This window comes from Macaca fascicularis, chromosome X, assembly GCF_037993035.2.
Source record: "Macaca fascicularis isolate 582-1 chromosome X, T2T-MFA8v1.1".
In the NCBI taxonomy this organism is placed as follows: domain Eukaryota; kingdom Metazoa; phylum Chordata; class Mammalia; order Primates; family Cercopithecidae; genus Macaca; species Macaca fascicularis.
Genome location: NC_088395.1, coordinates 37492546 through 37619839, shown reverse-complemented (window position 1 = coordinate 37619839; position 127294 = coordinate 37492546). Strand labels below are relative to the sequence as shown.

Sequence of the window (127294 nt, the reverse complement as noted above, 5' to 3'; positions counted from 1 at the left end):
CTGCGTTTGTGCCAAGGCAAATATATTGCAAAGAGTACAATTTTATTAATAATACTAATTATTTGATCAGTTCCTCAAAATTCAATAGTACTTTAAATAATAGTAGTTATTCATTCCTAGATACAATTTGAAACAAGCAGTTATACTATATTGACAGAGTATTTCTTTGTACCTCCCCATAAGTAAGAAATTGCCCTAATGTGCTGTTTGTGAAATGTATCATTAGGAAGGTGAGCTTTGTTTTTCTCAATGATACAGTTATATTTCTGTTAAGTATTGTGAATTATGCCAAAAAAGCTTTTTGGAGCAGTAAATTCTATTCGCTGGGAAATACACATTCCAAAACTAACATGTGGTGCTTGACCCAGTATATATTCCCCAGTATATGGCTTTGCAAAGTGCTCCCCCTAATAATTTGATTCTACAAAATCCATTTTTAAATGTTTGTTAACTTAGAGCCATTGGATTAAAGATATTAAAACTCAGACTTCCACGAAGAGTTCCCCCAGATGTTCAAAGTTGAGAAAGCTGTACCTTTTTAAAGATTGGGCTGTCCTTCCTTATCAGATTCTAAAACCAAACTTTTGCACTTAGAATATTTAATTTCTACTGCTGAAGAGTCTATATGCAACTCATGTTACCTTTGGCATTTTCAAGAACATAGGGATTCCACTGCTGCTACAGTATTCAAAAGACATCTTTAATATTGAAATAGCAAAGTCCTAAAACACAAAGACAAAACTGATTATCTAAATCAATCCACATGTTTGAATATATCCACATAGAAGGGTTACCACATTCAACATGAACCAAATTCAGCAGCAGAATTAATTATATTGGTAACTGCCACTTAAGCATAGATTTTAAAACGAAATTTATGGGGACAACATCAGAGACCCCACTAAAACCAAGTTGCAAAAAGATCACTTGTTAAAGATTGACAGTAGTCAATTATAGTCTGTATCTTTAAAACTGACTGCTATGTCACAGCTACTTCATACATATTACTAGAACAGTACACATTAAAGCATGTACATTAACACCACACGCAAAATATAAAAATAAAACATCAGCAAGAATTGCATTGCTCTACTTAAGAAACTGTATGTATTTGGTGTTTACACATATACACATTCAGATGTCCCCCACCACACCCCCACATCTTTTTAGAGTGTTCACCATTTCTGAAAGAATAAGAGGAAGGTATATACTTTGGTACTTTCTGAAGATCTATGTCCAAGCGCAAGACTTTAAAGCCATCTGTTGGTTTCAATTTAGGAGGTGGTTGTTCTAGAACAAAAGAGATATTGTTCTCAGGTGATTCTGAATACAATGATAAATAGAAATTTATCCTTGTATTCACTTCCAAAAGGAGTGCAAAAAGAGAGGAAAACACAAAGTTTTTCTTATGGAGAGACACTTGTGGCAATTTCTATGATTCTTATAGACACAGAACTCAACAACTAAACAACGTCAAACAGGTTTCTTTACCCAGGAGAGTTTTCTCAATCTTTAAAATGTTAATGTATCATATAATCTTCAAAAGGGGGTAAAATAATCAAACTTTCCTAACTTATTTAATCACAGAATACATTTTTCCACAGGGCAGCTCTTGGTACTGCTGGGCTGCATTTGGGGAAATAGTGCAGCACTCATGTAATAGGCAGGTTCTGTTTCCATTTTCTCCCATAACAACAAAGGAAGGTAGAAAGACTTTATCAATACTAGGAACCAGGAATGGGATGCAGGCCCTGCACTGTCCAATACAATAGCCAACTCACATGCGCTCTTATACACTTGAAATGTGGCTACATCGAGACTGGAGATGTATAGGAAGTATAAAATACACACTGGAGTTTGAAGACTCAGTACAAAAATGTAAAATATCTCATTCATGTTTTTATATTGATTGTATATTGAAATGCTATCATTTTGGATATATAAGGCTAAGTTGAATACATTATTAAAATTAATTTCATCTTTTTCTTTTTACCGTTTTGATATAGCTACTAGAAAATTTGAAAATTGCATATGTGGTTTGCATTCATGGCTCACATCACGATTCTAGCAGACACTGCTGCTGTATTTGTGAAACTCATGGCTGTTGTCTTCTACAGATGGTTACTAATGGCTTCAACCTAGCAGAAGTTTTAATAAGCTTAGTCAAGCTTAATAAATAAGTTTAATAAACGTCATCAACTTAGCTTGAACATATCCTTTTACTGAGATCTAGCTAATAGCTAAATGTCAGCTTTTGATTCATATGCGATATTGACTCTCCTTAAGTCCGTCTCATTCGTTTTTGCTCGACTACTTACACACACACACACACACACACACACACACACATGCTCGCACACAGAGGGATAAACTTTTTCCTACAAGGACTAAGAAAACCCAAAAGGGAAGCAAACAGGAAGTCTTTGCAAACTCTTTTCATAACCCTGGGTAGTTAAGCCTCATGCATCTTTACCCCCTTCTCCCTCTTCTTCCTGAGTATTGGACAGGGAGAAGAAAGAGAAAAAGAAGAGAGGATAGTCTGTTCTTTTAATCCACATAACTCACCAAACCCCAAAAGAACAAAAATATGGGTGATTTGGTTATTTTAAGTAATTTTTTCAAATTGAGTTCAGAAGGGGTAATTAATAGGTGCACAAAGGCAAAAGAAGATTCTGGGAATTCTGCAGATAAGTGACTTTGCCATTTGTGGAAGAGTCTAGATAAAAATGACAAGGTTCAACGATTCAAGAAAACAAAAACAAAATAAAATAAAACAAAAAACTCTAAAGGCATCATCCACCAGGCCTTGATTCATTCGTACGTTCAATTAAAGAAACAAGAAGAGAGATTGCACCTCCAGTATGAGATTTATGATAATGGATGAGGGTCAAACATTTAATGTAGCATCAACCTTTTTGTAACATTAAAAATAAAATTACCAGGTTTATTTATGGAGGGGAAGCAGGATAAATGCCACCACCACCCTATTCTCATGAATAGCCACACTCACTTGTGATCTGACTACTAGACCCAACTTCTGTTGCTGCTGACCTTGAGGTTGTCCGCCCTTCTGTCCAAAGGGTAATCCAGCCGTATTGAGGCTGGAACTCTTAGCTAAGAACAGACATGGATGGAAAAGATAAGGAGAAAACCTGCCCTCCCAGGCAAAAGGAGGTCACATGATAGAGCAGATACAGGAAAAAACATATCACAATGAACTATAATATTTAAAGAGGATAAGAAGGAGACGTTGGTGAATCAGGGGTGGTGCTGGGTTAGAGGTCCCAGAAAGCAATGAAACTCATGGGTAAAAATGGACTGGTTCTTTACAGTGTTAAACATGCATCCACAACTCACTCTGAGATACTGAGCTTCAGCAAGCTTCCCCTCACCCACCCCTTTGCCTGCCTTCTCATTTGCTTTCCTTGCCAAATTTATACCAATATTATGTGGGCTCGGCAAATTTGAGGCTCATTTAGCTATTAATTTGGGACAGTGCTGAATAAATAGCCCAGGTCCCCAAAGGAATGCCTAATATGCAATTGAGAGTATATTTTGATCACTATATGTCACATGGTTCTGAGACTTGAATTAAAGTGCAGATCAAACTCACCCCAGAATTACTTTATTTTCCAGTTCATTTTCTCTCTACAGACCTGGCTTGCCTGCTCCTTTTCTTGAGTTATTGGCACTGTAATCTTTTGTTCTCAGCAAGCAAAATAAATATTTGCATTAAAAGGAGCTTCTGAGCTAAATCAGTCTATTCCCATGTAGTAAGTCTTGTTGAATCAGAACCTTCTGAGGCAAAATGCTGTGCTCAGGACTGGTGGTAGAATATTTAAAAATGTACACTTGGTTTTTATCCATCTAGTGACCCAGACCTCAAGCACTGCATCCACATATAGAGATTCTATTTGGTGGAAATGCTTATTGGAAGTCATAACTGGGCATGATTTTTCTATGTATATAGTGGGTAAAATATAACATCCCTTTTAAATATATAAAGCATCTGCACATTAGAAGACTCACTTATATTCATTTTATCATTGACAACTTTTATAACAATCCTGTGAAGTAAATAGGGTGATTATTATTATTACTATAGTGGCCCCTAAAAGTGGCAGAGCAAGACTTTGAGATTTCCAGAACAGGGCTCTTTGCACTACTAATGTTTTTCCTTTTAATTGTGTGTTCATTTAACATGGCTAGAAATTACAAACACATTTGTTTCATTGAAATTACTGAGATTTGCTCTTTCAAATTTGAAACAATTTCAGTATTACCATGATTAAAATCTTAATATGTCAAAAAAGTTAAAGAAATAAGCTGCCACTGGAAGAGATGCAATTTAGCACAGACCAAGAAAACGACTGTTTCTCGAGTTATCAGTAAGTAAATACTGTTATCTTAATAGCATAGTCAACTACCTAAAGAAGCACAGGGAAATGTACTCTAGCAAACCCCTGTTCTACTCAGTTATCAAGTTACAAGTGGAAGTGAAAAAGTACAAACTGATGACTGAAACAGGTTTGGGCAAGATAAAAATATATATTTTGGGGTGTGTGTGGAAGAGATGGTATGTAATTACATTAATGAAACAAAATACACAGAGTTGTAATGGTTTCCAAAATGTCCTGCTATCAAAGTAGAATGCAGTCTCCCCATTACTGAGAGACTCTTTCAATGTATCCTCAAACATTTCCACTATTACCTTCAGGGTTTATAATTGCTCACGCTATGTATAGTAAATAATATTAAAGTTATACTAGTGGTGGTGAAAATGCCCCTGTAGCCTTTAAGAGACAACAGGCTTAAGTACTACATTAAAAATGCTACCACAGAGAAGGGGGGCAAGTTGGATAATTAAATAAGAAGGAACATGCCACACTTTCCTACAGCAAAATGTAAGGATCTTTTTTCCCCTTCTTGGAAAAATAATATAGAAGAGGACCTTCCAAAATCTACAGTTCTTTCAGGAAAATGAAAAGCTTCATCAACATGTTTAAGTGCTAAACAAGCCTATTGTTGTTTCTAATTTGCCGAGATGTCATTTCATAAAGACAATACTCAAACATGGTCCTTGCTTAGATTTGACACACAGAAGGGGTTGTCTTTCATAATGGTTAGCACATCATCATCAGACCTATCAGACCTTAAAAGGGCAGATAGGCCCGGAAGTGGTCTTGTTTTTCTGAAGTTACTAGAAATGGAACTGATATGATAATGAGCTAGAGTATCAGTTCTGAATGCTTTAGGTTTCAGGTCTCAAGGATGAATTCTGAAAGAACAGCAAATGGAAACAGAAGGTAGCTTTGAGGGAAAGGTTATTTTGTTCACTATTGTATCCCCAGATTCTAGTCTAGAATACTGAATAAATAAACTTAGAAAGTGAAACCCTGGGTCTGAATCCTTGTTTTGTCCTTTTCTAGCTGTGAGACTTTGGCGCATTTACCAAACACATCTTGAGGGGTTCTTGGACGATAAAAACTGCATGTGTTCCATAAAGCTCTGTATATAGGATGGTTATTATATTCAGCCTATATGAAAGAACTTCTGGACCCAATCTAGAGTCATCTGAAAGCTGCTATTTACGTGGTATCACCCCAAACTGAGCATTTTCACTGATGAACAACTGAGGCCAATGTGATACAGTTATATCTGAGGATGTAAAAACGAAACAGGAAACTTAAAAGTTGTATGCATTTCAAAATCATTTTGTCCTACTTTATTGCAATGAGTGCAAACATACACAGTCATAAAATACACAAAGATAGTTGTTGCTTTCTTTGGTCAGATTCTTTGAGAATGTTATGAATGCTAGAGACCCTTATCCCTGCAAAATGAGCACACACACACGAACAAACTGGTCCATACACATACATACACCAACACACTTGTAGGTTTGCTTGTAGGCAACAGAGCATTCCCTAACTCATTCCAAAGTCTATGATTCGAGTTAAGAATTACTGAAATAAAGAATAAGTATTTGGATTTACATGGGAATACATATGGAATACACACATACATACACACATACACATAATATATCCAAATATTTAATGCCTATTTAAATGTCTTATAAAGTACACAATTTCCTACTCAATCTGATATATGCAATTGCCACTGACCAAATTCTAGGAAAAGGGTCAACTCATGCTCTGCATATTGAAGTGACAGATGCTCCTATAGTGTTCTGCAAACCACTGTTTACTTGAAGCAATTTCACAACTTCTATGTGTTTACAGCAGGGTTGAATTTAATATGACAACTTGGCTCAATGAGTATTACAGCCAATTTCTAGTGGACCCTGTGTCTTGGAAGGTAAGGTAACCAACCACAGAATTCACTCATCTCTTCATGTAATAGTATAAAATGGAGCAAAATTATTTCCACAATCACTGGTAACTTCCCCAGCCTGTCTCCCTGTCCCAAACAAAGGCAGAAATGACACATCTTTGTAGTGGTTACCCTGATCTTTGAAATTAGTGATTTTTACCAAGAGTATATTTTATAGTTCAGCTAATAGCTCCATCAAGATTATGTACATAAAGGCATTTTAAAAATTACTAACAATAGACAATACACAGTTCACACTTCCTATGGAGAAAAACACTTGATAGCAACACTTGCTATAGTATAAGTTTACTAGCTTATAAATTTTGCTATTCTAATTGAGCTTTGAGGAGAAAAAGGAACCAGGAAAAGAGATGTTCTAAGGTCTAAGAAAACTTCAAATTTTAGTATCTGAACTAAGCTATGATATGATTTCTTTAAATTGCCCAGGGTAATGAAAAAAAAATGGAGATTCATATGCAAATATCTTTACTCAGTAAAAAACATAAATTTCAATAAATATAAGCACAGGACAACCAAGAGTTTATTTTTATACTTCAGCAACCTGACAATTCATCCCTCATAGCAGTTTTCAGCTGGGCAATTATTTTAATTTTTGATTGTCTTTATTTCTGAATTTAAGGGTAGAGGGCACACGCAAACGGTCAAATTCTCATTGAGATTGCAAAGGTATTAGCATATTTTTTTGTCATAGTCCACACTTGCAGTTTGGTTTTCTATGTCATAACTGAAAAACAGATCATTTCTCTTTCCCCTTTTCCTATGATCCCTTGTTTCACATCTATTCCCTGAAACATTAAATCTCTGCAGTTTTGAGATGAGTTGTGGTATCTTTATTTTGCAGATCCTTTCTCAAATCTGGCATCATGTTGCCTTCACCTGCCTGATCCTTCCTTCTGGTGGCAATGTTAAGGCTCATGGTCGCGATACCATTGAATGTGGCTTATGTGGAAACTGCCTTGGCTTGGCTCAGGGGATCTCTGCAGGGCCACAGTGGAAGATGGAGCCTTCTAAACAAAGACGCTGAAGAGAGGGAATTCAGCCTGATTGGGCTGCAGCAGGTCAATCAGAAAGCACACTGTCCCGGAGAAGCCTTCATACAAGCTGTATATACTTTCAAGGACCCGAGAACCGGCCTTGAATTCCTCAGTAAATAAGAATTGAGCGAACCTAAGAGAAGAAGAAAATATGAACAGTTTACATGAGTGTTTCCATATTATGGACCTTGGGTTGCTTCTTCCTCTTCTATTAAAGTTTTAGCATAATTTTATTTCCAGAATTATATAATTAAGTATTTTAAGAAACACATTTTCTCTGTTAAAAAAAAAAAGAAGAAGATCCATTATATAACTGTGTATGTTTCACAACAAATTATGCTGGCAAGCAAATCCAACTATTCTTAGAGTTTGCAAAGCAAAGCAGTTTGGAATTTTCAAGGATTTCATTCTTTCTGTCATCCAGTAATTAAAGTAAAAAAAGACAGATAAATTGCTCTACTTTTATTTATCTTGAAAAGAAGCAAAGTGATACGTGACTGTTCCTTTAAAAAAGTAAATATGCTGTGTTTCTGCAGGCATATTACTTCTGAGCTGGGTTTTCATTTATATGTGACAAAAAAGCAGAGACTGTGAAAATAAATGGGCAAGATTTTATACAATCTGTGCTGTGAGCAAACAAGGGAATAAGATGAATAGGAAAAGGCAGCAGCTTCACAATGATAACATCAAATAGCAAACGCAGCTACAAGAGAGATTATTTTTGAGACATCCACCTTACATTAAATCACATGCCTCTAAATTCCCTATGGAAGACCTTTTTTCTTTTACCCATATTTGCCACAAATATTATTCAGATGATTTTTAACAAGTAACATTTTTATAGCAGTTTACAGCTTCCAAAGTGCCATTACCTACATCATCTTTTTTTACTGACTTGCTCTACTCATTCCCATCAAGAACACAAATAATCACCAATCCAGAGGCTGGAGTTCACAGCTTGGTAAGACTCAAGCACTGATACTGTCATAAATTTAGGTTACTGCTACTACATAGGGGGTCTTACAAAGGGTAATTATTTATTTGATTTTTTTAGGGCTTTTGGAATTACATACGGCAGCTTAAAATAAATCAGCAGGAGGCCGGGTGCGGTGGCTCATGCCTGTAATCCCAGCACTTTGGGAGGCCAAGACGGGCAGATCATGATGTCAGGAGATCAAGACCATCCTGGCTAACCCCGTCACTACTGAAAATACAAAAGAATTAGCCGGGCATAGTGGTGGGCGCCTGTAGTCCCAGCTACTCGGGAGGCTGAGGCGGGAGAATGGCGTGAACCTGGGAGACGGAGCTTGCAGTGAGCTGAGATCGTGCCACTGCACTCCAGCCTGGGCAACTGAGTGAGACTCCGTCTCAAAAAAAAAGTGTGTGTATATATATATATACACACATATATATATATACACACACACACACACACATATATATATATATATCAGCAGGAAACAGATTGTAATTCTGTTTGGTACAATTTTTCTATAACTGTTTTTCTGAATATGCAAAAATTTTAAAATGGAATTTAAAATTTTAAACAGTAGAATATTAATGCATCATAAGAGTTACTTCTAAATTTGTAATAATATAGCCAGCATCATGATATAGCTTCAGTTGGGCTCCTCAGGAAAAAAGTTTTCAAGTATATAAAATAAACCACACAGTATTCCAAAGGAAAATAATTATATTAAAACACAACAAAAAATTTTAAAGCCAAATTTGTGATATAATAACATATGTATTATTTGCTAACACATTAAATGCCAAGGTACAACAGTGGATTTAATAACTGCTAGCACTTCTAGCTAGTGATGTGAATATAACATATTTTACAATATCTGCAACAAGGGTAATATGAGATGAGAATATCTATGAATTCTATTGTTTGCAAAGTCACAGCTACTAATACTTCTGTGACTTATTACCTACATTCAGAAAATTAGGAAATGTTACCTTTAAGTTTGAGATACAATCTCTTTGTCAAGCAAACTCACAAATCCTAGATTAAGAACCCCTGGTATAGTAGAAAGAGCAAGGGCTTTGGCAAATTTCTCAAATTGACTTTAAAATGGTGAAGTTGCAGAACTGGATAGTGTTATATGTAAAGATAAAGGATATATCATATACCAGGCTCTGAGAATATAGCAAGCATTCAATAAATAGAAAATATTACTTTTTACATAAACATATAATAAAAGGAGATTTATAAAACACAAATGTAAAAGACGATTTGTAAAATCATAGTATAAAAGAAACCCACAATGTTGCTGGCTCTTCTTCTGACCTTTCCCCCATGCACTCATTTGTTTGTTGCATTATTACATGTTATTAAAGTATATATGATTTGGTATCCCGTATTTTTTCACTTAAAATATGCTAAATATTTTCTATGCTTTTCAAAATAATTTCTAAATGATACATAGCAACTTAAAATAGTACCGGCAATGTCTGAGAGTAGCAGTTTCATTGTATTCTGACCTGTATTGTGTGTTATTATTTGTGAAAAATATTTCAAAAATCGATCCAGTGGTGCAAAATTAAACAAATTTTTTTCTAAAATTTTCTCAGTCAAAATGGAAGTCAGCGTGCTAATTACAGAACTAAAAAGAATAGAAGACACAATAAAATATGAAACATTTCATATCAAAACCCATTGATTATGACCAAAACTGAATGTAGAAGAAAATTCATAGATCTGTGAGTTACCATTATTATTAATAAAATGATGGAATGCTTTCTAATTAAGCATGTATAAACTCTAGAACACAACAAAATGAAAGGAGGTAAAAGTGGAAAACAAAAGAGAAAAACAAAAAAAAGTTAATAAGCAAAACCAGAAGCCAGTTCCTTGAGAGGATTAACAAGATAGAAAAAACACTGGTGCAGCTGACCAGGAAGGAAAAGCATTAGAAATCACCAAGGGCACATAGCCACAGAGATAGGAGATTAAAAATATTATGGAACTATACGATCAGAACTCTATGTCAAATATTTGAAAATTCATAAGAACTAGATGGTTTTATAGAAATATATGCACTACCAAAAAGAAGAGGTAGAAAACCCGAGTGATTAAATAAGCATAAAAGAAAATTAAGAAGTTGTCAACTATTTTTCTGCAGCCATAAAATCCAACTGTATGTTAAAAAATAATAGGTGACAACCAAGTAATATTCATTTTAGGGAGGTACACATTTTTTAACATGCAATTGTTAAAGTATGCCCCTAGCCAACAGACAAAATGGGCTCCCCTTGGCAAACTGAGATGCTCCAAGTTAAAACAGGACCAGGCAGCTATGGCTGGGTGAGGGAGTGATCATGTACTCTGTGTTCTGAGAAAGACATTGTAAAAGCATCACAGGACCTTTCTTTCTCCAAACCAGTTCCTGTCGTGAGTGCCAAGATATGCCAGCCCTCCACCCGCCATTTGGAAGAAACAGGTGACAGAGACTTCTGGTTTTGAGCTTGGAAAGTAACTAATCAGAACACACCTAAGCCAAACAATCAGAGTCACCTGCCATGGCCAATCAGGGCTCAGCTGCACTGACCAATCAGAACTGAGTTTCAATCCTTTATTTGCATAAAAGGACCTGACCCTGGGCAGGCAACTTTGCTATAAAACTCAGCCCTGAGAGGCTGCTTCATTTTACACCACAGGCTGTGTATCCTGTTTGCAAACTGTTCACTGGAATAGTCTCTTTCCTACACATTACGTTTCAGAGAACTTTTGTTCACACAATGCCCAAAGAATACTCAGATATTACCTCCACATTTCCAGTCTTCTACATGTTAGTGAGAAATGTAAGTTGTCTAAAGAGACCTGGACCCTAAATCTTATATCCAAGACTCTGTAAGCTAGGACTGGCCTGCCAGAAAATACTTAATGGGTACAAAGTTCATCCTGACTTCACCACTATGCAATCTACCCAAATAACAAAATTACACTGAATTCCATACATTTACACAAATTTTTTAAAAATAAAATATTAAAAATTACAAAAAAGAAAATAGAGGGGTTGTTCTGATCTCTTTTAATACACTTTACAGGTAATAAATGAATTTCATTCATTTCTGATGAAATTTAGCCCAAAGGTGAAATCCCACTACCCTAGATATTATCCAAAATTACTTTCTTTTTCTATGTTTGTGCACCTAAGGAGATTAAGAAACCAGGAATCAATTATATTACAGATTTCCTAAACAATAGAGCTTCAAATCGAAGACTTACATAAGTTAGTATTTGCCCTTCAGTGCATTCATATAAATATCATGAAAAATAGTTTATGTTTTCTAAACATTAAATATTAGATAAGTTGACCTGGAAAGTCCTTTCTGAGAACGTGACTTTTGAGTGAAAGTCTGAATGAAATGGGGGAGCTAGGAGATATATGTAGAAAGTGAACATTACAGGTGGAGGGAACCAAAACTTCCAAGGCCTTGAGGTGGAGTGTACCTGGCATCCTAATGGGATTACAAGGAAGCCACAGTGGTAGAGAGAACCAGGAGGAAGAAGAGTAGGCAATGAGATTAGAGAGGTAATGGGAGGCTAGATCATGTAGGACCTTTCATTCATAGGAAAGACTGGCTTTTACTCTGAATCATATAGGAAGCCATTGGATTACACTGGACAGAGAAGTGTTATAATCTAACATGATAAACATTATAAGAAGTGAATATAAAAGACCATGGTAAAACATAGAAGCATTCCTAGTAAAATCAGCATAAAAGCAAGGGTGTTTACTATCACTCTTATTATTGAACATTGTTATAGGATTGCATTGTTATAGAGAAGAATCATGTAGTGGGAAAAAAATACCATGCACATGAGAAAGGAAGTAACAGAATGATAGTTATTTGCAGATATGTGTGTATCTATTCAGAAAACCCAATATAATCAATAAAAAACTAATAGAAATAGTAATGGAGTTCATTAAGGCAGCTAGATATATTATTATGATATTTATGAAAAGTAAAATACTTATAAGATACAGTCTATATTTATATGAAAAATTACGTATTAAAATTGATAAACTTCAGTGATGTGTATGTTTTAAAAGCTTTCATAAATACCAGTAATAAATGATATGAAAATATAATGAAGGAAAAGAGTCCACTCACAACAAACCTGGAAATATAAAATACCCAGGAATAAAATTAACAAAAAACATACAAGACCTTCTTCACAAGATCAAAACTTTACCAATGACATTTGTTTAAACTTAAATAAATGGAAAGGTATACCATGTTTCTGGATGGAAAAATTCAATATTCTAAAGATGTTGATTCTCATTAAGTAATCTATAAATTCGATGAAATTCCAATCAAATTTCTGTAAGATTTTTTAAAAATATGACGAATTGACTCTAAAATACAATTAAAAGAATAAATGAGAGAATGATAGGTAGAATATGGGGAAACTATGGAACTCATATATTTATATAAACTGTTTATAAAAAAATTGGAATTTCAAATCATGAGGGTAACTGGTCAACAGATGCTATTAGAATTTTTTTAATAAACAAAAATAGATACCTATCCGAGACCATTTAAAAAGTAATTTCTAGCAGAATCAAAAAATTTTAATGTCAAAATAAAATCATAAAATTATTACAAGCCCATGTAAATTAATAGTTTTCTAATCCTGAAGTGGGAAAGGGCCTTTTAAAGCATAACACAAAATCTAGAAATTTTAAAGAAAAGATTGAAAACTTTTACAAGAAAAACACTTAAAACTTTGGTATGACAAAGGCTCCGAACAAAATTAAAAGAGAAATGGCAAAGCAGGAAAATATTTACAGCATGCATTGACAAAGAGTTACAATCCTGAATAGAAGCATCACAACAGGAAAAAAAATGGGCAAAGGATGAAGACAGGCTATTTATAGACCAAGAAATACCTATGGACCTAATGACTTCAATTCTAAAATTTCTCTGACAAGTGCTTTCATAAGTGCACAGAAATGTATATATTGGATATTTGGGGAAATTTTGTTTGTATTAGTAAAGATTACACAAATGTCAAGTGTCCATTATTTAAGGATTGGTTAATTATGGTACACGCATAGTGAACAACTACATAGCCATTTTTTAAAAAATGAGATAGATTAATACAAAATGAAATAAAGAGCGTCCCTTAAAAATTGTTCATTTAAAATTATAAGCTGCAAATATAGCGGAGAGGTGGTGGGCTCACACCTGTAATCCCAGCACTTTGGAAGGCTGATGCAGGAGGATAGCTTAAGACCAGGTGTTCAAGGCCAGCCTGGGCAACATAGCGAGATTCTCTCTACATAAAAAAAAATTAGTAGTTGTTGTTTCAATCCATTCTTGCACTGCTATAAAGAAATACCTGAGATTGGGTAATTTACAAAGAAAAGAGGTTTAATTGGCTCATAGTTCTGCAGACTGTACAGGAATCACAGCAGCTTCTGCTTCTGGGGAGGCCGCAGAAGCTTCCAATCATGGTAGGAAGTGAAGGAGAAACAGACACATCTTACATGGCCAGAGCAGGAGCAAGAGGGGAGGGGGAAGTGCTACACACTTTTAAACAACCAGATCTCTTGAGAACTCTATCACTATATAGTACCAAGAGGGGATGGTGCCAAACCATTCATGAGAACTCTGTCCCCAGGGTCCAATCACCTCCTATCTGGCCCCACCTCCAACACTGGGGATTATAATTCGACATGAGATTTGGTAGGGAAACATATCCAACCCATATCAGCCACATATGGTGGCATGAACCTATGGCCCTACCTACTCAGGAGGCTGAGCTGTGCCCATGAGTTGCAGGCTACAGTGAGCCATAAATCACACCACTGCACTCCAGCCTAGGTGATACAGTGAGACCCTTTCTCAAATAAATAAATAAATAAAATTATAAGCTACAAACAGTACATATAGAACTATTATACATATATAGTAGTAGGAGCTCATTAAAATATATATGTACACATATACATTTATGTGAACATACATTTATGCATAAAGAAAAGTCTGGAATTATAAAACTCAAATTTATACTAATAACAATGAACATTTACATTGCAGTTACTATGCGCCAAGCATTATTTCTAAATGATTTTTCATATATTAACTTGTTTAAACTACCATACATTCCTATGAGGTAGGCACTATTTTCCATATTTTATGAAAGAAGAAACTGAGAATCACTTGTTAAAATGAGCTAAGTGACTTGTTAAAGGTTGCGTGACCTGTTAAAGGTCACTTAACAGTCACTTAGCTCATTTTAATAAGTGATTTGTTAAATGTCACACAATCAATTTGATAATCATCAGTTGTACACTTTCAGTGGGAATCTTCACAATGGTACAGGGGCTACTCTAGCACCCCCTCCCACCTCTGCCAAGTGACAGCTCAGATTCATGGGAACCAGACTACATGGGTGGGCATGAGAGACCACTCTGGCTTAGAAGACCTAAGTGTCACACAAGAAAACAATATCTTTTGTAACCATTCATGGCTATGGACGGCTTCTAAGTCCCTTCAAAGTGAATGCCACTTTCATGCCACTCTGCATTCAGGGAAGCCCCTACTTGTGCTTTTCATCAGATTATTTATAGTTCATTTATGGTCCTCCTGACCCAGTTTACCCAGCTTACCAGTCAGAGTTAATATCTATTAAAAGCAATGTTGTCTGGTATATAGCAGATGTTCCATCTTTATCAAGTTTACAGGGAATAAACTATAGAGGAAAATTTTATATTGTCTGTCAAAATTACAAATCATATATATATATCTATATATATATATAGCCCAGCAATTTCATTTCTAGAAATTTATCTTTCAGATATACCTATACATGTGCAAATGATATATGCACAAGATTAGTCATCATAGCATTATTTGTAGTACACAATATTGGAAATAACCTAAATATCCCCATAATACACACACACACACACACACACACACACACACACACACACACATATACATTTTAGTTTAGATATTTGACCCTTCAAATCTCATGTTGAAATTTGATCCCCAGTATTGGAGGTGGGACCTAGTGAGAGATGGTTGGGTCATAGAGGCAGATTGCTCATGAACAGATTGATGCCATCCTCCTGGTAATGAGTGAGCTCTCACTCTATTTGTTCCCAGAGATGATTGTTAAAAAGAGCCTGACACGTTCCTCCTCTCTCCCTTCTTCTCTCCCCATGTGATACCTGTTTTCCTTCCCCTTCTGCCATGAGTAGAAGCTTCCTGAAGCTTTCACCAGAAGCAGATGCTAGTGATGCTTCTTGTACGGTCTGCAGAATCATGAGCCAAAGGAAACTTTTTTCTTGATAAACTACCCACCCTCAAGTATTCCTTTATAGCAACTCAAATGGATTAAGACATTTACTTATACACCATGTACACAGAATATCTTTGGGAAGATAACCAAAAAAACTGTCTCTAGGGTAAGTCAACTGCATGGCTACAAGGCACAGTTGATGTATTTATTTTTACACTTTTCAAACCATGTGACTGTATTACTAATTCAGAAAAATAATTAGATTAAAATTTTGAAAAAAAGAGACCCATAAAGAACAGCTGACCTTTGAGCTCGGTAGATATATTTAGAGTTTCCCGTGAGCCGGTACAGCAGCAGGAAGACATAGGCACTGCCGGCTACTCCATGGCAAATCCCAGGCCCCTTCTTTAGCAGGCCTTTCTGCCAAGTGAGTTCCCCACACCGAATACATGTGTCCAGGTACTGCGGTTTCTTGGAAACTAGATAAGCTTTGGCAAACAGATAGGCAATTCCTGTGAAAACATCAAAGACATTAGAGGTGACTTTCAGGACTTAATACTTTGGAGCAGAACTTCTAGAACTATAAAAAGCTCATGAGTACTGGTAAAACACAGATTCTAATATTGTAGTTCTGATGTGGGGCCTGAGACACTGCATTTCTAACAAGCATTCTTCTAAAGACCACACTTTGAGTAGGAAGGTGCTAGAATGTTCTATAAGAGAATCTTATTTTCCTGGTGAGATTTTAATTTGTTTTAATTGTATTGCAGGGTTGGCCCCGGGAGAAAGAGCAACGTTTTTATTGACGTACATAGATTGATAAAATCTTAAATTTAATTTATGAATGGGTTCATATTTAATGACACATACTCTAGTAAGCATTATGTATATTTGGTTATTTGAAATGGCTAAATATTTGTAATGAATTTGTAGTTTAAAATTTGTAATGTTTATAACTATACACATTTTCTTAAGAGCAAAACTGGGAGTCTTTCCAAGAAAAACAATGCTTCAGAAGGACCTTGCGAAGACTACTACTTTAGCTGTGAAGTGAGTCCTTCCCACCCTGATTGTTCCAAGGAAAGAACTGTTCCTTCAAAGCTCTTCAACAAAAGTAGTATCAATTACAAGAGAAACAAGAGAAGCAACAGCTATTAATAGAAATGATTTTCCCCAAGTTCTAGGTGTTCATATTCAGTGAGGAGGTTGGTATCACAAGATCACATTCTCTCCTGCATAGCCTACCTTCCTCCTATACAAAAAGTGCGAAAGACTGAAATATAGCTGGTATCTTGACTACCTCATCAATCAGTTATCATTGCCTTTCATTGCTTTGACCCTATAGGCTATTTTACAACTCTGTAGAGATAGAAATTGTCTTGTAGAAAACTGATAGTAATGTAAATATTTTTTGTCCCTAGAAGCTCACATTCTGTCTGGTAGAGGTTGACTTCCCTCTGCCTCTGTGGAAGAAGCCAGTTTTGCATTTATTAAGCAAACTTATTTCAGCATTCCTAATGGCCTATATAAATATGTCTACTCTGGATTTTCCTTTGAAACAGTTGTAACACCTTTCTGGTTCCCTCATTAAATAATGAGCTCAGTAAAATGGTTCATACATATTCTTTTTATATTTGTATGAGGGTCATGATTTCATACTCTTTTTAAGTTTATCCTTTAATATACCCTGTGATTAATACTTACATAGCAACAAGCTCTTTGCTCAGTCAGTGCTTTCCAGTCAACTACTGACAATGTTTACCTACAGCATTCTCCTACTTCAGTTTTAGGAACAAAGTATCTTGTACAAACTAAAGGATGATATTGAAAGAACTGAACTTATTTAATCATACATTCATTCATTCATTGCATCCACTCATTTGACAGTAGTCATTGATTATGTACTGTATGCACAGCTCTAGGCAAGGCTGGCATCATGGGCATGCCACCTGTGCAGGCCTACAGCCCATACTCCTTAAAAGGGTCCCATGTTGAGTTTAATGCTCTGCTATTACCACCTTGAAATTCTTAATAATTTTTCTAAAAAGAACTTGCATTTTCATTTTGCTATGGGCCTCCCAAATTATATACTCAGTTCCAGCCCTGGGTGATATTAAATAAATGCTAAACATGACTCCTACCCTTCAGGAAGGCACTCTCCAAAAAGGGAGATAAAAATATATGCATATGACTGATACATAATAGGATATATAGTTCATGATGCTGCTGGAACATAAAATAAATGGTTCTCTCAATAATACTAGTGGAATCCGAAAGGTGGAAGTCCCAGGCCAGGTGCGGTGGCTCATGCCTGTAATCCCAGCACTTTGGGAGGCTGAGGCGGGTGGATCACGAGGTCAGGAGATTGAGACCATCCTGGCTAACACGGTGAAACTCCGTCTCTACTAAAAACTACAAAAAATTAGCCGGGCATGGTGGCGGGCGCATGTAGTTCCAGATACTCAGGAGGCTGAGGCAGGAAAATGGCGTGAACCCAGGAGGTGGAGCTTGCAGTGAGCCGAGATCGCGCCACTGCACTCCAGCCTGGGCGAGAGAGCGAGACTCCATCTCAACAACAACAAAAAAAAGAAAGGTGGAAGTTCCCTACAGAGATAGTTAGATGGGGCCTTAAATGGAAGGAGCACTTTTTCAGAACTTTGAAGGATACATACAAAATTCCAGGCCCAAGATGAAGTAGGGAGGGCATTCTATCTAGCACCAAGATTAGCAAGGGCAAAGATATGGAGCCAGGAAGGACAAGCCACATGAAGGCTAGTGGGGCAATGTTCTAACCAACAGACCAGTGGGGAACAAGACTAGACTGGGTTCTGATTATGGATGGTTTTACAAATCTAATTAGATAGCTTGGACTGTACTCTGTGGTCATCAGGGACCAAGTGGAAGTGTTTTTGTTGTGGATTGGTTGGCTTTTATTTTTGTATGACAATGTGATTATTATGGACAAAATGTGCCAATTTTAGTGGTGTCAGGAGAGACCTAAAGAAGGTAACAGGGTAGCTGTGAGCTGGTTGTTAGCAGAAAGACAAAAATGAAGCCAATGACCTGTACGTTCATCACAGCACTATTCACAGTAGCAAACACATGGAGTCAACCTAGGTGCCCATCAATGGTGGACTGGATAAATAAAATGTGGCACATATACACCACGGAATACTATGCAGCCATAAAAAAAGAGATCATGTCGGGAACATGGATGGCGCTGGAGGCCATTGTCCTTAGGAAATGAATGCAGGAACAGAAAACCAAGTACCACATGTTCTCACTTATAAGAGGGAGTTAAGTGATGAGAACACATGGACACAAAGATAGGAACAATAGACACCAGGGCCTACTTGAGGAGGGAGGGTAGGAAGAGGGTGAGGGTTGAAAAACTACCTGTTTGGTACTATGCTCACTACCTGCATGACAAAATCCTTTGTACACCAAACCCTAGTGACATGCAATTTACCCATGTAACAAACCAGCACATGTACCCTCTGAATCAAAATAAAAGTTGAGAAAACAAAATATAATAAAGTGTTAATTGTATATTATGTAAATTTCACCTCGATAAAAAAAAGAAACAAAAAAGCTTCTTTAAAAAAACCAAAAGCCAATGAAAGAGAAATTTTGCAGAACTTGGTAAATGTTTCTATATTAATTGGGCATCTACTATATGCCAGGCACAGTAGTAGGTGCTAAGCTCTTAAAAAGTCTCTATCTTCATGGTGTTTTCCAGCTTAACTGGAAGTATTAATTAGACTACATGAGGGGAAATAGAAGTCTCATGGAAGCACACAGGACGGCCCCTAGCACACACTTGGTAGAAGGAAATGACTATTAGAGGGGTGACACCATCTAACCTGATTATTGGGGGTTGATAAGGAATTAGCAAGGTGTACTGCATGCTGTTGATGACCTGCATGGATCAGCTTTACGTTACCAGCAAGTGCCTCATTTCCCAGTTCCTGTGAAAGTCGGCAACTAACAAAGCTCACTGCTGCATCTTCTTGAGAGATTTGCCCTCAGAAAAATGAGAGGCTATGCTATGCAGCCACCCCTCACAGGGATGACACAGGGATACAAAATATCGGCTTCCTTGCCTCAAGGGAGACCCAGCTTCTTGATATAATCTGTGTTTCTTAGCTTCTCCTCAGACTCAGGGTGAAGCTAGTCTCCAGGTAAGACATGCTCCTCTTTGGCCTATTCTGCTTCCCTGCTCCCTTACAGGTTTCTCTTGATACCAAGCTCTAATTTTAGACCCTGAGGAAAGAGCTTGGTGAAGAAGGAGGGCATTACAGCCAATCAAAGGAAGGTGGGTGGGAAGGCCCTGCTCTTGTTGGCCTCCCTCAGGCTCTAGGTGTCCTTCCTAGATGATTGCTTTAGCCTCCTGTCCCCAGGTCTGCCATGCCTTAAATTCATTCTGTGGCAGAGTGAGTGACCTTTCTAGGACCATAATCTGACCATGACATTCTCCTGCTTAAACTACTAAATAACTTCCTATTACCCAGATGTCTTAGCATGACACAGAAAGCCCTTTGTGACTGAGCTCCTTTTCTATTTTCCCACCTCTTCTCCTCCATTCCCTTCTTGAAACTTTTCACTTCAGTAGAACCAAACCACCTACAGTGCTTTCATGCTTCTTACTACCAATGTGGTTCACTTTTCTTGGAACAAACTTTGTACCTTTCTTGATCTGGCTAATTTACCTTAGGCATCACAACCTCCAGGAAGCCTTCCCCGGACCTGGAGGCAGCATGAGGAACCCTTCTGAGCTTTCATTGATCCTATACAAACTTTAGCACTTACACAAAACCCAATTAAAATTATCTATTTCCATGGCTGCCTCCCCTAATACAGTGCAAACTACTCAAGAGCAGAAACTGTATCTTGTTCACTTTTTTCACACTAGTGTGTGGCATGGTGTCTGGCAAATGCCATGAACCTCATGCATGTCTGTTGACCATAAAGTGCCCCATTTCTCAACCCAGCACAGGCTGATACTGGGGTATGGATGAGAGATGTAGAAGGAAGAAGGGTGAGATGATCTAATTGCTATACCAGGCTATGAGCCCCAGACAGCTTAAAAGGTATTGATCCTGTGGTTCTGGCCAGGGTGAAAGAGCCTCTTCCTGCATCCTGGATCACAGAATGTTACATGGAAGTGACCTTGCAAAACTTCTAAACTAAAATTTAGTAAACCTGTTGGTTCCTAACCCAGCATAATGGAAGCCACAATAGGGCTACTTAATTAAAAAAAAAAAAAAAAAAAAGGCAATGGTGGGTTTCTTTGCTTTTGATAGGAATCAGGAACCACATCATTTCATCATAGGAACACTAATTATTGTGCATTGATAAGAAGCCTGAGTCAGCAATGATGTATGACTTTGCCAAATGCAACTGGGAAAAGGAATTAATTATTACTTAATAAATATGTTTTAAGAGACTAAACTTTTGAAAATATGGGATCTAATAGGACCTTGTGACAGCCAGACTTGGCACGTATACCTTCAACACACTGGAGAATCACCACTCAGGTCCATTCTGGGTTGTGTAATTTTGCTGAGGCATGTATTGTACAGCGTGCACTACAGAGCTTAATGACCAATGATATCTGTACTGCAAAAGCCTTGTTGTTCTTTATTCAAAGTCACCTACCCAAGAGCCTTTACAAAATGAGTTTTTTAAAAAAATACCCACACCTGTACTTCATGCAGCATCAAGGAAATGCACTGTCAGTGTTACCACAGCAGTGATGTAACCTAATGCAGTTGAGTTTATTTTAGCCACAGCATTTGTTTTAATGATTTTGTAAATGACTTTGGTCCTGTATTTCGGAATTGTCAAGGTTATGAAGGGGTCACATAAATCTTCCTGTAATACTTTACAGGACTTATTGAGAAAAAAAGCTATATGCCACACAAGGTATTTAAAAACGTCTTGTTCACAAAGCTCTTGGGGCACAACCCTCAGGAATGGCAAGGGACCAAAGTATAAAAGGGGGTCTGTGGTGATCAAAAGATTGAGTTCTGCTACTCAGTCTCAAAGTGCTCATTTCACAGATAAAGAGACAAAGGCACAAAAGAAACAAAGTGACCCTTTCTTAAGATCAGTAAACTGGTTAGTGTTGGAGCTGAAATTAGAAGCTGGAGTTATTAACTTAGAGTCAAGAACTATTTCTACACTGCATAAATGATAACTAGGCTTGTCACCTGTGGAGGTGGGTTGAAGGAGCATCAGTAGGTAACAATTATAGGAACAGATAAGGTATCATTAATGAAGCTCCACGTTGTGGATTATTTCTGGCAGGCTTTTAATCACAGAATTAGTCTGCTGCCTCAAACCATCTGCACTGTTCATAAATCTACTCTCAAAAATGTTTTCCTTAAATAAATGAAAATTATTTTATAGTTCGTTTCCTGCATAGCATTTTTGGAGAGTTTACTGTTGCCAACTTCTACAAAATCTTGGTGGTCTTTGGACTGCACTTATTAGACTTATAATCAATCTTGATGCTGTTTTTAGAGCACCTCTTCAAAGAAAGATCAATACCCTTGAGGTGGGGGTAGGGGTTGGTAGAAATAATGGGCCCCACTTCGTTTTCTATTCATTTTTGAATTGGTTTCGTTTTGGTAGTCCAGTGAATACGTGGACTGAATGATTTTTCTTTAAAACTTATGTTTAATCTTCTCTAGATACTGAACATGAATGATAAAGGAGGAGATAGTCTCCAAAGTGATGAATCCTATGCTGCACTGTTATGATAAATGATTTACAAAGACAGATGGTATTTAGTGTACATAAAGGATGGAATAATTGCCCTGCAAGACACCCACATCAATTAACTGACCCAGTCATTCATTTTAGTAGATTATCTTCCCACTTTTTTCAGGACTTTTACTAGCACATTGAATCCTTTTAAGATACTCTGTGTTTAAATTGGGATGTCTCCAAAATTCAAGGATCCTTGCTGGGATGCTTGGAGGATATCCAGAGACCATCACTGAGAATAATTAAAATAAATAAGAAATGGAAGAATTGAGCATAACAAGAAGGAATATCATTTCCAGCATGGTAAATAACTTGTTTTTTCCCCCAAAAAAGGTCAAATTAAAAAGAAATGGGCTCAAATCATAACTGGCAAAAGTTAGCCTAGACATAACACATGATGCATGGATACTGGTACAAGCACACATTTTGAACTTCCTTCGATAGGTAAATGTAGCAGGCAGAAAAAATATGACCAATACACTGCGACTTACATTATTCATCAACTCAATACTATACTTTCAGGGATTATAATTCATCAACTCAAACTGTACCCTCCAAAATGAAATTATAGTTGGATTAAAGACCGTTAATTAATGGGAGGAAAAGGTAATGAAACTCAGGTGAAAAAGTAAAGAGAAATCAAATATATTTTAAAACTGTGCTTGTGGGATTGAAGCATGGCCTTGAAAATTAAATCGACTCAGAATCTAAGAATTTTGTATTATTTTGGTATTTTAAATCTCTCCCCTGGCCATCTAACCAATATTGACTTATTTATTTGAATCTAACTTTTTTTCAAATTACCCATTCTCTGAAGGCTTAATTAGCAGTGTGATGGAATTTCTTAAAAGTGGGAAAAGATAGGGTTTGCTAAATTTCTAGCCTCAATTCCACAGAGTTTACTGGGGATGGCTATTCATGTTTCTAGACATCTTGTTTGGTACTGATGGAAATTCTTATTTGAAGAAGAGTTGTAGAATAGTGCATCCCAACCTTTAAAGTGCACGTGATTTGCCTAAGGATACTGTTAAAATGTAGATTTTGATTCAGTGGGTCTAGGGTGGGGCCTGAGATTCTGGATTTCTATCAAGTTCTCAGTTGTCCGTGCTACTGGTTCCAGGGGCCACATTTTGAATTGCCAGGCTCCAGATCTGCACTATCCAATGTAGCTACTGAGCACTTGAAATGTGGCTAGTCTAAACTGACATTTGATATAAGTATAAAGTATATGCTGGATTTCAAGGACTGAATATTTTTTAAAATGTGAAGTATCTCAATTTTTAAATTGTATATACAGGGAAATGACAATATTAGGGGTACATTGGGAACTATAATATATACTATTAAAATTAATTTACCTGATTTTACTTTTTTAATGAGGTTACTAAAAATGTAAATTACATATGTGGCTCATATTATACTTCTATTGGACAATGTTAGTTTAACTTTATAAACAAATAGATATAGATCATATTTTTAAAATGTAGAGGACCATTCTCAGAAGTTGTTTTACTGATCAGGACATTTGGCTTTGAAAAATTTCATCTCGACCCTTTTATCTCACATAGTAATGACATAAGATGAGATATCCTCAGTTCTCAGAAAAGGAACCTCCCTGTGGCTAACCTAGATGAAAGGCAATGTTTTTAGATAACAGAGTGTGTGAGACCTGGAGCGCCATGGCACCAGTGCACCAGCTCATTCTCTCTCTCGATGGTCTCGCCGAGCTCAGGTGGCCAGTTGCAATTTTGTTCCTGTTCCATGAGAAAGTCCACGCTCTGCCATACCAGCTCCCGATCTGAGGGCTTGAGATGCTCATGGTAAGAAAGAAGCATCTGAAGAATAGACGACAATCCATGAGCTGCCCCTGTATGAACAAACAAGGCATAAAATTCACACAATTGGGAGGACAGCTAGTTTGATTTAGTGAAAAGATCGACAGGATAAAAAACGATAATGTCAATATTACTTGAAAGCTCATATAGCAATGTGATAACTAAGTTGCCTAAGAACTAGGCTTCTAGCAAACTATAGCTTGCAGGCCAAATATGGCTCACTGCCAGTTTTTCTAAATAAAGTTTTATTAAAGAATAGCCATGCTCATTCATTTGCATATTTTCTATAGCTGCTTTCTGGCTACAACAGCAGCATTGTATTTGTGACAGAGACCATATGGCCCAGAAAGACAAAAATATTTACTCTCTCTAGCCCTTTACAGAAAGTTTTCTGACCAATATCTGTTTTAGAGAAGAGATCTTTTCAAACTTTGTAATTGAAATATCAGTAGCTTTCATGAAAATGCTCCTAAAATGCTTGAAAATAATTTGGTCTAGGTATCCTAAACATTTATTCTTTTATTCATTCATTCAACACACAAGTATTAAGCATCTACTCTGTACAAGATACTGTTCTAGGTACAGAGGATAGATCACTGCACAAAACAGACTAAATCCCTCATTTGTAATGTTAACACTAGTTATTGATATTCATTTACTTAATCCTTTACATTTAGCACTTGCATATTAGGCACTGTCTAACCCTGGTTATACAGATAAACATGATTTGGTTGACACCCTTGAAGACCTTTCCATCCATTCCAGTGAGATGGCCAGATTTGTAAATAAATAATTAGAACATGAGGTGATAAGTGCTCTGTGAGAGATGTGTACCAGGAGTATGATGGTTAATTCTGTGTGTCAACTTGACTCGGCCATGGAGTGTCCAGATATTTGGTTAAACATCACTTCTGGGTGTGTCTGTGAGGGTGTTTCTGGATAAAAATAACATTTGAACCTGTTTGCTGAGTGAAGCACATTACCCTCTCCAATGTGGGTGGACCTCATCCAATTCACTGAAGGCCTGAATAGAACAAAGAGTCTGAGTAAGAAAAAATTAGTTTGTCCTGCCTGACTGTCTTTGAACTGGGAATTGGCCTTCTCCTGCCTTCAGATTTGGACTCAAACTGGAACTTATATACATTATTGGCTTTCCTGGATCTGGCTTTCTCAGCCTCCATAATCATGTGAGCCAATTCCTTATAATAAATCATTTAGTTATATAATAAATCATATTCTGTTTGTCTAGAGAACCATGACTACCACAAGGACTAATAGAAGGAATGGAGGAGAGCTTAACTTGGCCTCAGGGGTGGAGGGGATGCTAAAGGTTCCATACAGAGAGTGTCATCTGAGCAAAGTCTTGAGAATTCCTAAGATAATTCTGAACTGGCAATGGGTATTGAACTAGCAAAGTCCTGAACATGCCTTTGGAAAAGAAGTTAGCTTAACAAAGGTAAAAGTCCAGTCCCTCTAGGATTTTTCACTCATTCCCAGTTAGTAGAATCCTGATTAGTGGGTGGTACTAGGGTCAATATATTCTGATGGCTTGCTCTTTAAACTCAACTCTATAATTTTAAAGCTTTGTTTTTGCATTCAGGCACCTTTTACTTTGCCATACTCAGAACTCTTGACTCCCCGGAAACAGTTTTACAGTTTGTATTCAGTCAAAATTTCTATTGCTCTTAAAATTTGATCATGAAATTTGAAAATATCTTTATTTTGCTGGATTTGAAATTGTTGGGGAAAAAAAGATTGCTTTTCAGGAAAATATTTATGCACTAGATACAAATCTAGTTTAAGCTATATATGTAAAAAGCCAGAATGTTAATTTCTCTAAAGAAAACCTGAAAAATATTGGGAGGCTGAGGTGGGAGGATCACTTGAGCCAAGAATTCAAGGCCAGCCTGGGCAACATAACAAGACCCTGACTCTATAAAAAAAAATTTAAGGATAAAAATTTGACCAGGCATAGTGAAGCAAGCCTGTAGTCCTAGTTACTTGGAAGGCTGAGGCAGGGGGATCACCTGAGCCCAGGAGGTCGAGGTTGCAGTGAGCTATGATCACACCACTGCACTCCAACCTGGGTGACAGAGGGAGACCTTGTCTCAAAAAAATAAAACCAGAAAAATGAATGGAATAGATTAGGGGACTATAGCAGAAACTGTCAGTGCCCTGGCTCATCACCTCATCTACACTCACCATTCAGATGCCTCTTTGTTCCTGCTTCATATCTCAAGCATCTATCATTTTGCCTGAGGCTTTCTTTGGCCACAGGAGCATGCCCTGCCCAAAGGGGCAGGACAGAATTGCTAGGGAATTAACACCTCTAGGAGAAGCCAATCAATAAAGCAGAGAGTTGGTGGAAGAATACCCCAGCTTCTTCATCCCTTGGGTGAAACAATTCTGAGACGTGTTCTATAAAGTCTTTAAGATTCCCTAGGGAAACTGAGCCTCAGTTGTCCACAGTTGCTCATTATTACACACTCAATTAGCTTCTTTCTCTTTCTTGTCTCATTTCTCTGCTCCTCTATCAACACTTTCTGAAATTACCTTTCAAATAAACCTTTTACACCCAAATCCTTGTCTCGGGGCTTGATTTTGGGGAGACTTAAACAGAAATATAAAATTTCTTTGAGAAAACTCATTGAAGTTGTTTATTAGCTATTCATTCATTCATTTGGGTTCCCTAATTATGTGCAAGCTCTGTAGTGAGGTCTAGGAATCACAAAGATAAATGAGAGAAAGTTCCCATCCTGAAGGTGCACAAAGCCTGCTTAGGCAGTTAGGCAGGTAAGCCACTAATTACAGTGTAATAAGGGCTCCAACAGAAGTATGCGCAGGATGACAGCATGTTACCCAGTTTTGCTTTGGGAGAAAACCTGAAACTTGTAAATATTTCTCCAGAGAGGATTCAACAACCCTTCTTCCAAAAGCACAGAACACTTTTCAGCAGATTAATGATGTTTGAGCAGAGTCTAGAAATCTGGGTATAATTATTACAGATTAGATAAAGGGGTTGGGGGAAGTAGGGCATTCTAGGCAAAAGGAACATGGACAAAGGTAGAAAGAGAACACTGCATGTGGGAGACTATGCTGGACAGAACCTGGAGGGTAAAGATAAAGCTTGAGTCTAGAGAAAGAGGCAGGTGGTCCATAAAGGGCCTTGCAAATCTTGCTCAATAGTAATGGTGAGGCACTGAAGGACTTAAAAGAGGAATAACTAATTTCTTTTTTTTTTTTTTTGCATGGCCCAGAGCTCACCATTAGCCATTACAATGCAGTAGTCTGTTATAAATCCACTACTATTAAAAACTTTAAAATGTTAGTGGCTGAATCCTACTTTTCTATTCAGAGGCACTACTTTCAATCGTGTGTGAAAAGTTTTCACAATGTTTCAGCAAAATTAGGCCAATAAGCTTACAATCTAAAATAAAGATATTAGTCTTGAGTGAACGTAATTGTTGAAATAGCTACATTTCTGTCAGGTAGACTATGAAAATAAATATTAACTTGTGATTTGTGTTATCTATCAGTATAGGTTTTTGAAGAACATTTTAAAATATTTCTTATTAAATGAATCGTAATGACCTATGGCCAAACAAAATCTTCCAGCCTTTATTCCGTATTAATATTAGAGACTTTCTCCATCCTAAAGGCCCATGCCAACACCTTTACTTACCCAAGTATTCAGTTCCATAGTAAGAATACATCAGGGGGAATGGTTTCCTCTTCTTTATGGCATACTGCTTCCCAGAGTCCAGAATTGCCTGGCAAATTGACTTGATCTGTGCTGGAGTCAGCACCTGAATAAGGAAATCCAGAAGTAGAAGTCAAAGCAGGATCTCCTTTTTCCTTAGACACTGAATTTTTTTGCTTAAGAAGCCTAGCATCATATCCACAGTATCCTGTACTATATGTAAATAAACTTAGTCAACCACAATTTATTCTTTTTTTTTACCACTGATTCTTCCTTTGTTGTCAAGTCGTCAAATCTGCCCTCTTTAGAAAACTTGCTATTTCGGTGGAAAACACACAACTTTATTGCTATAGGTTGCTATAAAATACAAAGACTACCTTATGGTTGTTATATCATTAATCCTTGTCACAGGAACAAGGATTTGCTCAGAAAAGAACAAATAGTCCTAACTGATTATGCTTAATAAAGCTGTTACTCCTGGTGTACGATGTAGGTCTGGCCCAAACAATGGATCTTCAATTTGTGTTATTTAGACTGTGCTTATAAAGACTGTACTTATAAAGCCATGATTCTGTGATAAGCTGCAGTATGACGGACTCACTCTAGGCATTTGTACTACCTCAATGAAACCAAAGTCCAATAGTGTCAACACAAAATAACTTCTAACATCAAAATGACTCTGAATAGAGAATGGCTAAAATGTAATGACTTGTAGTCTTCCATGTTTTATTCAATCTGTCCAGTAGGTTTTAGGATTATAGACATTAAAAGGTTCTCAAGCCTTCAAAGCATCATTGCATTTATTAAGATTCTGCTCAGGTTAGCCATGTGTTTTGTATCCTGCCCTTCCTGGGACAAATTAGATGTTCCCTTTGGCACACTCCCTTTATGACAGTGACATTTGCTCTGGTGCACAGCACTGTTGTGTTAGATCTCTCTCTGTTGTGTTAGATCTCTCTCTGTTGTGTTAGATCTCTCTCTTTCTCTCTCACTAGACTATCGGTTTTTTGAGAGCAAACACTGTGGCACCTCATAATTTTGGTATCCGTGGCACCTAACACAGAATTTGAGGGGGGTCCTTCACAGCTGATGAGTGAGTAAATAAGTGACAGGTTAACTGGTATGAGATTCAGAGCCCTCCCTCCCTTTGCTCTTTATTCCCTTCCTCCCTCCTTCTCTCTTTTCCTCCCCTCTGCGATTGTTCCTTAAGCGCCTACTACATTCCAGGCAAGATTGTTCTGGATGCTGGAGATATGACAGTGAGCAAGATAGATAGGACCTGTGCTCTCATGAAGCCAATCTTCCCAAAAGGTAGACCTGCACAGGACAGGTACTGGTCAGATTAACCAAAACTAAAAAACATCTAAGTTTAGTCTGATTGAATGAATCTGGGATCAATAAAAAGTCCGTTGGATTTTGGCCTCTCTCCTAAAACTGGCACGTTTAATTTTCCTATCCAATATCCAGCATTAGACCAGCCAATTCCTTTTGAAATAAGTTTCTAATGATTTAATTCATAAATTGCTCCTCTGATTTACCTGGTATTAGAAGGAAAAAATATAATCTGGTTTTGGTTTCCCAAAATCTAGCATTTAATTTGGAAAAATAATTACTTCATGAGGGCACCATTTATTAATTCTGCCAATTAACATTTACTGAGCTACTATTCCAGTAAGGTACCACAATAGGTGTTGTGGAGAAATTCAAGAAACCATAAGACATATTTTTTCCCTACAGGGAAGTTACCATCCAGCACTGGAGATGAGATATAGACAAGAGTCTACAATAGAGCAACTAAAGCTCATGAGCCTAGAGATAGAAAGAAACTTTCTCCTCTTTTTTTTTTTTTTTTCCTGTTTGCTGAAATAATGATGTCATGGCTTTCAACTTAAATTTCCCTTTTATGAACCACTCTCTCTGTCTCTTAAGTTTACTCCTCCTAACATTCCCGAAGACACTATCTTCCTATGCGGCATCCCCACTGTCCTATCATATCAGCTCCAAGTCTTCTTTCCTTAGCTTAATAGCAAATTTCTCCTAAATGATTGAATACACACACCCATTCAAATTGCTACCAGAATTTTCATTTGCTGTTGAAAACATTTACTCTTTGTGCCTTTATCAGTGCCAACTGATCTTAACTACTTAAAATCTTGCATCATCATTTGTCTCAAATCAACCCCTCTTTCTCAGAAACCTGCTAAAACCCCTGAAGGGCATGCACTTAATAGGACTCTATCCTGATTGAATCCCATAGTCTTCTGGGAATATATTCTGGCTCTGCTCAATATTGATTTTGAATCCATATGACAGAGGCAGTTTTTGTGGCAGGAAGCAGTCACTGAATTTGCAGGGATGTATTCATTTGCATTACTAAAATTTTTCCTATTTGACTTTCATGCCTATAACTGAAAATTGGCTTATTATTTCCCCAGTTGAACATTTATTCATATGTTATGTGTGTGTGTGCATGTCTGTGTACGTGTGTGTTTGCCTGCTTATTTTTAACCCAGAAAAAAATCAACTTATGCTATATGTGGTGCCATCCCCCTTTCTTTCTATCCTGAATCCACAGCTTAGAATAGGGAAAGAGTTTATAAAATATTATTTCAAAACCTCCGATGGTCATGCATCATGTCTGGGTGGTTTCCTCTTATCTCTCAGAAACACTGTGAAAAACAAAGAGAAACCAGCGCTTGTTCAGCTGGATAGAGACCAGTTATGCATGCAGTTCTTTATCTCTGGGAACAGACAAGACCTACCCTTCAGCTTATTGATCAGCAAATAAAAACTAGAAACACAGCCCATTAAAAGCCTGTGTGTGGGGAACACTGAGGAAGAGTATTTTTCGCCCCTGAACAAATAGTACAGAAAGAAGAAGGGAGTTGAGATTCTGGGGTAAGGGCTTGAGCTTCTTCTCCTGTGTGTCTGCTTTCTCAAAGATCCCTCCAGTCTCTAGTACACAGGAGCACATGCATGAGCACACCCACTGCCTCCAAGAAGATGGCCTATGTGCTTTTGAGACACTCTGAGATCCTGGGAATGAGGGAGCAGCATTTCCAGTGGGGGAACAAAAATGACTAGGAATGGCAGAGAGGGACTCCCTGGCCATCAGGCCTTCACCAAAACAAACCCAAATTATTCCCTGTCCTGTAGTTGTAGCCCCTAAGATCAAGGCATTTGTTGATATTTTGGATGGAATACGTTCTTTTCTTTTTACATTGAATTAAAATAAATGAAGATATCTCAAAAATACAAAGCAAATCTGAGGTGGTTTGGTTTAAATTATTTTGTTTAGTTTAACTGATTCACTTTACTGACCTTGTGAAATATTCCTATTGGTTTGGCCTCTGAGTATGAAGAGACAAGAGGGCAATAAAGTTCATACTATATTTCTTGGCCCTGCCTGAAAGTCATGTTATGACTGAACTACCTCCATGCAGAGGAGAGATGACTTTCTTTTTTAAAAAGTGAATAAAGAGACCAAACCACCATTGACTCTTTCCCAAGGCAAGAGTCCTACCTACAGCGCCTCTGAAGTGGCAGTCATTGCTAGCTATATTTCTTTTTCTAGGCATCAAACACCTCCTGCCCCTTCCCCATCAGCATTGATTGAATACGCGAATAGCAACTAAATCTTGGGTGTGCCAGTGTCCTAAGGCATACTATGCCAATCAAATTCCTCCTCTCAACAATTTGAAATGCATGTTCAAAAAAAAAAAAAAAATGAAGCTGTCAGTATTCCCAGCTGCTGCTGAAGACAGGTCAGGAATGGGCCCATGCATAAACTGAGGTCAACAGGGAGTAAGCAGGGGCTGTGAAGGAGAAAAACAGAATAAACCACCCAGCAGTGAGAATGAAAGGAGACTGGAGCAGATATGCTAAGAGAAACAATGATACCAAGAGAGAAAGTTAGAGGAAAGTAGAGAAAAATAGCTCCCTCTTCCTAACAGTTTAGGGCTACTCCCTTTAGGGCTTCCTGCCAATTTTCCATACTATACCCACCCCCATACTCCTTCCCTTTCCCTTTAATCATTTGAGAGTCTCAGTTTCTTGCAAAAAGAGCCTAATTAGAATAGACATGAATATAAAGCCAAACCTTTCATTTGTCACTTCATCCCTCACATAAACAATCAGCTTTCCTACCTACCATACTAGATCCTTTCAGTCAAAATAACAAAGATATCTGCATCTAGGGTGCATGATAAGGTACATGCGAAGACTCTCTGGGCATGGGACCCAGCATTGGGATTTTTTTTTTTTTTTTTTCCCTGAGACAGAGTTTCACTCAGTCACCCAGGCTGGAGTGCAGTGGCACGATCTTGGCTCACTGCAACCTCTGCCTCCTGGATTCAAGCAATTCTGCCTCAGCCTCCTAAGTCACTGGAATTACAGGTGCCCACCACCACACCCGGCTAATTTTTTGTATTTTTAGTAGAGATGGGGTTTCACCATGGTTGGCCGGGCTGGTCTCAAACTCCTGACCTCGGGCGACCCGCCCACCTCGGCCTCCCAAAGTGCTGGGATTTCAGGCGTGAGCCACCGCTCCTGGCTGGGATCTTTTTTAAGCTCCCCAGTGGATTACAAAGAGTGGTCAAGGTTAAGAACTACTGCCATAAAATACTAAGTGAATACAAAAATAGTTTTTAAAATCAAAGTAATAATAATATAATGTAATACAATATAATAATAATGATGATGAAGAGGAGGGCTAAAGGGAAAACTAGCAAAAGAACTCCCAGGTATAAAGAAATTCCTTTGGTCTGAGTCATGGAGGACTCAGAATATCTGTCCAGTCTTAAATTATCTGTCCTCAAACTTCTGTCAGTAGCCCATTTGAGACCTCTGATATCTCTAAGAGATATCTGCTCCTCAAAGTGTGGTCCATGGACCAGCAGTAAAGGTATCCTGATAGAAATTCAAATTCCCAGGCCCCAGACCAGACCCAGTGAATTAGAAACTGAATTTTATTTGTTTTAATTTATTTTTTATTGTTTTATTTTACTTTAAGTTCTGGGATACATGTGCAGAATGTGCAGGTTTGTTACATAGGTATATGTGTGTCATGGTGGTTTGCTGTACCTATTGACCTGTCCTCTAAGTTCCCTCCCTGTGCCCCCCATCCCCCAACAAGACCTGGTGTGTGTTGTTCCCCTCCCTGTGTCCATGTGTTCTCATTGTTCAACTCCCACTTATGAGTGAGAACATGCAGTGTTTGGTTTTCTTTCCTGTGTTAGTTTGCTGAGAACGATGGCTTCCAGCTTCATCTATGTCCCTGCAAAGGACATGATCTCATTCTTTTTTATGGCTGCATGGTACTCCGTGGTGTATATGTGCCACATTTTCTTTATCCAGTCTACCATTGATGGGCATTTGGGTTGTTTCCATGACTTTGCTATTGTAAACAGTACTGCAATAAACATACATGTGCATGTGTCTTTATAGTAGAATAATTTATATTCCTTTGGGTATATACCCAGTAATGGGATTACTGGGTCAAATGGTATTTCTGGTTCTAGATTCTTGAGGAATCACCATACTATCTTACACAATGATTGAACTAATTTAGACTCCCACCAACAGCGTAAAAGTGTTCCTATTTCTCCACAGCCTCACCAGCATCTATTGTTTCTTGACTTTTTAATAATTGCCATTCTGACTGGCATGAGAAGGTGTCTCATTGTGGTTTTGATTTGCATTTCTCTAATGATCAGTGATGCTGAGATTTTTTTCATGGTTTTTGGCCATGTAAATGTCTTCTTTTGAGAAGTGTCTGTTCATATCTTTTGCCCACTTTTTGTAGGGTTGTTTTTTTCTTGTAAATTTGTTTAAGTTCCTTGTAAATTCTGGATATTAGACCTTTGTCAGATGAGTATATTGTAAAAATTTTCTCCCATTCTGTACGTCGCCTGTTCACTCTGATGATAGTTTCTTTTGCTATGCAGAAGCTCTTTAGTTCAAGTAGATCCCATTTGTCAATTTTGGCATTTGTTGCAATTGCTTTTGGTGTTTTCGTCATGAAGTCTTTGTCCATGCCTATGTCCTGAATGGTATTGCCTAGGTTTTCTTCTAGGGTTTTTATGGTTTGGGGTTTTACATTTAAGTCTAATCCATCTTGAGTTAATTTTTGTATAAGGTGTAAGGAAGGGGTCCAGTTTCAGTTTTCTGCATATGGCTAGCCAAGAAACTGAATTTTAAAAAGATCACCAGATGGTATTTTGAGAAGCACTGGCTTAAGAAACATTAGCTATAAATTCTTTAAATTTCCCAATGTTAGGTTAGGTCCTGACAACACTATGTATCTAGAATATATAAATCTGACTTTCCACAGATTATTTTTTGTAACTATGACTATCATGGCTTTGGTTTCTATATAAAGGAAAGGTTGATTTTTTTTTAAAAGACAAGCTTTTGTAAAACTGCTATTGAAGATATTGTTCACAGTTTTCTAACGCCTCTATACGAAGGCCCAAGTGATAAGCTACCCTCATAGCCCACCTAACAAAGTGAAATGAGAGTTTGTCTTAGTCTTGAGGGCCAAGAGGCAGAGTTAATTCCTGTGCTTAGTGCAGAAACTTCCTTTACCCTAGGGGTTTTGCTATAAACATTTTACCTCTTAAACCTTAAACCATGTTGAATGGTTAATGGTTTCACTGTATTGGTGAATTTTTGTTGTAAACCACCCCAAACACGTTTTTGGAAGTGGATAGAGCCCAAGGAAACATTTTTACAATATACGGAATATGCGTCTTAAGGTGACAATGAATTATTAGTGTCGAAGTACAGTTCTAAGTCTTACCTGACAGGCAATCCTCACAGACTCTGAAACAACTGTAAGGAGGTGCTAGACTTCCCACCCTAGGCCTTGCTCAAGCACTACCAACATTATCATGTAATAGTCCAAAATGCCCTGAGTGCCCATCTGCATAGAATGCAGAGTCACTCTGATATCACAGCAAACACATATGTAACAGAGTAAGAATCTGCTATTAACTTAATGTTTTCGCCCAGCAATTTATTTCACCCAATCCTTTGCCTCATCGTCCTGTTGGTAGCATAGGCTTCTGCCTAGAGAAAGAAAGAAGCCATCTGACTATCTAATAAACATCAAAATGACTTTTTTATATGCCTTTTTTTAAAGTTAGAGCTACTGGAATGAGACAAATGACTTTTGATACCCATGGACAATAAAGAAAAATGTGGGTTGTTAGATCCTGGATTTTTTTTTTTTTAAGATGGAGTCTTGCTCTGTTGTCCAGGCTGGAGTGCAGCGGCATGCTCTCGGCTCACTGCAAGCTCTGCCTCCCGGGTTCATGCCATTCTCCTGCCTCAGCCTCCCAAGTAGCTGGGACTACAGGCGTCAGCCACCATGCCCGGCTAATTTTTTGTATTTTTGGTAGAGACGGGGTTTCACCGTGTTAGCCAGGATGGTCCCGATCTCCTGACCTCGTGATCTGCCCGCCTCAGTCTCCCAAAGTGCTAGGATTACAGGTGTGAGTCACCACACTCGGCCTCCTGGGTATTTTTAATACTTAAAATTGATACTATAAAACAATAGATTTGAAGGATAGTTCTGAGTAAACTCAGGATGGAGATACAAGCTGTTCAAGGTGGGATGAGTTGACATGGAAAAGAAATCAGAAGTTGAAAGTCAGTGTGAGTGTGGTGTCCTGCTTTCCTACCTCCACCCCATCATGCCAAGCCTTAGGAGCCTTACAACAGGCCTCCAGACAGGTTTGGGAATCTACAGTTCGTTAGGATGTGTGCCTCCCTTTTGCCTGGAACTCAGGAAGATGGCAGCCTCAGAGGTGTGTCTCTTGCTTCAGGGTCTGGGACCAGCAAAAGAGATACCACCACGTGGCCTGTCCCACATGAAACAGCAGAAGATGATCCTGAGTTTCCTATGCGCACCAGAACAGAGTAGAAAAACATCTCATCCCCAAAATCAAATTTACTTTTTAAAATGTCCAGTCCAAATCATTTCAAATTAAAAAGTTAGAGAAATTGTTTATACAAAGTCAATATTCACAAGTGGTTAAATTTTTACTTCCTATATCTCTTTGGGGTTGTAGTTCACTTGGAACCCACTAGGTTACAAGAAAGAGCCAGGCCTTTCAGGAAATCTCTGTAGCAGATAAAGATTTACTTAAGGTATTGAGAAGACAGAAATTTGGAGGAGCTTCTTTGAGGCAGAACATCATGAGCACTCTTATAGTGCATAGTGACCTCCAGAGAACATCATGAGCAGAGAAGGTGTTGAGCAAGCTTAAAGAGACAAAATAGGGCTAAAGAAAAACTTTCAAGTAGGAAACTGATCTTGACAAACTGAGTAATTCATGAGTATTATGTGCAAAGCCTATGCTAAGTTGGAGAAACATGGGATCTTAATAATGAGACTAAGTAGACATGCAAAACATGTAAATAATGAAATATTCAGCATTCATTTAAATCCTAAAAGTAGTACACTAAAGGAGTAACGTGAATGGAGTAAATATTGAGGGCCTCACAGAGGAAGAGGAGTATGAGCTGAGCTTTTGAAGGACAAGTAGGAAGTGGGTAAATGAAAGCATGGGGAAGAGAGGATTTTTAACCTATTGGATGATGGGGGGAGTCCTGTGCATTGGGGCAATGCTTCAAAACCCTCAAGGTGCACACATATTACTTGGGGCTTTTGATAAAAAACAAAGATTCTAATTCAGTAGGTCTAGGGTGGGGCCAGGATTCTGCTACTAACAAGCTCCTTGTTACAACAGTGGTGATGCTGAGGCTGACACTGCTGGTTCATCAACCACACTTGAAGTAGCAAAGGATTATGAAAATAGAGAGGCTGGTTGCAGCAGAGGATTTCTTTTGGAAATGGTGAGACGTTAGACTAAAGGAACAATAGAAGTTCCCAATGATATTCAAGGCAGCGAGAGGAAGCATTAAGCAAAAGTGTTGCATATTATCATTTAAATGATTAGATTACCCAGAAAAGGGACACAGCAACAAAGATAAATTCTCTTCCAATATTCTGCATGTAAGATAGGCATGTCCATATTTGCATGCTCCACTGAGGAGCTCTTTTAGCCAGTGTGGCCAGGTTTGTTATTTTCTTAATTGGTCTCTAAATGGGGCATGTGTGCTGGTGCAGAATGAGCAAGTCCCTTCCATCTGGTTTTCCTGATGCTCCCTGACCATTATTATGCTGGGCTATGAGGAATAGGAGGCAGGTTGCTCTAGTTGATGATTATCCTCCCGTCATTAAAGGGATTCAGCATGGAATTTCAGTTATAAACATTTGGTCCCAGGTACCACTTTACAGTTGTTTCTTTTCCCTTCTCATGTGAAGAAACATAAACCGAGAAAACACTAGAAACCAGAAAAGAAAAACAGGTTTTTCCCCATTCTTACAGCCTGACTGCTGGCTTTAAAGATTTATTAGAAGTAGCTGGTAACCCAGTCTGCACCAAGTGTCACTAGATGATTTCATTCTCTTTCCTCTAAGACACTAAATGTCTCAGAGCACAAGCTTCCTTATCTACAAAAACAGGATTATGTGTGTCCCACCTATCTCCTCAGGTAATAATGAGACTTATGAAAAAGCAGTTCCCAACGTTTGACTGCATACTGCAATCACCTGGCGAGCTCTTAAAAATCCCAACGCCCTGTCCACACCCCACACTGATTACATCAGACTCTGGGCGTGGGACCCAGGGATGAGTATCTTTTTTAAACTCTCCAGGTTATTACAAAGAGTGTCAAGGTTGAGAACTACTGACATGAAATACTGAGTTAATGCAAAAGTAGTTTTAAAAGGCAAAGTAATAATACTATGATTATGATAATGAAGAAGAGGAGAGCTACAGGGAAAATATGGAAAAGACCTCCCGAGTATAGAGAAATTCCTTTGGTCTGAGTCATGGAGGAATGGAAGGAGAAACCTGATGTGCACATGAATGAACATGCTGGGTCAGGCCAGAAGTCCACTAAATGCCATCCAGTGTTTCCAACACAGGCACCAATGCACATTGTGAGAGGCTAATGAGGAAACCACAGAACACAGCAGACAGTGCACTGGACTAGGAATCAGGAGATCAGGGCTTGAGGCTCCACTGGCACCATACCCATGCTTAAGTCATCAGACCTCCATCTCTTCATCTGTAAAATAAAGGGGCTGGACTAGTATCTATTCACTAGGTCACAGCTTCTCAAATGTTAGTGTTCCTAAAAATCATCTAGTGATCTTGCTAAAACACAGCTTCCCAGGCCTCACCCTCAGGGATTCCGACTCAGTAGCTGTGGAGTGGGGCCTGAGGTCTTGCATTTCTAACAAGATCTTGGGTGATGGTGATGCTCCTGGCCAGAAAAGCACCTCTTGAGTAGCACTGTACTAGGTGACATCTAAGATGCCTCTAGGTTCCAAGCTCTATGGTTCTCCAAAGCATTGGGGGAATCTGGTTTTTGAACATAAAAAGGAGAATAGCATGGTGATAAACAGGGACTTGGGGGTCAGATACACCTGGATTCCAAACTTAGCTTTACCAGTTTCTAGCAGTGTGAATTTGTGAGTTACTTATTCTTTCTTAGCCTCATTCTTCTCACTTGTAAAAAGTCATGATAATATCTACATCACTGGATTGCTGTAAGGATTTCATATAAGATGCTTAGCACAGTTCCTAGCATAAAGCACATGCACAATGCCTGCAAGTGATAGTGAAAAGGAACATCTGAAGTTCAATAGTGACTGAACTCCAGGCCTTGGAGGTTTGAGATCAGCATATTTCTCATAAAATAATCATGCTATTGCCTACTTCTTATACCTCATCTTCCATCCAAGGACCAGCTTACGTCAGCCTGTATTCCTAAATTGTTCTAACTTATAATTCATAAACTAGCAATGTATGACCCTTCATGTCTGTGTATTTACTTTTCTCATCACCACACTTGCAGCCTTCACTGTCCCACTTTTCCCAAAATGACATTCCTTTGCTCTTTCAAAATATCTCTCAGGTTTATCTGGTTTCTAGATACTAACTAACTATATAACTTTAGACAAATCATGCAACTTCTCTGGACCTCAATTCCTCATCTGGAAAAATAAAAAGTCAGGCTGAGGTGGTCTTTAATGTGTCTTTCACATAGAGCATTTTATGATTCAAGTCTTTATGACATTTATAAATCTATATACTGTATACATACTTGGGCTGTAATTCTGTAATGTGAACATGATAGTATGTTTCAGCAGTTTAATTTCTTAGAGAAAAAGCAAAAAGTCATTTGTGGTAAAACTAGAACACAGGTTCAACTTGTCCTATTCTAGGCATTTTATCAATATGCCTATTTTCTTATGTACTTTCTTCCTAATAGAAAGCTTAAAGGACTAGAACTCTTTGTAGCCTCCTGGCATCAGTTACTTGAATCATCTGCAGTTGTCAATCTCCTGATATACCCAAAGTGAACAACGACATTAAGACTGAATGCTTTGTTGACTATTTCACATTATACCTTTCTCTAAGTCACTGTTGAATGAGTATGTCATTACAGTATTCTCAAACTGTGGTTCAAAATGTTCAAGTGCCTGTTTGGTACATGATAATGTACTAGAGAGTATAGAAGTATAGGGATGCATAGTTGCTTATTGTCAAATATACAGTACATGCCCTTCTTATTTTGAAAGGCCAATTCTGAATTTATAGTGGCTTACACTATTAGTTAGTGACATCTCTTTTCCCTTTATTTCTTGCTAACTGAATATCAGTTTTATTAGGCTGGCAATTGTGTCTAGCCTTAAGTGACAGTAATTAGCCTTGGCCAAACATGTAAATCCCATTGTCCCTTGCCAAGTACCCTGCATTCCTTGTAGCTAGGGTTGGCTATGTGGCCTCACTTGATCAATGGAGGAATCTGCAGGAGCTTCATGGAAAGCTTTTTGTTTCATAATACATGGAAATAAAATGGACATACATGGCTGTTATCTCCCTTTCCTTTTTTTGGCTGCCTTGAATGCATATGTGAGGCCTGAAGTAGCACACGGCCAATTTGCATCCTGCAGCAATGAGCACGTGGATGAAAGGTCAACATTCTGAGAATGACGGGGGAGAAAGAAAAATCCTGGGATTTTTGGACATTATTGAGCATCTGTACCACAACCAGGACCACATATATCCAGACCCTTGTTATAAGAGAAAATCTAATCCCTTTTTAAAAAGTCACTGTTCATTGGGTTACTTACAGCCAAGCCCACATAAACTGGGCAGCCATAAAGTGCCAATCTAACAACACTGCTAGCCTTCACTACCCTGCAAAGCAATTTTTGCCCACGTCCACCTCTGTTGTCACAGAAACCTCTGACTCTAAAGCTCTTTAAAATGGGACCGACTGCCTGAGTAGGCAAATTTAAATGCAGTTTCCAGTTCTGACTGCACTCACAAGGTTGCAATTGATTTTTCTCGTTAAGTGCTATCCTAGAGCCCAGGGACAAAGAGTAGAAAACACTCTTTGCTGCCATTGCCCTGGGTGACCTCCCTATTTCTTCCACTCATCCAGCTTCAGGTCAGGGGCAATGGACACCCTCCAATCTGTCACCATGATAGCAGATCCTCAAATCCTTAAGTCACTTTGGGAAGACAAAGAGGAGGCCTGTGGGAGCTTCAGCAATAAGTGCTATGAAGCAATTATCTTCTTTTCCAGGAACCACAGTTCTTTCCACTCAAGTGACTCTATTATGTACTACCTATTCTGTCATCTTAGAGAGGTATTCACAAAAATGGTCCTGGTTGAACAATATGTGAACAATTTGTGAAATTTTAAGGCTTAATAGCTCTTTCACCTAGATGCTTTCAACAGAACAAGCTGAAAAGGTATCTTTTCCCGTGTTCTTTGACATGTGCCTGTAGGATTGATGGATGCCCTGAAGGTCATAATTGCAGAAGGGAAGGCAGAGATACTTTAAAATTGCCTAGATCTTTCTTCCTTTTTTCTTTAGTACCTTAAAATACATTTTAATAAATGTATTCCTTGGATATAGGGGAAACAGTGTGATATAGTGCTGGTTGGGCCATGAACGGTAACTTTTCTGCGTATAACATGAAACCTAAAGCTACAGGGTATGTGGAGGGGTCTGGTAACCATAGTTGGAAAATTCAGAACTTCTAGCTTTGTCATAATATGGCCCTGAGTGAGTGATTTAACCTCTTTGGCTTCACTGTATTCATCTGCAAAATGAGGTGGCTGACCTAGTAACTTCCCAGTTCCTTTCTGGCATACATATATATGAAATAAAACGGACATATATGTTTCCATCCTTCTCCCCTTATTCATTTATGTACTGTAGGGAACCCATCCTCTGTGTGATCATGTCCAAAGCAGCAGTTTTGTTATGTTGACATTTTCTGGTATTTTAAAGGGAAAATGTTTCTGTTTTCTTTTTCTGGCTTCTTTTAATAATTTTAACCAGTAATCTTTAGGAGAGCTAGATTATAAAATTCAGGTAGAATCATTTTCTATGTAAATGGCATATCTAAAAAGGATATTTGAGGTGACCACAGCACGAAGGTGTGATAAAGGGAGTTGCCGCCACCACCTGCATCCCCTTACTAACCACCAGGAAAAAAAAGTGACACCATGGCCAGATTCAACTTTTGTTTTATGCCTAGTGGAAGGAGAAAGGAATAGAGGACTTCAGGAGGAGCTGGCTCTATGGCTGAAGAGGAGAGAAGGTAAATTGACACCCTTATTCTGTTAAGGGTAAGAAGTTCCCCCAAAGTCTCTTCCGTAGATTTAATATTTGACAAGTTTCAAATGGTCACTGTCAAATGAATGCGGCTGGGGAGCCTACTGCCCTTGGAATGGCTCAGAGGAGCAACTGACATATGTAACCAATAGTAGGCAAAGCAGGATTTATAACCTTGTAAGTTAGTAACTAAGGTCTTTGTCTTAGACGAAGATTTATTCTGTGATAATTATTGAGCCCTGCTATGGCTTACTAGGAGAACATCAGTGAGCAAAAGAGAGAAAAGTCTCTGCCACTATGGAGATTACACTTGACGTGGTTTGGCTCTGTGTTCCCACCCAAATCTCATCTCAAATTGTAATCCCCACGTGTCGGGGGAAGGGCCTTGTGGGAGGTGATTGAATCATGGGGGGCAGGCTTCCCCATCGCCGTTCTCAGATCTCAGTTCTCAGATCTGATGGTTTAAAAGTGTGGTACTTCCCTCTTTGTGCTCACTCTCCTGCTGCCATGTAAATAAGTGCCTACTTCCCCTTCCACCATGATTGTAAGTTTCCTGAGGCCTCCCCAGCCATGTGCAACTGTGAGTCAATTAAACCTCTTTTCTTTATAAAGTACACAGTCTCAAATAGTTCTTTATAGCAGTGTGAAAACAGACTAATATAACATTCTAGTGGGGTAGTCTGAATAAATTCATATCATGCTCCATGTTTTATTTCACCAAATGTGTCTTATTCTGCCACTGTCCATAATTTGTTATTATTTTAATGAGGGCATGTTTATGAAGTAATCAATATTAAGTGAATTGTGTACTGTCATCTCATGTTGCCTGGGGAAAGTTTAACAGGAGATAAAACTCATTCATAGCCTCCAATGTGAATTCAACTGAAGGCAATCGCCAAGATTGTAAGGATGGACATATGAAAGAAATGGCCAGCTGCTATAGCACATAATTACATGGTGAGTTAAAAAAAAAAAAAAAAAAAAAAACAGAGATCTCAATCTAGATCAAGACTTTGGGGGAAGGGAGAGAGAAGAATCAGACACTCATTTTTTTAAAAAAGCTCCACATGTGATGCTGGGACACAGACACTGCTTTACAGGGCTTTGCATTGCAAATCCAGCATAATTTAATATTGCAAATAGCACAGGTGGTTAGAACAAGCAACTGAACTTAATCTCATGGGGTTCACGTAGCATAGCTGGATATATTCCTAGTCACAGACTAGACTTTTAATTATAAGCTTAATGCCAGGTACCCTCACTATAAGTTTGCCTCATTAGTTGTAACACAAAATACAACTGACCATTTATCACTTTTTAAATAAACCAAAGCAGGCTTCCCGATGATACTGAGTAGCCTCATGTTTAATATGTAAAGAGAACACGTTCACTAAATATGTAATTGGTCATGAAGCAGTACTTTAAATATATGGTCTCCCAATTACAATGTGAAGGAACAACTCAAGAGAGAATTTACCTACATACATGCATGCTTTATATATATATACACACACACACACATACATCCATATACACACACACACATATACACATGTATGTTATATATATGTGTATATATATGTATTCTGTTGATGTATATTTAGGAAGTTTCCAGATTTTAACTCTTATGGATAAAGCTGCTGTACACATTCTTATACAAATGGGCCTAGGCATTTATTTCCCTTGGACATTGATGCACTGTAATAGATATCCATATTTTATATATATTATATATATATCTCCATATATGCATACATACACACACATATATATACACACATACATCTATGTATACATACATCTATGTATGTATACCTATATACATACATCTATGTATACATACATCTATGTATGTATACATACATACATATATGCATACGTGTATACACATATATACATATATGTATACACATGCATATATGTATGTATACACATACATATATGTATATATACATATATACACATACATGTGTATATATGTGTGTATGTATGCATATATGGAGATATATATAATATATATATACACACACACACACATACTTGGAATCAACCCAAATGTCCATCAGTGACAGACTGGATTAAGAAAATGTGGCACATACATTTTCTTAATCCTAAAATGTGGAATTCTTAATCTTAAAATGTGGAATACTATGCAGCCATAAAAAAGGATGAGTTTGTGTCCTTTGTAGGGACATGGATGCAGCTGGAAACCATCATTCTTAGCAAACTATCACAAGAACAGAAAACCAAACACCGCATGTTCTCACTCATAGGTGGGAACTGAACAATGAGATCACTTGGACTCGGGAAGGGGGACATCACACACCGGGGCCTATCATGGGGAGGGGGGAGGGGGGAGGGATTGCATTGGGAGTTATACCTGATGTAAATGACGAGTTGATGGGTGCTGACGAGTTGATGGGTGCAGCACAGCAACATGGCACAAGTATACATATGTAACAAACCTGCACGTTATGCACATGTACCCTAGAACTTAAAGTATAATCATAATAAAAAATAAAAAATAAAAATCATTGCAATAAAAAAAAAAGAATGTGTAAAGCAGCTTTATCCATAAGAGTTAAAATCTGGAAACTTCCTAAATATACATCAACAGAATGAATAAATAAATGATGGTATATTCATACAATGGACTATTAATTAACAATAAAAAAGAGGACCAATTACTGATACATGCAGCAACATGGCTGGATCTCATAAACAATGAACAAAAGAGGTGAGACACAAAAGAGTATTTGCTGTATGATTCCATCTCTATGAAGTTCAAAATCAAAGTTTGGTGATAGAGGTCAGAAAAGTGGTTACCTACCTGTTTGGGGGTTTGGGGGTGTGTGTTCAGGATGAATGATATTCATTGGGATAAAGGAACCTTCTAGATTGATGGAAATGCTCTGTGTATTGATCTGGTTAATAGATATATGATATGCACAGTTAATTCACTGAGTTATACCCTTAAGATTTGTACATTTTGCTATATGTAAACTATACTTCAATTTTTTAATAAAAAAGCAAAAATAAATCAGGGTATTGAACAGCATATCTATTATATGGTAGAATGAATAGTTTAGTTGTCTGTTAATACATTTTATCTGAATGTCAAGGTCCTTTGGTTGTAAGTAGGAGGCACCAACTTTACTAGGTATCCTGAAGTAGGGTCTTCCTAAGACTATTGGAAATAGAAAAAAATATACACCCTACTGGGAAGACGAATTACATAAAAGAGCACATTACCTCCAGGCTGACACACCCCCTGGCCAGGGCTTGGTGACCAGAACACCATGACTGGATTTCACTTCCCCTGCCCTTTTGACCAGGTGCCTTTATACACGGCACAACCATGCCTGTCCCCCTATCTGTAAGAAAGCTGCATGAGCTCCTGAAACCTGAGGGCAGCTAGGACCAAGAAGGAACCAATGCTTGGACCCAGAAATCCTCCAGGCTGTAGCCAGTGTTCTCTTTCGGTGACATGGGTCTCTGCCTCTCTTTCACTTTCTACAGGTCTTCTTTCACTACTTTTCTGTGGCTGAAGGTGACCTCCCATCATACTATCACTCTGTCTGTCTCTGTCTCTGTCTCCGTCTCTCTCTCTCATTCCAAGTTTTAACATGTCCCTCAGTTTTAGTCACATTACAGGATCAAATAGAGTTACTGAAACCCAATTTTAAATTCCTGGGAGAATCTGATATGTTCAGCCTCATTCAGGTTCAGCCTCATTCAGGTGTGTTTACACAATGGCATCCACTCTAGTTGAAGGAGCAGGGCCAAGTAATTCAAGATGGCTGCAATGATCCACCCAGAGGAGAAGTAGGATGAAACTTCACAGAGAAATGGGGTTATTCTGAGCTAGGCAGACATTCCCAGAAGGGTCTACTCTATTTGTATCAGGAATGTGTTTAACTTAAATGAACAGAAAATCTCATTTCTAGTGGCTTAATCAAACAACAGGTCATTTTTCTCATGTAACAAAATGTCTAAAACTGGCTGACTGCTGATATTGCTTAGCTTAGTGACTTGGGATGTTAGAGCCAGGATGACACAATTTGCACTTCCTTCCATCATGGTGGCCTATAGGCACAAAACGGCTGCTGCCAACTCCAGACATCATGTTTATATTCAAGGTGGGAAGAAATGGGAGGGAGGGGCAATGCACATGTAGTCTCTTGTATCAGAAAACCAAAAGGTTTCCCAGAATACCCCAGCATATTTACACTGACATGTCATTAGCTAGTACTGTATGACATGGCAAACCTGACAGAGAGAAAAGCTAAAAAATCAAGCAATTACTGGCAAAAATTGCTATGTCAAACAAAAGTAGGGTTATATTAGTAAGGACAATGTGGCAGAAAGAGCTCTGGTTGGCAATAGTGTCTGTCACCACTCTGAACTACAGGAATCCATATTGTCTGAAAATTTGTTAGCCATTTATGATCGTGTCTGAACACAGGTGATGGAAGGCACACTTAATTCCTTTTTCAAAAATGCACTGCTTCTTGCCACACACTATGCCATTATATATTCAATTTTGCACTCCACCACCTAGGATCCTTTGGCTAGAATTTGCATTCTATTTCCAAAGCTCTTGTGGAGATAATTGGTCAAGGCCGGTTTCTCAGCTCTGAATATGACTGTCTAACCACTACACAAAGGCCTTTTCTAAACCAAAAGTAATATAGAACTGTAGAAAGCATGCTTAGAGGATGCTTGGCTTTCTCTAAATATACTACTTCAGAAGTGATCTAAAGATAACTATTATTTCAATATATGCAAATAGATAATATTCCATTTAAAATCTGTTCCTTACTGTGAAACAGGTGCAAGAGACGACGAGAGTGTTTAAGTAACCAAGTGCAAACAGTCTTCACCTTTAAAAGGAATAGATGGGACTAGATGGCTTCTAGGCACCCGCCCCCCCCATGCTTGATATTATACTTTCTAAATGGCCTGCAATCACAGTCGCTCCATATCATGAGGGACATTTCTAAGAATTGTCTAGATTAGCATTATTCTTCAATTGAGAGTCAATGTATTCTACGAGGTGAGAAAAATGTCATGGAAGAGGACAGACTGTACTTATCCATATGATAAATGAAGAAATTCAAATTTCTAGCTGATGTACATATAAGATTGTCATGAAAGACAATTACCTATGCTTTCTAAAAAGTTGTTTTTTCTAACAGATGCTGGTGAGGTTGCAGAGAAAGGGGAATGCTTATACATGACTTGTGGGAATGTAAATTACTTCAGCCACTGTGGAAAGCAGTTTGGTGACTTCTCAAAGAACTTAAAACAGAACCACCATTTGACCCAGTAAGTCCATTATCGGGTATATATGCAAAGGTATAGAAATCATTCTATCATAAAGACACATGCACATGTATGTTCATCACAGCACTATTCACAATAGCAAACACACGGAATCAAACTAAATGCCCATCAATGGTAGACTGGATAAAGGAAATGTAGTACATATGCACCATGGAATACTATGCAGCCATGAAAAGAATGAGATCATGTCCTTTTCAGCAGCATGAATGGAGCTGGAGGCTCCATTCATTATCCTAAGTGAACTAGCACAGGAACAGAAAATCAAATACTGCATATTCTCACTTATAAGTGGGAGTTAAACACTGAGTACACATGGATGCAAAGAAAGAAACAATAGACACTGGGGCCTACTTGAGGGTTGCAGGGAGGGAGGAGAGTGAGGATCAAAAACCTACCTATCGAATACTATTGCTTATTACCTGGGTGATGAAATAATTTGTACACCAAACCCCCCATGACACACAATTTACCTCTGTAGCAAACCTACACATGTACCCTTGAACCTAAAAGTTAAAAAAAATTAAGTAATAACTGTACATATTCATAGGGTACATAGTGATGTGTGTGTGTGTATATATATATATTTTTTAAATATAGTGATCAGATCAGGGTAATTAGCATCCATCATCTCAAACATTTGTGATTTCTTTGTGTTGGGAATGTTCGAGATCCTCTTTCTAGCTATCTCAAATTACATAATAAAAAAGTTGATCTCATAAAAATAAAAAGTAGAACAGAGGATACTAGAGGTTGGAAAGGGGAAGGGAAAGGTGGGGATAGGGATAGGTGTGTTAAATGATACAAAATGACTATGCTTACCTATGCTTTTCAATGTTTAAATATTTTATTATACACATTTAAGGACAAAATCTGGGGAAAGATCATGGTAATTGTGTGTGGGGAAATGTTTAGATATTTGTTTATAGAATATATATTCATGTCACAGCATATTTATCATTATTAGTTAATTTTGTCCTTACTTCATCTCATATTCTAACTTAAAAGTGTAGGAACGAGAACAAACTTTGGGTATCCATTCAAAAATCAACAGGAAAAGAATCCTAAATGTCTGCAGGTGGAAACTACATTAATTATCTTTGGGCAAATTACGTTAGCTGTCTGGATATCAGTTTTCTCATTCATGAAACGGATCTTAAAAGTCCCTTCCTTGCTCTAAAGTTCCAGGTTTCTATTATCTCTGTCAAAGAAGTCTGTCCAAATCAGAATTGTTCCGGTGACATCAAGTTTTCACTTCCAGTTTTCAAGGTTTCCATGTTGCCCTGAGTCTTACGTCACTCTTTTTTTTTTTAATTCTGTGAGGTTTCCCAGTATCTAGTAATAACATGCCTTTGAATTTATTTTTATTCCTACAATTTTTATATATAATTCCAAAGAGTTTTAAGAATAGTACAAAAATTCTCATACACCATTTACCCATGGTAATATTCTGTTAACATTTTGCCACATTTGCTCAGTCATTCTATTTGGGGAGGAAAGGTGTTTTGGAGTAAGTTGCAGACATGATGCCTCTTTATCCAGAAATACTTCAGTATATATTTCTTATAAACACAGACATTCTCCTACCTAACTACAGTGCAATTATCAAAATCAGTAAATTTAATACTTATACAATACTATTATCTAATCTAGAGTCTATATTTAAATTTTTCCAAAACTCCCAATAATATCTCTTACAGCTATTTTATTTTCTGTCACAGGAACAAATCCAGCATCACACATTACATTTAATTGTCACTTCCCTTTATACTTCATTAATGTGGGATAGTTCTGAGCCTTTCTCTTTCTTGACAGAAGTTTTTGAAGAGCACAGGCAATTTATTTTATAAGATGTCCCTCAATTTGGATGTGTATGATGTTCCTCATGATTAAAGTTACCTTATGCATTTGGGGCAGGAAGATTTCAAAAGTGACGTCCTGTCCTTTGCAGAATATCATATTGGGAGAGACATGATATTTGACCCATACTGGTGCCCCCTCTTTTAAAATTACGTTATTTCAAGTTGAATTTCTATTGCCTAAGATTGAAAAAGTTATGACCAATTTAAGGATTCAGCTGTTAAAGACCCACAGCCTCTTTTAACACTATCTCAACAGTAAGGTGTGGTTACATTAAGCCTGCTTACATTCAAGCTGGGAAGGTCTACAACATAGGAGTTTGACAAAGATCACCAGCTAATAAATTAAACGTACAATGGAAGTCAGCTAAATCAGCCAAGTCAGTGGAACATAGATTGGTAGGTGCAAGAGGTCAGAGTCCATGAGGTCAAAATCAGGAAGCACCAGTCAACAAGGATACTGAGGACTTATTTCAGGGCAGAGGTTGTGGGCTTACTGCCCACTGTTGTAAAGCTAATGGGTGGAGCTGGCCCCGGGCCCATGGGTGTTAGTCATAGACCTTAGTGGAATACAGGAGTAGGCTGTTCCTGGCTATGACAGATTCTGAGGTGTTAGCACTCTCTCACTGAGTAATGGCAATACCTCAGTGTTGGCATTACTGTGTGCTTTCCTCTTACTCTAGACCAGTATTTCCCACATTGTAATGTACATGCTGATTCCCTGGCAATCTTGTTAAAGTGCAGAGTCAGTTAGGTGTGCTGTGAGGCCTGAGATTCTGCATTTCTAAGTCCCCAGGTGATGCCAGGGGATGCTGATTCAGAGCATCCTTTGAGTTTCAAAGCTGTAGGAGAACACTGTTTTTGGCTATGGCAGGAATGGAGGTGCAACCACTACCTCACATGCCCTGGAGTCGGCATTACTGTGAGATTCTCCTCTATTCTACACTATCACATAGAAGCTTCTTTTAATCAATCAGTTCAGATCTTGCTGAAATATCCTACCATGTAATTTAAACAGAAAAAGTGACTCCAAAAGGATGAAGAGGTGGGAAAGGAGGAGATATATATGGCATACTGCCGAGTCAGAAATAAAGAGAAACTCCATAAACATTAAACAATGAATAATGGCTTTATTTAAAAGATTCACAAGAAATCTCATTTTGACAGCCTTGACAATGTGTATGTCCCAAGAAAGGATGGCTCTCCCTGGCAAAGAAGTGTTGGCTTTGCATCCATCCTCATTTTTTCTACAGAAAATCATAGTCTATCTACATAACATAGCAAACCTGGTGACTAGGGATCGTTTCCTCTTAGCAAGCACCTCTAAATAGGCCCAACACAGCCTTCCCATAATACTCACAGAGTTCTAAAACTGAGAAGGTTAGAATTGAAGTAACAAGGGCATTACTCACAGGGAAGAAGTTGCTTATTATTAATTCACTTTCCTGGACCATTCTTTAAAATCAGTGCCTTTTGTAAAGCTCTGTTTTAAAAAGAAGTACCAGTCAGTATTATAGCTCTGTGAAAGGTAAATTTGGGACATGACAGCAGACGCACTGTATGAAAAGGCAGTCTAGCAATGCAGCAAATTGTTTACTACATTTGCTTTTGATTAAAGGGAAAATATCTTGAAGTCTTCAGGAAAAAAAAAAGATACCATTTTACTCCAGTAGAGGGAGCCTATGAAGCAGTCAACATCAGTCTTAAAATATCAGCGTTCATATGATCTTGTCAGAGTGAGTTAAGGGTCATTTGCCAAAAAAAGAAAAAAGAATCCAGTTATTGAAGCATGAAAAAGCAAGACAATGACCTTGAAATAACGATTTCAGGTGCTCAATACTTGCTTAGTGAATAAATGGTTTGCTTCCTCCTTCAGGGAGCTGTCATATTGGTGACCTCATTCACTCATCAACTCATGGACTGCCAATATTAAATCACACACCTATCTTCTGGGAGAAGCTTAGATAGTAAACAATTAGAATTCAGTTGTGGGAGTGAAGAGCTAACTTTTGTTAAGGGTCTCCTATGGCAAATGATTTCTGTTTATCTTTACACCAACTCAGAGAAAAGGGCCCACTGCCATCTTGAGGATGAGGAAACTAAGTTTCTGAGAAGCTAGTAGCTTGCTTATGTTCACACACCTAGGAAGCGTGAGAATTGAGAAGATGGAATATTGTTCAGTCTTCATTCTAATGTAATAGGATTATATGTCCACATCTTTGCCGTGTAACTGCACTGTTTCCCATTGTGGCTGAAGCATATTTCTGTGCCCTATTAATGGTCTTGGCCATGTGAATTGCTTTGATCAAAGGAATGTTAGTGATATAAGCAGAAGCTTGAAATGGGCTTGCATAGCTTGTCTTGTCCTGAAACACATAAAATTGAGTTGAACCCAGCATACAGCCTGAAGCAGAGCAATCCCAGATGACCTGCAGACCTATTGGCAAAAAAATCAATATTTGTTATTGAAAACCATTGAGATTTTGGATTGTTACAAAGCAACAACTGACTAGTACAACACCTCTGTACATTATACCTAGCCCAAATTTGCAGATGAGAACACTGAGGTACTGAAAAGTAGCTTGCTCAAATAGGAAAAAAAAAGTTCAGGGACACCTGGAAGAGCTCTCCTGATATCTCTTTAGCTAGAACTGTGTAACACGGCTACCTACAGCAGCGAGGAAGGATGGAAAAGTATCTGACATTGTGAGTCTCAACTCTGGGGACTAGGATCCACTACCATGGAAGGAGGAGAGATAACAGTGTCTGCCATTCCAGTGTTGTGAGGCTCTAAAGTCCATTATCTTTATCAGTACCCTGTGTTGTGTTCTATTATGGGTACACAGAAGCTACCAGGAGGTCCCTTCAACTTGGCATTTGTGAGCTCAATATGGTGGTATGGTTTTGGCTGGTCCTTTGGAACTTCTGCAATTTCTGTAAAAAGAAGATGCTTTGGGTAACTGACAGTCCAAGAAGAACAGGACTGACATACATGCGGCCAAGCTGAATCCACACAGAGATGCCCCATGAGTGAGGAAAAATAAAAACTTTTTGTTATTGTAATACACTGAGATTTAGGGATACTTGTTAGGTATTTAAATACAACTAACTAAAACAGTGCTCATCCTGTTGAATGGACTTGAAGTTCATCCAGTCCTATTCCAAACTAGTGATACAGGTGAGCTTCAATTTGTAACCACCCAGGAGTGTCACCACATGGTACTGCATGGTAGCTGCCATAGTCAATGAGCTCTCCAAAGAGTCTTTTATAACTTCCCCTTCTCCCTAGTGCCTGCAGCCTGACCGGGATACAACAGTGTGGGTTTTCCTCTATACACAGGCAGTTGAAAAGTGGCTAAATCTCACAAGGAGGTGCCATGAAAGTGGTGAATGTGAGCCGATACACTTCTTGGGGTTACTCAAGGCTCTGAGCATCTTGAGGAGGAAGCAGTGCAGGCCAGGGTCAGTGTTGACTCCCTGATCACCACTGTCACATCCACCACTGCCAACGAACTGCTGATGTTTCAGTAAACGGTGGTATGACCTCTTATTCCTCAGAACATCAGGTCAGAGAAGCTTCTTAGAGGAGGCAGATAAGAAGAGCAAAGAAAATCCCGCAAATGTGCTACCCATTATATTTTGGCCACAATTAGTACTAAATAAAAGTGTCTGACACTAGGTATACGATGGCTAATGAAAGAATCTTGGCCTCTGTTTTCGTGGAACTTATAGTGATTTAAATTGTGTTATTTTTACATTAATTTAATAAATTAATTTCCAGATCGACAAAATATTTAAACATCAAAAAAGTAATCAGAAAAGTTACAGTAGAACACAGAGGAATTATTTTATATATGTTAGCAAAATATGTAACATGATATTAATATTTTAAAATTTACAAAGTAGTTAGAAAAAGAGCAACAATTCAATGGGAAAAATGGGAAAGGACATGAACAAGAAATTTGCATACAATAATATGCAAAAGACTTAAAACATATGCAAAGATTATCTCCATTCATAATTTGAGAAATGCAAATTACAATGAGCTACCATCTTTAATCTTGCAGAGTGGAAGAAATGGGTAAGTAAAATTTATATCACAGGCAATTTGTGGGGAAACAGGCACTCTCATACACTGTTGAGAGAGGTCAATAGGCGCTACCTCCTTGGAAGGCAATTTGGCAACACTGATTTAAAAAGTGTCTTAATGGCCGGGCGCGGTGGCTCACGCCTGTAATCCCAGCACTTTGGGAGGCCAAGGCGGGCGGATCACAAGGTCAGGAGATCGAGACCACGGTGAAACCCCGTCTCTACTAAAAATACAAAAAATTAGCCGGGCGCGGTTGTGGGCGCCTGTAGTCCCAGCTACTCGGGAGGCTGAGGCAGGAGAATGGCGTGAACCCGGGAGGCGGAGCTTGCAGTGAGCCGAGATCGCGCCACTGCACTCCAGCCTGGGCTGGGCGACAGAGCGAGACTCCGACTCAAAAAAAAAAAAAAAAAAAAAAAAGTGTCTTAATTCCAATAAATATTTTTCCCAGATATACAAAGATGTATGTATAACTCACTGCAGTATTATATTCAATGACAAGACTGGAAACAACCAAAATGTCTGTTACTAGGGTACGAGTTAAATGAAGTGTGGTACATCTATATACAATGAAATACCATTCAATCATGAAAGGAATAAGGCAGATCTATATGTATTGATATAGAAAACTACCCAACATATAATGTCAAATAAAAAAACAGGTTACATACAGTATGCATAGCATGTTCCATTCACATATGCATGCTCATGGATATGTTTAGAATATTCCTGGAAAGATTCATAAACATGTAAAATTGGTTGCTTGTGGGAATGAGAACTGGATACTGGGAATCTGAGGTGAGAGAAAGACTTAACTCTCATTTTATATACTCTTATCTCTCATTTTATATACTCTTTTGTACACTTGGATGTGTTTTTATTTTTGTTTTTACCAAGTACATGCAATACTTTTAAAAATGAATACTAGTTAATAAAAATAAATCATACAATAAACAAATAATTGAATAGTCCTAAAAGTATATTAAAAAGCAAACAAAAACAAAAACTAATAGCCTTTAAAAATTAATGCTTTTAAAAGAATCACTTTCTAAAACAATGATCTAGTGATTAGATTGTGGAAGGCTGAATTTTCAAGGACTATTGAATTTCATTCAGTAGACAGAGAATGACCTGAAACGCAAACTAATGACGGTTTTTCAGCTAGGAAGGGAAATAGGGTTATTTACATAACTCTGAGGACACAGCAAAGATAATGTCTACATTATCTTGGTGCATCTTCTACTACAGAAAGGCTGAAGGGACAATACCATCAATTTACACCTATGTTATGGCTGGTTCAGGAGAATTAAACATTTCTCAGGCACTGAGACACTATAAAATTTCAAAGTGGCCACTTCTCTTAAATTAGAAAAAGTAAATAAATAAACCCACAACATTAATGCTCTCCTTAAAATAAAGTGGAAGTAAGTGCACTGGGCTTTCATGGTGGTGAATGCAGGATAGTTGCATTCTTAGGTAAGAACTGAACTGTACCTAGTTAAAAACAAAAAACAAACAACAACAACAACAACAACAAAGACCCTGCATTCAATGCAGAAAAACTGCCTATGAAAAGGTATCAATTGAACAGCTGAAATAATATCCTCATAATCCATCAATCAATGAAGTGGTGTTTGGTGAATTTCTTATATCCTCAAAAGGAGCTAAGGAGAAATAGTGCAGTTGGATGTGATATAGCCGTGTCTTATGGGAATGTACAGTTGTAAGGTAAAAGTAGATCTTAATCTGGTGCAGTAATGGAGACAGAGTATAGGCAGTTGGAGAAGTGATTTGGAACATAAGTTGTGCCTAAAAGTGAGAACATCTAGGTGAGGAAAATGGCATTAGCAAAGGCCTACTGATGGACCACCAGCAAATTGAGCAAATAGACACCAGTGCAATAACATATCATGTTGTGAAAGAGAAAAAGATAACGTTCAGGTTGAATAGAGAAGCTCAGTTCAGTTTGCGGTGGCTCGAAAGACATGAAGAAGTGTGCAATTCATGTGTTACTCATGCATTTACAAATTTTGTGCTACCAGATGACAACAGATGATTAGTAGAAGGGAAAGGGTGGGGAGGTTCCTGTGGTTAAATAATTGGGAAAGTTAAAAAAATTTGTTTTTCAGTGTAGGATTTCTCAGTGTAGTATGAATCTCTAAGAGTGGGATAGAGTTTGCATAAAACAAAAAAGCATTTGACAGTAAGTCCCTCTTTTTGCACAATCTCCATTATCATGACAACCCTGTTTGGGAAATGCCACAGAAGACACAGGGAACCCTTATTGATTCCAAAGAAAGAAAATGACTTGCACAAGATATATAGGCAGTGGGTTGTAAAATGAGCTAAAGTATTGACATGAAAGCATTGGAACTTCCCTTTATGGGTATCCAAGTTTCTCTCCAACTTGAGTTCCTTTCATGTACGTATAATTCTGACACCTTTTTACCACTATAAGAATTGTGATTCCAGGAAAATGTCAAGTTGAAGGGAACAATCTCAGGGGACCGGGGTGGCTCTTAGAAAAAAAAAGACCCGAGGATTAGGAGGTAAAACAGACAGTAGAGGAGGAAAGTGTTTGGCAATAATGTCTTGGGAATGACGAAGGAAGATGAGAGTCATCCCAGGCCATGGAACTGTGAACTATCCTCAGGGGTCACCAGGGAGAGGTGTATGAGGGATGCTGACAGGAGGCGATTTGGCCTAAAGCCATGAAGCAGGGCCAAGGGGATACCACAATTAAAGGGAAGGGGGCTGAGTGTAATTGGCTCCAATGCAGCTTATTCCATTTCAAGCTTCCAAGTTCCTTCACATCCCTGGAATATGGTGATTAACTAAGGTGGGCCACTTGGAGTTCAGGGTCAACTATTTCATGTCATAAAATCAGAAAGACCGAATATTTGGATGTAGGACCAGACACAGTCCAAAATTATCTTTTAACAAATGAATATTTTCTTCAACAAAGCAAAACAAATCATTTCATTGAAATAGCAGTGAGCTAAGGAAAATAGAAAAAAAAACAAATATTAAAGTGATAAAATGTTATTGATATTCTCTTTAGTTAGAGTGTCACTTTTAAAGTTTTATTTCAGTGAATGTGAAAATATCTGTAATGGGTTGCTATTGATCCACCAGCACTTATTTTCACCATAAAGATGACCTTCAACCAAGTTTTCCTTAAACTTAATGCCTGTAGCTAAAGATCCCAGAAGTGATGTTCTTCAGAATCAACCAATTATCTTGAATTTTCTTATTAAGCAATGGTATTTATGTGTTCTGCCAGTACTGTGTCAATCTCTGTGTGGAGTCTGAAAAACTAATAAAAGACAGTGCGTTACCTCAAGGCATGTATAACTGGACAAGAATAATAGGGACACACAAATATTGCAAACTGAGGAGGAGCTAAGTAGTGATGAAAAAGGACAAAGTAGCTTGTTACTGAGATATCCAAATCCAGATGGGTCAATCTGGAAAGGATGAAATCTCATATTAAGATGTTCTTAATTTGGATGTAAATGAGATGGGGGCACTACTGACTACTGATGTGACAGAAACAAGGATGTGATCTGTGGAGATCTGGGTTGAGATGTGAGCTGAGTGCCCACTTCTCCAGCCCTTCAGGCCACTCCAGAAGTGTACTAGGAGAGGAGTATGCATGCGATGGTGAGGGCCTCTGAGCTTTGGAAGGGACACCTTTCTAAGTGAGGCATGTGGGGTTCAATGATAATGAATAACCAAAGCCAGATGATTGTTCCAGAGACAAGGTCTCATTTATATGTTCCAAATGGCTGTTATCTCTGGTCTGAAGGTACTTATGAAAGTAGCTGAGCTCCTCAGTCCAGGCCATGGTCTCATGGTCAGTCCTGCAGTCTTGTCCCCATTTCTGTTTCCTGGGGCAATGGAAAATAAGACCACCATAGGAATGTTGGAATTTCTGGTTCTGGAAATGGGGCCATCAGCAATGAAAAACTGCATGAAGCAGGGAGGAATCTGTGCTGGAGTAGTGTCCCAAATCCAGGGTATACTGGACTTAAAAGTCCTTGAAATTTCTCTGCAACTTGCTTCAGCTTCTGTAAGATCATGTAGACTCTGCAGCTTATCCCCATTTCCCCAGGCCTGATGGCAACTAGGTAGATGAAATTCACTGATCCCATCACAGGCCTGAATATCTGCTGTTAGGAGGGTTTTCATCCTCCAGCAGCCAAGTGTTACCAGTTGTCTTTCCATGTCTGAGACTCCAAGAGTTACTTACACTTTTGCCTTGGGCTTTCTTTCTCTGGAGATTCCCACATTCTGTATTTCACTCTAGAAGTCAACTGACTCTTAGGAATGTACAGTTCCAGAAAACCCCACTCGTCAATATTGAGGAGCATCTTGGGAATGGCACATTAGGAGTCTACACAGAGGAGAAAACCAGGCTGTGTCCCCTGAGGATTTGTTTACCTGCCTTCCTGGGGGCTTCCCCTATTTCATGCCTTCCCAAATGTGCTCCAGAGCTCTCTCCCTGGCTAAGTCTTGAAGGAAGATGGGGTACATTTTTGCAAAAAAATTAAGAGGGAAAGACATTTCTATGTAGGAATGACAGTATGATCAATGGCTAAGTGTCATGCTTTTAGGAGGATGGGGCATCCACACTGAGGGAGAAAAATGCTCTGAAGAAGAAGAGATGTGAACTTAGTTTACTGATAGATTGGGATAGAAAAAAGCAAACAGTTGATGATGCAAATAAGAGCCTTTGAGTACAGAGGGTTGAATGAAGGCTCTGTGCAGCTGTTTTCCATTTCCAGGAAAAATAAGGAAATTTCCACTGAATGAGAGGAAACAGTCTTAACATTTGACAACAGAATTGAATGTAAGAAACTGGAGAGACTGATACCTGCAGAGTAACTTCTCCTTTTTATTTCCTTGATCAAGGGCAGATTTTGTCACTAAGAACTAGTATTTCATTGGCAAGTTCCAAATTTAATAATCAAGTATGTTGCCAAATTAGGACCGCATAATCTAAAAATAACTTGGTTCAACCAAACTTTAACCCCACTTTTGTAGTATCCTTACCCCCCTAAAATTTATGATTTTTAAATTCCATTTTATATTTCTTCAGTGTCTCATTTATTGTTTCTGTCCATCTCCCTTACTTGGGTTTCAGCTCAGTGTTGCATGAACTCTGCTAAATTTAGAAAGATTCTGGTTACAACTCTAAGTAAAGGATTTTCTGCAGACAATCCTGTCAGGAAACATCCTCAAGGAGAATTTATTGTCGAGCAAAAGTAGATGTGAAAAGGGGATCTTGATTGCTGGTAGAAAAGAATATGCTTCCAAATGAGAATCTGTGTGAAAGTGCTATACATGGTAATGTTGGTAATAATTGTGACAAATTTTATTTGGTCTTTTGATTCTGCACTTTTTTGTTCAAACTTAGGATCCCATGCACAAGATTGAATTATAATTCAATCTTGAATTAATATAATTGAGTGCCAGTGTTTCTTTTCAAACACTATTCTACACAATTATCTCTTCAAACAGAATAGTGAGGATGAAACATTCCTTGAAATAACCCACCTTTCCCACTCAATTCCACCATAATAAGAGTTAAAAAACTGGAGCATAGCCACCAGGATTAAGAGTGAGAGGAGAAGGCCTCAGAAAAAGGGAAGCAGAGGTTTGAAATATAGGATGCGTTAGGAGTTGAATGAAGATGGGATAAATCTTCATTCCCATCTTCCACAATTCCCTGGTAGAATTGTGTCTCTCTAAACAGAGATGAAGTCCTAACCTCTAGTACTTGTGAATGTAACTTTATTTGAAAACAGATGATCAACTTAAGATGAGGTCATCAGGATGGGTTTTAATCTAATATGACTGTGTCTTATAAAATGGGGAAATCTGAACACAGAGACAGTCATACACACAGGGAAGACAATGTGAAGGCACACAGGGAGTATGTCATATGAAGATGAAGGCAGAGATCTACAAGCCAAGGAACATCAAAGACTGCTAGCAAACCATCAGAAGCTATGGAAGGGGCATAAAACAGATTCCCCTTACAGCCCTCAGGAGGGACTAACCCTGCCAACACTTTGATCTGACATTTGGCCTTCAGAACTGTGAGATAATACATTTCTGATGTTTAAACCACCTGATCCGTGGTACTTTGTTATGACCATACTAGGAAACTAACACAGGGTTGTAAGGGCAGGAGGTAAAGAAGCAAGCCACTAATCACCACTAATAGTGTTCCCCTTCCTGTGGTTGTTTTCCCACAATGCTCTCCTCAACTACTGTTTTAGCAATTCAGTGTCAGGAATGGAATTAAGAGGCACAGAGTCCCATGTGGTATCTGCAAAAAGCAACACCACAAAAACGCATTCACATGCACCCCTAGCCTGGATTATTATATTTCCGTACATACCTGTGAAGTTCCAGTTTGGGGCCAAATGAGTGACCTTGATGAAAGTCTTGTGGCCTCCTGCAGGGAGAGGGGCCCAGAAAATCTTGGGTGTGGCAGGGTCAAAGTAGCAGTTTCTGGGGCATTGTTCTTTAATTTGGCTTTCAAGAAGCCCTTTCAGCTGAAGTAAGTCAGAGACAGAGCAGGCTGGCTCCAGGCATCCCACCCTACTTCTGCCCAAAGCAGGTATGCTTTCTTCTGTGAACTGGATTTCTGCACATGATTCCAATTGAACAAAAGGTCCCACGGTTTTTTTTTTTAATAGCTAAAAATTCCTTTGTAAGACTCACATGCTTTAGCCAAACTCATCTAGTAATCACTCTTCATGCACACTTCACCTCCATGCCTTTGTTCATGCCTTTTCTTCTTTTGAGAATGCCCTTATTCCTGATTCCGTCTACTGAAGTCTTCCTGGCTATAGGCTGTTGGTGGCTTACCCAAAAGCTTTCCCACTGAAACGTACTTGCTCCCTGCTAACAGCAGCTCTATCCTCCTGGAATATTGGGCCGAGATTACTAGAAGTCATGGAAAGTTGAACAGACCCTGGTATACTGGTAGTCTCATGTTCTAGTTCTAGTAAATCAGACATAGTGGAGATTTGCTGGGAGGCCTCTAGAAAAGAGTTGCCACCTTGATAAGAATGCAGAAGAGGGATTTTTTGTGCTATGCCTATTGGCTTCTTGCATTTGAATATGGTTGGATGAGAATGTGATTCTCAGAGCCACAGCAGCCATCTTATGATTGATCATAAGGCAGAAAGCAAGAGGTCTAAAGAGACGCTGACCCAGAACCCTGGCATCCTTGAATAATTGAATCAGCGCTGGAGACTGCCTACCTCCAGGCTACTTATGTGAGACAGAAAAACCCTTCTTCTTTAAATCACTCTCAGTCAGGTTTTCTGTTACAGCCAAATGCACTTCAAACTGACAGCATTTCATCATCCTCCAATGCCCCCTCCAGGAAACATTCACCAATCTCTCCAACTACCACAGGGTTAAATCAATCAATCAATCTCTCTCTCTCTCTCTCTCTCTCTTCCTTGTTCCTATAGTCACATGTGTGAGTGTTTCTTATCACATTTGATTATTCACATTCAAATGTCATTTTTTTGAATTATAAGCTCTCAAGGACAAGACCTTAATGTGTTGTTCTCTTCTGATAGAAGTGATCTTTCAAAAGAACACTTTTAAAGTTTTAATGTACATACAGATCACCTTAGGATCTTGTTGAAAGTCAGACTCCTGGGGCCCATCCACAGAGGTTCAGATTCAGTGGGTCTGAGATGTGGCCCAAGAATCTGAATATCGAACAAGTCCCTAGATGATACTGATGTGCTGGCCCAGGGACCACTCTGATAAAACACTACTCTAAAAAACTGTGTACCATTTGTATTATCCTTGTCACATACCATCTCCTACTGTTAACCTTGTTCCTGTTAGTATTATATCCCTAGCAATTTTGTGAACTCCCTGAGGGCAAAGACCATATGCTATTCTCCTTGTTACCTGAAGTTCCTAGCATAGTGATGCTCAACAATCTTTATTTTAGGAACTGAATGTATGAATGAGTGAATACAGCTACTGATCTTCTAGTCAGGTTTATTATTCCCATCAGTGATAAATGAGACAAGCCAGTACCTCACTGACATTTCTGCAAAGAAAGTAACAACTTTAGAATGCTAGTCAATAAAATCCAGCCAAGAGTCCTTTTTTAACATTGGACCCCATTACAATGTAGAGATGCTAGCATTTTGCCCTGATTTCGGTTGCGTGAAGTTACATATTTTTATGAGTCACATATTTTATATTATATATTTTGTTCCCTCTGGTTCTCTGAGCCAAGAAGTGCCTCTTAAAATAATCTAATAAGTAAATAAATTTTCTTCCAGGCAAGGGCTCTTTGTCACATATATGCATTATCTGGTTGGAAAATATTATCCAGAGTGGTAGGAGCGGATAGAGAGTTCTTCCTGGAACATTAATGGTTGAATTGTTATAGAGAACATTAAATTTGATTCTTGTTTTGATCTCTGATGGGCCTTGTTCTCAGGAGACCCTTCATGGAGGAAATCTATGATATTAGGACACAATGGGGAATGGAAGCCTGAAACTCATCCACCACAAAATTGCACTGAGTGTGAGACAAGGCTACTGATGAAAATATTTCCTTTCGTACAAAAGTGGAAAATAATATTTTTGCAAAACCTTAAATAGTGGCATTATTTTTAAATTATTGTGAATAATATTGCTTCTATATCTACTGGGATTGCTATTCAGACTATTTAATGAGAAATATTTATATCAGCAGGATTCCAGTTCTGTGATATTTTTTCAAAAGCAAAGGCAATGGTAAACAGGCATGCAGAAAGATATCCTCAACAAAAACTTGCTAAGTTGTTTCCTTTGTGTTCCCTGCTAACAGCAAGGGTGGAACAACCTGTTTAGGATATGAGAAGAAAATGTGGTAAAGATGAAAATTGATAGTAGATTCATTTCCAAGGTGTAAAAAGAACAGACAAAAAGTATATAATTATTTGAGTTCTATTCACTACATTCCAACTTTTGACTATTTAATAGCCATCTGTTGGACCCAGTAGTAAACTGAATATCAGTTTACTTATCACTCAATAGCCATTTACTAAGCACCTAAGCAGAGCAGTTAGGCAATCACATTTGAGACCCAACTGCAGGAATTCTAATTACAGCTTCACTATATATGTGCTATGAGAAGCTGATAATACCACTATCCTCTTTGAGCCTCAGAGTACTTACCTGAAAATGGGAACAATGATAGAAATGATCTCATAAGTTATGTTCTTGCCTCTCAAAATGTGGTCCATAGATCTGTAGCATCAACACCACCTGGGAGCTTGTTAGAAATGCAGATTCCTAGGCCCCATCCCAGATCTACTGGATTAGAATCCAAACTTTAACAAAATCCCCTGGGGACTTCTATGCACATTAAAATTTTAGAAGCACAGGGTAGATGATAAGGGAGCAGGCTCTGAGGCCAAACTGCATAAATCCTAGCTCTACAATTTACCATTTGTGAGGCCTTGGGCATGGTACTTAACCAATTTGTGCCTCAGTTTCTTAACCGTAAAATGGGGATAATAATAAAAACCCAACTCATAGGGTTGCTGAGAAAAGTAAATGAATGAATACCTTTAAAGAGCTTAGAACAGGGCATAACACATAAGTGCTCAGTAAGACAGCTGGTATAATAGTGAGGACTGAGTTGTAAATGCTGAATAGTAAATAACAGAAATTACTCAGTAAATGTTAGTTCCGGTACACAAAATGGTGTTGAATGTTGTCAGGAAAAAGATGATTATAAAATGGACACTGGTCTTATTATACTTGTAACCTAGTAGTGCTAATTGTGCTTATATGTGGTATACATTTTTTAAAAAATCACAAGTCTTTCAGAAGTATCCACTCAATGGCAGTCAAGACATCCCTGCCACAGCTTCAAGTTTGATCTAAATTGTAATTCATGAGCCAAATTTCAACTAACACTTCTTTTCACACCATAGAGTGACAACCATGGTAGAAGAAAAAGCCACTTCCTTTGACATCCTTGTTTTTAAGCAGTTCTCATATAAATCGCTCCCTAAGATTTACAAAGTTGACAACATTCAAGAGTCTCATCTGGTAAGTTGTGTGGAAACAAATTGGTTGTGCCTGATGCCGGGGGAAAGAAGTGAGTTGATTCTACACACCTGCACTATTTCCTAAAACAAAATGTGTCCCACAGTGGTGCTCAAACTTGGCTGCCCATTAGAATCGCTTGGACAGTTTTTCAGAAATACTAATACCCAGGTCCCACCCCCAGAGATGTTGATTTAATTGCCTTGGAGTGGGGCCCAGGCATGGGTATTTTTTTTAAGTTCCCCAAGTGATTATAATGTGCAGCCATGGTTGAGAATCCTGGCTATAAAACACATTAGGCCCAAATGCACCCCCAGTTAGTGGAGGGAATTAGCAGAAAGCAAACAAGAACCAAGGACAAAAGAGGAAGTAAAAGAGAGGATATCCAAAGAGATAGCTAATCAGCATTCTGCTTCTGTGTCCTGGGTGTCCTGGGATGAACTGGCAGGAATGTGGGTTTACTACAACACTAGTCCAACTAGGGGTTTTGTAAATTTGACTTAGTTCCAGAGAGACATCCCAGGTCCAAGCATAAATCAGAACCCTGAAGTAGCAGGAAGACAGTTTGAGAAATGTAGGACTAACAAAATGGGGTAAAGAGGAAAAGCACACAGAATAGTTGCTATTGAATCCATGCCCTCTACTCATGGCACCTTTCATGGACTTTCTCAAAGTTCATTTTCTAAAACACCAAAACCTAGAAACAACACACATGTGAGTAGAACGGACTAAACATACTGCAGTAAATACAATGAATATTACAAGCAATAAGGCATGAACTGCTGCTTCACGCAACACAGACATAATGTTGAAAAGGCTAACATACAAGAGCACAAACTACATGATTCCATTTATATGAAGTTCAAAAAATCACCAAAACTGATCAATTATGATAGAAGTCACAAGAGTAGTTATCTTTTGGAGGAGGTCCTGTCTGGGCAAGGTTTGAAGGAATCTGCTGGTTAGGTGCTGGAAATGCCGCATATCTTTGTCTGAGTGTGGGTTATAAAGTATGTACATTTAACCAATATTTATTGAGTTGAATACTTAAGATGGGTGCACTTTGCTATATGCAAGCTATACCTCAAAAAAAAATTAAAAAGAAATTTATTTGCTATTATTATAACTCATCCAATAAATATTTATTAGAAGCCAACCCTGAGCCAGGCCATGTCCTAGGTGCTCGATACTGAGGTGTGCTAAACAACAGAGCCCCTGCCCCCTTGACACTTACATTCCAGTGAAGAAAGTAGACCATAGAACATAAACAAACATATGCAACATGATGTCAGGTAGTAATAATAGTAATAAAGGCCATAAAGAAAAATCAAGCAGGGTAAGGAGCTGCAGAGTTTGTGTGTGGGGTTGGAGGATGCTATTTTAGATAGCAAGGTCAGAGAAGGTCTTTCTAAGAGGGCAACCTCTCAGCAAGTTCAGGGTATCTGGTTTCCAGACCACAGCAGAATAAAAGCAGCACAGTAGATGAGGATGGGAATGTCCTTTGAAGGCAGAAAAATTGATAGAAACAGGGAGTGTCAATTGACAGCAAAGGAGAGACATAGTAGCTGTAAGATAGCAGGCCCAAGCACTCAGGGGGCTCAACATCAGGGTAACATATCCTTCCCACTTTTATAGCTGTTAGGAATTCCCTGTAATAAAGCTCAAAACAGCTTTCTATTCTATCACTTCTCTCACTGTATCAACATTTCCTGATCTCTCTTCTACTAGACAGTGAAACTCTTGAAAGCAGGGATTTGGTCCTGTTCATCTTTGTATCTTCAGCACCAACCAAAACGAGGGGACAGAGTGAAACAGTCAATAAATATTTACTATCTGCCTGGCTGTCTGATGATAACTAAGTCACTCCAAAAATATTGTTATAATACTACCTTCCAGAATTCTCTGTGTAAGCATGTGATATATCATTTACAGTTAAGCATAATACATCAAGTGTTAACTTTTGAGATTGAGTGTTTAAAGAGAACAGTCTCAGCCATCTGGAGAACTCACTTATAGGAAACTCCTAATTTCCCAAAGTTGCTGGGGAAATGAGATGTAACTATGTTAATCAATCCTGTCTTGACATCACCTGATCTCTCTCCTGGCCTCTCAGCTTGGAGCACTGGTGTTCAAACTTCAGGATACATATAAATCACATGGGGAAGTGGGGTTAGAAATGCAGATTTCCAGGTTCCATTCTCATAGATTATGATTCACTATGTCTAGGATATGAACTAGAAATAATAATAAAAACAATAGGACAGGCATTGTGGCTCACGCCTGTAATCCCAGCACTTTGGGAGGCCAAGGCGGGTGGATCACCTGAGGTCAGGAGTTTGAGACCAGCCTGCCAAACATGGTGAAACCCGTCTCTACTAAAAACACAAAAAATTAGCCAGACCTCATAGCCCATGCCTGTAATCCCAGCTACTCAGGAGGCTGAGGCAGGAGAATCACTTGAATCTGGGAGGCAGAGCTTGCAGTGAGCCGACATCGCACCACCGTACGATCGCACCACTGGGCAACGAGAGCGAAACTCCATCTCAAAAAAAAAAAAAAGGTACATTATTGAACACTTAGAAATTGGCAGGCATTATACCACATTCATTTCACATTCTATGTCACCTAATCCACAAAACAGTTATATGACCTAGGTGCATTTTACAGATAAGGAAAATGAGGCACAGAAGGCTCAAGTAATTTCCTGAGGTCACACAACTAGTAAATAGCTCAGAGATTCAAACTCTGGCACTCTGGCTCCAACGCCTATGCTCTGAAACTCCTCAGTCTGTTGCTTCTTGGTATAAATTTACATCAAGCAGTCCAGTTATGCTGGCGGCCTGGGAGCTTCACTTTAAAAACACTGGTCTATATTAGTCCTTTCCTTTCCCTTATGCTTCCTTTATCTATAACTACTGGTTGCTACCTTGACCCTGGCCATTCAGGGAACCTTTACACTTTCTACACCAAAAGGGGACCACAGGCCCTATCCTCCTTGTTTAAAATGACAGGATGGCTACGCCTACATTCGTGGCAAGGATGGAGTATGACAAAGGAGCAAAGATACCTCAAATTATAGCTTGGAGGGAGCATCAAAAAACGCACCACAGCCATGGAGCAGAGGATATGGCCAAGGTATGAGGATACCCATTGGAGGAGAGGAGGAGAGAAGGCTAATCAGTGCTCTGCTTTCTGTTTTGGTCTATCCAGAAGCATCATATGAAAGATAATGGAAAGATTTGTTCACTCTGCCTAAAGTCTTTGTTTGGCTTCATGAGCGTGTTTGGGCTGGGTACAGGACAAGCTGCAAGTGTCAGAGTGAATGCCCCCAACCAGGGACAGGGATTGGTGATTAAATACTCTACTTTCCTAATTCCTTCTAAGGGACAACGCTGGGTGTGTTCTACACCATCCATCAAGAGTCTCCATGGGCTCGAGCCCTAGTTGTTCATGGGGGTAACCTGCTTATTATCACACACTTCATTGGCTTTCCTCCCTGCCCAACCTCATTTTCCACTCCCTCACTATGTTTCCTGGAATGACCTGTCAAACAAACTACTTACTCCCAAATCCTTGTCTCAGGATGTACTTTGGGGGTACTCAAACTAAGATAAGGACTATATACAGTATAATAAATGTGGTGGCTACTATAGGTGAAGTTCTAATCTTGGTGAATCTCTTAGGGTGTCAGAGAGGGCCACTGTTGGTTAGAAAGGCCACTGATAAATACTTGCAACTTCTGCTTCTCTTATTTAATTCTTTTTTGACTGTCTCCTTCTCAGCTCTGTGACCTGAAGTGTTTAAAAGTGGCCAAAATTGGCCTCAGGAACAAAGATGGGGGGAAAAGCAGGGTTGCATCTGGGACTGGCCTTGTAGTAAGGGCCAAGCATTCTATCTATGGGGATAGAGGGAGAAAAAGGAGCAAGATGAGAAACACTGAGCTATCTCCTTGGCTGTTGTAAATACTAATTGAAAACATAGAACATGCCTTAGGGTCCCCTGTGTGGCAGACTGTATTATCCAAAAATGGCTACAACAGCCCATCCACATGCTTTTATAGCACCTTGCCACTCTCTTTCCCCTTGAGCCTCAATGGTCACTGTGATTGCTGTGTGATTATCTGACATTTTATGATATCCAAGGCTAGGTCATGAAACGTCAAGCACTTTTGCTATATTCTCTTAGGATGCTCACTTAATTCAGCAACCATGCAATGAGAAAGCCCAATCAGTTCATGGAAAGGCCAATACAGGGAAGAACCAAGGCGTCTAACCCCAGATGAATTCCCAGCAGACAACCAGTACCAACTTGCCACCCATGTGAATGAGCATCTTGAAAATGGTTCCTCTAGCCCCAAGTTGAGCCCCTCGGCTAACAACAGAAGGAGCAGAGACAAACTATCCTGCCAAATCCCACCCAAATTGCATATTTTCTAGCAAAATAAATGGTTTCCATTATTTTGAACTACTAAGTTTTTAGGTGGTTTGTTATGCAGCAGTAGATAACTGATACCACTTGGTTTCCCAATAATGGAAAGCTGACTCAGGGTTTTACCAAAACCTTATTTTTTAAAGTCACAGTATATTTTCCACTTTATGAAGCCTGTACTCTCATGTTCTCCCCTCAATCTGCATGCCCCTACCTCTTTACTAAGTCTGCTGTAGCAATAGGGAAAGTTTCACATCTCACCAACTACAAGAGCTTTCGTGTGACTGTAAATATTTGTTACTTGATAGATAATGTGTAGTGGGTTTTTTTGTATCCCATCCACTCTGGTTTTCTTGGAAACTTAATTTTCCATGGATTCCCTTGATTCCCTCTAAGAAATAAATGCTATTAGAGCAGAGATTGAGTCTTAGGTTCTTCGGGTAAACTTAAATTCAAGGACCCATGTGGTCCAATCTCAGTGCAGTATCTCTTTTAGCATCTACAGATAATTAAAAAGCAGCTCTTTCTTTACTTGGCTTTCAAAGTACAATAATAGAAATCCATTCTTAATCCACAATAACACTTCCTCATACCCTTTCCTGATTCTCCAACTCCTTTGTCCCTCATAGCTGCTTCAGGACCTTTTACACATCAGTGCTTTCTCAAGCCCCAGAATCCATTTAAGTTTTATTCTCCCCTTCTTCCAAAACCTTAGTTTAGCCTCCAGATCAACAAGGAGCATTTTTTCCTTCTCTAGGAGGGTGAAAGGTACAATAAAGAGGGCATCTAAGTAGGCAAATATGGATTTCTTTTTAGCAGGTGGAAGGTTGCTGAAATGAGACAGGAAGGAAGCTTGCTACCACCAATTTACCTAAAAATTTTGCCTCAATATATTGTAAAGCATCTACTTGAATGTAACTAGCTAATGAATACTGACCAAAAGATAAAAACAGAAAATAAGTGGAAAAAACTGTATGTTAATGAAAATATGTGCTTAGACTCTCAGTGGGAATTTGTTTTTTAGACTTAATCTTAGTATCAGGAAATCTTCCCATTCTGTAGCACCAAGGAAAACTTAAAGCACATTTCTGACAATAAATTTGTTAACTGGCCCAGACAAACAAAATCTGAGGGAATCAAATTCTTATTTTAAGTTTAATTCTCTTTGTCAACTCAATTACCCATTTTGCTCGTTTTCAGTCATCATTTCTGGTTCTCTTTTTTCCTATGTTAATGTGAATATTCAAGATGAGTAAAGGCAATTTGATAATTTTTTAGTGAGGATCTGGATTCTCAAGAATTATTTACAATTAATCGTTGTCCCCAGTGGGTCATAATTCTGAGTCAGGCAAGAAATTTGTGAGGCATTTGTGCCAACAGTAAAAACCTTATCTAGTAATAATTACAAGGGCAATAGGAAAAGTAAACTTACTAACAGACCCTTCCATTCCCTGATTACTAATACTTAGTAAAATACTTGCTCCAATCAAAGATTACCCCTTCTGTAGGAAATTCCACATTTATTCTTATTTTCCCGACTATCCCTGCTATCCCTTTGACCAGTGGTTCTCAGTATGATCACTGGAGCCACACCATCACCATTGCTTGGGAACTTGATAGAAATGTAAATTCTCTGGCTCTATCCCAGACCCATGGAAACAGAAACTCTGAGGTAGGGCCCAGCAATCTGTGTATTAGCAAGCCCTCCAGGTGATTCTGATGCCTGCTGGATTGTGAGAACCACTGCCTTAAAACATAAAATTGAATTAGAATGATACAGTGACCTAAAAGCCAAAAGACCTGAGTTCTGTTCCGTGTTCTGCTATTAGTTTACTGTATGCCCTTCTCTCTGGACTTTGGTTTTCTCATCTATATAATGAAGGACCTGGGAAACAAATTGTTTAAGGCTTTTACTAGTTCTAGGAAGTAACAAAGTCACTGCCCCCGAAGCACTAGCTAAGTACTGTAATATCTTGGCACACGGTTCCATTTTTTTCATGTCAGATTTTTTAAAGTTTCAGGAATGGCTAACCCAGTCTTGTCAAAATGACTAAATACCTTAAACAGTTAGGAGCTGTACTTAAAACATTTCTGTCAAGACCAAATCATTTGTTAAAGTTGCTGGTAAATGCACCCTGACAGTTTATCTCCCTCAGAATTTGTCATTTCTCAGCCAGAACATTAATCCATCTGATCAGCCCAGGAATTTTGATGTGCAATTATTTTTTATTTGACCTAAGAATAGATTCATAATTCCTCTTCCATTCATAAAAATATTCTCCCTATACAAAATGACTCAGCATTAGAGTTGTTATTAAGATGCCAACCTAGCATATTCTATTGGTAGGAATATTTCAACACATTCTTGCAATAACATTAAAACAATTTTGATGACAAATGTTATGTAAGATTTATATTCTAAGCTGGTACTATGATATTCATTTGGAAAATATTTCTTTTTTTTCTGCTGATAAATTCAATTTGGTAATATTGAGCTGAGATTAATCTTAAGCAGAGACATAGAACATGGGCTGGGTGCTCTTTGTTGAATTTCAACAAATGATTCATTCCATCAATTTGTCAAACTTCAGAATGTGACAAGCAAACCTGTGATGACATAGATAGACTTTCCAGACTGGATGAAATCCTGACACAAGTAGCTTTGAAATTGGCTTAATCCTTCTATTACTGACGGCACAGAGAATGAAAAATGAGATTTTTACCTAAAGAGTCACTGATAATAGGTAAATGGAAGAGCTTACATAGTCACAATGAAAAATGGTTCAGGAATTAGAAAGAGAAGAAGGAAATGTATGTTGTGGGAGAGGGGAATCATTTAACTTGGCACTTTTGCCTTTAAAAATAAACATTAGAAGAAGAAACTGAGAAATCGCTGACATAAAGGTCACAACCAGCCACTGGTAAAGTCAAATTATCTCCCCAAGCCAGTTTTCAGTACAAAGAAATGTTTAAAGGCAATATTGCATTAATTTAGCACAGTGCTAGGCACTGTGGATGGCAAAAAACAAATGTGGTGAAGAGAAAAAAAAGATGAAGAGAACTAGACCCTCGCTAAGCAACTAACTAGGTTATTCTGAACATGTTGCATCTGAGCAAATGGGCTCTTAATGGAGAAGATTTTCTTCCAGCTTGTATGCTGCATAATTCCATCATAAGTGTTTGAAACACTGTTGAATAGACAGACTTACATGTGAAATAATCAGAGGATCAGATTAGGGTGTGGAAGCTAAGCTTGTTTCAGGCTCCTTGGACGGGGAGATATCTGGGTAGGAGTACATGTACGTGGGACTGCTGATTCAGGTAAAGTCTCATGGGGGTAAATCAGGAGCTTGTTCCTCCTTTGTGCGTTATTTCTGCTATAGAGACAGTTAACTCAAGGGCCTGGGTTCCATCTATTCATTCAACAAATACTTGATGCACACCTACTATGTGCCAGGCACCGGTTTTAGGGGATGCATCACAGAGCAAAACAAAGATTTCTGTCCTCAAAGAGTTGATATTCCTGCACGGTGTAGAGAAATGTGTTAACATAGCAGCACTGGGAATGCTATTCTTCAAAAGGCCTGCTTGCAAGGTTGGTCCTTGGCTGGCATTTGGGAACTTGAATTGTGGGACGACCATTCCCAGGACTGGTAAGACTGGCTCACTGCACCTAAATTGTGCAAACAATGTGACTTATGCTGAACACCTACTTTCCTTCTGGGAGTCTGGAATTTTGATACGTGTTGGGCAGGGTGTGCCTATGTTACCACTCCCCAATAAAAACCTGGATACTGAGTCTCTAATAGAATTCTCTGGTAGACAACACTTCATATATATTGTCATAACCCATTGGTAGGGGAATTAAGTGCATCCTATGTGAGTCCACTGGGAGAGGACCCTTGGAAACCTGCGCTGGTTTCCCCAGTATTTCAATCCATGCACCTTCTCTCTTTGCTGATATGGCTTTGTGTTCTTCCACTGTAATAAATCATAACTGTGGCTATAACCATATGAGTCCTTTGAGTTCTCCCAGTGACTCACTGATCCTGGGGGGTGGTCTTGGGGATCTCCAAAACACAGGAAGAGGAGGTTCAGACAACACAAAATTTATATTATAAATGAACAAGCTGTCTAGTATACTAGAAGGTGATCAGTGTTCAGAAAAAAAGAAAATGCAGAGCAGGGAAGGAGGACTGAGATGTGGTGAGAGTGTGGCAGTGTGTTGTATTAAATAAGAGGGTTCCATGTAGGTCTCGTCAAAAAGGTGTCATTGTATCAAATACCTGAAGGAGGTGAGCATGTCAGCCAGGTGATGTTTTCTAGGCAGAGGGCACAGCTCATGCAAAGGCCTTAAGAGGGGAGTGTACCTGTGTTTCAGGAACAGTAAGGAGGCCTGTGTGTATGGAGCAGTAGAAGCCTGGGGGACATAGGTAGGACATGATGTCAGGGAGGTAATGCCAGGAAGGGCTGTTGCTCATCTTTTAGGGCCCTGTAGGCCATCATGAGGATAATAAGAAATCAAAATAAGAGTAGGATAACTAAAATGAAGTCAGGGGTGAGATGAATATACCAAAGATGTGCACCACTGACTTTCACAGTTGTTAAGTGGGCTGTATACTTGCATTGGTCTAAGCAGGAAATCTCAGAAGTTGAGTCATTGTATTTCAGTCTTAAGGTGGGAACTACATCAAAAGCAACAATACTAGCTTAACAATGCGGTTGCATAATCACTATTCAGTTTTGTTTTGTTTTGTTTGCCTTTCAAAAGAACAGCAAATAGCAAAAGCACATAACTGAATAACACCATATCCACTGTGGCCTCAATCTGCAGTTTAATACCTAACATTGGCCCTTTGGAGGCGTAAGGATAAATGGTCCATGATACTTGTGAAGAAAGCTGTCTGGGATTATTTGTGGCAGCCCTAATGAAAGATGATGGCGGCAAAGGGGATAGAGGGGTGTGATATACTCCTCAGCATCTGTCCCTCCCCTTCTCCAGCACACACATCTCACCCTTCACAGAAATGTAGAAACCGAGAACACACATCCACACATCTCAATGCATCTCTCATTTTATGCTGCCTCTGAAACCACATGCTGTGAAAAATTGCAAAGGCTGCCACAAAGTCCTTCCCTCTCTGCATCAATGACTTTTGCTATTTTACTTTGTAGCTCCTTCCATCAAAAAGTGGAATCCAGTTGTCTACCCTTCACAACTGAACTGGCTACATGACTTGCTTTGTTCGAACTGGCTACATGACTTGCTTTGTTCAACCAAATGCAGCAGAAGTGACGGTGCAACACTTCCAAACTTAAGTCTTAAGAGGCTTTGCATGCTTCCATTCCTGCTCTTGATTTTGTGCCACCCCTGTCACACCAGTCAATAGCTGGATAGCTGAAAAACTTATAAGTGAGCCTGTGCCAGGCCAGCCAGTGTTAGCTGACTTTTTACCTAACTGCAGACACGTGTTCAAACCCAACCCAAATAAGCCAAGTCTGACTCAGCTCACCAGAACTATCAGGTGACCTATAGACATATGAACAATAATAATAAACAAAACCTAAGCCACTCAGTTTTGAGGTCGTTTGTTATGCACCAGTAATAACTGACACATGTGCCCAAGGTGGAATATCTCTGAAAAAGTTCTCCAGATGACTCATAACAAGATCTCCGAATCTAAAACCACTACAGAACCTCTTACAGCACCTCACAGGACAAATGCAGATCTGACTACCATTTCAAAGCCAGAAAGACTTGGAGGGAGGCCAGTGACTTCAAAGATGGGGTGCTTAGCTTCAGAACAGCTCTGACATTTTGGCTTGAGAGTACAACAGTTGTTACACTGCTTCTCTCTTCCCCTCCAGCTCTCCAGGAGAAGAGCAAATGAAATGTTGGGAACATTCTCTGCTCAAGTACAACAAAGGGCAGATTCTCACATGGCTCAGGGAGGCTGAGCCTTTGGCAAAGTGGGGAACAGCAGGAAGGGCACAGATGCCAAAGTAGCTGAGAAAGAACTCAGTGCCTAAGTGAAATGTCGGCAGGCTGCCCAGCAAGGAAGCTGGCATTGTTTCAATATTGCAGCCTCATTTTGTAGAGGTGAGATAATATTTTCATCTCCCAATAATAGCAGAGCTGCCCATTTTTTTGGTATATTTCTTAGGCAGCAACTTATAAAGTTAATTTAAAACCTGAATGTGCCCATGCCTATCAACTTCAACAATTCTTTCTTTTTCCCTATCCCCGCCACCTTTTTTCCCTTTTCTTCTGCACAAGGTATCCCCACTAATCATTGTGCTCTGAAAAGAAAAGTTCAAGATATTCCAATAATTTTTCAAAGTCATACCAAGGGGTCTCTCAATACAAGTTGACTAAAGTGCAGTGGAATGTAGGTATGATTTGCCAATGAGAATGTAGATCTTAAAATGAAATACAAACACAAGTCTAAGAACCACAGTGGGGTTCTTCATTCATCAGTTCATTGAATACCAAGTATGGTGGAAAACAAGACAGGATATACTCCTTACCCTTTCGGGTTTGAGGTTTTGGGTCTGCTCTCAAAGAACTCTCAGCACTGGCAGTGCTCAGGACCCAAAGTGCCAAGTTCTGTGTAGACACAAAAGAGGGAGTAGTAGTTACAAATATGTCAACAAAGGGGCAGTGGAACCAATGGGAAGTTAGAATACAGCACTCCACTTCAATGTTCACATCTCCCACAGTCTGTGGATTCAGCTCATTCACTCTGAGGCATGCATAAAACTCCTGGAAGATCTAGTTTCTGATATCTCTACCACATTGTCCCACCAGGACCCTGCTCATCTTTTAGATCCTGGCACAAGTTATTTCACATTTTCTTTTGGAAGCAGGAAAGTGATTCTCTAGTAAGAATTAATCTCCTGATTCAAGATCTATCGAAAATAGCCCACCTATGTCTTTTCACAATTGACATTCCCTGCCAGACTTCCTATAGGAATCTGTAAAACACTTCTATTTCCTTTAGATCAGTGAAACAAAATTAAAATTTTTCTTTTATCTCACTTTTCTCCTGAAATTCTAAAATCTACACAACACAGAAATCATTCCTTTTCATCCAGTGACTAGACTACAGATAAAAAAGGTATGAGCTAATTCAGAAACAGCACAGAGAAAGGATTAAACAAGGCAATCACCTTCAAAATGTTACAAAACCAAGCTGAAAAGACTGATTTTGACTGTACATGCTGTTTTTAATTAAGAGAAAAAAAATTACCCCTCCAACCAAGATTGTATTTTTCCTGAATTTCAAAAGAAGAGTTATCTCCTAGTGATTAAATTATTTTAATAAGATTAAATGAAGAAGGGGACAAAAACAGTTACCCAGGCTCAACTATGTATAAAATCCTACTCCAGTACAGATCTAATTAACTTTAGTTGATGCAGAACATTGACTAAAAAATCAAAAACAAATATATACTAACATAATTAGAGAAATATTTATTATTTAAATAATCAATGTCTAAAGAAAAATTTTTAAAGAAATACACCCCAAGATTTTCATGTTTTATGCTGCTTCATTCTTTGGGAAAATACCTCATAGATTGCTTCTTATCAAAAATGGAATCTGAAGTGCCCCAAGAGGCATTCTAATAATAATTAATGGTACAGAGTTTTCTTTCAAAATCATTAGGGATTCATTAAGCTGACAACACAAGCTGTTTAATACTTGCACTTTCTTTTTTTTTTTTTTTTTTTTTTTTGAGATGGAGTCTGGCTCTGTCGCCCAGGCTGGAGTGCAGTGGCCGGATCTCAGCTCACTGCAAGCTCCGCCTCCCGGGTTCACGCCATTCCCCTGGCTCAGCCTCCCGAGTAGCTGGGACTACAGGCGCCCGCCACCTCGCCTGGCTAGTTTTTTTTTTGTATTTTAGTAGAGACGGAGTTTCACCGTGTTAGCCAGGATGGTCTCGAACTCCTGACCTCGTGATCCGCCCGTCTCGGCCTCCCAAAGTGCTGGGATTACAGGCTTGAGCCACCGCGCCCGGCCAATACTTGCACTTTCTAATAAGACTACAGAATAAGGGGAGCTGCCATAATTATGACTTTAGAAATTATGAATTTAGAAATTCTGTTGTTGAATTTGCAAACTGCTTTACATGCATAACATGATGTCTGTTTGCCTTTCCTTTTGAATTCAGGTATAGTTTGTTACTTCAAAACTATATATATATCTCACTGGGAAGGAGTGGAGTTTGGATGTCAAAATATTGTTTGACCTTTGCTTCTTCTCTCTACCAAACCTCCCAACCTGCCCCAATACACTCACTCTTTTTCCTAGAAATGATTATTGCATTCTGCTAAAAACAAAGTTTAATCACATCATGCGGGGAAATTTTACTTCTAGTTACTTTTGGCATGGCACCAGTTTGTTGCCTACCCAGTAGCAATCTCTCCCTTCTTTCTTGCTAATAGGACCCCAATATTTTTCAAGGTAGGCCAGATAAATGCAAGCTTTCCAGGTTCCCTTGCGTGGCCATGTAACAGTTCTGCTCAATAGATATAAAAAGAAATTTGCTGGAGATTTATTGGATAGCTTTTGTTTTCCTGATAAGTTCAGACATATCTGGTACAGACTTCACTCTTCTTCCTGCCTTGGACATAGACATGGTATCTGGAGTTTCCACACATCATCTGCAACCATAAGGCAAAAAAGGCAACGAAGTCCAGAGACACTGGCCTTGATATCACCAACTCATTGAACTCATTTGCTAGCAGCCACCAACTTCCAGACTTTTTTATATATTAGAAAAATAACCCTATTTTAAGGCACTGTAAGTCATATTTTCTATCACTTGCAGCTGAAAGCATTGCTAACTGACATTCATACAGGAAAGGAATCCAGCATTTGCCCTCAGATTTGGGTAGATTTCATTGTTTAAAATAATTCTTTTTAGTTTACTGTAATGTGCTCCTAGAGAATAGAAGCATACTAAGTATCCACAATGACCATGACTGCACACAGACTCATTAATAATATCTTGTCACTCGAGTTTCACCCAAGACCAAAGCAAGCAATGAAATTATCATTTTGTTAAAGCAGTACTCATCCCATGCACCACTGATCATTGATCATAAGTTGAAATTTACAAGGGAAAGCTGTGGCTTTCTGAGGACATCATTAAGTGGCATATCACAGAGGCTGAATCTTTTATCTTTCCTTAGTATTTGGGGGCTTTTCTCTGATACTATGCTATGCATTTAACCACAATATGCTATTCATGACAACTCTTCCCCCACCAAACAGCATTTTCTGATGGAAATAAGTTTGACATTTTTCATGCCCAAGGTAAAATGATCTTAAAGGATATAGACATAAAAGGAGCGGTTTCCAATATGAATAGTATCCCTAGTGTCAGCTGAATGTTTTTACTGAGTGGCATAAGGACACAGGCAATAACCAGTTTGGGTGAGTGGGCTAAGCTTCCAGTAAAGGGTTATACAACTGTCCCACTTGCTAGTTTGTCAGACAGGTGACCTTACAAAAGCAGGGGTTCAAAAGTGTTTTGCATCTTGTCGCTTAACACTTGGTCCTCAGACCAGGAACACAGATACCAACTAGGAACTTAAAAGAAATGCAGAATCTCAGGCCCCATCCCAGCCCTCTAACAAGTTCTCCAAGTGATTCGGGTGCATGAAAGTTTGAGAAGTACTGAATTAGTATTCTAATAAGGTTCATAGTAGGTTGCAATACCAGGATGTTAATTATTCCCATCCTAGTGAAAGGCATGCATCATCTAATATTCAGGGGGCTATAGATGTTGCCTGTGGACACTGAAAAGATTAGCAGCATTTGCCATGGTAGCAAGAAGGAAGGTTACTCTGCCTGTGGTGCCAATAATTAATATATTTGACTCATCCAATGATATTAATTTTTCCCTAATGGGTCATTTATTAAGGTCTCTGAGGTTGATATATACTCTAGTCCATCCTTATCCATAGGGGATACATTCTAAGATCCCCAGTGGATGCCTGAAACCTCAAGTACTACTGAAACCCATGTATACTGTTATTTTTCTATGCATAACTACCTAAAATAAAGTTTAATTTATAAATTTGTCAAAGTATGAGATTAACAAAAATAACCAATAATAAAATAGAACAATTAAAATAATAAACTGTAATAAAAGTTATGTGAATGTGGTCTCCCTCTCTCTCTCTCAATATCTTATTGTACTGTATTCACCTATTTTCAGACTGTAGTTGACCAAAGGCACCTGAAACCACAGAAGGTGAAACTGAGGATAAGGGGGGGGCTACTTTATTCTTTAAGATGACAATGATAACAATATTTGTTTCTGGGAAGCATGTCATGGATATGCAATGCCAATCTTTTATAAACAAACTTCTTCCCGTCACCTTGATGAGCCAACACAAATGTCTCAGAAGTCTGGCAGGCTGCCTGGTTTATACCACTGGAAAGGGTTACTTTGGATATTTGTGCTACTTGAGCAGCCAGTTTCTAGAATGCTGTCAACAGAGTGCCCACAGAATTCTCAGAACTGGAGTTTAATTATACCCATCATAGCACCAATTCACTTGAAAAATAAAATTCATGTTTTGCTCTTCTAAGAAGACTGTGAACATCTAACCAAACATGATCACATATATGCTGCAGCCTACAGTGATTGTGCCACTGTATGCTGTGGTGCTCTGAACAGCGTACCAAGGAGAAGGGATTAAACTGCGTTTTAAAGAAGTTATTCTAACTTCACTAAGAGTGATTGCTGGAAGCTGAAACTTTCCAAGAGAGCATCAGGACTTTGTGTTCTACAAATTAAGCTGGAAACCATTGGCAAAATTTCTGCTGCCAGGATTATAGTGGTCTAGGGCAGTGGTTCTCAAAGTATGGTCCTCGGATCAGCAGCACTGGCATCACCTAGCAACTTGTTAGAAATGCAAATTATCCCACCCTACCCTAGACCTATGTAAGGCCCAACAGCTTGTGTTTTATCAGTCTGGGTCAAGTGACTCTGATGAACACTAAAATTTCAGAACCACTGGGATCAATAGTATTCAAACTATCATTGGTGAAGAAATAGTCTTGTTTTTTATTTAAATGTCTAATCCATTATGGACTGGTATTTTCACAAAATAACATACTGACACATTACCAGAGAAATTACCAAAGAAAACTCAGTCTAATTACTCAGTCTAATTGTTCATGAAGTTCCTAAGTGCTTACCTCAACTTTCTATACTTACATCCTTAGACTAGTAACAAATTTGCAGAATGGCACCGGCCTGAAAACCATACTTTGAGTAGCACTAGTCTAGATACTTCGAAGCCCCTTTTCCTATCATAAAAAAACTACATAATTTTATCAATTCCAAGATACACTTCTTTAAAAAAAAAAATCTTAACATCTTTGAAATTGGAATATATATCAAAATCACTATCGGTCAGGAGGCAGTAGGACGTGACTCTTGTGGTCTGTGCATGTGCATCAAAAACTTCAAAGTAGGTGTCAACTACTTGGGGAAAAAATGCCACAGACAAAGTGGAACACTCTTTTAAGAAATTCTGCATCACTGTTGCTTTCGATGGTACAAAGAAAGATACTTTGTGAAAAATCATGGAAATCAGTGACTGAGGAAGTGATTCAGAACCGAAGAAGTCCAACTGTAAGAAAGTTTTATGAGTATCTTTTTTTTTTTTTTTTTTTTTTTGAGACAGAGTCTTGCTCTGTCGCCCAGGCTGGGGTGCAGTGGCCGGATCTCAGCTCACTGCAAGCTCCGCCGGGTTTAGACCATTCTCCTGCCTCAGCCTCCCGAGTAGCTGGGACTACAGGCGCCCGCCACCTCGCCCGGCTAGTTTTTTTTTTTTTTGTATTTTTTAGTAGAGACGGGGTTTCACGGTGTTAGCCAGGATGGTCTCGATCTCCTGACCTCGTGATCCGCCCGTCTCGGCCTCCCAAAGTGCTGGGATTACAGGCTTGAGCCACCGCGCCCGGCCTTTATGAGTATCTTAACGAATTTATCTTGCTTATATTTTTCTGTTAGGTATACACATGAGTGATACATGATAAAAATCAATGTCTAAATAACTTTAAAAGATAAGTTATACTTGTCCTTCAATAAGTATAAAATCCTAAGTGATAAGACAGTATTGTGTCATTTTGATTGACAGTGATTTTTCTCTTTCTTACTGGTACATAAAAATGCATCTTACAAAACACAGATTATTATAATTGACCAGATACTGCATATCCTTTATAAAACTTATTTACCAATACATAGTTAGGCTCAAAGAAAGTAGGAGAAACCTCAAGGTCTCCTAACAAAGCAAAACAAAACAAAAAAACTTGAGCTAAAATATATGTGGTAAGCAAGGAAAGGTTGCCCTGATGGCAAATGTTGGTATCTCCTGCATTAAGCCAGAGAACCTGGAAGAAGGCTAGACTGGTCCCAGATTAGCAGTGTCTCTGGCTCCCAGAAGCAGCAAACACAAATCTCTGTGGGGAAACATCCTCAATTTACGCAACACACATTTAAATCAACCAAATATGAGTGCATGGTGAAAGATGAAAGACCCAAGGAAGCAAGCCACCATGAGTGACAGTCTGCAGAAACAACAAACAGGAAAATTAGACCACTGAGGACTTCCAAGATTGAAATTACAAGATATAGAATAAAAAATCCATTTACTACTTCAAAAACAGGTAAAAATCACAAAACTTGGCAAGCAATATAAAACCATGAAAAAGGATCACCTGGAACTTACAGAAAAGATAACTAAAATTGATAAATACAAAATTCAATGAATGTGCTTGACAGCAGATGAAACACCACTGCTCGAGAGACAACTGGTAAACTGAAAGATAAATCTAAAGAAGATATCTAGAATGCAACACAGAGAAATAAAGTAAATGAAACATGTAAAAGGGAGGATATAATGTATGTTCATTTGGAATCCCAGAGGAGTATAGAGCAGAGTGCTCTACCTTGGTTGCACATTGGAATTAACTGAAGAACTTTAAAACTATTGATGCCTAGGACCTGCCCCAGGAGATTCAGATTTAATTTGTCTGGAACACAGCCTGGACTTAGGAATTTTTTAAACTCCCCAGGTGATCCTAATGGGCAGCCAAGGTAGCAAAGCATTGATATAAACAATGGAGAAGATCATGAATTCAATTTAGACAAAGTTTTCTTAGAGATGACACCAAAAAAATGTGAGCAACAAAAGATAAAGTTATAAACTGGACTTTATAAAAATTAAGAACTCGTGCTTCAGAGGAAACCATCAACACAGTTAAAAGACAACCTACTTTTGTAGGTTGGCAGAAAATATTTGCAAATCATACTTCTGATAAGGAACTCATATCCAGAATATATAAAGAACTCTTACAACTAAATAAAAATAATAATAGCTCAATTAAAAATGAACAAAGGATCTGAGTAGACATTTCTCCAAAGATGTGCAAATGGCCAATAAGCACATGAAAAGATGCTCAATATCATTCCTCATCAGGAAACTGCATATCAAAGTGATTATCAGATACCACTTCACACCCAATGAACATGACTATAGTTAAAATGTCTGATAATAATAAGTGCTGTGGCCAGGCTTGGCGGCTCACACCCAGTGCTTTGGAAGGCTGAGGCTGAAGGATGGCTTGAGCCCAGGAGTTCGAGACCAGCTTGGGCAATATAGTGAGAACTCTGTCTCTCCAAAAAAAAAAAAAAATGGTGGCATGTGCCTGTAGTTCCAGCTACTAGGGAGACTGAGATGGAAGGGTCACTTGAGCCCAGGAGTTCAAACTGGCAGTAAGCTATGATCACCCCACTGCACTCCAGCCTTGGTGACAGAGACAGACCTTGTCTCTAAACAAATAATTAAGTGTTGGTAAGGGTATGGAGAAACTGAAACCCTTCATGCATTGCTGGTGGGGATGTAAAATGGTGCAACTGCTGTAGAAAACTCTCTAACAGTTTTTGAAAATGTTAAATGTACAGTTTAACATTTAACATTATAATCCAGCAATTCCATTCCTAGTTATATATATACCCAACAGAAATAAAAACTTATGTCCACATAAAAACCTATACACAAATGATCAGGATTATTAAAAATAGCATTATGGCAGCATTATTCATAATAGTCAATAACTGGAAATAACTCCAATGTTCATCAACTGACAAATGGGTAAAATGTGATGCATTCATACAATGGAATATTATTTGGCAATAAAAAGGAATGGAGTATTAATACATGCTACAACATGCATAGACCTTAAAGACATTTTGCTTAGTGAAAGAAGCCAGTCACCAAAGACCATATATTTTATTATTCCATTTGTATTAAGTGCCTAGAATAGGCGAATCCATAGAGAAAAAATCTAGATTGGGGTACCTAGGTCAGCAGGAGTGTGGGATGGGGTTGAGAGGAATAGAGGAGTAACTGTTAATGGCCTCAAGGTTTCTTTTTGAGGTAAGGAAAATCTAAAATTGACTGTGGTGATGGTTGTACAGCCCCATGAACATATTAAAACCATTGAACTGTATACTTTAAATGGGTGAATTGTATGATATATAAGTTATATCTCAATATAGCTATTAAATGGAGAAGAGGCAATATTTGAAGGGACAACAGTTGCGAATTTTCTAGAAGTGACTAAAGATGTGAATCCACAACTACAAGAAGCACGACATATAACAAGTAGGATATTTTAAATGAAATATACACAAGACACACCAAGTGAAACTTAAGAAAGCAAAAGACAAAGGAATTCCTGGCAATCAAAAATCAGAAGACACTGTGAACATACTGAAAGTACCACAGAATCCTAACTGCCAGAGAACACAGCTTCAAATTCTGAGAAAGTAATACCTTTGGCCTGAAATCTCTTTTAAAAAACACTAGACACTAACAGAAATCACAATAAGATTGTTCTGCCTTTGATTCACATTTGGTTCATCAGGACAGGAACACAGCTTGCCTGATGAAAAACATAAAATCTCTTAAGCTCAAAAGCAAAATATTAAAAGCCATTTGACACAATAATTTTAGTAGAACCTCTCAGAAGTCACTTGCACCAAAAGGAAGAATTGGAGATTTTTCTCTGACCGCTGGAGATACTGATAGGGAGTTACCTGTCGTTCAATTATCAACAGCACAACTCAGAAACAGTTGTTCCATACAGGGTGCCACCTTGCTAATTAAAAGCTCATGCTATCTAAGATGGAGAAATGTTATATTAAGTCACGGTATGCTTCAGAAAAATTCTGAGGACCCATTTTTCCTTCCAACTTCTGATGTAATGATCTCTTCAGGTGTCTTTATTCAATAGGAGAAGGATATGATTAGATATTCGTTTCTTAGCTGTGGTAAAAGTAAACTTACTGGAAACAAGCTTTGACTTGTTTCCATACATATATAATTCATGAACATTGAATTTAACAGCTATTTGGGGAACAACATATTAATATAAAATTAAAGTGACAATTTTCTATATTAGTCTCCATTCTTCTTTACAGGAAAAGTACAAGCCCTTCAAAAGAAACAGACAAAAAGAGAAATTCTAATAGCTGTAAAGTGCATAGCTAGCCAATGTTCAATTTATCAAGAGTGAATGCAAGCTTTAAACATAAGGAGATAAGGGTCCAGAAATATATATGAAATTTTATCACCTGCGTGAATATAAAAGTAATGAGGATTACTTTTAAAAAGCGAAACAAAAGCCTTTTTAGATGTCAGGTACTGTGCTAGGACAAAATTACAGTTTCCTAAAAGATATTTACAATCAGAGAGTTCTACTTGTCAGCACATAAACGCATAAGTGGATCATTTGGACCTGTCACAAGCTAGGCATACTTCCCATTTTATAATGTACAAGTGGTAGAATTTTACCATCTTTTGGCTGTCAAAAGGCAGATTGTACGTGAAAATGTGACGATATTCGTGACCAACTAAGTATCTTGTCCCTCAAATACTTAATCCTAAGTGGCTCTGCTGTCAGACCCATAAAAGTGAAAACACATTCAAGCAGGAGCATGTAAAGAACTGGTTTTAAAATATAGGTTGTCCTTTCTTGAGATTTTTACACTTGAGCCTCAAAGGGCATTATTTGGTTTTATAAAATTAAAAACATGTCATCTGTATTCCTTCCTTCCTTCTGCAAATATGTATTGAGCATATTCTGTTTGCCAGGAAGGCGCCTGTCATTCTGCTCTATAGTAGTAAAAAGGCACTGGCAATTAAGAGCTTGGAGTTGCCTCGGCTGAAGGCTCCCTAGGAAACATGTAAGATGAAAACAAGAGTGATACTGTACGTGCAGTGAGCAATACACCCAAAAGGGAAGCCAGAAATGCCAGGGGAAAGGGAGCAAGAAAATTATAAAAACGGCTTGTGAGAAAAATAGCAGAAGAAACTCAGGGAACAAATTTGTTAGAAACTTTTTGCTTCGTGGTTTATTTCATAACTTGCCATCTAGTTTCACTCCACATACTTAACCATCCATGCTTGTCTCCAGCATCGCACTACCAGTCCTTTTATTATGTTCTATTCAGGATTTCTAACCTATACTTGAATGCCCCCCATACACCTTCCCTCTACAAGTTTTCAAGCTACTTTGGTGAGTCTAGAGTGACAGTAAGCAACTAATTCAGTCCTGAATCCCCAAGACTGGTTTAGAAGCTCTGCCCACTCCCATGAAAGTTCTCTCAACAAACAAAAACAATTGCCATTCAGTCAACATTCATTGGTATAATTAGGTAATGTGGAATTTCGTTTAACACTAATGGTACTACCAGCCCAAGGCAGCAGAAAGTTCACAACTTTGGAGAAGAACCTGAGTTCTGGACGAGGCTCCATCTCTTATCAGTTGGGAGCCATAAGTCCCATAGGTAAATCTTGGGTTGTATCTGTTGTTAGACTCCCCACTGGTTGGTGCCTGTCAAAAGTATCCTGCTTGGGCAATAAATGTTATCATTATTCTACTTCTCAACCATATAACCTTTGGAAAGCTACTTAACCTCTCTGCAATGTTTTCTATTTTCTATTCTGAAAATGAATGTGGTAATAATATCCAACTTGAGGAGACATCGCAAGAATTAAATAGGACAGCTTATGTAAAAAGCACTTAGCAACTTAATGTTCTATGTAATTATCAGTTTATCTTGGTTGCAATGACTTGAAAGCATTTTAAAAACTTGGAGCATCTTAGAGCCACTGCCACGAAAAACTGTTATTCCTGCTCTGCTTTAGATAAAGTGGTTGAACCAGTTATTGTATTCTAATCATCTATCTTTTCACTTTCAATTATTTTAACTGGGCCTTATCCCCATACCCCTTCTCGCTGGGTAGAAGCTTAATATAGGTCCAGTCCTCATTTTTAACTCAATACTTTACTAGGGAAGGCACAACTGTGTAAATAAAATCACATGAAGATTTGAATCAACAGAGAGGTATTCAACTCTTTATTCTACTAATAAAACATCAGCATTAAATCTTAATCTAGTATGGCTTATAAGGATATAACGGATATATCAAGCCATATTTTTGATGGGGAAATGTTTGTTGACAAACTTTATCCATAAATGACCACATCATTTCTGTTATTAGATGGCATTCTATAAATGTTCTCCAACAACGCTGTTTAATCATTAAGCTGGAAGAGGGTAAATGAGAGAACAAAACAGAGTGTGTATAAATAATGGCCCAAAAGCACAGGTAAAGTCAGTTAAGGAGTCCTCATCTATTTTCTTGATGTTTATATTTCTCAAAGAAATATATGTGCATTGTTTTAAAAGTCAAGAGTTCTTCAAAATAATAGCAGGCTCCTGCCCCCACCTATTCCCACCCATATATCAACTCCTTTGAGGCAAAAAATTAAAACACATTTATCTGTATATTTTTCTAGAAACTTATCTCCATATTTTTTAAATGACATCCTTATACAACCATGTCTTTAGGTGTTCATTTAGGCATTCTATATTAATCTGCTAACATGGAAAATGAAACTTTAGCTTTTTTATAATATCTCCATACATACTTCTCCTTTCTTACCTACCCAAAATAATAGTATCACATTATTTGGCTAAATCAATATTCATTGAGCAATATCATGTGCAATTAGGACTACTTTTGTCTCCTTTTTCTTCCCTTGGTATTACTACCCAGCCGTGATCCTGGACTGTCCTTTTACTACTACCCTGGACGTTCCCTATGACCCCCTGGTATTGGGGCCTCAGGTTTTGTGATTCCATATTTGCCAACGTTTTGGTTCATTCCCTCTGTAGTTTTTGACAAACTATAAAAAGGTATCTTTTTGGAGACCTTGCATAGCTAAAGATATGTTTTCTACTTCCATACTTGATTGATAATTTTGGCTGCTACAGAATTCTAGTTTAGAATTTTCTCTATGAATTTTGGAGACCTTGCTTCACTGTTTTTTAAATTTCTAAGTTGCTATGACAATTCCAATGCTAATCCTTGTTTGGAACCAGGATTTTTCCTTTTTGGAAATTTTTAGAGTCTCTTCTTTATTGTTTTTCCATCCAATATGCTGGTGGGTCTCTTAAATCTGGCAACTCATGTATTTCACTTATAAAAATATTCTTGCTTTTTCTCATAATTTTCCTCTTTCACTTAATTCTCTTTTAATTGGGACTGACTATTAGACAGAGGTTGGACTTCTCTAATCTTTTTTCTTATTATCAATCTCATTGTCTTTTGGTTGAACTTTCAGGGACATTTATTCAACTTAATATTCTAATTTTTGCGTCGAATTATTTTTATTTCTGCTTTTTTTTAATTTCTAAGCGTTCTTTTCTGTTCTCTCAATATTCCTTTCAATAATATCCTACTTTCATTTCAGTCATGTTTACTTTCCTCTCTGACAATATTAATTATAGGTTTGGGCATTTGGAAATTTTCTTATGCAGTATTATCTGTTTCCTCCAAGATTGGCTTTCCTATTTGTATATTTTGTTACCATCGCTGCCTTTTAAATCAGACACGTTCCTCAAATGTCTTTTGAATGACAGTTCCTATTTAACAGTTTCATCCTAAGAAGCTCACTGGCAACTCTGGGTACGGGAAAGGGCTACCCAGTTGGCTGGCTTTAGCATAGTGCGATGAGACAGTGTACCTGCATTCACACTGGGATGGAGTAATCCTCCAAATGTCTGTATCTGTGGTTCTTTCTTCATGAATGTATCTGACAACCATATGTCGTCCTTCAACCAACTGCTTGTTGGAGGCAGTGGCTGCCAATGTTCTGAATGTGGATTTGAGGAAGAGGTTAACTAAATGTGTGTGCAGGAGGGAGGTGCCCACAATTCAGCATGTAAACTTTCATGTCATTCTGCTTTCAGTGAAGTACCACATCTCTGCCCTTGACTGTGCCTTGGGCCTCAAAGCTGAGTTTCTCTAATTCAATCTGTCAAAAAAGTGAATCTCAAGGCTTCTACTAAGGTGTGGAGGGCCCAGGTGGAGGAACTGCAGGTTTCCCTACCAAACCTTCTCAGATGCTTCTTTATCAGTTCTTTGAAGCCATCCCCCTATGTCCATATACTTTGCTTCTAACAACTCTCACCTGCAGGCTTCTTCAGAGCCCTACTTTTGGGCTACAAGGGCAACTTCAGCAGCATGCCAAGAGAGTCGGTAGTACCTGAAAATTTACATACCCCCACCGCCAGCTGGAGCTCATTACTGGTACAAGAGTGTACCTCCAGTCTAGAGTGTAATATACACTCCAGAGCTTCCCTACAAGATGAGACAGAGACTGGAATTTAGCCTAAGATCACACTCTTGCTTCGTTTCCTTCCATTCACTGCTTCCTACTTTCCCCATTCTCATACTGCTTTCTCCTTGGAACACTTCCTTAATAAACAATTCCATATGAATCCACATCTCAAGGTCAACTTTGGGAAACCTGGCCTAAGACCATCATCTGGTTGCTCAGATTTGGGAAAGTATCTGGGAGTCTAACCACTGTTTATCAAACTTGCAACTAATTCTGTTTTCATACCTGACCCACACCCCCACTACCACCAGAGATGCCTAGAACCTCCAATTGCTGAACCTTTCTAGTGTTGAGTTGAGTTCAGGCTATTCTTCCAAACATCTTGTGGTGCAAGCCCAAGATCCTCTTGGAAGTGTGTGCTTTAGTAGAAAAACATGCGGACGGTTTACCTGACTTAAATCTATAGAAATTAAGAAGTTATATGGTCAGACAAACGTGGGTTCTACTACTTTACTAGCTGTGTGATATTAGGCAAGTTACTAAACCTCTCTAAGTCACAATTTTCTCACCTGTAAAATGAAGAAAAGATGCTTATCATAGTGCCTGTCACATAGTAAGTCTTATCCTTTGATTTATTTTCTGGTGGTGATAAGTTTATGGTACTGCTGCCATATGCCCTCACCTAGTTCCCACATTTCAGAGATGTTTGGCCAAGGTTAAGGGTGGTTGTAGGTGCCTGTAATCCTAGCTACTCAGGAAATTTGTTCTCGAAATGTATTCCCCAGACCAGCAGCAGCTGCAGCAGTATCACTGGGAACTTGTTAAAAGTGAAAATTTTCAGGCCCATCTCCAGAAACTTAGGGAGTACAGCCCAGCAATGTGTGTTTTAACAAACCCTCGAGGGATTCGAATGCATGTTCAAGTGTAAGAAACTCTTGTGTCAGAAAAAAAAAAATAGACCCACATGGAGATTAAAGCCAAGACTTAGAACCCAGTTGGTGTGGTATTGAAGATCATAAGCAGAGCTAATCAATACACATGGCACCCCTATCCCCAATTAGGGATAGGGAAAAGTCATAATTATAGCTTTATTATTAGAGTAGTGTAGTTGTTAATATCAAGAGCATTATGTGATAAATGAATATAAATAGGAGCTACGAATGAAAGAGTGAAGTGCAGATTTAAGTTTGTAAAACTGACAGTGAGTCACATAGCTTTATATCACATAGCTTTCAAATACTAATAGAGAAGTCAATTCATGCAAGAAAAAAATACTTTCTGAGCCCAGAAGCTGAAGAAACACTTGAAAGAATCCTTGATTGTATTAACCCTTTTCTGAAACAAGCTAATAAATGTACACGACCTGGAACATTTGCTGAGGAAAACTCATTTGAAGTTGTCACTTTGACAGTGTCACTACTATTGAAATTCCTCTGAAATTCTGAATTAGTGCCATGGAAGCAAATTATCTCTAGAAACAAAGAAGAGAACTTGAGAGCAAAAAATAGCTCATTGAATCCACCACTCAGAATAGGAGGTTGGAGTGGGGAACAGTAAGAAGCAAATATTCCAACATCACCTGTATGGCAATTTACAGTATCTTCAAGCCAATCAGGTGATTTACTCCAAGGAGCACATATCAGAGAGACAGGAAAGCCAATTCTTATAACACTGCAAAGATCCTACAGTTTTTAAAAGAGAAAAGAGTGCTTTCCCTGGAGGAAGTGCAGAGTAATTCACACAAGTCCTTGTTTAGGGGTGATGCCCACCCACTCAATTTCCTTTGACATATAATCTGCCTGAGCAGCTCAGCTTAATCTCCTGCATGGCAGAGCAGAGGGCTTCCCCCCAGCCCTTTATGACTTCTGTGTGAAAATCTCAAAGCTTTGCTGTTGCCATCCGGGACACAGCAGCTCTGAATGCCACCACAGGGAATATTAGACAGACTGGCTGAACATCCAAAAGAATACATATGCTATTTAATCAATGCAGAGTGTTTTAGCACCCTATGCTAAAGCCCAACAATACTCAGAATCAACATCCAGAACACTGGCAGCCACTGTCTCCACCAAGCAGTAGGTTGAAGGAGGGTTTATAGCTGTCAGATAGATTCAAGGAAAAAAAAAGAAAAGAAAAGAAAAAACCACACATACTGATATTTGGAGGAGTACTCCATCTCAGTGAAAATGCAGTTACACTGTCTCATCACCCTATGCTGAAGCCCACCAATACTCAAAATCATGGCTGACACAGGGAATTCTTAGTCTATGCTTGGGAGCATCCTCTGCCAAGCACATTACCACACATTCTCAGTGGCCCATCATAGCACACCTATGAGGTAGGTGCTGCTTGAATTGCATTTTGTTGGTGAAGAAATTAAGCCTCAGAGATGCTAAATAACTTGCTTAAAATCAATCAGATATTGCAATGGAGTCTGACAATCCCAAGGCTACCTGAATCTGAAAAGACTGTTCTTAACTATCATGCTTTAATGTCTTCATTGAGAGTCCAGCCTATTTCAACAATTGCAATTTGTAATAAATGTGCAATTCTCTTTGCCTCACAAGAAAAAAAAACATTTTAAAAAGCAAGATTATGTTAATGATATATGCATGAGGACAATACGTCCTTTCTGGTTGGACACTGGATCTCTTTGGCCTTGGATAGCTGTAAAGTCTGTTAGAATGTGTCTCCTTTCCTAAAGTCGTTGTGTGAGTGGGGAGATTCAGCTGGTCCCGACAGTGCTTGCTTTGAGATTGGTGATGCTTTTGTTGCCATAGACACCAGATTTCAACACACCACTGAGCACAGGGAATCCATTCCACGCAAAGCAATGGGGCCAGCAGATGGGCACAGGAACAGCTAACAGCACATAATGCCATGACAAATATTTGTTTTGCCACCTCTCATTTAGATGTTTTTACCAATGAAGTCTGTAAGACTTTGTCTCTCATCTGAAAAACAGTTTCTTTATGACCCAGATAGCCATACTCACACTTTAACAGGCCAAAGTCGTTCATTTCTCTGGTTCGTTGAATGGTTAAGGCTATTCAGAAAGGAAAATCTGATCTTACACAAAACACTCCTTTATTCAGCTTGCAAAAAGAAAGATCAAATACTTCTTGAGAATTCAGTTTGATCAAGTGGCTAGCACCCCAAGAATAATGGGCCTGTTATCTTGGTAGGTTTCCCTAGTAAGTAAAACCATAAAGAAAATAATTAGGAAGCATTTAGTGATGGTGCGTGTGTATCTTATATACACATGCATATATATATATATATCTGTGTGCGTGTGTGTGTATAATAAGAACAACTCGTTTTTTTATGAGACAAACTAATCAAGACATGGTACTTGACTGGTGGTCAGAGATGAACTTGTAAAGTTGAATCATGAAGAAAAAGACTTGGACACATCATGAACTGTTGGACCAGTTTACCTAGAGACCATCACCATGTGGGGAAACTACAGAACTGCCCTGTCACTTGGAGGAAATCCATTGCATATTGTGTTGCAGCCAATCACACGACAAACATCATTTACTAAATTAACCAGCAAAAGTGTAATTAGAGAAGAAGTTAGTAAGAAATTAATATAATCTATCATTTTCACATTCAAAGGCCAATACATGTAATAAAATTCCATTAAAACAATATCCTTATAGAGCACTGTGAGTTTAGTTATTGGCAAAATAAATAATTAAGTTCATTTAAAACAAGTTTTACTGTGTTTATTTTTCCATTTACTCTGTAACAAAAAATTATGAACTATGTTCTCTTTAAATAATTATAATACAAATAATAAGTTTGGGTTTTAGTGGAATGTATATTAACAGATGAAAAGATATAAATAAACTGTATCTAAAGCTTTCTACATTATTTTGAGTAGGTCTGTTAAATCATTGTGATTAGAAAATAAAAAGGAAGATGTCTGATCATTTTAAGTTTAAATTAATTTAGAGTTGGAGAGAAGCACTACTTTACATCAAACAGGTAAAATGGAATGACTAAAATAGGCTTGGTATCATGATTATCAGGCTCATGTCTTCTGTTTGGGAATGTCATAATAAGGTGTCTCTTGAATTATCATGAAATAATTTAAAACTGCTGGGATATGGTTTGTTTGGGCCTTTAAAGGAATTCTAAAAACTTGCTGTATACAGTGAAAAATTACACCTATTAGGAAAAAGAAATCCTTGCATTTGCTCTTTCATTCAATAGATGTCAACATATCCCTTAAACCTACAAGGAGATGCACCAGGAAGTGACTCTTTCCTTCAGTATAACCCACAAACCAGAGAGCTGGTATTCTTGCACCTATGGAAGAAGTCATCCTCAGTACAAGAGAAAATGATGAAAAATCACGAAGTTTGCAGGAGCAGTTACATTTGTTGACAGGCAACCCCATAACATTGGGGGGAAAATGTAATTCAGAGTGTTGTGCTCAAGTTTGTTCCATATACCAGCAAGAGCGGCATCACCTGAAGCTCAGTAGAGATGCAGAATCATGAGTCACACTCCAGACTCACTGAGCTAAAAGCTGATTTTTAACAAGATCCCTGGGGTTTGCATGCACATTAAAATATGAGGATCACCAATTGAAATCACAGATTTGGCAACCAGCCTAGGGAAGATGGAACCCCATCTCTGCCACTGACTTGCCGTGTGATCTGGAACAAGTTTCTCAACCTCTCTGTGCCTCAGTTTCCCTACTGGATATGATCGAGATAATAACGGTGCCCATGTTATAAGGTTGTTGGTAGTATTAAGTGACATCTATGTAGAATCTCAAAAAGTGAAACTCATAGAAGGTGAGAGTATAATGGTAATTGCCAGAAGCTGGAGGTGGGTGGGGAGAGATGGGGAGGGAAAGGGGAAAAGTTGGTAAAAGGGTATGAAGTTTTAATTACACAGGAGGAATAAGTTTCAATGATCTTCTGCTGTAGTTAATAATAATGTATTCTATACTTCAAAGTTGCTAAAAGTGGATTTTAAATGTTCTCACCACAAAGAAATGATAATAAGTATGTCAGGTGATGGAGATGTTAATTAGCCTGATTTGCTCATTCCACAATGTACACATGTATCAAAACATCACATTGTACCCCATAAATACATACAATGATTAGGAATTAAAAATAAAAAAATTTTAACAAACAAAATTACACTTAGGTACATTTTGAAAAGTGACATAATACATGAAAAAAACTTACAATAGTGTGTGGAAATAAGTGATCAATCATTGTTAATCCTTATTACATCACGACATTTTAGCACTCACTGGGTTCTGGGTCATGGATAACAAAGGGTCTAAGCTGTAGCCCATAGAAGTGCCTGCTTCCTGGTGGATCTGTAATCAGCCAATTAGGAATTGGACCCAGCCTACAAAAATCCAGCTTGCCCAACCCTGCCGTCATTTCAAGCCACACTTCAGGGTTTACTTAGGCGTATGCAACACACACCTGCCTAAAAAGTGGGAACCGCTCAAATCCAAAGACTGAATGAAATTCCTCACACGCATTTTGTTTGGTAAAAGTTGAAAGAAACAATAAGGGGACTCAGTTTCTACCCTGGAAATCTCCATCCTAATTTTCTACTTGTCAGTTTGGCATATACTAAAAATTCTGATGAAACCCAGTGAGAACACAGGTACTCCCAAATGCTGGTGGAGGGAATAGAAATTGGTAGAACATTTTTGGAGGGCAATTTGATAATCCTCTATCAAATAAAAAATATATGTCAATTTTGACCCAGCAATTGTGTTTTAAAAATTTACCCTACATAGATACTTGCAAAAGTTGGTAAAAATACATATATGAAAAGATATATATACACACACATATATTACATGTATACGTTATATATATATGCATTTTACAGCAATCCTCTTTTATCCAAGGTTTTGCTTTCTGTGGTTTCAGTTACCAGCAGACATCCGGGGTCCAAAAATACTATGTGGAAAATTCCAGAAATAAACAATTCATAAGTTTTAAATTTCATGCCATTCTGAGTAGTGTGATAAAATTTGGGGACATCCTGCTCCTTCCCACCTGGGACATGAATCATCCCTTTTTCCAGCATATCCACTCTGTAAACCACCTGCCCCTTGGTCACTTAGTAGGTGTCTCTAGGAGTCTTGGGTATCAGATCAGAAAAGCAGTATATATAGCATTTGGTACTATCCATGGTTCCAGGCATCCACTGGCGGTCTTGGAACATATCCCTGGCAGATACGGCAGGACTACTGTATATGTATATGCATGTATATTATTTATGGCACTATTTGTGATAGCAAAAAAAGGAGAAAAAACTGGAATCAACCTAATGTCCATCAATAAGGGTTAAATTATAGTATAACTATTAAACCAGTATAAAGAATGTTACATCTCTGTATACAATATGCAAAGATGTCCAATGTACATTAAGCAAGAAAGCAAGTTGCATAATATATGTATAATATGATAATTTGTATAAGTGGATAAAATACAGGTATTTTATGGAATAGACTTCTAAAAATTTTTTTTAAATGTTAACTTTTAAAACAAATTTTTTTTTTTTTTTTTTTTTTTTGGAGATGGAGTCTCACTCTGTCACCCAGGCTGGAGTATAGTGGTGCAGTCTCGGCTCACTGCAACCTCCGCCTCCCAGGTTCAACCAATTCTCCTGCCTCAGTCTCCTGAGTAGCTAGGATTACAGGCACCTACCACATGCCCAGCTAATTTTTGTATTTTTAGTAGAGACAGGGTTTCACTATGTTGTCCAGGCTGGTCTCGAACTCCTGACCTCATGTGATCTGCCCACCTCGGCCTCCCAAAGTGCTGGGATTAGAGGCATGAGCCACCGTGCCAGGCCTAAAACAAATTTTAAACAATTTAAAGACTCATTTTGTTTTATATCTTTGGTGAGAGAAATACTTTTTAAGAAAAGGTAGGAAAAATGCAGTTGCTGCCATAAAATATATTCCCCAAACTTTACTAGTTTAAATCTTGATTAACAGTTAATATCTTAGCTTTTATTTAATTGGCAGCTAGCTGACAGCAAAAACAAGATGCCTTACAGGTGTCATGACACATGGAGATGACGTGGAAAAGGCAAGAGAAACACCAAAGGGAGGAAAAGCGAACGGATAAAGGAGGTCACAAGACAGACCTTGCCAAGGGACGCCAAAGGGCAGATGCTTTGGTAACCAACAAACAACCATTTCCTTCTCCCTGTTTTCGTGTCGGTACCTGTCAATGATCGAGGTTAAAAATAAAAACACCGGCCTTCCCAGCCTCCCTGAAACTAGAACTGGCTAATGACCAAGCGCTGCGCAATGAGTCAGAAGGGAAATTCTTCTAGGATAGAATGTTCTACATGACTTTAGAAAAAGATGCAGGGGAAAAAAAGCCTCAGACCTTTCCTCACTACTGCAGTTAGGGGAACACAATGTTTGCAATGACAGCAGCCATGTTACAACATTGAAAGGTGAAACAGCTCAAACACTGAGAACAGCAGAGAAAACAGCTGGAAAGAGCTTGGATTTGGATAACTCTCCTGAGTTGCTGAAACAATCCTGGAGTGGCCTAGTTTTCCACTTCCACATAATAAATGTTATTATTTAGATGACTTTTTATTAGACATTTTGTTATTTACAGCTAAAAGCATTGCCCCTTATACAGCTGCCAACCACCTGCCTTAGAAATGAGCCAAAGACCCAATTAACAACTTTGCAGTAATTTGCTGTTGTTGTTGTTGTTTTCAAATCACAGCAGGAAGATAGGTACGTCATATTGAGTATCATTTTCTATCTGATATTCAGAATTACCTTAGGTTTTCTGTTAGTAGTAGCGAAAAAGGCTACCATTGATTCCATTTAGCAGCTACTATGTGCCAAGCACTGTGCTAGGTACTTTATCTAGGACTGGTCATCACAGCAACTTCCAAACCAGTCTCCTTTGGCTGGGGAAATAAAATCACATCTACATGTTTCCCGCCTTACTTAAACAACTTAGCATTTCCTTACAAATGTAAACCACAAACCACTAGTTGTACTTGTGACTTTGTCACCTATAGAAATCACAGATATATGCATGCCACGCTGCAGCTGTGGAAGGTATCTCAAAATATCATTGACTCTCATCACTGTTTCAAAAGTATCATAATCATTAGACCTGCCGTAAAATCTTATTTAATGTGTTAGTAAAGGAGCACATACGCTACTGCTCACACATTTTAAAAATGTTTTGGTAACGGGGCTGCAATATACTTGACTTCCTTTGTAATTCTGTGTGTTTTCTTTTATGCATTTAAAAATATTATCCTAAGAAGAGGTCCTATAGGTTTCACCAGACTGACAAGGAGTCCTTGGCACAAAAGGGGTTTACACCCCCATAACCAGTCCCGCTTGTTATCATTCTTAATATTGTCAATCCACTCTTAATACAGAAAACTGGGGTCATCTTTCTAAAAGGTAAGTTAGATCAAGATATTTCCTCCTTTAAACACAAAACAAATGCAGACTCCTAACTTTGACTAACTTGAGCCTCCAGGATCTGGTTTTACCCTGCTCATGTCTCCTTCCATGGTTTCAAACTCCTCTATGCCCTGCTCTCTGTCTCCTCCAGCCATGCTAGCCTCCTTCTATTTCTTTGAAATGTCCAAGTCATTTCCTACCTTAGGGGCTCTTGCCCTCTGCCTGGAATGCCTGTTCTTAGCGCAGCCACTTGGTTCCCATGCTCTAGTGATAAGCCAGGACGTTGCCTCCACAGAGAAGCTTTCCTACCAAACAGCAGCCCTCCCCTTTCCCACCTGTCCTCAATTAGTTCCTGATTACATCCTTAAGAGCACTTAACTAAAAGGACTGATGTTATTTTTTTCTTCACCAACAGACTTGTATTTTTTGTTCACTACTGAATCGAAGCATCTAGTAAGTTGCCTCACACCATGTAGAAACCTGACGTTCACGGAATGAATGAATGAAAACCAGAACGAGTCAATGAAGAAGCTCTTATTAATCAATTTACAGGTGAGGAAATTAAGGCTCAACGATGTTAAAATATTTTTCCAAGATCATTTAGTGGCAGAGTTATTATTTTAACTGAGATCCCAGGTCTCCCCATAATCCCTCTGCCATTGTCCGCTCCATTTCCACCAATCAGTGGAAAGTCGAATAGACCCAATATAAGTTTATCTGGCATGATTTCTGGAGACTTCAATGCCCCGTTGCTCAAGGATATCTGCCTAAGAAATCCTTGGAGCTATTCCAGGAAGGCCAAGTTAAGTGAAAATACAGGCCAAGTTAAGTGAAAATACATGTGTATGTATCTTGCCACATACATATACATTTTTTTCTTATATCTGAACCTTGTAAGCATAAATACAAACAACAAAATCAAATCAAAAGAAAAGAACCTAGAAAAGGGTAAACTAAGGAAGAAACAAATTAGATAAACCCAGGAGAAACGTCTACACATAAATACAGATCTGCTAAGGTACTGTATGCTAGCTTATAGGGACCACAATTCTAGCCATACACTCCCTAGTAGCCAACACAAAGTGACAAACAGAATCAGTTACATGACATATTTTGAAGATTTTTACAATTCAATCAATTGCCAGGAGTCACACAACTATTACTGTCTCTACAACCTGAGAGCAATTCCTCTTGTGGGTATTTAGAGTGAAAGGTAGGATATAGTAATCAGCATTCTAAACTACAGACGTTTTAAATAAACCTATCAAGCTTCATAGAATGATGTCTTACAGTATGCCTTAATAGAGGTGGCAGTTATAATGCTAAAATCTATGCAGCACAGTATTGCCTTGCTATTCAGAGCATGCTCTATGGACCCGCAATATCAGCATCACCCAGGAACTTGCAGCTCTATAAGATCTGCAGGTGATTTCTAAGCACATTAAAGTTTAATAAGCACTGCTTTATTGGTTGAGCTTAAGCCAAGAAAAATAATGGAAAGAAACTATAATTCATTCATTCATTCATTTAACAAATATTTACTGAAACTTTGGCAGTGGGAAAAGATTTCTTTAGACATGACACCAAAACTACCATCATAAAGGAAAATATTGATAAATGGGACACCACTAAAACTGAGTGATATTTGCAAACACACACAAAGCTGGGTATCTAAAAATGTGCCAGGCAGTCTTGGCAATGAACATCAATGAAACCAAAAATGTCTACCCTTATGGAGCTTACATTCTAATTGGCAAAGACATAAATAAACAACTTAAGTAAAACAAATCACTAAAGGGGGATAAGTTGAGGATCGGGTTGCAATTTTAAATAGGGTAGTCAGGAAAGGCCTCAGCGAGGAAGTAAAGACCTATACAAGGCCAGGCACAGTGGCTCATGACTGTCATCCCAGCACTTTAAGAGACTGAGGCGGGCAGATCACTTGAGCCCAGGAGTTCCAGAACAGCATAGGCAATATAGTAAAACTCTGTCTCTACAAAAAATACAAAAAATTAGCCGGGTGTGGTGGCGCATGCCTGTGGTGTCACCTACTTGGGAGGCTGAGGTAGGAGGATCACCTGAGCCCAGGAGGTCGAGGCTACAGTAAGCCATGGTTGCACCACTGCACTGCAGCCTGGGTGACAGACTGAGACCCTGTCTCAAAAAAAAAAAAATATTTTTATGTGTGTGTGTATATATATACACACATACACACCTATACAAGGTCAGAAATCTAGCTATAAATAATTAGAGGGAGTGTTCCAAGTAGAAAGAACCGTAAGAACAAACAGCCTGAGACAGGAAAGTAACTAAAACAGTAACACGGCCAGTGTGGTTGAAGAAGAATGAGCAAGGAGTAGAGTAGGTGTGTAGGAGGCTAGATCATGTGGGGCCTTCTCAGCTATTTTTAAGAATCGTAACTTTAACTGTGAGATGACAAGCCACTGGAGAAAAAGTAATAGGGAGCCACTGCAGTATGCTGAGCAGGGAAATAACATGATGAAAAGTGTCTTTTGAAATATTTGTTTCTTAGGGGTAGATGGAACGGCTCGAGTGGGAGATTCTAGCTCAAAGTATATTGCACCAGTCCCAATATATGGTGATTCATTCATTCAACTCTTTATTAGGTGGCAAAGATGTGCCAAGTAATGTGGGGAGGATCTAAATTAGAGTGTTAACTGAGGGAACTGCCAGAGGAATGTGAATATAAATGACATCGGAGGGGAAGAAACCCAGGTCATACTGACAGATTATTTATAAAGAAATGACACAAATTCGCAATTCAATTTAATCAAGGTTTATGGATCACCTACTGAGGGCAAAGTCCTGTGCTGGCTAGGACTTGCGGGTTGGGGATGGTGTGTAAAACTTGTACTTTCCCCTCAAAGGGCTTCCAGCCTGGCGTGCTTAGCCCCTGCCCTACACCTTTCAAGCCAGAAAGTCTTGAATTGCCACAGCTGCAGCTGGCACTGGAACTAACTGGTTTGCTCAGGTTAAGAGCTGGGCTTTTTTTTTTTTTTTTTTTTTTTCCTTATCCTTGAAGCTTGTTCCATCTCCTGGGAGCAGGGGCCAAAGCACCTCAACTCGATTAGCACAAAAAAAAAAAAAAAAATAGATCTGGTTTGGCAGGAGGGCAGAAGAGAGGTCTTAATAAATGTCTTTGTGGCTCAGTGTTGCAGATTGGCCCAAACCACCAGTTTTTGGGCAGAGTCCTTCTGGTCTGCTTCCACCTGTGTGACCTGGTGGTCACACACTCTTCCCACTCCATTCTGGAGAAAAGGCCTCAAGGCATGGAAAGGGGAAGAGGCAAGATTAAGGAAAACAATTGGAAAAAAATTTTTGAAAATCGCCTGCTGCCAGACTACAAGGTGAGGGGAGCAGATGCAAATACAATGCAAATGATATGTAAATATCTCTGTGGCCTGCTAAAAGGTTTTCTACAACTGGAAGGGCATTTGAATAACTGCTGGCAGCAACAGTGACTCAGAAGCAGAGTAAACGATTTCAAGACAACTTTGTAACATAGATCTTTGCTGCCCAGCTAACACAGTGCACTTTCTTTAGTCATCTTTTTTCTCACTTGAATCAACCTCACCTGCTATTAAAAAAAAAACCTGTCCGCCTCTGTAGAGGTGATCTAAGTTAATTACTCTTTTAAAACACTATATACCTTTAATTTTTCTTCAAACGCCTTTCTCACCTAAATAAAGCCAAGTTAAATGTGTCACTTCCTCCCTAGAACAATACCTGGCTCCAGTGGATTATGAATGAAAGTGCCTCTCAGTTCTAGTCACTATGATCCTTCAGAGTTTTGTTCTTTTTCCTACTCCACAGGAACTGGCATATTCTCTTCTAATAACCACATGCTGATTTCAAAGTGAGTCCAGGAAAAAATACGTATGTGAAAACCAATTCACTTTTAGGAGCCACTGTAAAGTTATTCATCAAGAAAAGCTGCCTGTCAAGAAAGCTGTGGTCTTGCCCATCCTAAGCAAATATGTTTAAGTGAAATAATGCACATGCAACCACAATGGGGTACATTTCCGGGTACATTTCCGTCTACCTTTATGTATTTTTAAAGGGGACACTCCTATCAGATATGCATTTAATAAGAGCCATGGGTTGAACTGAATAGTAAGCAAGACAGTAAACACATCAGACCCACGGCTGAGTAGTTATTCTTGGTTACAGACCCAGGGCTCCAGAAGCAACTTACCTCCACATCGGCCCCGAAAAGTTCCATTACTTTCTAGCACTCTAACATTCGAGGATGCCTCAGCTTTTGACAGCAGAGTCAAAGGAAAGGAAATCCCCTCCATTTCTGAGGTTTTCATCTTACTTGAAAGGGCCACACTGTCATCCCCCAGAAAGCTAACAGGCATCTGGAGTGATGCCACGTTCAGCGTAAAAACACGGACAAAGCGCACAGACGCCGAATCTCAACAAACGAGAGACTGAAAAAGACAGGAAAGAAGACGGACAAAAGCAGGAGACAGACCTCAAGAGACTGACGAAATGCTAGCACCACACAAAGAGTAACAAAGAGATGGAGAACAACCCGGGGCAGTGCTGCCGGAGCCAAGGAGTCCGGGCAAGCGGCGAGCGCCCTCCCGCGGCCGGGGCTACCTCTTACCTCCTGGGCGAGTTTCTGCTTGAGCACCAGCGCGGCACACAGGTAGCCTGCGCGGCCCACGAACAGCTCGTCTGAGCCGCACTCCAGGAAGGAGACCGGCGCGCAGACGGCACACAGAGCCCGGAACTTGCCCAGCGGCTGCACGTAGTCGGACCGGCCCAGGGCGTGGTACACGAGCGTGGCCACGGCGTACACGCCCGCGCCCCCGAGCAGGAAGGCAGCGCGGGTGTCGGCGTCCGGCTCGCCCCACTCCTCAGCGCGGGCGCACGCGTCGATGAGGCGCTTAGCCGAGCGCAGATAGCGTTCCCGGGCGGTGGAGAAGAGCGGGCTCTGCGAGACGTGGTAGAGCATGTAGGCCACTCCGGCCACGCCGCCATAAAGCCCCCCTTGGCAGCCGCTAGCCCCGGCCGTCGCCCCTCGGGCCTCCGCGTCGCCCCCGAGTGGGGGAAGCTCCTGGAGGATGCGCTCGATGGTGGCGGTGACCAAGGGCGCCACCGCCTCCTCACACTGGCCCGCCAGCAGGCTGCCCTGGTAGTCATCGAAGCGATTGGCGAAGCAGCGCTTGGTGTCCATGCTGTTACCCGTGCCCGCTAGTGCGGAGCTGAGGACCGCTTGAAGTCGTGCCCTGCAGCCCCGCACACCACCTCCGGCTCTCTGAGGCACTCGGATGGCGGTGTATGCGGCGGGGAAGGAGCGAGAAGGATGAGACGGGAGGTGACAAGAGGAGGCGGGCAAGGAGCGGATGGCCAAGTGGGGCGCCGGGCTGCCGCGAGGCTCCCGAGTGGCCCGGGCGATCCCGGGGATGCGTATCGTGCGCTCCCCTCTCAGAGGCCGCGCCCTCGCCGAACCCGCCCCCTCCTGCGCCGCCGCAGCTCGGCTGCCTCTCCAAGGGGCCGAGGTGATATCTGGCAGGACCCACGCGGGGCCCGCGCCACTCCTCCCGCTCCGCCCCCGGCTCCTCCCCTCCTGGCGGAAGGCCGAGGACGTGCGGGACACTGATCTGGGACTCTGGGACTCAGCATAGACACACCTGGCGGTAGAGGTGACAGTCTCCAGTCCTTTGTATACTCAAAGTGTGGTCCTTGGGTTAGAAGCATCAACATCACCCAGGAGCATGTTAAAAACGCAGCATCTCAGGCTTCGCTCCAGACCTATTGAATCGAAATCTGAATAGTCAGCAAGATCCCCAGGTGATTCGCGTGCACATTAAAGTTTGAGGAGCCACTGAATTAGGCTAGAGTACCAAGACAAAAGTACCAAGAGTACCAAGACAAAACTAGGCGCCTTCTTTGACGTTTGTATTTCATCTTGGTCGCTTCGGAGTTCTCATTATGAATGTTTCAATCCCAAAGGCTGGGGTATTTGAGCACATCATGTTTAATGCATTAAAACGGTGAAATACCCCATACGGGAACTTTTTTCCCAGTTTTGGTTTTTGTATTGTTTTCTTCGAGTATACAGGAGTAAAAACTCAAAGAACCACACCAGGTTAAGGCAAGGAAGGGGCACTCCCCTCCTGCCATGCGTGCATAGTAAAAGCTCAATACATATCTTGAAGTCATTAACTAGTTAATATTAGGATAAACGCTCTGTGATAATTTAATTAGGCTTTTTATCTCCCCCTTCCCTCCCTTCTTTCCCATGTTTGTTCTCTTCTGCTTTCTTCCCAAGGGTATTATGGAGGTTCTCCTATATGTCCTGAAACCTGAAACCTGGAAATAGATGGATAAATAAGAGGGGCATGATCCTAGACCTCTTGGAGCTTACAATTCAGTAGGAAAAAAAAGAAAATGAACAATTACAAAAGCTAGTGGTCTTTCTTGTGCTCAGCTGTTTGAAATAATTCTGCCTTTCCCAAAGTGTTGACTCTTGAAGACTAAAGAGGTCACGTTTCCCAGAAGTATTTGTATTTTGACAGGGACTATGCAAGACACAAAGGAGTAAGTGGCCCATAGAACAGTTTCTGATACTTTGTGGGGAGAGTAACTATTCCACTTACTTGAAAGGCCAGTTTGGACGCAATTTTTTTTTTTTCCTCAGAAGTGTTAAATGTCACCATGATTGGGAAGCAGAAATTAAATACCCTGCCCCTCCACCCTTACTTAATGTAGTCTGGGAAAGAACCTTAGTTTGCCAACATGACTGCCAGGAGGGACACATCCACATAGTTCAACGACAGTATGGCCATTGTCCCCCTTTGATGCTGCCAAAACGGATTTATTTTTAATAATAATAATAATAATAAAAGTCCACTTTTAAGCAGGGAGCTTGATATGTTAAAGGAAGGAAAGGCATCAAAGAACCAAGAGGGATGTTGAGTTTCTCCTTGAGACGTCCTTCCTCATCCCTCAACCACAACAGGTATTAGAGGTGATTTTTGTCCCCTCAGACAAGGAAACATAAAATAAAGCCTTTACCCGCAGAAATGAAGCCTTATTCCACTTCATTCCTCCACACCCCACTCACCCTTGTCATGAATCTAGAGGCAACTCTTAACTCTGACTCTGATTATTCTTCCAAACACTCCATCCCAGAGGTAGCGGCAGCAACAACAGGGATCTGCTAACTGGCTTCAAAATAGAACTGTATGTAAACGCATCTCCGAGAAAAGGAGCTCTTCTGCTTTTTCCCAGTTGTGTCATCTGTCCATTGCCCCAAAATGCTGTATAAAAAGCAATCACAAAGTCTTTTTTTTTAATTTATTTATTATTATTATACTTTAAGTTGTAGGGTACATGTGCATAACGTGCAGGTTTGTTACATATGTATACTTGTGCCATGTTGGTGTGCTGCACCCATCAACTCGTCATTTACATCAGGTATAACTCCCAATGCAATCCCTCCTCCCTCCCCCCTCCCCATGATAGGCCCCTGTGTGTGATGTCCCCCTTCCTGAGTCCAAGTGATCTCATTGTTCAGTTCCCACCTATGAGTGAGAACATGCGGTGTTTGGTTTTCTGTTCTTGTGATAGTTTGCTAAGAATGATGGTTTCCAGCTGCATCCATGTCCCTACAAAGGACACAAACTCATCCTTTTTGATGGCTGCATAGTATTCCATGGTGTATATGTGCCACATTTTCTTAATCCAGTCTGTCACTGATGGACATTTGGGTTGATTCCAAGTCTTTGCTATTGTGAATAGTGCCGCAATAAACATACGTGTGCATGTGTCTTTATAGCAGCATAATTTATAATCCTTTGGGTATATACCCAGTAATGGGATGGCTGGGTCATATGGTACATCTAGTTCTAGATCCTTGAGGAATCGCCATACTGTTTTCCATAATGGTTGAACTAGTTTACAATCCCACCAACAGTGTAAAAGTGTTCCTATTTCTCCACATCCTCTCCAGCACCTGTTGTTTCCTGACTTTTTAATGATTGCCATTCTAACTGGTGTGAGATGGTATCTCATTGTGGTTTTGATTTGCATTTCTCTGATGGCCAGTGATGATGAGCATTTTTTTTTTTTTTTTTTTTTTGAGATGGAGTCTTGCTCTGTCACCCAGGCTGGAGTGCAGTGGCCAGATCTCAGCTCACTGCAAGCTCCGCCTCCTGGGTTTAACGCCATTCTCTTGCCTCAGCCTCCCGAGTAGCTGGGACTACAGGCACCCGCCACTTCGCCCGGCTAGTTTTTTGTATTTTTTTAGTAGAGACGGGGTTTCACCGTATTAGCCAGGATGGTCTCGATCTCCTGACCTCATGATCCGCCCGTCTCGGCCTCCCAAAGTGCTGGGATTACAGGCTTGAGCCACCGCGCCCGGCTGTTGACTGTATGAATGTCTTCTTTTGAGAAATGTCTGTTCATATCCTTTGCCCACTTTTTGATGGGGTTGTTTGTTTTTTTCTTGTAAATTTGTTTGAGTTCTTTGTAGGTTCTGGATATTAGCCCTTTGTCAGATGAGTAGATTGCAAAAATTTTCTCCCATTCTGTAGGTTGCCTGTTCACTCTGATGGTAGTTTCTTTTGCTGTGCAGAAGCTCTTTAGTTTAATGAGATCCCATTTGTCAATTTTGGCTTTTGCTGCCGTTGCTTTTGGTGTTTTAGACATGAAGTCTTTCCCCATGCCTATGTCCTGAATGGTACTACCTAGGTTTTCCTCTAGGATTTTTATGGTATTAGGTCTAACATTTAAGTCTCTAATCCATCTTGAATTAATTTTCGTATAAGGAGTAAGGAAAGGATCCAGTTTCAGCTTTCTACTTATGGCTAGCCAATTTTCCCAGCACCATTTATTAAATAGGGAATCCTTTCCCCATTTCTTGTTTCTCTCAGGTTTGTCAAAGATCAGATGGCTGTAGATGTGTGGTATTATTTCTGAGGACTCTGTTCTGTTCCATTGGTCTATATCTCTGTTTTGGTACCAGTACCATGCTGTTTTGGTTACTGTAGCCTTGTAGTATAGTTTGAAGTCAGGTAGCGTGATGCCTCCAGCTTTGTTCTTTTGACTTAGGATTGTCTTGGAGATGCGGGCTCTTTTTTGGTTCCATATGAACTTTAAAGCAGTTTTTTCCAATTCTGTGAAGAAACTCATTGGTAGCTTGATGGGGATGGCATTGAATCTGTAAATTACCTTGGGCAGTATGGCCATTTTCACGATATTGATTCTTCCTATCCATGAGCATGGTATGTTCTTCCATTTGTTTGTGTCCTCTTTGATTTCACTGAGCAGTGGTTTGTAGTTCTCCTTGAAGAGGTCCTTTACATCCCTTGTAAGTTGGATTCCTAGGTATTTTATTCTCTTTGAAGCAATTGTGAATGGAAGTTCATTCCCGATTTGGCTCTCTGTTTGTCTGTTACTGGTGTATAAGAATGCTTGTGATTTTTGCACATTAATTTTGTATCCTGAGACTTTGCTGAAGTTGCTTATCAGCTTAAGGAGATTTTGGGCTGAGACAATGGGGTTTTCTAAATATACAATCATGTCATCTGCAAACAGGGACAGTTTGACTTCTTCTTTTCCTAACTGAATACCCTTGATTTCTTTCTCTTGCCTAATTGCCCTAGTCAGAACTTCCAACACTATGTTGAATAGGAGTGGTGAGAGAGGGCATCCCTGTCTTGTGCCAGTTTTCAAAGGGAATTTTTCCAGTTTTTGCCCATTCAGTATGATATTGGCTGTGGGTTTGTCATAAATAGCTCTTATTATTTTGAGGTACGTTCCATCAAGACCGAATTTATTGAGCGTTTTTAGCATGAAGGGCTGTTGAATTTTGTCAAAAGCCTTTTCTGCATCTATTGAGATAATCATGTGGTTCTTGTCTTTGGTTCTGTTTATATGCTGGATTATGTTTATTGATTTGCAAATGTTGAACCAGCCTTGCATCCCAGGGATGAAGCCCACTTGATCATGGTGGATAAGCTTTTTGATGTGTTGCTGAATCCGGTTTGCCAGTATTTTATTGAGGATTTTTGCATCGATGTTCATCAGGGATATTGGTCTAAAATTCTCTTTTTTTGTTGTGTCTCTGCCAGGCTTTGGTATCAGGATGATGTTGGCCTCATAAAATGAGTTAGGGAGGATTCCCTCTTTTTCTATTGATTGGAATAGTTTCAGAAGGAATGGTACCAACTCCTCCTTGTACCTCTGGTAGAATTCAGCTGTGAATCCATCTGGTCCTGGACTATTTTTGGTTGGTAGGCTATTAATTATTGCCTCAATTTCAGAGCCTGCTATTGGTCTATTCAGGGATTCAACTTCTTCCTGGTTTAGTCTTGGAAGAGTGTAAGTGTCCAGGAAATTATCCATTTCTTCTAGATTTTCCAGTTTATTTGCGTAGAGGTGTTTATAGTATTCTCTGATGGTAGTTTGTATTTCTGTGGGGTCGGTGGTGATATCCCCTTTATCATTTTTAATTGCGTCGATTTGATTCTTCTCTCTTTTCTTCTTTATTAGTCTTGCTAGTGGTCTGTCAATTTTGTTGATCTTTTCAAAAAACCAACTCCTGGATTCATTGATTTTTTGGAGAGTTTTTTGTGTCTCTATCTCCTTCAGTTCTGCTCTGATCTTAGTTATTTCTTGCCTTCTGCTAGCTTTCGAATGTGTTTGCTCTTGCTTCTCTAGTTCTTTTAATTGCGATGTTAGAGTGTCAATTTTAGATCTTTCCTGCTTTCTCTTGTGGGCATTTAGTGCTATAAATTTCCCTCTACACACTGCTTTAAATGTGTCCCAGAGATTCTGGTATGTTGTCTCTTTGTTCTCATTGGTTTCAAAGAACATCTTTATTTCTGCCTTCATTTCGTTATGTACCCAGTAGTCATTCAGGAGCAGGTTGTTCAGTTTCCATGTAGTTGAGCGGTTTTGATTGAGTTTCTTAGTCCTGAGTTCTAGTTTGATTGCACTGTGGTCTGAGAGACAGTTTGTTATAATTTCTGTTCTTGTACATTTGCTGAGGAGTGCTTTACTTCCAATTACGTGGTCGATTTTGGAGTAAGTACGATGTGGTGCTGAGAAGAATGTATATTCTGTTGATTTGGGGTGGAGAGTTCTATAGATGTCTATTAGGTCTGCTTGCTGCAGAGATGAGTTCAATTCCTGGATATCCTTGTTAACTTTCTGTCTCGTTGATCTGTCTAATGTTGACAGTGGAGTGTTGAAGTCTCCCATTATTATTGTATGGGAGTCTAAGTCTCTTTGTAAGTCTCTAAGGACTTGCTTGATGAATCTGGGTGCTCCTGTATTGGGTGCATATATATTTAGGATAGTTAGCTCTTCCTGTTGAATTGATCCCTTTACCATTATGTAATGGCCTTCTTTGTCTCTTTTGATCTTTGATGGTTTAAAGTCTGTTTTATCAGAGACTAGTATTGCAACCCCCGCTTTTTTTTGTTCTCCATTTGCTTGGTAAATCTTCCTCCATCCCTTTATTTTGAGCCTATGTATGTCTCTGCGTGTGAGATGGGTCTCCTGAATACAGCAGACTGATGGGTCTTGACTCTTTATCCAGTTTGCCAGTCTGTGTCTTTTAATTGGAGCATTTAGTCCATTTACATTTAAGGTTAAGATTGTTATGTGTGAACTTGATCCTGCCATTATGATATTAACTGGTTATTTTGCTCGTTAGTTGATGCAGTTTCTTCCTAGCCTCGATGGTCTTTACATTTTGGCATGTTTTTGCAATGGCTGGTACCGGTTGTTCCTTTCCATGTTTAGTGCTTCCTTCAAGGTCTCTTGTAAGGCAGGCCTACTGGTGACAAAATCTCTAAGCATTTGCTTATCTGTAAAGGATTTTATTTCTCCTTCACTTATGAAACTTAGTTTGGCTGGATATGAAATTCTGGGTTTAAAATTCTTTTCTTTAAGAATGTTGAATATTGGCCCCCACTCTCTTCTGGCTTGGAGAGTTTCTGCCGAGAGATCTGCTGTTAGTCTGATGGGCTTCCCTTTGTGGGTAACCCGACCTTTCTCTCTGGCTGCCCTTAAGATTTTTTCCTTCATTTCAACTTTGGTGAATCTGGCAATTATGTGTCTTGGAGTTGCTCTTCTCGAGGAGTATCTTTGTGGCGTTCTCTGTATTTCCTGGATTTGAATGTTGGCCTGCCCTACTAGGTTGGGGAAGTTCTCCTGGATGATATCCTGAAGAGTGTTTTCCAACTTGGTTCCATTTTCCCCTCACTTTCAGGCACCCCAATCAGACGTAGATTTGGTCTTTGTACATAATCCCATACTTCTTGCAGGCTTTGTTCATTTCTTTTTCTTCTTTTTTCTTTTGGTTTCTCTTCTCACTTCATTTCATTCATTTGATCCTCAATCGCAGATACTCTTTCTTCCAGTTGATCGAGTCGGTTACTGAAGCTTGTGCATTTGTCACGTATTTCTCATGTCATGGTTTTCATCTCTTTCATTTCGTTTAGGACCTTCTCTGCATTAATTACTCTAGCCATCAATTCTTCCACTTTTTTTTCAAGATTTTTAGTTTCTTTGCACTGGGTACGTAATTCCTCCTTTAGCTCTGAGAAATCTGATGGACTGAAGCCTTCTTCTCTCATCTCGTCAAAGTCATTCTCTGTCCAGCTTTGATCCGTTGCTGGTGATGAGCTGCGCTCCTTTGCCAGGGGAGATGCGCTCTTATTTTTTGAATTTCCAGCTTTTCTGCCCTGCTTTTTCCCCATCTTTGTGGTTTTATCTGCCTCTGGTCTTTGATGATGGTGATGTACTGATGGGGTTTTGGTGTAGGTGTCCTTCCTGTTTGATAGTTTTCCTTCTAACAGTCAGGACCCTCAGCTGTAGGTCTGTTGGAGATCGCTTGAGGTCCACTCCAGACCCTGTTTGCCTGGGTATCAGCAGCAGAGGCTGCAGAAGATAGAATATTTCTGAACAGCGAGTGTACCTGTCTGATTCTTGCTTTGGAAGCTTCCTCTCAGGGGTGTACTCCACCCTGTGAGGTGTGGGGTGTCAGACTGCCCCTAGTGGGGGATTCTCCCAGTTAGGCTACTCAGGGGTCAGGGACCCACTTGAGCAGGGAGTCTGTCCCTTCTCAGATCTCAACCTCCGTGTTGGGAGATCCACTGCTCTCTTCAAAGCTGTCAGACAGAGTCGTTTGCGTCTGCAGAGGTTTCGGCTGCGTTTGTTATTGCCCTGTCCCCAGAGGTGGAGTCTACAGAGACAGGCAGGTTTCCTTGAGCTGCTGTGAGCTCCACCCAGTTCGAGCTTCCCAGCAGCTTTGTTTACCTACTTAAGCCTCAGCAATGGCGGGCGCCCCTCCCCCAGCCTCGCTGCTGCCTTGCCGGTAGATCACAGACTGCTGTGCTAGCAATGAGGGAGGCTCCGTGGGTATGGGACCCTCCCGGCCAGGTGTGGGATATGATCTCCTGGTGTGCCTGTTTGCTTAAAGCGCAGTATTGGGGTGGGAGTTACCCGATTTCCCAGGTGTTGTGTGTCTCAGTTCCCCTGGCTAGGAAAAGGGATTCCCTTCCCCCTTGCGCTTCCCAGGTGAGGCAATGCCTCGCCCTGCTTCAGCTCTCGCTGGTCGGGCTGCAGCAGCTGACCAGCACCGATCGTCCGGCACTCCCCAGTGAGATGAACCTAGTACCTCAGTTGAAAATGCAGAAATCACCGGTCTTCTGTGTCGCTCGCGCTGGGAGTTGGAGACTGGAGCTGTTCCTATTCGGCCATCTTGCTCTGCCCCCAGCAATCACAAAATCTTATAGCACATGACAGTAAGTTTACTGTTCATGCATCTGGGATCTTGGCTGGGCTCATTCAGGTGTCTGGAGGTCGGTTGGGTCATGCTTGGGGAGACTGAGGTGACTGGGCTGCGACCCATGTCTCTTGTCTTTTAGCTGACCAACACAGCATGCTTGCATGGCAATGGCAGAGGGGCTAAAGCAAAAGGAGAGACATGCAAGACTTCTGAGGGTCTAGTCTCAGGACCACACACTCTTTTCTGCCTTCGTCTATTGGCAAATCACATGAGGAAATATAAGGTGTTTTTGTTGAACTTCAAAGTTGCATGACAAAGAGTATGGATACAGGGTAGCGTGAAGTATTAGTGTTCTTTGAAACCCCACCTCTAGTTGTCCTATACTTAATTTGCATGCAGCGTTATTTATTTTAATACCATTACTCCACTAGAATATACTCTCCGTGAGGGTAGGGCTTTTTCTTGCATTTATTTACTGATATGCAAGAGCCTAGAATACTCTCTGACTATACTACAACTACTACTACTACTATCACTACTACCTGTAGTAGATATTTACTAAACGTTTATGAAATAATGAATGAATTACCATGAGAGTGCCATGAGAGACTTAAGGTACCCTGAAGTATAGAATACAGAGTGAGGCCTTTTTTCAAACCTTAACCTGACATGTCTAAACTCCTCCTATATTCTTGGATCCTTTTCCTATTGTGAGCACAAAATGTAAACATTCTGCAGTTTCTGCTCTTGTCTGTTTCTCTACAAGATATGGTGACCTCTATACTTTATCTTGAATTCAGGGCCTTCACACATTCTACTTTTGCTAACTAACCCTCTGTGGCAGCTTATATTTTTCCAATATGGCCACAACAATATCTCCTAGGCCACATGTTCCTCTACAATCCATGTGACCTTGACATTCCTCTCATCAGGAGGGAGGTACATGTAACCTCTTCTGAACTCTGGGTGGGCTGATATCTCATTTGTGACAAATAGAATGTGATGGAAATAACACGGTATGGCATCCAAGGCTAAATTATAAAAAGTAATGCAGCTTCCATCTTAAATGTTGCAGCACTCACATTTGGAGCCTTGGGCTACCTTGTAAGAATCTGACTACCCTGAAGCTGCCTTATCGGGAGGAAGCCCAGACAACATGAAGAGGTCACTTGGAAGTGCTTGGATTGACAGGCCGAGGACAGCATCAACTGACAGCTATGTAAGTGAACCACTTTGGATATATCAAGTCCAGTCAAGCCTTCAGATTACCACCATCCTAAACTCTTCCAGAATTCCTGACCCAAAAAATTACAAACAAAAATATAGTTGTTATAAGCCTCTAAGTTTTAGGATAATGTGTTATGGAGCAAGGTAACTGGAATGTCCTGCTAGCTTCCCATAATCCGATGCTATGGAAGTCCCCTCTAATCAACAGTCTACACTCAACAGGGCAATGAGCAGTTAGGAAGATAAATATTTCAGAGAAATCTGGAAGACAGAGAAGTATGCAGGCACCCGAAAAGATGTGTTCTGAAATAACAATTCCAGTTGGATTCTTTAAAAGTAGTGATGACCCCACAAGAAATATGCAGTCTATACAAAATCTTGCCAAGGCCATTTATTTTACCATTATCTGCAAGATTTGTCCTGATAGTCACAGAATTTCTAGCAGCATTTGCTGACAGGCAGCTCCCAACACATGTTTCTGAGATCTTGCTGAATTGCTCAGTTCCCAGTTCTTCTTCAGTATGTCCTTATTATGCAGATTATGCAAAACTATGGATGGAAGAGAGTATTAGTGGGTTCATCAAGGAAATCGCATAAAAATTATGCAAAACTATCCAGAAAAGAGAGTATTAAAATCAGGGTTTCTCTTATGCAAATTATTACTCTCTATGGGTGAATATGAAAAAAATCAGTAATTGTATAACTGTCAAACCTTACCAATTAAGGTTTAATACATTTTGTGGGTAATGCATCCTAGAAATGCTTTCAAAAGATTTTCCAAAGTTTTGCTCAAAGGGTGCATCCTAGAAATGCTTGAGATAACTGAATAGTGCTTTGTTCATTCCTTATAGTGTATCCTCTGTGGAGACTCATCCCTACTTTATTAAATTTACAACATAATTGGAAATTTTCCCTAATTCTGCTCTTTGCTTTGCAGTTTTCTCTCCTTGAAATCCTCTTCAAAAAATTACCTCATGGCTTGCCTCTTCACCTCTCTCTCAATGAGGTTGTCTCCAACTTATTATTTTAAAGTTATTACCCTTCCACCAACCATTAGTATCTAACGACTATATATTTTACTTATTTATTTTGTTTCCCATCTATCTCTCTCCACTAAAATTTAACCCCCAGAAGAACAGGAAATTTTGTCTGTGTTGTTTCCTCTTGTATGCTCAGCATCTAGATCAATGCCTGACACATGATATGTGCTCAGTTGATATTTATTGATGTCTGTGATGCTCTTCATAATGTCAAAATTTTCTATCCATCCATGGCTGAGTTTTGCTGTCTTTTAGCTGGCTAACCCCAGCATGCTTGCATGGCAATGGCAGAGGGGCTAAAGCAAAAGCAGAGACATGCAAGACTTCTGAGGGTCTAGTCTAAGGACTGCACACTCTTTTCTGCCTTAGTCTATTAGCAAATCACATGAGGAAATATAAGGTGTTTTTGTTGAATGTCAAAGTTGCATGACAACGGGTATGAATACAGGATAGGGTGAAGTATTAGGGTTCTTTGAAGCCCCACCGCTAATTGTCTTATACTTAATTTGCATGCAGCATTATTTATTTTAATCTCATTACTCCACTAGAATAATTTCCTGACCAGTTGCTTGATTATACACCTCTGCCAAAAGCAGCCACAGAAATGTGCATTCTAACATAGGATTTGATTCTCTTTATTGTCTTTTTTTCCCTCTACTTCCAGTTTTATCAATTTAGGGCACTTCGTTAGCCATTATAGGCTAATCATGATCGCCAGTACATGTGTAATCCCAGAATTAAAAGCCATCTGAAATAAGCAAGCAAATTGGCCCTCGCCACTCCACCTGAAGGAGGGGCAGCCAAGTTTGATTAGGTCACATTGGCCGAGAATGAGCAATGGCCCACACCCGAGCTTCCTGGATATGAAGAAAGTATATGTCAATTATACCTTTGGGTATTACAATGTGTGTGTATGGATGAGTGATTTGAATGACTTATAATAAAACATTGCTGTATGGGACACTGCTAAAACAGGTATTCCTCCCTTGTAAACTAATGCATCTGTGTAAGGTACATTAAATTGGCAAGTGGGGATGTATGTGTTCCTTTAGGTAGAGTGAATTATTTAACTGGAAACGTTTAACAGCTTCCTACATGTGGTCATTTCTAAGGTTTTCACCAGCATTCAGAAGGATAGGAGGAAAAGAGTAATTTTAAATTCCTATGGTGGTATAGTTCAATGGCTATTAAATAACCCAACAATAGCCTAGTGTTGATAATGCATTAACACATCTGCTTTTTGTCTTATGGTACACTAATATTTTTCACTTGTACATTCACAGTTCTCCTTATTGTAAGAAGTTCCAATGTCAACAACATAAGGTAGAAGTAATTCTCATATACAATTTTTAGACATATGCATGAATGCAAATGGTGGTATTTAAAGAGCAGATATGTTCCAAATAATTCATATAGATTTTGAGTCTGGAATGGCCATGGTCACACTTAGCGAGCTGTTCTCAATATGACATGACTGCTCAACAGGACTTGACCCAGCATTCTCATGAGATACAGTAAGAGGCGATAACCAGAAAAACACAGGGTCTCAGTCCATAATCCAAAAGGTAGACAAACAAATTACCAAATGATTAAATGGAGCTAACTGCTTTAGGATGGCAAGGATTAACAGAATCATGGAGCTGGAGATCATCTCCAAGAGATCATCTGTTTATGCCTTTCCTTTAACAATAAGGAAACCAAGGTCCATGGAAATCATACAACAGGGAATCGCTGAAAGGTTGTTAAAAGGAGAGTCATGGGATCACATCTGTGCTTTAAAAAGATCAGTTTTCTTGAAAATTAGAGAACATATTTGAAAGGAGGATAATATGTCAAAGTGGTAAGTAGAATAATCAAGAAATGAGGAAATCTGAACTAGGGCAATAGCAGGAAGGGTGGCGAGACTTGAAAGAAGTCAAGAGATCTGAAGCGAGCAGGTTTACAGGGTTTTATGAGCAACTGGCTGTGGGAGTAAAGGAGGATAAAAGTCAAAGATTATGGCTGGTTTCTTCTCTGGACAATTGGGCCAACAAAAGTACTATCCACCATGCCAAAGAATACATTCAGTGGAATAGATATGAGGCATAAAGAAGAAGGAAAATAGCTAATTCAGTTTTAAAACCTGAGTGTGGCTTTACAGTCTCATGATGTAAAAAGAGAAACAATAAGGCAATAAAATGTTAACAATATGTCCTGAAGGTTAAAAATTCAGTACAACTAATTAAAGGAGGTTGATAGAGGTGAGCTTTGGAAATTGGTTAATATAGGGATAGTACGGATAAAGGCATGTAGCTAGACTTCAGAATGAGGAAGCTTGACCACCCAGCTTTAATGGCCTTCTACTATCAGCAACATCTTGAGTTTATTTGGAGAAACCACCATTCCCCATTCCTAGAACATGTGCTTTAAAAGAAGCTACACCATTCCATGTCCCCAAGCGGGAGCATATATCCCAGGTCTGCCCAAGGAGAAACAATCTTGAGCTTTCTTGGCTAAAACCATTGGGAAAGCTAAGATTGCTAATGTAGGATTAAACCTACAGCTACTGCTGGCCCTCTTATGACTGCAAGGAGAAAGCACACTGAGGATAAAACCACACACAGGAAAGCAGAACTGAGTAATAAAAAAAAGTATGACATGCTATAACAAGATGTCTTAGAATAAAAAAGAAAAAGAAAATAATAAACCAATAAAACAAAAATTATAATAAAAAAAGAAAAAAAAAGTATGACAAAAAGTGTGACCCATGACATTATTAAAATGCCTGCATCTGGCCTTACCTGAAAGACTCTTCAACTATGGAACCCAGTACATTCCTTATTTTACTTAAATGGGGCTCTGTCACTTGCAAAAGAAGGAGACCTGGAATAATTCAGGGTTTTTTTGTCCATTTGAAGTAGTTTGCTGTGATTCCATTAGAGAAGCTAGGTAGGCATGGATGGGAGCAAGAAAAAATATTTGCTGAAGTCACATTTGAGAGGATTGTTGACAACAGAGAATTCTATGAGCCTGTAAGCAATGAACGAGTGGAGGTATTGAAATGAGACTTGATGTCAAATTCCTGCTCCACCAAACCTCACTGTGTGACCTCGGGAAAGTTATTTAACCTTCCTAAGCCTTGGTTCTCTCATCTCTAAATTGCTAAAGACAATGGAATCTTTCTCAAAGCATGGTTAGGATAATGCCTATAAAGGGTTTAACTTGATGTCTAGCTCTGAATAAATGTTAGCATTTGTCCAAAATCATTATTATTCTGTGTGGAGTTGCTTTGAGAAGTGGATTATCACTGCCTGCTTGCCGCCTAACCTCTTGCATCTTCCTCTTTTTCTAAGTTGGTTCTCCATAGAAAAGATTCACAGGTTTTTGGTTTGTTTGTTTTGCTTATTCTTTCTCAATGATTCCTAAATAAAATATGTTCCGTTTACAAGCCTAGCAATTTTTTTTAGGGTGACAAATTCAACTTCTAAGGTGAAAAAAGAAATCATGTTGTATTTTTCAGCTTTTATGTGATCACTGGTAATAAAGATTCAAGTTGACAAATTCTGTTGCTGATGCATGAGACAGAATAAAGTTAATCTTTTCAAGGCTATCTTGTTCTGCGGCAGTAAAAGTAAACAGGAAAGCAAAAGCATGTGACAGAAAGCTATGTGGGTAAGCAGATCTGCAAAGAGAGGATAAGCAGACAACATCTGAGGGGGGACTCTTAGTTGTTTTCAATCTTTTAAGTTCCACAGAAGTTTCCCATAGTTTATCTTTACCAAGCTCTCACAACTTTGGGGGAAAAAACCTCTGCAAGGTGTCCTTGGATATTTAGTTATTTGAGCTGCTTCTGGAAAGACTGAACAAGAAATTTGGTTTATTTTTGGCTAGAAGGTATACAAACCAAGCTTAGTTTAAAAAGAAAATGAGTGAATTCAGTTTCTAATTATATTTTCTCTTTCAATTAAGATATTCCAGAAAATTATTAATAGTATATTTCTGTGTGTCATCCAAATGGGTGGCTTACTCATATTTACTTGAAATTCACAATTACAACCTCCATATAACTCAATCTCCAGGCCACCACTACTCAGTAAAATTGGTTTTTATTTAGATAGTGACATTCAGCACTCCCCCCACCTTTTTTGGTCAAGAAACTGCACAGTTAGATTTTGAGTTTTGCATGAGACATACAAAATTTGAATTCAAACATCAGAGTACTAGTGATGCAGAAGTGGTAAGTAGGTCAGTACATGTAAATGGTGATTGTAAAGGCATTCAAAAGATCGAGTCTTTTAAAAAAGGGAACCTGGAGATAAGTCAATGGAATAGAACATCGTAACAGTCTAATAGGCTCCTGCTTCCAGAAAAATGTCATGGAAGAGTAAATAAATTTATTTTCTCTCAATATTTATTTTTAAAACTGAGGTCTATTATCTCTTCTAATGGTTTTATTTCATTTCCCAAATGATTAGATATAATCCAAATGATTAAATATAAATAAAGTGAGACCATTTATTTAATACAAGCCGATTCTTGTTTCTGATACAGGCTAAGTACACAACCCAAAAAAGAGAGATGTGGAGTGTGAGGCTAGCTAACAGGTTACTATTCAGACATCTCCTCTGTTTTTCCCTATTAACCAAAACAGCATGAGGCCCATTATTTTCCTATGGGTGAAACAAAAAATAAAGAGGAGGATTTTCTTTCCTGGGAATTATATTTGTATATATTCTCATTATTATTTTAAAGTTCCTCTTTTATATAACATATTTGGGAGAAAAAATGTGCTGAATCTTAGATTTATATACTCCTAGATTTGTAAAGTTTTAAAGTATCATATTATCTACCACTCAAAGCATGGATCTCTTTGTATCCATTAGGATTAGATTTAGCTGCATCAAAAATAAAAATGCAAAAAAATTGTAAGCACGATAGAAGTTTATTTATCTCTCCTATTAAAAAAGCCCAAGGTACAGAGAGTGACATAATAAAATGGCAAAATGGGAAGCATTAGATCCTCTTTCCTCCCATGGAGACAGATTTGGCAATAAAACATGGACTAACTCCCTCTGTGAGAAATCCAAACACTAGTTAAGGGGCTTTTGCATGCCAGACAAGTACAAAGCCAGTCACATCCAGGCCTATATGAAAATTCATGGCACTCATGCTATAATCTCTCCCCCAATAGAGTGCCATATGCTTGGGAGAAAACGCCCAGCTTCTAGTTTCTAGCTTCTAGTTTCTGGAAAGGGAAATAAAAGACTGTGCTGTACTTCTAATGTTTTTACTTTCCAGGGGCTGGATGAGGAACTGACTTTTGCCCACCTGTCTGGGAGCACTAACAGGAGCAGGCACATTCTTGATACCTGGGGGGCCCTGATAACAAAAGAGAGCTGTGCATCGTGCTGCTGCTACCCAGGACTCATGGTACAGCAGACAGAGGTCAATAGAGGTTGGCAGTTTCTTCTTCAGGGAGAAATAGAACAGTAGTAGAGCATGTGTTCAACATCTGGTTTTTCGTGGGGCTGCCTGAGGTACCGGTTTCTGTCTAGCTTGATGTGGGGAGCTGATAGAACCCAGCATACTTTAGATACCTGGGGTTCCACTAAAAGTGAAAAAGGGCTAGGCTGTATGGTCATGTTTCTGCTTCAGATGACCCATGGTGAAACAAAAAGACACAGAAGGAGCAAGAGATTACAAGCTCCTCAAAACAAGAAACTGGCAAATCCCTCTAATTAGGAGTCTGCGCACATGTCTAGAGAAGACACATTCAAAGAAAAGACTTGAGAGGCCCCCAGAATCTCTAGCCAGGCTTATTAGTTAAGATCTTTCCATGTATAAAGCTAATCCTTAAAGACTGGGAGAGGTGGCTGATTTTTCAAATACCCAGATACCAACACAAAATCACAAAAAGTACAAGACACAAGGAAAAATGGCCCAATGGAAAAAAAAAAAAAAAAGAACAAAATAAATCTCCAGAAATTGACCTTAAAGAAACAGAGAGATATGAATTACCTAAAAGTGAATTCAAAATACCTGTCATGAAGATTTTTAATGAGCTCAGGAAAATGATGCATGAACACAATGACATTTCAAAGTAGAGAGAATTTAAAAAAAAAAAAAAAAAGAATGAAGCAGAAATTTCTGGAGCTAAAGAATGCAATAACTACAATGATAGAAAAAAGTCTCTAGAAGGGCTCAACAGCTGACTTGATCAGGCAGAAAAAAAGGATCAGTGCACTCAAAAATGGGTAATCTAAAATTATGCAATAAGAGGAACAAAAAGAAAAATGAATGAAAAAGAATGAACAATATCTAAGGGTCTTATGGGGCACTATCAAACAGACCACTGTATGCATTATGGAAGTTGCAGAGGGGAAAGAGAAAGAGAAAAAAAACCAATTTATTTAAAAATTAATTGCCCCAAACTTCCCAAATCTGGGGAAGAAAAAAGACATCTAGATTCTAGAAGCCAATGGATCCCAAAAAAGATGAATACAAAGAAATCCATGTAAGATACATTATAATTAAATTGTCAATGTCAAAGACAGAGAATTTTTAAAGCAAGAGAAAAGCGGTTTGTCCCACATAAGTGAACCTCAATAAGACTCAGAGGATTTCTCGGTAGAAACCTTGCTGACCAGAAGGAGTCGGATGATATACGTACAAAGTGCTGAATGGGGAAAAAAAAAAAACAAAAAACCTTGCCAACCAAAATACTATACTTAGCAAAACGTTTCTTCAAAAATGAAGGAGAGCTAAAGACATTCCAAAATAAACAAAAGCTGAGAGAGTTCATCCCCACTATACCTGCCTTACAAGAAATGCTAAATGGATTCATTAAAGTTGAAATAAAAAATGCCAAGCAGCAAAATGAAAGCATATAAAAGTATAAAGCTGTCTGGTACAGGTGAATATAGATAAATACAGAATATTATAATACTGTATTGGTGGTGCACAAATCACTTTTAATTGGAAGACAGAAGTAACAAAGTATAAAAATAACTATAACTATAAAATATATTAATGAATAAAAATATTTAAACAAAATAAGATTCAACTATATGCTTTCTACAAGAGACCTACTTTATATTTAAAGACCCACATAGGCTGAAAGTGAAAGGATGGAGAAAAGATATTTCATACAAAATATTATAAAAATGAAAACACAACATACCAAAACTTACGGGATGCAGCAAAAGCAATACTAAGAGATGCTAAAAGAAAAACTATAGCTGAATTAAATTTAAAAGAGTTTAATTGAGCAAAGAACTATTTGCAAATTGGGCAGTCTCCTAAGCCAGAGTAGGTTCAGAGACTCCAGCACAGCCAGGTGGTAGAAGAAGATTTATGGACAGAGAAAGGAAAGTGACATACAGAAAACCAAAGTGAGGTACAGAAACAATCAGATTGGTTACAGCTCATAGTTTGCCTTATTTGAACATGATTTGAACAGTTGGCCAGGTTTGACTGGCCAAAACTTGGTGATCAGCAGAAAAGTAGGCTACGGTCTGTACACAACTCCATTTAGGCTATACTTTATGATGTACAGAGAAACCTTTAGGCTGAACTTAAAATATATAAGGAGGCAGCTTTAGGATAAACTTGAGTTAATAGAGACAAGTTGATAATAATACATGCCTGCATTAAAAATGAAGAAATATCTCAAATAAGCAATATCACTCTACACCTAAAGGGATTAGAAAAAGAAGGACAAACTAAGCCCAAAGTTAGCATAAAGAAGGAAATAACAGACCAGGAATACATAAAATAGAGAATAAAAACAATAGAAAATATCAATTAAAAAAGATTTGGTGTTTTTAAAAGATCAAGAAAATTGACAAACCTTTAACTAGACTAAGTGAAAAAAGACACAAGATTCAAATAAATAAAATCAGAAAACGATGAGATGGTGCTACAACTGATGCCATGGCAAAAAAGGATTATAAGAGACTACTGTGAACAATTATATACCATATCTCACAGGTATTTGAGGATAAACCCATGGCTGGACTCAGCTTTAAAAGGTCTTATCTGAGATCCCTTGGGGAACAGAGCTCCATCAAAGCCAATCCAAAAGGCCTATGTAGAAAGAATTATTCTTGCTGCACTTTATGCAAATAATCAGGCCAAGCATAAGACTAAGGTCTATTTTAAAAACCACCAGTCCTATGATGATTTGCTTTTTTTTAAACAAGCATGATGACTGGAAAGAGAGAAATTATGTTCCAAAACTTATCATACATTTGTCATTAAATTCTAAACTCACTAGCTTTTAAGTTTTCACTTGCCTTTTAGACTAACCCTGCTTGTTCCTGTGAACCAACCAGCAATCTCTGGCTGCAGCTCAGAAAGAACAAGAGGGATGGATAATGTAAAAATCTGGATCAGTATTCTAATTCTGAGCAATTATCCTGCAAATCCTGCCGGGGGACTGGAGTCAATAGGATGTTCATCACTCAGAGATTTCCTTTTGGGAAAGTAAGAACAAGCCAGCTAACAAAAGACAAGCACCATGCACCCAAATCCTAACAAGCATAACTATAGCCACCAGGTGTTTGGGTGTGTCACAGGACATCCTTTTCTCTCTCCCTTGTTGGAGGAGGACTCAGTTCCACAGTTTCACCTTAGCATTCAGCTTATGATAAGGAGTCCGTGCAACACCCCCATGAGATACATTTTTATCCCAAACTAATTTCAAGTTTTGAGTCAAAGCCCTAGGAAAGAAAACTGGATCTAAGGGATCCAGAGGCAGATGACAACAGAGGTTAAAAGGCATAGTGCATGTGAGTGTGGCCAATTCCTGCTGATTAAGCCAAGCCCAAGCTTCCTGTCTCATGGATAAAGGCCACATTAGTATCCATGGCATAAATGAGGTCTAGGGAATTCAAGGCTACTGACAGCAGGGAAGATAGGGCATACTTGGGAAGGAGTGGATGATTCCCACCCATTCGACCCCCTGCTTCATGGGTGCAAGCCGCTTTTACACTCATGGCCACATCTGCCAAGGTTGACGGGTCTTGAGGATACAAGGACAGAAGAGGGAAAGAGGACGCTCTTCCCTCTCTCACTCAGGTACCACGGGTATCTGTTAGGCAGAGAAGAGAACCAGGGATGCCTGCTCCCCTCTTTCTATATGGGTAGCCATTCATCTTCAGTCTGTACGCCTTTCAAATGCATCCTGAACCCCTGGGACTCCTTTGAAAAAAAAATACCTTTTTTTTCTTCTCTCTTCTTCTGTCCTCTCTTCACTGATAGGTAATTGTGTCCCCGTACTATGGAACACTTCCCTCAGATGCATCCTCCAAACTGGAAAGAGTTAATTTCCTAAACTCTAAACTGATTGGCTTGGGATTGGGCTCAGGGGAGGGGGAATCGAGAAGCCCAACATACTGGCAAAAAGGTGAAGTTTTTTACCAGCCGGGCATTTGGCCTCCCTGTCCCCACGCAAACTGGTAAAAGGGCTTTATAAGTTTTGAGCTATCCTTCCCTTCCCCTTGTTTCGTTTTGATACATGCTCTCCTTTTTTTTTTTTTTTTTTTTTTTTTTTTTTTTTTTTTTTGAGGAGGAGGAGGAGGAGGAGGAGTCTCATACTGTTGCCCAGGCTGGAGTATGATGGTGCAATCTCAGCTCACTGCAACCTCCGCCTCCCGGGTTCACGTGATTTTCCTGACTCCCCCTCCTGAATAGCTGGGATTACAGGCACACCACCCGGATAATTTTTTTGTATTTTTAGTTGAGACGGGGTTTCACTATGTTGGCCAGACTGGTCTTGAACTCCTGACCTTGCGATCCACCCGCCTCAGCCTCCCAAAGTGCTGGATTACAGGCGTGAGCCACCGCGCCTGGCCGATACGTGTTTCCTAATAACCCAGTTTGTCTGTTCTTACCTTCAGGCCATGAAACTCCAAACTGTCGTACAACCAGAGCCTCTGAGGATGGCCTCTTCTGCTGGGAACCCTTAGATGGGCCTCTGAGGGCCATCTGACTGCCGTTTCCCCAAAACAGCGCCCCCTGTCAGCAGGAAGCAGTTAAGATCGGTCTTCGTCCTTATCCTTATTCTAACAGCAGTTAGATGTACTTCTTCAGAGGCCGGGAATGAGACAGCCAGGTGGGAGGGGGTCCCCCAGGAAAACACCAACCAGCCTGCGCACTGGGGTGGGGACACAGGAGTTCTCGCCCTTTGCAGCGGGGAGAAGTCTGGCCCCACCTCTTCCTGTGTAGAACCTGGGATTTAAACAGCATGAGGTGGGAAGTGCACGGGCAGGAACTCTGGACTTGAGGAAAGTCCCTCTTCCCCCTTTTTCCCTGTTCACCCAATAAGATTCTGCTTTGCTCACCCTTCAAACCGTCAGCAAGCCTGAATTTTCCTGACCGTGAGATGGACAAGGAGCTAGTCTTTAGCTGAACTAAGAACAAGTCCTGCAACACTGAGAGCAGCTACTGTTGGCGGGGCATATGATTGTGTTGTATGTGCAGGTATTGTAACATTGCTTAGCATTCCTGAGACCTTAAGTCACTGTCAAGGACTAAAAACTGCGATGATGACTGGAAGTATCTGTTCCACATCCAAAATAATCTATTTAGAATCGCTTCCCTAGTTCACCAGGTCTCTATCAAATATCGGTGCTTTTAGTTCCTTCCAAATCATCACTTTGACTTCTAATCCAATGTATTCCTGAATTATGCTGTAGAGAAAAATGCAGTTTCCTCCACGTAGGTCTCCCTCCTTAAGTTTTTCTTCCTCACATCAAACATCTCTAACATTTAGAAAAAGACAATAGTTTGTAAATGAATCCAGGTGCACAATTGTCCAAATCAGGAAAATAACTTCCTAAATCATTGAAAATAACTTTACTAAATCATTATTCATTGATAAATATGTTGACCAAATCAATGTGAGTATTTCAGTTGATCAGTTTGTCTACAGAGATTGTGGCTACAAAATGAAAAGTCATATTCGGCTTATCTATATGTTATAAATGTAAAAGGAGCAATGGAAATAGCAATCACAATATCCTATGCAAAACCAGAAGTCCACTTCATTTTTTCCCAGAGGCACTGGTTTTCGCACTGGTTTTTAGACTATGGGGCTGATGTTCCTAGCCATGTTATTAAGTATAATTGGTTAGATTACATTCTAAATTAAGCCAGTTCATTGGAGTAAACTCTGTATGGGACACTTGGCATCATAAAGCTGTTTCACAGCTGGATGATGTAGAATATCCTTCAGACTCTTTTCTTTGTAAGGAGTACTGTTAGGTCAAATGAACACACAGATAGTAATATAATATAATACTGGAACTATTTTTATAAAATCACAACTCAATTAACATTTTGTAAAAGTTTCAATAATATCTTAGAAAACTGTGGTGCGTTCACATGTGTATTGAATGCATACATTTGCCTATACATATTAGGCTTTGATCACTAATGTTAAATCTAGCTAAGCTTTGGACTTTTATGTGAATTGTGGTATGAATATATATGCGTGTGTACATACATGAATATATATGTGTATATAGATATATATATGTTATTCTTAAGAGCTGTGGTTTTAACATAAAATTAACAACCTGTATTTCTTTTTTTCTTTTTTTTTTTCTTTTTTTTTTGAGATGGAGTCTTGCTCTGTCACCCAGGCTGGAGTGCACTGGCGTGATCTCAGCTCACTGCAACCTCTGCCTCCTGGGTTCAAGCAATTCTCTGCCTCGGCCTCCCGAGTCCCTGGGATTACAGGCGCCCGCCACAATGCCTAGCTAAATTTTTTTTGTATTTTTAGTAGAGATGAGGTTTCACCATCTTGGCCAGGCTGGTCTTGAACTCCTGACCTCATGATCCACTCACCTCAGCCTCCCAAAGTGCTGGGATTACAGGCTTGAGGCACCACACCTGGCCAACAACCTGTATTTCAAAATTGAGGTTAAAATGGTAACAATCTGTCTGTAAATAATACTAATATTGCGTATTTTTGCCTGCTCTTCCAATGTTGGACATTAGCTGAGAACATGGCTTTTAACTGGTTATATGTGTATGCATACAGTACTCTGTGAATTGGAAATTCTGTAAAAGATGCAAATTTTGCATTAGAAGCCAAGGAATAAGATTAAATCAGCACTCGTGGATAACTGAGATTATTGATTATTCTACATTATTCATATCCATGATATGAAGTGATTTTGGAATTATTTTGCTTGCTACTAGAAAATAAGCTAAGAGTAATGACAATTTGTTAAATGCATCTATGAAATTCCATCAATAGGAAAGTGAGAGCAGTCTTTTTTAATTAAATCAGAGGATATGGCACAGTAACATTTACCTGTCCTCAAAGTTTTATAACTTTATCAACGCACAAAATTGCCAAGATTTTAGCCATTTGTGAAGTCCTCTAGCTATATACTAGAGAGTGTCATTTGTACCTGAACCACCTTATAAAATAGAGCTGCCTCTGCTCGATTATTTTCTAAATATTGCAATATATTTATATCTGTGAATTGGAACAATGGACCAGATGACAAATATGCATAAAAGGAAACAGGAATACTGTCATATTTTTCTGGAATTTATACCAGAAAATAGGACAAATCTAGAAATATGAAAAATATTAGCCTGACATTGTTCATTCTTACTTTTTGAGAACTTGTGTAAGTCATTTGTTCTCTTTTTGCCTCAAGTTCTTTATTAATATCAGTAGTGCTGGACTATATCCTGTCTGAGATACTGTGATCAAATTACTATGTATCCAGGGATTTCAGCCCTTGGCTGTGAATCATTATCAATGGGAGGAATTTTGATTCTGCAGGCTTGGGTTAGAACCTTGGCATATATACTTTTAAGATGGGCCACAAGTGATTCTGATACTCAGCCAAGGTACGGAATAATTCTTCTAGGCTTTGTGATTCAAAAAACAAAATGGAAACCTTTAAGTCTATATTATTTCTTATTCCTTAACTATATTCTATACCTTGCTGAGAAAAATTGTCAGTGGGTGTAGCAGTGGTAAAATTGCTGCAGTGCACATCATTATAAGACAAGATATGTACATTGTTACTGGTAGAAAACTGATAAAAACGAGTAGTGTACTAATCAAGATTCTACAGAAAGATAAGAAAATATGTGTGTGTGTATATATATATGCGTGTGTGTGTGTGTGTATATAGAGAAAGGGGGATATATAGGATAATAGGAAATAAGATTTATATATATAGAAATAATAGAATAGATACATATATGCTTGCCGATAGATAGATAGATAGATAGATAGATAGATAGATAGATAGATAGATAGATAGATAGATAAAGAAATTTTAAGGAATTGGTTTTTGCAACTGTGGGGGTTGGCAAATCCAAAGTCTGCAGAGCTGGTTGTGGGTTAGAAATTCAGGCAAAAGTTGATGTTGCGGTCTTGATTCTAATGGCTGGAAACTCAAACGGATTGCTGTGTTTCAGTCTGGAGGGAGAATTCCGTCTTTTGGGGGGAACTTTTGTCTTTTTCTTAAAGGCCTTCAACTGATTGGATGATGCTCACCCATCCTACGCAGGGTAAATCTGATTTATTCAAAGTCTACTGGTATAAAATATTAAATCACATCTAAAAAATCCCTCCACAGCAACATCTAGACTGTTTGACCGAATAGTTGGGCACCATAGCCTAGCCAAGTTGACACAGAAAATTAATCATCCCAGAAAGTAAACTTACCAAGAGCTAATAAAAGAAAAAGAATTCCAAAGTGGGTTGGATCAGAATGAAAATGATTGAGTATCTGAGAAAGGCTGGCAGGTGCCATATGTGGGTGGAAGAGGCAACAAGGTTGCAGATAACATGAGTCTGCTGGAGGGTGAAAATTGTGTCCTGAGTTAAGTCTGCAGTAAAGGTTGTAGGTAATTAAGAGCAGGCAGAGGCACACAAAGATGTCAGAACTGGGATTATTTCGACTCCATTAAACCAATGCACTTCATCACAATTGATTTTCATTGTTTATTTTAATTTTCTTGTATACTTATTCATTACATGCTACTCTGCTCAGAGCATTTTGACTTCCTTGAACATTTATTTATTAGCTTGTTGGTGTTGGTTTTGCTTGTCAGCTGCATTATTCATTTCTGGAGTAACACTTCATACTAAGGCGGTTGTTGCTTGTTGATTGAACAGGCCAGTTGTAATTTCTCTGTACTCTATAGTGATGTCAGTTTTCTTTAACCCAAGAAGGACTGTTTGCACAAGTAAGTTGCTTTCACTCTTAGTTTTTTATCACTGCCAGTCAGGTACTCACCAAACTTTGTATCTTCTTTACTCTTCTATCATGATGTCATTATCCTGTGGGCCTACTAGTTATGTACATGTGTCTAAGTGAATTATTTTGTCCACAGGCTCCACTATCTGATTTTTACCTTCCCATATAGCACTTGCTGAAATTTAATTTTCTCCAAATTTGGTGACTTTGGATAATACCATAACTACTGTGGTTTTTAAACTCTTTGAAAGTCTTTGGGGCCATTAAAAGGCACAGGGCTTTAGAAAAGTAATTCTCACCTATTGGTGTGTATAATTTAGAGACCGTGTAAAATGTAGATGACTGGCTCCACTTCGAAAAACTTATGTTTTACTATATATGGGGGCAGAGGGGCCATAAGTATGCATTTAAAAGAAGCTACAGCTTTCTCTCTTGTATGATTAATAGTAATTTGCTGATAATTTGTCATGATGCAATATATAGTCTAAAATGGAAACTTTTTATTTTAGAATAATTTTTGATTTATGAACCAGTTGCAAAGACTGTATAAGGCATTTTCATGCACATTTTGCCCAGCTTCCCCTAAAATTAATATCTTACATTGTACATGCATTTAAACTAAAAAATTAACATTGACATATTACTATTAACTAAACTTCAGACTTTATTCATATTTGTAAATTTTTTATACCCATGTCCTTTTTCAGTGTCAGGATACAACTCAGCCTACCACATTGAATTTCGTTTTCATGTCTCTTTAATCTAAAGTCTATGACTGGTTCTCAGCCTTTACTTGTTTCCCATGACCTTTATGGTTTTGAGGAGTACTTGAGAATTTTGCAAAATGTCCCTGGACTTGGGTTTGTTAGATGTTTTCTCCTCATTAGACTAGGATTCTGGAATTTAGAGAAGTATACTATAGAGATGAAGTGTCTTTCTCATCACATCCTATCAGAGGAGTGCATGATACCAATGTGACTTCTCACTGCTGACATTAACATTCATCACTTGGTTAAGGAGAGAACTGCCAGGCTTCTCCACTAAAATGTTACCATTTTTTCTTTTCCATATTCAATTTTTTAGAATCCAGCCCACACTCTGGGGAGGACATTTAAATTCCACCTCAGGAGGGAGGAGTATCTATGTACATTTTTTGAAATTCTTCATAAGACAGATTTGCACCTTTTTTTTTTTTTTTTTTTTTTGAGACGGAGTCTCGCTCTGTCGCCCAGGCTGGAGTGCAGTGGCCGGATCTCAGCTCACTGCAAGCTCCGCCTCCCGGGTTCCCGCCATTCTCCTGCCTCAGCCTCCCGAGTAGCTGGGACTACAGGCGCCCGCCACCGCGCCCGGCTAATTTTTTGTATTTTTAGTA

General features: G+C 39.0%; 1 protein-coding gene across 2 annotated transcripts; it reads right to left on the bottom strand.

The window, feature by feature from the left end:
- Window positions 1-5698: 5698 nt before the first annotated feature.
- On the bottom strand, window positions 5699-101202 carry LANCL3 (LanC like family member 3). 2 transcript variants are annotated; one of them, XM_005593275.5, is made up of 5 exons: window positions 100296-101202; window positions 27946-28069; window positions 24098-24295; window positions 15962-16169; window positions 5699-7524 (listed from the first exon to the last, which is right to left on the bottom strand). In XM_005593275.5, the coding sequence occupies exons 1-5, from the start codon at window positions 100866-100868 to the stop codon at window positions 7365-7367; spliced, it is 1263 nt and encodes a 420-aa protein (XP_005593332.1). In that variant the 5' UTR covers window positions 100869-101202; the 3' UTR covers window positions 5699-7364. The 2 variants fall into 2 exon arrangements, with proteins under 2 accessions (XP_005593332.1, XP_073885552.1); XM_074029451.1 differs by lacking the exon at window positions 15962-16169.
- Window positions 101203-127294: the final 26092 nt, after the last annotated feature.

Excerpts from the sequence above, each read along its gene's own strand:
- LANCL3 (XM_005593275.5), bottom strand. The coding sequence starts at position 100,868 with ATGGACACCAAGCGCTGCTTCGCCAATCGCTTCGATGACTACCAGGGC. Across the intron at positions 24,296-27,945 it reads CTATGGAACTGAATACTTGG|GGGCAGCTCATGGATTGTCG; the intron begins GTAAGTAAAGGT and ends TTGTTCATACAG. Across the intron at positions 16,170-24,097 it reads CTGGTGCCATGGCGCTCCAG|GAATTGCCTATCTGTTTGCC; the intron begins GTCTCACACACT and ends ATGTTTTCACAG.